Source organism: Hyaena hyaena, unplaced genomic scaffold (genome assembly GCF_003009895.1).
Source record: "Hyaena hyaena isolate Hyena2069 unplaced genomic scaffold, ASM300989v1 scaffold_382, whole genome shotgun sequence".
NCBI lineage: Eukaryota > Metazoa > Chordata > Mammalia > Carnivora > Hyaenidae > Hyaena > Hyaena hyaena.
The window spans coordinates 1128087-1271440 of NW_024081015.1; the positions used below are offsets into that span (position 1 = coordinate 1128087).

The window sequence follows — 143354 nt, forward strand, 5'->3', positions numbered from 1 at the left end:
CCAGTAAGGCAAAGTTGGCGCAGTGGTGAAGCAGTCGCCCAGGGTCTCCGGTGGAAGGCGTCATGGCCATCTGCCCTGCTCCAGACGGGGGAGACAGAGCGAACAGGTCCTCCCTGGAGGAACCTGGCCGGGAGCCGGGCGAAAGGGAAGCCGCCGCTTAGCCCATCTTGACTGACTGCCAGAGAGCAGGCGCAACAGTTCACAGCCGTGTCTCCTCACAAGGAGGCGTCTTCACCGCCAACTCCAGTTCCGCATGGAAGCTGCCCTTTAGCCCCTTCGTCTCTTGCGTCTGGTGTTTTCTGCTCAGCCGCTCCCTCCCTAGGGCCTCTGTGGGGGCGGAACCACTGTGTCAGGGGTCGTGGTTTTCAGGGAAGTGTCGCTGTCGGATTGACAAGAGGGCGGGCAGTGGGCGGGACTTCCGGCCCGCTGTTCCGTCAGCTGCCTTTCCCGGGCGTCTCCCCGCAACCTCCTCAACTTCCCTTGTCCGTGACGCGGCGCCTGGGAGAAATCCGACGGGACAGGGGCCGGGGGAGCGTGACCTCACCGCTGCAGGTGAGGACCCAGTGTGTGCATATCCTTGCGGCTGTCTTTGAGAGAACCGACTGTGGGGCTAGGACCGCGAGGAGACCGACTGAAAGAAGAGTGGGTCAGTGACAGCGAGGGGAGTGTAAGGAGGGGGCGGTGAGGCTACTGTGACCCAGAGGCAGTGACAGCGAGGGGACTGTGACCGAGATGTAGCTGCTTGCGAGGAGTGTGCGACCCAGAGGCAGTGAATGCAAAGGGACTCTGACCTCGGAGAGCACGAGGCAGAGGCTGCGAGGGCACTACGATAGAGAAAGTGTGAGGCAGTGAGTCGGAGGAGACTGTTCGATGGATAGTGTCTGCGAAGGGACTTGGATCTAAGGAAGCATGAAGGAGCGGCCGCAGGGGGACGACGAGCAGTAACTTTGGGGGGCTGGCTTGGACCCCAGGGTGGTCTCAGTGACTGGATCTGGTGCCTCAGGGTTATGTCTGAGCACTGGGTGTGGTTGGGTGGTCATGACTGGTTAGAGAAGGCGTTTAGTGTATGTAAGGAACACTGGTCTGGGACCTGTCAGACAGACCCCGAGTTCAATTTTATAGACAGACGCTCTGTGGCTGGGGAACTGAACTGGACTGAGCTACAGTTTCTTCATCAGTGAGCGGGAAGTTTGGACTAGATTAATGTGTCATGGACTGTGGATTCCATTCCATTATTGGGTTGTGAAGTCCATTTAGTGGATAGCACCTGAATTTCTTTTTTAAAAGGAATACAATAGAAATTTTCAGTGCGTTCACATAGTAAGGGTAAGTACTGTTTCATGAAACTTGTTTCAGTTATCCGTGTGAGATTGTGATGTCAAATGGATTTCATAGATCTTAAAATGTGTGAAACGTAGTAAAAATGTTTTAAAAACATTGGACCAGATTATTTTGAGTTTTCTTTCAGGTCTGAAATGCCACAATTCTTTGTTTTGGAGACACTATAGATGTACAGAGACTGGCTCTGGCTGGGGCTGAGGCCCCATCAGAGTGACTTAACAGGAGAAGGCTTCCCAAGTATAAGTGAGGTGATTGGTTATGACGGAGGACTGAAACTCACGATCTCAGGTGGGAGAACTAGAACTCACATTTTGAAATAGGGACAGCGATATTTATAGAGGCAGTGAAGATACAGGGGTTTGTGATAGGAAAAACTGCTAGAAATAGACTTCGAGAAAGAGGAAGCTTTGAGGAGGGTAGGAACACGGCTTATGAGGAAGGGAACTGAAGACAGAGACAGAAAACATTCTGTCAAGAATAAAATGAGAGTAGGGAGATATGGCCTTCAGGGCCCTTTTCAATCTTGATATTTATGGTTCTGTAAGTACCGAGAATTGCTGGTAAAAAGATACTAGTTGAGAATGGTATCAGTGCAGTAATCAGTGGTAAACAGATGGTGACCATCATGGGGAAGAAAGGATGATGCTTAGAAAGTCAGCAGTGGTGTCTGGAATACCATACCAGAGAGGCTTTGATATATTTAGCTGTCCAGCTCTGTGATTTGTGCACTGGAGGCCAAGACTGGCATACTGGGAATGATACCATGTCATGGGTTATGTTTTAGCTGCTGTTTTTATTCCCTACTGATCCCATTTGTGAGGGCGGTTGGGGATGCAGATAAAATGAACTAAAGTGAATTTCACTACCCCCTCTCTACAAACCTTTGTAGAAGGTGCTCCTGGTTGTACCACCCAGTGTTTTTTTAAAAATCTATTAATAGAAGAACCTTGAGGTAATTTTAATTTATCTGACACTGCATTTATCTGATAACCTAGTAGTCAGCCCCACCTCCTATACACGTACACTTTGTGATACAGGAAGGGAGTTCAGAAAGATTCTTGAGTGGTAGTGAGTTGTGAATGATGGGGGAGAGCTTTTGTTTCGCTAAAAAATGGCTAGTTACACCTTTTTCTAAAATGTTAGATATTTGCTTGGCTTACATTCTACATAACTAAAAGGAGCTACTCAAGAGTTTCTTTCTATAAACAAATATGGTTGGCCCTTGAACAATACAGGTTTGAGCTGTGGGTTCATGTACACATGGATATTTTTTCGATTAATACAGTACTGTAAGTGTATTTTTTCTTATGATTTTTTAAATAAAATTTTGTTTTCTCTCGCTTTATTGTAAGAATACAGTATATAATACATATAATATACAAAGTATGTTAATCAACTGTGTTATTGGTAAGGCTTCCAGTCAACAGTAGGCTATTAGCAGTCAAGTTTTAGAGAAGTCAGAAGTTATATGCATATTTTCAACATGCAGTGGGGCAGTGTTCCTAATCTCTGTGTTGTTCAAGGGTCAGGTTTATGTGTTTCAAGGTAACTAACTTTGAAGAGAAGGCATTTAGACTTGGGGACTGCACTACTGGGGCCCTTTATGTTTGTTGAATGAAAGGATTCTTTTTGACTTACCTGTTTTGCAAATTCCCTTCAAAAACTAATATAATGATATTAAGAATGAACTTTATTCTTTTCTTAGCCTATGATTTCTCTTCCAATAAATAGGTGAGGTTTTATTTTTCTAGGGGATCTTCTCATTGGATATGTGATCCCTTAGGGAAAATAATCTAGACAGAGTCTTGAATTCAGAAATCCCAGGTTACTTTATCTCATATTAACACTGACTCACTCTGTGAGTATGGGAAGAATTGTTTGCTTTCTCTTGTTTTAGCTTTTCTAACTATGGCAGAGGTTGCTATTCGTCTCTTTAAACAATCCTTTAATAATTTGAAATATATGCACGCTTACAAATTTTGTATACAATCTCATGGCATTTGTAAACCACCTGACCCTATTCGTGCTTCCGCCATAGAGCTGTCTAATCTCTAGGTTAGATATCATTACCCTAGGGAGCTGAACAATTTTTCCATATTATAAATGCTGATAAGAATTAATTTATAAAATATATATAGACAAAGCAAGAATAATTGCTGTTGTTATTAATGATGAGTAATGACAGAATACCTAGCAATAATTGTAATTTTATGCTTTTCTCTTCATATGTTTGCATAACTCTGATCTGAAGTCAGATCTTTTGGCTCTTCTACTAATAGAGAACTTCCTCTTCTACAATTTAGTCAATACATTGCAGTATGTGCCAAAATTCCACTCCAGAAGAGAGAGAGAGAAAAAAAAGAATTATTTGTGAGTCTCTAACAAATATTTGGCATTATGTTAGGTTTGTTTACATACATTATCTCATTAACATAAATAATTGCATTGCTTGTATTTTACTGTTTGCAAACCAGGTTAGTAGATAGATATATAGCTGGCTTTTTTTTTTTTCGGTTTTTGTTTTGTCTTTTTCCCCCCTTTCTTTTGATAACTCTCTTGTTAAAAGTTAGATTAGTTTGAAGCTTTCTATATTTGGACTAGAGTGGCTGCCAATGAGCCAGGGGAACCCCTGACTGTTAGATCATATTCACAACTATTTGCAAACCAGCTGTGAAGTGAAAGCTGGTAAAAAAAAAAAAAAAATAGTGACATATGGTCTGCTCTATGCTCTAGAACAAAATGATGTGTAGCACTTAATAGAAAACAGGTAGTTTTTTATTTTGTTTTTAGATTTTCTTATCTGAAGGGAATTATCTTAGATGTGATTATCCTTTTTTATTTTTTGGCCCTATTTTTTTTAGGGTAGAAATCTTTTTTGTGCCATGGATGCCTTTGGCAGTTTGGTGAAGTCTTGTGAATTCCCTTTTGGAATAATGTTTTTATGAGCAAAAAATAAAATACAATTATAAAGGAAACTATGTTGAAATATAGTTATCAAAATATTTTAATATGTGATATAAGGCTATATATCCTTTTTATTAACATAGGAAATAGTATTTACTATCAATGGATCTTATAACTATAATAACTTTTTTTTTTAAAGTTTATTTTGAGAGAGAAAAAGGGTGAGTGGGGGAGGGGCACAGAGAAGGAGAGAGAGAGAATCTAAGCAGGCTCTGTGTGGTCAACGTAGAGCCAGATGCAGGACTCAAACTCATGAACTCATGAACCCATGAGATCATGACCTGAGCCTAAGTCAGACACTTAACCAGCTGAGTCACCCAGGTGGCCCTAACCACAATAACTTTAAAATGATCATATGTTTAAACAATATTTCAAGATATATATTTTTTAAATTTATTTATTTCTTAGAGAGACAGCATGAGCAGGCGGGGGTTCAGAGGGAGAGGGAGACACAGAATTGGAAACAGGCTCCAGGCTCTGAGCTGGCTGTCAGCACAGAGCCCGACGCGGGGCTTGAACCCACGAACAGTGAGATCATGACCTGAGCCGAAGTTGGCCGCTTAACCGACTGAGCCACCCAGGCGCCCTATTTCAAGATAGTTGTAATAAGCGTAATGTCTGAATGTATCTAGGATTTCAATTGGTAACAAAGGCTACTATTACTGTTGTGGCATATGTTCATAACTAAAGGAAGTGGTGAATTTGCCAGAGGTTAGTAAAAATGAAGATATGATTTTTGTTTTGTCCAAATCCCAGACTCCCTGAATCTATTGTAGACCCTGCCTTAGAGATATAAATTCTGTAACTCACACTAGGAAGAGCAGAATCTGAACACAGGGTTAACTCACTGAAACTTGTAGTGGAAAAGTGGTAGGGCAAAATCGTTCAACCATAAGAATTATTACAAGTGTCCCTTGTGGTTTTTAGTATAAATCTCTTTCCAAAAAAAATTCTAGTGTATAGCCAGGTCCAAATATAAGCTTTATTTTGTTCTAGGGCAAACCCAGGATCTGGCACAGGGTAAATTCCCACTCGGTGTTTGTTGAAAAAAGGTTTCTCTGAGGAAATTAGAGGGAAGAGATCAAGTTCGAAGATAAGATCTTAGATGTAACAATATACAGGCCTCAGATATTGAGGCATAACATTGAGCTCTGGTTTAAAACTAATCTGCCAGTGCAGATTATATTGTGACATTTACTTTTTCATTTGGAATTTCCTAAATCAGGCATACTTAAGACTTACTCTGTATAGTGTAGTAATATATACAGCGTAGTGATATAAACTGCAGTAATCCTGTATCAGAAAATTACAGTACAATTTCTTGAAATAATCATATTCCTAGCACTAACTTCTACTTTACAGTTGTTTGTGTAATGTAGGTAGGATTTGCTACCAAATTACTACTAAAACTGTTTCTGTCTTCATTTAGGATGAGAGTTGGAATTTTTTTTTTTTTTTTGGTAAAGGACCAGATAGTAAATATTAGCTTTATAGGTCATACAATCTCTGTTGCAATTATTCAACTCTACAGTTGTAGCACAAAAGCAGCATAGACGGTACATCAGTGAATAGGCATGGTTGTGTTCCAATAAAACTTTAGTTACAAAAGCAGGCAGTTGGCCAGTTTTGACCTGTGAGCTGTTGTTTGTTAATCCCTGATCTAGGAGGTCTGCTGGTTCTTGAATCCAGTTCCTCCTCCTCATTGTGGGTTAGACATATCATCTCTAAAACTTCAAAGGCCTTTATACAAGGGGTACATGACTGCATTCTTATCTTCGGAAAGGCCTGAATGTACAGCAGATGACATGATTCATACCACGAGTATTAGATGCATTTTGACCTAGGAGTTCACAGAGTTTGCCTCTTCAGAGCACCACTTTATTGGGGCACCTCGGTGGCTCAGTCAGTTAGCATCAGACTTCAGCTCGGGTCATATCTCACAGTTTGTGAGTTCGAGTCTGGCATCAGGCTCTGTGCTGATAGCTCAGAGCCTGGAGCCTGCTTAGGTTTCTGTGTCTCCCTCTCTCTCTCTGCCCCTTCCCCACTCATGCTCTGTCTCTCTCTCTCTCTTTCAAAAATAAAATAAACATAAAAGAAAAAAAAAGCATCACTTTATTAAGCTCCGCAATGGTAGAAGCAGGTAAAGATCCCTTATATATATAAAGTATGTTTGCTCACTCAGCTTTCAAACTGGACATAATATAAAAAGTAAACCAGTACAGAGCATATGGTTTTACTGAGGAATATAATGTTGTCTCCGAGATGGGAGAAGCAGAAATAGAATGCAAAGAAAAATTCATGTTTCCTCTTTTTGCAGATAGTTCCCAGTAGTACTCTGTCAAATTCGAATTCAGTTTTTGAAACTTGAAGAATGATGCGATTGCACTTTGATGTTACTTAGGTTGTTGCATAGGTTAGGAAGCAGAATCTACCTCCTCTTTCACCCTGGAGTGCTTACCAGATCTATTAGTAATAAGGAAGTAGAATTGAAGGGATTGAGTGGGAGTTCTTAAAACTGTACTTGTTAGGGGCCTTTCATCTTTAAAACACAAGCATATACATGCCAGGACCTAGATTTTGTCTGCCTTAAGATACATATTGGAAAAAATGCTTTGCCAGATTTATCTTCAGTATCTCCTTCCTGCCACCCTTCCCACCTCAGGCACATTTCCACTTCTTTGTGCTTTCTTAGTAGTAAATGTAATGCATCCAAGCAGACATTTATGGGAACATTGAAGAACAAGACAAGCAGTGTGTCAACAGAAATGGAGGTGAGTCAGCAGAAATGGAGCCAGATTTTGTGAATCTGAGTAAAAATCACAGGCAAAATACTACATTCTGTATCTTGAAAGCGATTTGGAGACACTAATTCATTTAATAGGCTTGGTGGTGGCCTGGTGGTGGTGGCAGTTGTCTATATTTAGAATTTGTGTATGAACGGGAATTTGACTATGATAAGGTGACTAATCTAGGGACTGAAAAGGTAGCAAGGTTGGAAAGATCAGGGCTTACAAATGCTACTCTCTCACTGTCAGCTTCCTTTGACAAAGAAATGTCTTGTAGGATAAAGTGCTAAGGAAACAGGAAATTTTGGCACACCCTAGTGAACTCATGAGGGAGGCTATGTATTCTGTCTTCAACTACTTTCATTCTCACTTATTCTTGCTTAATGTGGATACTATGGTTGGAAACCAGGATGCACCTGCACAGTACTAGATAATTTCCCACTCCCCATCCCTATTTTGATCTTATACCATATTGGTTCATTTCCCAGCCTATTGCCTTCTGGACAGCCTGTTATGTTAAGGCTGCCTGTGTATGTATTTTTCCCCTCTTCTTTAAAAATTTTTTTTAAAAAGTATTTATTTATTTTTGAAGGAGAGGGAGATAGTGTGAACAGGGGAGGGGCAGAGAGAGAGAGGGAGACATGGAATCTGAACAGGCTCCAGGCTCTGAACTGTCAGCACAGAGCCCGATGTAGGGCTCAAACCCATGAACCGTGAGATCATGACCTGAGCTGAAGTCAGATGCTTAATCAACTGAACCACCTGGGCATCCCTCTCCTTCTTGAATATAGTTGTTTTAAAGCCACCTTTTCCAGAAAGAACATGCACCTACTTAATGGTGTTACAAAGGTGCAGTTGTCATAAATGGAGAGTTTGGAAAGTGTTGTTCCCCATTGTTGTAGGTATTCAGTTACTGGGCGATTGTGAATATGGTATAGGTATATGTGATGTGGTTTTCAGTACAGCAAAGTTTCAGTCCAATGAACTAAAAGCCAACATGTATTTACTATCCTCAGTGTGTTCTCATCCTCCCACATGCCTTTTCTCAAGAGCAAACTTGATATGTCCTGGCAGGCATCTGTTGTAACTTTTAGGAAACTGGTAATTTTTTCCAGTAAGGCATTAATAATTAAAGGAACTCTTTTTTTTCTATAAGGCACTATATTGAGCTCTATATGTTTTTGTGGTGTATAAGTTAGATGTGAGGGGCATGGGAATGGTCTGAGAGAGATATATAAAGTCAAAATTTAAAAAGTAGTAGTAGTCCTAGAGGAAAGGCGTGAGGGTTAATCTCTTTATGATTTTTAAATTCGTTTAGAGTTATTGTTATGGAGTGTCTGTGACCTTCGTGTTCTCCATCTCCTAAGAAAGTAGATAAGGTACAGAAGTGTTTTACATGAAACGCCTAATGTATTAGATCCATAGGATCTTAAGACCTGAGTTTAAGTCTGATGTGTAATGTTCAGTTTAAAATACAGTGTAAGACACAAAAGTCATTTTAGAAAATGGAAGAACTGTATGTACACAGATAAGGAATAGTGTGAGCAGATAAGGAAAAAATATTTTTAACAGGATGGGACTTTTCTTGTGTCATCTTTGATATATTTATAAACCGACAAGAACTTGACCCCTTTCCATCAAAACAAAACAGTAATGTATAAAGAAAGTGCTTTTCAAAATTTCAGAGTGGTTTTTTATACTTAGTATATTTATTCAAATAGTTATTGAGCGCCTTTCAAAACAGGCTCACCTCCTGGTGATAGGTTGGGGCACTAGATTGTCACAGGATGGTTCCCAAAGTCATGTCTTTAGGGTCAGATCCACAGAGAAAGGAGTGATCATCTTTATCCAAGCATTTCCGTCTGATGAGTTCTGAAATTTACTCTGATTGGACTGGCTTAGGTCACCTATTACTGCTTATCCCTTCTCCCTTCCTCCCCCCAATCTATGGCCAGGAGAGAGTGATGTGCTGATTGGTTTAGGTTTGGCACATGTGATCTGATGCTAGGGTTTGCGATTGAGGCTTACAGAGACCAAATGAAAGTGAGTCTCCAAATAAAAATGGGCTCTTTTTGGAACAGGAGGATTAAACAGTGGGAGACAAACAACAAATCTGTACTACATCAGGGAGTTTATAGTCTAATTTCCCATTTGACCGTTAGCATGACTTAGAGAATAAGTACATTTTATTAGAGGCTTCCTTAATCACATGAAGAAACTCTTAGAATCAAGGGACTTACCTTAACCTCGAGTTAAGGTACTAGAAGGAGATAGAATTAAATCCCAGTTTATATGATATGATTCCTAGTCTAGTGTCCTTTCTACTCCTCTATTTTGGTCCAAACCAAAACAAGTGCCTAGAGTTCTTGAGTAGTCTGCCATTGATACGCACAGTGAGAAGGGAGCCAACTGTTTATGAAAGATGAAAGTAAATTCCTGTCTGGCAGAATATAGTAAGTGGTTTTAATTAAACTCAAATATGACCATTTTATATATTAGGTATCATAGTGTTGTTAAGTGGCACAGACCCCAGAGCCAGAATGCTTAGGTTCAAATCTTGTTTTTGCCCTGTCTTAGGTGTGTGACCTCAGTCATTTAACTTAGCTGTACCTTAATTTCCTCAAACTGCAAAATAGGGATAATAGTATTACCTACCTTATATTAGGGTTGTTGCCAGGATTAAATTATTCAATACATGCAGAAGTTAAAAGTTCTTGGCCATAGATAGTATTCTATAAATATTAGCTATAATTATTATCATCACTATTATCACCATAATCTTTGGTATTGTGATAAATATGGATTGAGTAATAACACAATCCCCTACATCTAACTGAATACCCTAATCATTAAGAATTTTAAATATATTCTCTATTCTGTTTTCTAAAGATAAACTCTACCATGTGTTATATTGTATGAACCTAGAGTATTAAGAGTGGATCTTATTTTGGCTCAGGTCATGATCTCACAGTTCATGGAATTACGCCTCACATCAGGCTCTGCGTCAGGCTCTGTGCTACTAGCTCAGAGCCTGCTTGGGATTCTCTCTTCCCCTCTGTCTCTCTGCCCCTCCCCCTGTGCATATGTATGTTCCCCCTTAAAAAAAAAAAAACATTAAAAAAGAGTGGATCATAACAAGGGGGAAAGGATCTAGTGGTATTGTCTCATTAGTATATGATGATATATATAAATCCTGGTCAATCTATGGCCAGGAGAGAGTGATGTGCTGTGACTTGGATGGAGACAAAAACCTTTTCAAGTTTATAGACTACATGAAATTATGATAAATAGCTAATATTATAGATGGCAGTCAAGATTTTAAATTATTTTAACAAGTTGGAATAAGCAAAAAGATCAGCTAAAATTAATAGGATAATGGCCAAAAAACCCCCCGAATAAATGTGTTTCTACACAACCTCTGCTCGAATGTCCTGGTGTGCCAAAATGAAATGCCCCCTGAGGTAGCCCAGTCCTGTTTCAGATAACTCTTGTTCGTAAAAAGGTTTTTATTATGTTAAAATTTATGACTCTGCATCTTGCAACCAATAATCCATTTTTGTTGTTGTTGTTGTTGTCTTTCACAGAACAGTTGTTTGCTCTATCCAACATGACAAGCATTGGCATAGTTAGAGATAGTTGTTAGGTACCTTCTTGTGCAGTATAGTTTTGTATCACATTGTATACAGTAGTAGTTAGGGGTGTATAGTCTGCAGCCAGCCTGACTGAGTTTGATTCCTAGCTTTCAACTTACTAGCCACATGAACTTATCTGAACCTCAGTTTTCTCATCTGTGAAAATATTAGTGTTAAAAAACAATATACCTATGTCAAAGGATTGTGAAATTAAGGGAGTTTTAAGTATTTTTAAGTATTTAGGTATACAGGTATTATATAAGCACTCACTGTTAGTAGTAGTGGTGGTAATATTTCTTTCTTCATCACAGCTTATTATCAGACTCTAGCAGGGGTGCCCAGGTGGCTTAGTCAGTTAAATGTCTGACTCTTGGTTGTGGCTCAGTTCATGATCTCACAGTTTGTGGGATTGAGCCCCAAGTTGGGCTCTGTGATGGCAGCATGGAGTCTGTTTGGGATTCTGGTTCCCTTTCTCTCTGCTGCTTGCTCACATGCATACACACTCTCTTTCTCAAATAAATAAACTTTAAAAAAAAAGATCAGACTCTAGAAGAGTTCTTGCTACAACAGTAGTTCTTAAATGAGGTAGAAGTGGGAGAGATATAGCAGGAGATATAGCATATTTCATGTTTTACCATATTTTTACATTAAAAGTGTACTTTGTATAATAGCAATCCCAGCAAAATAATTGTTTTGTATAAAAAGCAAGCATTTTGCTTATTCCAACTTGTTAAAATAATTTAAAATCTTGACAGCCATTGTAAAATAGCAATAATTTTGACAAAATCTTTTTGGATATAGAGGGTACACAGAATTCCAGCTTTAAGGCAGATGATGACAACTACTAATACTAAATAATATAGTAGCTAATATTTACGAGCACTACTGTATACCAGGCACTGAGCTAAGGCTTTACATGGATTACTCCATTTGAACCTCATTTGTTAGGTGATGCAACTCTGACGACTAAGGAATTTGTCCCAAGTTCTCATGGCTAATAAGTGGTAGAGATAGGATTCATATTTAGGTAAACTGACTTTAAGGCCTGAACTCTTTTAATCACTACACTATGCTGATGGAGTGAGGTTAAGATTTCTATGTTTCTTAAAATGGAGCATGGATTTAAAAAAATGTTGAGAAGCACTGCCTTAGACATTTGATTAAAGGTGTTTATATAAGGGAGATGAAGAAATTTTGTTGTTACTCAAATGAAATACAGGTAAAATATATTAGTATTACTAATACTATCATTTACCAAAGGGCTTTATAACATATTAATAACAACAGTGGTTCCCTTGATTCTTCCTGTGTTTGTGAAGTTTACTTTAGCTTCTTAATTAGCTAATCATACAAATCTTTTCTCTTGCCTCGAGTCCTCATTATTATATTTTATATTTTTTGTATGATTAAAAAAATGTTTATTTATTTTGAAAGAGAGAGAGAAAGAGCAGGGGGGTCGTGCAAGAGAGAATCCTAAGCAGGTTCTATGCTGTCAGTACAGAGCCCCACACAGGTCTCAAATCCATGAACCATGAGATAATAACCTGAGCCAAAATCAAGAGTCAATGCTGACTGAGCACCCAGGTACCCCTATATTTTTTAATCTAGTGAAATAGATCCAGTGTCACAAGGTCCAACCACCCCAGATACTAATTTAGCTTTAGAATGTCTTTAAAACCACACCGACAATATTTTAACTCTTAGAAGGAGAGCCTTTGCTTCTTTCTAGTATAATAATATCCACCGTGTGCTTATCTAGTTAAGTTGAATCATATGGCAAGATGGTTCAGAACTTCAAGAAGTAAGCAGTTTGAAAGCAAAGAAAATTTTATGTTATATATATTTTGCCACAATATAAAACAAACAGAAAAGCAAAGCAGAGTTGAAGTTGAGGAGGAAGGGATAGACTATAAAGTGAGTAGCATGAGGAAACCTGAGAATGATAGTTATGTTGGTTGTCTTAATTTTGATGATTCACAGATGTATAGATATGTTAAAACTCATTAAATTATATACTTTAAATATAGTTTATTATATGTTAATTATACTTCAATAAGCTGTAAAAATATTGTAGCACACATACCCCCACCCCTTTCGCGCCCCCCCCCCCCACACACAGAGCAAAGAATTCTGAGAAATTCCTATAAACATGTCTTTGGACTGTTAGGTATTTTTCTGTTAAATATTAAAGGATTTTAACTGGAAGTTACGGAAAATAATTGTTGAAAATATGACGTGACATTTATTCCCTCAATTTATTATGGCACCCTTTAAATTGTTTTGTATCAGGAGGGGCGCCTGGGTGGCTTAGTCGGTTAAGTGTCCGACTTTCGCTTAGGTCATGATCTCACGGTTCATGGGTTGGAGCCCCGCGTCGGGCTCTGTGCTGACTGACAGCTCAGAGCCTGGAGCCTGTTTCAGAGTCTGTGACTGCCTCTCTCTCTGACCCTCCCCTGCTCACGCTGTCTCTCTCTCTCTCTCTCTCTCCTAGAAATAAATTTAAAAAAACATTTAAAAAAATTAAAAAAAATAAATAAATTGTTTTGTATCAGGAAAGTAAAGTATATTTATAATGTCAGAAGAGGAAGGAACAGAGATTAAAGAATTCTCTTTTTTCTCTTTCTTTCTTTCTTTCTTTCTTTCTTTCTTTCTTTCTTTCTTTCTTTCTTTCTCTTTTGAGAGAGAGAGCTCAATTGAGTGCAGGGGAGAAGGAGAGAGAAAGAGAATGAGAATCTTAAGCAGGCTCTATGTTCAGCTCTGTGCTGGACATAGGGCTTGATCTCATGACCCATGATCTCTGGAACATTGACCCCAGCTGAAATCAAGAGTGGGGACCTCAGCCAACTGAGCCACCCAGGTGCCCCAAGAATTCTTTATTGCTTAAGTTGAAAGCTTAGAAAAATCATAGCAAAACTATCCAATAGGGAAGATCTACATATCTGTACAGCTGACAAATTAGACTGCCTCTGAATCAAGCCAATAGCCATGTCAGTTATGTTTGATTGGTCCTGGGGCCTTGTTTACCTTTAAGTAACTGTGACCTTTTATTCTGTGCAGTTAGGACTTATTTATATCTGCAAGAGCTTAAGGGAACCATGCCACAGAGAAAATGTTCTTAATAGAATGAAGCGGCAGTCTTGATGATGAGACAGCTTCTTTTTAAGTCTTGGATTTCTGGGGCACCTAGGTGGCTCAGTTGGTTAAGCTTTGGACTTCAGCTCAGGTTGTGATCTGAAATGAGTTTGGGTCCCACATCAGGGTATCTGCTGTCAGTGTGGAGCCTGCTTTGGATCCTCTGTCTCCCTCTCTCTCTGCCCCTCCCCTGCTCACTCTCTCTCTCCCAAAAATAAACATTATAAATTAAAAAATTAAAAAATAAATAAAATAAATGTAAAAACCTTGGATTTCTGGGAGACAGACAAATATAGTGGTAAGGACTTTGGAATTAGGCAAGTCTGGATTTAAATCCTGGCTCTCCCACTGGCTAGGTGTGATCTGTTTGATATGTTGCTTAACTTTCCTGATCCTTAGTTTTCTCATTTGTAAGTTGGGGCTAATAATACCTGCATCTCAGGTTGTATGGGTTAAATGAGAATAAAGTGTATTAAGTGCCTAGCACAGTGCTTGGCACATAGTAAATATTCAAAAACAAATAGTCATTATTATGACTGTTGCTGTTATGATCTTACTTCCTTGTAAGATGTTTAGATTACTAAAACATACACTTTTTGGAATATTTGTATCATGTATACTAAATCAAAGAGGTAGAAAGGAGAAGGAATAAGTTTCTAGAGAATCCAAAAGACAATCTTATATGAGAGCCTATCTGTGTGGGAAATTGTTACAAAACATTTTAAAAATTAAATGTTTTATTTAAAAAGTGTAAAGCCTATAGAAAATTTGCAAGAATATATATATATAAAATATATATATATAAAAGAATATATAAATTAACTTCTTTATACCCCATCTAGTTTCATACATTGATAACATTTTCCCATGTTTGCTTTACCTTTTTTAATATATAACATGGTATACACAATTTTCCTTTTCTTCTTTCTCCTCCTCCACTCTTTCCCCTTCTTCCTCTCCTCCTCCTTCCCTTTCTTCTCCTTCATTCTCTCCTCCCTCCCTTCTTTCCCTCCTTCTCCTTCTTCCCATGCTGCTATTACTGCTGCTAAGGGTAAGTTGCTGAGATCATGACCCTTTTACCCCAAGGAACTTCAGCATTTATCTCCTTAAAACAAGGATAGTCTTTTACATAACACAGTATAATTATCAGGAAGTTTATCTTTTTAATGTTTATTTTTGAGACAGAGCATGACCGTGAGAGGGACAGAGAGAGAGAAGATCTGAAATGGGCTCTGTGCTGACTGCCGAGAGTCCAATGTGGGGCCTAAACTCACAAACCCTGAGATCATGACCTGAGCTGAAGTGGATACTTAGCTGACTGAGCTACTCAGGTGCCCCAGGAAGTTTATTTTAACGTTGATGTGTATTATGATTTGGTACATGGTCCATATTCAGATTTTACTGATTGTCCTAATAACTATCCTTTATAACAATTTCTCCTGCAGTCTGGAAATGAAATTTCACTGTCATTTCTTTGGAACAATCCCTCAGCCTTTCAGTGTGTGTGTTTGTGTGTGTGTGTTAATTTATTATTTATTTTGAGAGAGAGAGAGCATGCTCGAACTGGTGAGGGGTAGAAAGAGAGAGAATCCCAAGCAGGCTCCACACCATCAGTGTGGACCAACGTAGCACTTGAACTCTTGAACCATGAGATCATGGCCTGAGCAGAAATCAAGAGTTGGATGCTTAACTGACTGAGCCATTCAGCTGCCCTTCATTGTTTTTCATGGTTTACATTCTGTGAAGAGTTACAGGCTTGATGTTGTTGTTGTTTTTTTTAATTTTTAAAAATTTGTATTTATTTTTTTATTTATCCATGTTCAGCATGGAGCCCAACATGGGCTATCTTCAAGAGCCAAAATCAAGAGTCTATGTTCAACCAACTGAGCCACCCAGGCACCCTGTAGAATCTTTTTTTTTTTTTAGAGAGAGAGAATGTGTGTGACTGCACGTGCTGGGGAAGGGCAGAGAGAAAAGAGGGACAGAGGATCTGAAACAGGTTCTGTGCTGACTACAGGGAGCCTGATGTGGGCTTGAACCATGAGATCATGGTCTGAGCCAAAGTGTGCTGCTTAATCAACTGAGCCACCCAGGCGCCCCCTAGAATGTCTTTTATTTGAGATTTGTTTTCTTGTTCCTTATAAATCCATACAGGCTGTATTTTTGAGGCAGGTGATGTGTCCTTATTGCCTGACATCAGGAGGCATTATTGGTGATGTTAATTAACTTGGATCGCTTAGCTAAGAAATTTTTTCACTATAAAGATAACTCTTTTCCCTTTGTAATTAATAAGTAATTTATGTGGATTACTTCAAAATATTTGGAGATACTTTGAAACTATCTAAACATCCTATTCTTTAACAAATTTCCCCCAGTGGTTTTAGAATCCTAAGGAGCACTTTTATATCCTGAACATGTGGTTTCTTCAGCTGAATTGAAGTCTTCTTGAGAAAATAGTTTACTTCAAAAAGTATGTTATAGGACCTTGTACACAGTAAGTTCCCACTATTAGTGACTACCTGACCTTCAGCTGCCTGACACCAGATTGCTCATTACATTTTTCATAATGGATTTTGTCTACTTACCCTGAGAAGAAGTTAACAGATACTTAAGCAAAAGTCCTATTGTGTGTAAATTAGAAATGGTCACTAATTGCACTGATTAGGTGTTTTTTTAATGTTTTTTTTTTTTTAATTTATTTCTGAGAGAGAGAGAGAGAGAGACAGCATGAGCAGGGGAGGGTCAGAGAGAGAGTGAGACACAGGATCTGAAACAGGCTCCAGGCTCTGAGCTAGCTGTCAGCACAGAGCCTGACGCAGGGCTCGAACCCACGACCTTGAGATCATGACCTAAGCCGAAGTCAGACACTTAACTGACTAAGCCACCCAGGCGCCCCTGATTAGGTGTTTTTAGTAGGCCTCCAAGACCAGTGAGATGGGAGTAGTAATACAACCTCTAGATATTTTGAAACATAATAACAATAATGAAGAAAAGTTCTGATCATCACTGGAAAACTTGTTAAATGTATAGTATCTTTATTCCATTTTAATTTGCATTTGTGATGAAAGGAAGTTTCTGGGTGGTGTTCATCTTTCACTTTGGACTCTCACGTTTTTCATGTCAGCCTAATACTTAGCCATGACTCATGGATGTCACCTTCACTCTTTAAGAATTAGGTCAGGCTTCTTGTAGATCTTGTCATATTGCCACTTGGAATTTAGCTGGAGGAAAGAAAGTAAGGCACAATTGCAGTTGTTTAGGTAAACATCTTATGTAGAAGGGCTTATGAGATGCAGTAAGGTGGAATAGAATGTCCTCATTCTGTCTGGCATTTTTAAAAATACTTTATTTGGGGGAGAGTGCAAGTGCAAGAGGGGCAGAGAGAGGGGGACAGGATCCAAAGCAGGTTGTGCACTAACAGGCTAACAGCAGTGAGCCTGATGTGGGGCTTGAACTCATGAACCGCAAGATCATGACCTGAGCCAAAGTTGGTTTCTCAACCGACTAAGCCACCCAGTGCCCCTGGCAATTTTTTGTTTTTCATCTCTGCTCTGAGGATCTTTTTGCCACCTTTCACTGTACATATCTTGGGCAGAGATGACAGTTGACCATTAAAGTTTCTCTATCCCTAGTTTCTGATTGATGCCTGAAATTGCATCGTTATCAAATTAATTTCTCTGTGAAAGTTATGTTACCCAAGAAAAATGCAGATATCCTTGCAGGGTGTTGGAGAGGTAGCACAAGCCAACATATGAACATAAACATCAAATATTTGGAAGTGTTCTGTGGTAGCTAGTTGCTAGAAGCTTTCTGCTAAGTAAGAGAGTAATTTATAAGATTTCACTTGGGGAAGGAGAAGCCAGGGTGGGTTTTAATAGTTGGGGCTCTGAATAGCGTAAGGTGCTAACTCTGAAAGAGGAAGGGGTATTAGACAAGGAAAAGGAAAGACATCTAAAAGATACAATATGCTTACTTCACAGTTTTCATAGATAACCCCAATGGAGTGGTCTCTGAAATCTATAGAGCATTAAGAATTAAGAAATACATGCTTTGTTAAACCAGGAATTGGTGCTGGCTGTCTCTTTTAAAAAGGCTTTTTTTTCCCCATCTGCACCAAAGACATACCTTTCACTTTTCCATGTATTTATCATATCTCCTATGGATCAGGGATGTTATTAGGGGAGGGTGGTAAATTCTATATAACTTTCTCAGCCAAGTTATTCCAATCTTTTACATTTAGTCGGGATATGAAATTAGCAGTTTAGTATACAGGCTGCATTGGTCTGGGTAATAATTTCCAAGGTCAGGTGATTAATTGTGGCCATTGTTCCACAGAGAGGCATTTCAGTGTTTCTACTAGAGCATGTGTTTTGTGAAGCTTTGTTGTTTTTTGCCAGGTGCAGTTGGCTCATCTTGTGAAATGTGTGCTATGGAATTGATCTTTTGCTCAGTGTCTCCATGTTAACATCTCTGAAATACTGGTAACAGACTTTTTTCTCCACTTCAATGAGAAAAAAATTCTTTTTCACTTTCAATGACCAGTTAAAAGAAGATGGATGCCCAGAGTTCAGCCAAAGTCAACACAAGAAAGAGGAGGAAAGAAGTACCTGGACCCAATGGGGCGACAGAAGAAGATGGAATTTCTTCAAAAATGCCACGCTGTGCAATTGTAAGGAAAAGATTTCTTTTTTGAATACTTAACCTGCAGGGGGATGGTAGAAACTGATGTAAAATTGATGACATCAGTGTGACTAGTCTTAAATAATGGAAAGAATGAATAGTAAGTGTGAATAGTATTTTCACAGTTGTTAGAAATGTTCTACTTTGCAATCAAATTGTAGTTCACAGCTAAGTTGCAAAAGCTGTACATTGGAACTGGAAAAAGAATGTTAGAAAAATTTAGAAGTTGTTAAGTTAGGTTATTAAACTAAAGAGTAAATTAAAATGAATAAAATAGAGAAATTAGAGCTCCAGACAGTCATCTGATCTTAGTATCATCTCATAGTGTTTAGCTTTCTGTGTCTTACTTTTTTTCTCCATGTCATTCCTTCACTCTACTCCTGGTTATATCATAGATGAGAGCCTTTTTCTATTATTGCCTACCTTATGTACCTTTATCCCTGGGACGTTATCTTGTATTTCCTAACCACTGCTAAGCTGTTGATGAAAGACCCCATTCCAAACAGCTTGTCCTGTCTCAGTTTGGTACCCTTCTTAAAGCTTCCCCTAAAAAACATTCAATGAACACATGTACAATTGAAGTTATTATTGATACATAATATTATTATGAAATCCATGTTTCAAAATTCCAGTGAAAGGATTGTATTTTCTTTACCTATATTGACTGTTAGGCATGGATCAAACTGCAGTTTCCACTGGTTACTTATGGAACCTCATGTAGTGCAAAGCAAAAAGCATTTTTACTTTGACACAGTTAACATTTGTTTTAAACCAATACTCTATCTTGAACAGTAAAAGCAACTGGACTCCACCAATAGGAGGCATATGCTTTAGGTCTGATACTGATGATATTGGTAGGGTCAAGTGTATTACTTTCCGATTGCTGCTTAACCAGTTGCCACATATTTAATGGCCTAAAACAATACAGATATATTATCTTACAGTTCTGGAGGTTAGAAGTCTGAAATGGATTTTGGAGGGCTAAAATCAAAGTGTTGATAGGGCTGGAGGTTCTAAGGGAGAATTTGTTCTCTTGTCTTTTCCAGTTTTGAGCGGTTTCCTCCATTGTGTTGCTCAATGGCCAGCCAGAAATCACATCAGTCTGACTGCTGCTTCTGTCATCATATCTCTTCTTATTTTTTAAAGTTTTTTTTTTTTTTTTTTTTTTTTTTATTTTGAGCGAGAGACAGAGCCCAAGCACAAGCCAGGGAGGGGCAGAGAGAGAGGGAGAAAGAGAATCCCAAGCAGGCTCCGTGCTGTCGGTGCAGAGCCCGATGAGGGCTTGATGGGGTTTGATGTCACAGACTGTGAGATCATGACCTGATCTGTAATCAAGAGTCAGACACTTAACTGACTGAGCCACCCAGATGCTCCTCATCACATGTCTTTTGATTCTGATTCTCCTCCCTCCTCATTCACTTATAAAGACCCTTATGATGGGGTACTTGGGTGGCTCAGTTGGTTGAATGTCTGACTTTGGCTCAGGTCATGATATCATGGTTTGTGAGTTTGAGCTCCACATTGGGCTCTTGTCTGTCAGTGCAGAGCATGTCTCAGATTTTCTGTTTCCCTCTCTCTCTGCCCCTTCTTCTGTCTCTCTCTCTCTCTCCAAATTAAATAAACACAATTAAAAAAAAAAAGACCACTATAGTTACATTGAACATACTTGGATAATCCAAGATAATCACCCTATCTCAAAATCCTTTAATTTAATCATATCTGCAAAGCCCCCTTTGCCATGTAAGGTGACATAGTCAGAGGTTCCAGAGAATAACATGTAGATATCTTTAGGAAGCCATTATTCTGCACATCATGTCCGGTGTACTCAGAAAATGACTCAGCAGTCAACAAAACGGGACACTGTTAATATATGAATGTTTCTTGTAGGTCAAGGAGATGATGGTAAGCACCGATTCAGCAATCAGTCTTGGAATAGGGACAAGTTATAACCAAGTAGGTGATACTCTTAGCTAGTCACGAAATCCAGGAATAGAGGAAAGAAGGGAAGTTATAGTGGAATGGGCTTTGAGAAGACTTAAATTTCTAGATCCTTAGAATTGAGGAGTTTCCGTGCTTTAAATTGCTTTGCTTCGTATATTCATATCACAGATCAACTGTGTGACTTGCTACTTATTCCACATTCCTTTCTAGTACACATTGGCTATTTAGCATGGGCTAACAATGGTCAAAGATTCATTCACTCAACAGGCTGTACCAACCCTAGTGAGAAGTGTCTACTAAATAAACTTGTCTGTCATTGTACACTTACCTTCTATCTCTGATCTCTTTTCAAGTCTGTAGTAAAAGCAAACTATATTTTTTTCCTGTTTTTATAACAGTTCTATTGAGATCATATAATCCACCCGTTTAAACTGCACAGTTCAATGGTTTTGGATATATTTAGAATTGTGCAGCCATCACCACAACCAATTTTAGAATATTTTCTGTATCTAAAATGTGGATACTACATTTTATGTATCCACTCATTAGTTGAAATTTGGGTTGAGCAAACAAGATTTTATCACACACAATGTGCCAGCGTAGCCAGAGTATAAAAATAAATAAGACCTTCCCTTTGAGAGATATGAGTCTAATGGAGAGTTCTGTAGCTCAGAGCTCAGAAGAATTCTTTTTCCTTACAAGGGTGGAGAGAATTAGAAGGATCATTTAGTATTAGGTAGCTGCGTTGCTGGATCAGGATGAATTGGAAAGAAGAGAGAAAAAGAATTGAGGAAAAATGAAGGGATAACTTTATGGCTGGTTTGTTTGTAAGTATAAAGAATTTACTGACTCTTAAATACAGAGAACAAGCTGAGGGTTGCTGGAAGGGAGGTGGGTTGGGGGGTAGTGAAATGAGTGATGGGCATTAAGGAGGGCACTTGTTGGGATGAGAACTGGATGTTATATGTAAGTGATGAATTACTAGGTTCTACTCCTGAAATCAGTACTACACTGTATGTTAACTAACTTGAATTTAAATTAAAAAGAAAAGAATTTACTGATACAGATGTTTCTAAAGATACTATCAAAAAGAATTAAAAAATACTTGTGAAGAATAAGACATTTACCTATCTCAATATTTATCATATGTATGGATAAGTCACAAATTGGCAACAGTTCTGCTAATGGAGATAGATCTCACAATCTCAAGTATTGAGAACATCTGTGTGCCAGTTGCTATGCACTGGAGATGCAGAGATGCAAAGATGACCTTGCTCTTAACAGGCTCACAGACAAATAGGGGAAATAGATAAGTTATTAAGATATAAAATGTAAAGGGCCAAATAAAAGAAGAAAGTTAGAAATACAGTGGCTGCCTAGATGAGCAACAGATTAACTTTGACCTAGAGGTGGGGACAGTGGTTTTGGAAAAGCTTCACTGAGGAGATTATTTCTGAACTGAACTTTGAAGAATAAATAGAAATTCAAATAATGGACAAGAGATAGAATACAAGTTCAAGTGTGAAATAATAATATGTTTAGCAAACCATGAATAATATTATTAGAGTTTAAAGTTCAGAAAATAATCTGCAAAAGGTAAGCAACAACCTGATTATGAAGGATCTTGTGTGCTGTGCTAAGGAGTTTGAACTGTATCCTATGGATAATGTGATCAGATTTGCAATTTAGGAGATCATCCTGATTGCTTTGGAAAGGATGAGCTGAAACAGTGATAGACAGAAACCAGAGAACTAGTTGTGAGATTGCTGTAATGATCCGGGTTGGAGATAATGAGGACTTAAACTAAAACTTTAAGGTTTTAAAATAGATAATTCTTGGAAATCAGGATGTAAAGGATGAAAGGTGTTAAAGATGACTCCTAGATTTCATCAGTCTTAGGTAAATTGTGTAAATGGGATGCTTCTTAAATAAGAAATACAGAAAGAAGAGCTGGTTTAGGAGAAAGATGATGAGTTTAATTTAATACAAGTTGAACTTAGGTCTAGGAAACATCCAAATAGTAGATAGATGAGTTCACTGTTTACATTCTTTGAAATGGCAATAGAATCTGAAATTATTACTTTTCTTTTTCCCTTCATCCTTTCCTCTCTCTCTCCCTCTCCCCTTACCTCCCTCTCCCTCCCTCTCTCCTTTCTTCCTTCCTCTTTCTTCCTTCCTTCCTCCCTTCCTTCCTTCCTGTCCCCAGGGAGTGGAATCTTTCTGCTCTGTTCCTTATCCCTTCTTTCTTGACTCCATAGCCTTTACTCTAGTATTATGGAAATAATTTGGATCTCAGGAACACCTGTTATCATTTGTGCCACATGTTTGAGTAAAAGGGAATATTTCTCTCCATCATTCTGAAAGCTTTTGCTGAAAAATATTTAAGAATCCTTAGAAATAGAACTAAGGATACTGGGAAGCCAGTATCAAGTTTTGGTCTTAACCTGAGTTTTTTTTTTTTTTAATTATTTTAAGTTTATTTGTTTGTTTTGAGAGAGGGCAAGTGTGAGTGTGGGAGTGGCAGAGGGAGGGAGAGAGAGAATCCCAAGCAGGCTCCACACTGTCAGTGCAGAGCCCGATGCGGGGCTCAAACCCACAAACCGTGAGAGCATGACCTGAGCTGAAATCAAGAGTCCTACAGCCAACCAATTGAGCCACCCAAACTCCCCTCCATTTCCCCACCAGAATCTCATCTCTTTGACTGGAATTTTGAGGAATAGTGTGTTAATATATGTGAACATAATCAGGAAAAGTTTTTATGAAAGCAATATTGCATTTAGAAGACCATTCATAATTTAGGAAATGATGATCATTAATAGAATTTTTAGTTGTAGTATTAGTTGTAATTTTTATTGAATTAGAAACTTCATATAGCATCTAGAAACTCACCTCTTAGGTTAATACAATTTAGTTATTTTATTGATGTAATGAACCCCTGTGTTCCATAGAATGGAACAGAAAATGAACTCATGTTGATGATGATGACCTAAATTTGTTGAATGCCACTAAGGTAAAAAGTTGTGCTAGTTACTTTGCATATGCTGTTTTATTTAACTCTCAAGTAACCTTGTGGAACCAGTATTATTATCTTCCATTTTATAGAAGATGAAAGCTGTGATTTCACAGCTATTAAATGATAGAGCTGGAATTTAGATCTAAGTTTTTTCAAGTTCTAAATCCATTTTCATTTATGTTTCACAACCAGATAGTCAAATGACTTGAAAATAATACTGTTCTGTAGCATTCCCTTGAGGATAAAATGAAGGAGGTATGTTTTAGGAGAATATAGGTAGAGATACTTAGTCCTGCTTTTATAAAGCATCTTCGAGAGACACCATATTTAGAAAGATGTTTTAGAAATACTATTCATTCTAGCTGGAGACAACTCTAGAGAGATAAAGATTTTGCTGATCTGTTGTAGTGGAAGAATATTTGGTTTCATTTTCTATACTTAGGAGGAATTGAAACCCTAGCCAGGAGGCATAGCTGTATTTGCTTTTGTCTTGGAATATACACAGTAATTGGAAAAGATTGAAGAAACAGTTATAAAAGATAGGATACTTTAATGTATCTTTTTAAATTATAATAAAATTCATATAACATAAAATTTACCATTTAAACCATTTTAAAGTGTACAATTTAGGGGTTTTTAGTGTATTCACAATGTTATACAACCATCACCACTATCTAATTCCAAAATGTTTTCGTCACCACAAAAAGAAACCCCATATCTATTACAGTCACTCCCATCCCCCCAGCCTACCCTTAGCAACCAGCCGTTAATCTACTTTCTGCTCTCAGATGTTTGTGTACTTTGGACATTTCATATAAATGGAATCCTACAATATGCAGCCTTTTATAGCTGGCTTCTTATATTTAATGTACTATTTTCAAGGTCCATCCAAGGTGGTAATATGTATTAATACTGCCTTCCTTTTTATAGGTGAATAATATTGTGTATGGACATATTTTGTTGATCCATTCATCAATTGATGGACATTTGGATTGTTTACACTTTTTGGCTATTGTGAATAATGCTGTTTTTATTTGTGTACAGGTTTTAAAAAAAATGGGTCTCCAGGGGCACCTGACTGGCTCAGTCAGTAGTGCATGTGACTCGCAATCTTGAGGTTGTGAGTTCAAGCCCTGCGTTGGGTGTAGAGCCTACTTAAAAAATAATAAATTTTAAAAATCTGCGTTTTCATTTGGTTATATCCCTTTGGGTATAATTTCTGGATCATATGGTACTATATGCTTAACACTTTGAAGAACTGTTTTCCAAAGTTGGGCACCAGTTTACAGATACAGCAGCAGTGTATGTAGGTTTCAGTTTCTCCACATTCTTGCCATCACTGTTATTGCCTGTCTTTTTTGCTCGTAGCCATCCTGGTAGGTGTGAAGTAGTATCATTGTGGTTTTGATTTGCATTTCCATGATGACTAATGTTGTTGAGCATCTTTCCATGTGATTTTTTTTTTTAGCAATTAGTATATCTTTGGAGAAATGTCTAGATCCCTTTGCCTCCTTAACTCTTCACTGCCCCCTTCTGCCTCCCTTCAATTCATCATGGTCTAACCCTAGATCTTTCGGTTTCTGTTAATTCTTTGTTTCTCTTCCTGGACTTTTAACTTGGCCTTCTAGAGATTAATGTTGCTGGCTTAGTTGGGCTTAATGTAATGCCCAGTATTTGCTGATGCTCTGGTATATTTCCCACAGCAGCTATTCCACATATTTTCTACTTTCCTCAAGACTTCAGTCTCATTCCAACCTCCCTATTTTTAATACGTAATTTCATGTCCTTCTTACTATACTGAGAAAATTGAGGACATCAGTTACAGATTTGTACATCTTTCCTCCTTTGCATGTAACATTGTTCTTTTATCACCTTCCCTTTCTTCTGCTTTTAGAAAAGTGTGATCCGTATTCCTAGGGCTAATACCTTCTCCCGTGCTGTCCTTTGAAGCTATTCCCTCCCATTTCTCTAGACTCTTCCTTCCTGTTATCTGTTTTATTCCTTCTCCTTTATTTTCCATCTCTTTGATTACTTTCCCTCTGTCTTGAACATGCACAGATCTCCTTAACTTAAAAAACAAACAAATAAACAAACAAAACTGCCACTTGATCTTTCTGTCCCCTTTAGGTACCTTGCAGTTTGTCTCATTCCTTTTATGAATACACATATCTAATGAGAGATTATACTATTCTCTTTGCTTTTCTTCTAATTTTCTTTTTTTTTTAATTTTTAAATTTTATTTAAAAATTTTAAATGTTACTTATTTTTGAGAGAGATTCAGAGTATGAGCAGGGGAGGGGCAGAGAGAGAAGGAGACACGGAATCTGTGCTGTCAGCACAGAGCCCTATGGGGGGGGGGGCTTGAAGTCGTGAACTGTGAGATCATGTTCTGCCGCTTAACCAATTGACCCATCCAAGCGTCCTTTCTTCTAATTTTCTTAAAGGCATTGGTTCTGACTTTCATTAATATTCTAAAAGGTCTCTAATGGCCATTTGAATCACCACACTCAAAGACTTCTCTCACTTCTCATTTTCTTTGATCTCAACTTCTTTTTTTTAAAACTTCTTCAGTACAAAAACTCTTTGTAAATGCTTCATTTTCTCAAGTGACAATATTTTTTCTTTTTACGATGCACTACCTATTCTTCCTTCACAACACCTGCCACCTTTTCTACTCCCACTGTAACATTAATAGAAAAATCTGTAAGTCCATTTTCTTCTCCCTGTAATAACCTCAGAACCAATCTCTTTCTAAGTATGCAAAATAACCAGTGGTTTTCTAGTAAACTGGCTCACTGGGGAAAAAACCCTCTGATACGCAGCATTTGCTAATTCTGTGGGTAATAAGTTCAGACTACCAATGATTTGATAAGTGGCCCATATAATTCCTGAATATTTAACAACCAACTTCTGTACACTGTTTATAATAACTTTCAGAGACACAATAAAGCTCATCTTTTATCTACACGTACTGTTGTTAATAAACATAATTTTTTCTATTTATTTGATGTATTTTTTGCCTGTTTTTATGTATAAATTTATATATAAACTTTATTGAGATGTAATTCATACACCATTATAATTCACATACCCATTTAAAATGTGCAATCCAGTAGTTTTTAGAATATTCAGAGTGTGCATCCATTATCATAATCTATTTTAGGATGTTTTCATTACCCCAGAGAGAAACCCAGTACCCATTATCAGTCACTCTCCATTTCTTCCTAACCATCCAAGCCCAGTGTAACCACTGATTTGCTTTCTATGTATAAATTTTCCTATTCTAGATATTACATATAAATGGAATCATACAATAAGTGGTCTTCTGTGACTGCCTTCTTTCACATAGCATAATGTTTTCAAGATTTCAAGATCCATGTTGTAGCATGTATCAGTACTGTATTCATTTTTATGGCCAAATATCATTTGTTTCTAGAGGTATAACTTACATACAGTAGAGTGCACAAACGTTAAGTGTACAGCTCAATAAATTTTTTTTTAAATATTTTTATTTATTTCTAGGAGAGAGAGAGAGAGAGACAGCGTGAGCAGGGGAGGGTCAGAGAGAGAGGGAGACACAGACTCTGAAACAGGCTCCAGGCTCCGAGCTGGCAGTCAGCACAGAGCCCGACACAGGGCTTGAACCCACGAACCGCGAGATCATGACCTAAGCGAAAGTAGGACGCTTAACCGACTAAGCCACCCAGGAGCCCCTCAATAAATTTTTACATATGTATACATGTATTCCCAGAAGACTCTCATGTCCCTGCTTATCATTATCTACTTTCCCCAAATTTCCTCTTTTTCATCTGGCTTTTATTCATCATAGATTTAGCTTTGCCTGTTTTTGACCCTTATATGGATGGAATCATAGAATATGTATTATTTTGTGAATAGCATGTTCTTTTAGAAACACACTACTGTTAAGCAACTCTTGAATACTGACTCCTAGAAGATAGATTGTCTATTTAATCTGTAGAGAAATCTCTATTAACTACAGAAAACTATGTATTTGTGTCCATGGTCTATTCTTATCTCTTTTATAAAATGTTCTTAAAAGAGTGCCTGTGTGGCTCAGCGCTGAGCCTGTTTGGGATCCTCAATCTTTCCCTCTCTCTCTCTCTGCCCCTTCCATGCTCTCTTTTTCTCTCAAAATAAAACTAAACTAAAAAAAAATAGTTCTTAAAAAGGATAACACACATATGCACACGTCACCTAAAAATGTTTTCATTATCTTTGTAGCTTTAGGATATCTTAACTAAGATTATATAAATGATTTTTATTTTTTATATTAAAAATTTTTAATGTTTATTTATTTTTGACAGAGAGACAGAATGTGAGCAGAGGAGGAGCAGAGAGAGAGGGAGACACAGAATCTGAGGCGTGCTCTAGGCTCTGAGCTGTCAGCATAGAGCCCAATGTGGGACTTGAACTCCCAAACTGTGAGATCATGACTTGAGCATAAGTCGGATACTTAACTGACTGAGCCAGCCAGGTGCCCCATATAAGTGATTTTTAAAAAGAAATATGTTTTAATTTTAAAATCTAATCTTAAAAATCTACCTTATCTGAAAACGAAACAGTATTTTTCCAGTCCCTGGATTCAGCTCAATCATGATGTGATCTGTTTAGACTTTAAAATTCTAAGTGAATATCACTATAACCCACAGAAATTAAAAGAGTTATAGGGGAATGTTATAAACAATTAAATGCCAAAAAAATGTTGACAATTTAAATGAAATAGACATTGCTAAAAAAAGAGACAAATTGCCAAAACTGACCCAAAATGAAATAGAGAATCTGAATGGATCTATCCCAACTTAAAAAAAAAAAAAATCAAATTGATCTTTAAAAATCTTCCCACAAAGACAAGTCCAGACCCAGATGCTTCATTGGTGAAACATTTAAGGCTCTAATAGTTTCCTATTCTGAACAAACGGTTTCAGAAAATAGAGGAAAAGAAAATACTTTCCCATTTTGCGAAGCCAAACATCAAAAGCCAGGCAAAAAAAACACAAGAAAAGAAACCTGTAGTTCAAAATTTCTCATGAACTTAGATGCGCAAGTCTGTAACAACATATTAACAAATTATGTCTAGGAACATATAAAAAGATTTATACAACTTGGCCAAGAGGGATTTCACTCAGGAATGCAAGGTTGGTTTAACATCCTAAAATCAATTAATCTAATATACCATAAGTAACAAAAGACAAAAACAGAATATGCTTGTTTCAGTAATACAGAAAAAGCATGTGACAAAATCCAACACCTATTATACAAACTCTTATTATACAAACTCTAAACAAATTACAAAAATAAGGGCAGTTCCTCAGCTGATAAACAGCATCTACAAAAACCTATGGTTAACATAATATTTAATGGTGAAAGATTGCATGCTTCACCCCTAAGATTGGGCAAAAGGCAAAGATATTTGTTCTTGTTACTTCTGTTCAACATTGTGCTAGAGATTCTAACTAAGGCAAAAAGGGGTAATAAAAGGAAATTAAAGGCATCCAAATTAGAAAGGAGTAAGTAAAACTGTCTTGAGTCATAGATTACATGATCTCAACCTTAGAAAATCCTAAGGAATCTACCAAAGTGCTAGAACTAATAATTGAGTTTAGCAAAGTCACAAGACATAAGATCAGTATACAAAAATCATCTGAAATTACACAGACACACATTTGCACATATAAGTCAACTTGCATTTTTATATACCAGCAAGGAACAATCCAAAAATAAAGTGAAGAAAAACAATTCCGTTCATAATAGCATCAAATACAATAAAATACTTAATAAATTTAACAAAAGCTCGTAAGTAAGGCTTTCCTCTGTAGAGGAAAGAGCATTCCTAAATTCTTATTTCAACTTTGCCTCTGAGTAATTGCATATAATTCATATAACTTCTTTGAACCTTGTTTTCCTCATCTTTAAATTGAGAATATACGGGGCGCCTGGGTGGCTCAGTTGGTTAAGTGTCCGACTTCGGCTCAGGTCATGATCTCAACAGTTCGTGGGTTTGAGCCCCGTATCAGGCTCTGTGCTGACAGCTAGCTCAGAGCCTGGAGCCTGTTTCAGATTCTGTATCTCCCTCTCTCTCTGCCCCTCCCCTGCTCACTCTCTCTCTCTCTCTCTCTCTCTCTCAGAAATAAATAAAACATTAAAAAATAAATAAATAAATTGAGGATATTGACTGTTGTACTTGCCTCACAGGGCTGTTATGAGCATTAGAACATATGTAAAGTTGGGGCGCCTGGTGGTTCAGTTGGTTAAGCGTCCAACTTCAGCTCAGGTCATGATCTCATGGTCCATGGGTTTGAGCCCGACATTGGGCTCTGTGTTGATAACTCAGAGCTTAGAGCTTGCTTCAGATTCTGTGTCTCCCTCTCTCTCGGCCCCTCCCCCGCCATCTCTCTCTCTCTCTCTCTCTCTCTCTCTCTCTCAAAAATTAATAAACATTAAAAATTTTTTAAAAAGAACACATTTACAGTGTAAAGCATTATACAGAGATAATCATACTTAATAAAGCACACAGGAGCTGTTTGCCTTCCCAGTCCCTTAGTTGAAGTGGTATAAAAATGCACATTAGAAGCTTGGCAATTTTATCACGTAGAACAGATTGGGTGTTCGGCCATGTGATGGAGGAGGTGTCATTCTGGACCATTAGTTGGGACTGTGATTATTTCCCAGCCATCTTGCTCAATATTATCCTGAAATCACCAGCAGTATATTTATCTTTCATATCATGATTTACTGATTTACCTATTTGGTAAAAGGTTGCAACTTTCACCTGTCATTTTGGAATGCCTTATTTTCTTTTGTATGTTATGAGGTTTTAGGAGGAATTTAATCACCAGCATATTGAATAACTGATTATTCTTTAAAGTTGCCATTTTTTGAGTATTTCAGTCTATACCATTGATTAACTTTCTTTTCCTTCACTTTCCTCATCTTAAGGGCTTACAGCAGCCAGCTCCTTTTTCTGACGAAATTGAAGTAGACTTTAGTAAGCCCTATGTCAGGGTAACTATGGAAGAAGCCAGCAGGGGAACCCCTTGTAAGTAAATACCCAATTATTTTGTTGTTTTACTCTTGTTTTTAGCATTCAGTTGTATTTATCAAATATACACCTACTTTCCATATTCTTTCCTCAGTTTACCTGTAAAGGGTAGTTGGGAGAGGGTTTCCACCTATTTCCCAGCTGTTCTATTTGGCAAGATAACTGTATTCCGTAAAATTTCATTTTTTCTTATTGTTTTAAGCCTGTTTCCTAGAATGTTGTTACAGCTGTGAAATATAGTGGTACACACTTGCTTCCTGGGCTGTTGTCACAGCTATGAGGTATAGTGGAACAGAGACAATAGGATATCACCTGGATTATAATGTTAACCTATTTTTACAAAGTTCCGAATAATATGTCAGCCTGTCACATTTTTAATAGTCTTCAGAATTGTCCCCTAGATCTCCCTTTCTATAAGTTAATACCCTTGCTAAATGCTGCTGAATGATAGAGGATAAAATACCGTAAGTGAGGAGATGCTGATCACTTAACTTTATCTTTACTGATATAATTTTTTAGGTTTTTTTAAAAAACTCACTTTATTATTTTTAAATCCTCTACTCTTTATTTGTATGCTTAGTTTATATCACTAAGTAACAGTTTTAGACTACATAAATTATTAATATGTATTCTAGGTACTCTTCCTGTTTTGGACAAGTGGTTTTAGAGATTATTATTTTTTTAATTTAAGTTATTTATTTATTTTTGAGAGAGAGAGAGAGGGCACAAGTGAGCAAGGGGCAGAGAGAGGGGGAGAGAGAGAGAGAATCCCACGAGAGGTAGAGAGAGTGAGTGAGAGGGAGAGAGAGAGTGAGAAGTGGGTCTCACTTGAAATGGGGCTCATGCTTACCGCAAGTGGGGCTTGATCTCACCCAATGTGGGACTCGAACTCAGGAACTGTGAGATCATGACCTGAGCCAAAGTCAGATGCTTAACCAACTGAACCACACAGGTGCCACAGTTTTAGGGATTAGTATAAAGAGAAACTTCCTTGAGTGTTTGTTAGGAATACAAAGTCCTGTAGGCAGCTGTCCTTACTTATCTGTAAATTCTCCATTTCTCTTTTTCAATCCTTTTTTGGTTCTTTCCATTACTATGGTAAGTGCTCTGTCTACTCTATAAATGTAGGCCTAGACTCAAACCCAGGTAAGCCCTAGGGAATAAGAGGCAGTTACAGCCACAAACGTATACATTTCCAGTATATAGAAGAAATTTGTGGTTACTTCTTAATAGTGTTAGTATATTTGTTCTCTGTTGTAATGGAGGAGTAGCGAAATACAAATAGATGTGGATGCTGGACAGTTTCAGGCCAGGGATCCAGTTCTTCTTAGCTAAATCATGGCTATATGAAGCATAGTTTTTGAGTCTTCAGAATTCCAGAGAATACTTTGTTTTTTGCAGAAGTGTTTAGTTAATGTCTCATGTTGATCATAACCCTCTGATTCATAATGTGGTATTTTAGACTTGGCTCCCCTTGAATTATAAGCAGGTCAATGGGGCAAGGTAAAATGCCAACAAGGAAAAACAGGGTATATGTAACAAGGTGTAGTGGTGTCAGGTCAGAGTTCAAAATGCCATCAGACAGTTCAAGGATCATGGTCAGATGTGATAGTAGAGTGTGTTGAAGGCAAGAACTTTTCATGTGCTAATAACACACCTATAGACTTCAGTACCTCACTCAGATCTGATCACATTAGCTCTATTACCCAGCTTGTTGTTAATTTACCCACAAATCATTTGTGGTTCATAAAATGTGTGTGTCTTTGAAGCTTATAATTAACATGCACTAATTTTTAACAATTTTAGAATTAAATGAATTTTATAAGTAAGTCATTTTTGAGATTGTCTACTTTATCGTCTCATTATATACACAAAGAAATTAAAGTCCATAGAAACTAAGTAAAAGCTCCCCTGTAGTAAAACAAATAATTAGTAATAAAATTGTAACTAAAACCTAAATTTTTCCATCTTCGTGTTCTTTTTACCCTGGAGTGGTGCTACTCTTTGTAGACATTAGTTATAAATGATAGAAGGCCATCTGCAAGCTGATTGCATTTTAGGTGGAACAAATAGTCACACATTTGCTTATAAAGTTTGCCAGTCTAGTTTGATCTCCAGTATTTCTCCTATATCTCATTCTGCCTGTTCAGTTTATGTTAAATAACCAAGGGACGATTTATGCCAGTATTGGACAAGGAGTAAGCCAAGGGGGATCCTTCCCTCCTCCACCATGTTTTCATTACGGAGGTTAAGGGAGTACAAGAAAGGAGTTGGTAATAATCTAGAAAAGAACTCACTACCCAGAGAAAAAAACAAATATAGCTTGAGATATAAGATAATTTCTTTTGGAAGATGAAAGAAAAAAAGTCAGCAATGTGTTTTCTAGGAGAAAGGAAAAGGCAAAGTCTGAAGGGCAATGGAATCTGTTAGAGACAAAATGTTTTGGTGACAGGTATTTGAGAGAATATATCAAAAGACAAAATAAATTGAAAGCCAAGTTTGTTCTGTGTAAGGAGAACATATACTGAATGCAAAGTCTGTAATTTATGTTAAAAACCAGGACCATTTTTGAAAGTGAAAGTAAATATGCTCAATTTTTTAAAATGTTTTATTTATTTCTGAGAGGAGAGAAGAGAGACAGCATGAGCAGGGGAGGGTCAGAGAGAGAGGGAGACACAGAATCTGAAATAGGCTCCAGGCTCTGAGCTGGCAGTCAGCACAGAGCCCTACGCAGGGCTCGAACCCACGAATCGTGAGATCATGACCTGAGCTGAAGTCGGAGGCTTAACTGACTGAGCCACCCAGGCTCCCTTAATATGCTCACTTTTGAAAGTGAAAGGAGTTGTTTTTATTAATATGCTGAAACAACAGGTGTCAATCAGAAGGTTTGGTTATCTTGGGAAAACCAAATAGCCACTTGGGAAAAGAATGGATAACTCATATTTAGTCCCCAGATTTTCTCATTAACAGTGGCCCTTCTGGCCATTTGATTTCTATACCCACCCAGATTTGCCGAAGACTTGGAGGTGAGTCATAGGGAACTGAGAGGCTGGGTAGCTGAGGAAACACTGAAGGGGGCAGGAAGCACATCTGGAGTTCGTCCAAGAAGGGGTTTGGTGGTGACTTGGCGTGATATGGGATGATTAACCCTGACAAACAGCCTGTTGATCATCAGTATCCTATACTACTTCCACCATCCTGGAAATGTGTTTATGGAGCTAAATCCTCCTCATCTCACTTTGCCCTTGCTATATGCTAATGTCGAAGAAACAACAACAAACTATTCTTAATTTTTGTGTTCTATCCTTTGTCTTTTAATATCAAAAAAAGTGAGATCATAGCCACTCTGGACTTGTTTAGGAAAGATGGATTTCTAGGATGTAGAAGAAAGATTATGCTCCTCAGGCTTTGTTGTGTTTTGCTTTGTTTATAGATGAGGAAACTGAGTCTTAAAGAGGTTAAGGTTATAGAGGAAGGAGACTGGTTGTTAAGTTTGAGCTGTAAGCTTTTTGACTCTTAAATCCATTATGTTACTTGTTTTTCATTGTACTAGTGTATCTATTTTATTTAAGAGTGTTATTTCCTGTATATAAAACCAGTACATTCTCATGGCCTAACATTTATAAAATACAATAAGGTTAGAGAGTGAAAAGTCTTCCTTCTATCACTAACCCACAGCCACCCAGTAACCCTCCCTTCTACCCTTAGAAGGTGTATCATGGTATATTCAGTCTTCCATTGAAATTTAAGTTGTCCCCAAGCTTTTGCTATTACAAACTATGCTGCAGTGAATACCATGCATATTTACACATATATCTATGAAATAAATTCCTAGAATTGGAATAGCTAGGGTAAAGGGTATAAGCATTTATCTGTCTTTTGACAGATATTTTCTAGTTGCACTTCTTAAAAGTTGTACCAATTTATATTTCTATCACCAGTATCTGATTTCTCAGTTTAAATAGCCCGACTTGGGGCTTGAACACACAAACTGTGAGATCATGACCTGAGCTGACGTCTGATGCTTAACCCTCTGAGCCACCCAGGTGCCTCCTATGATTTCTCAGTTTAAAAGCTACTTGTTTAAAGTTTAAAGCTTAGTGAGTTAAGCAGCCAACTCTTGATTTCGACTCAGGTCATGATCTCACTGTCATGAGATTGAGCCCTGTGTCAGGCTCTGCACTGAGTACTAAGCCTGTGTGGGATTCCCTCTGACCCTTCTCCGATTATGTGCATTCTCTCTCTCAAAATAAATAAACTTTTAAAAAGGGCTATTTATGAATAAAACTATCTGGAAAGAAAAGTCCATAAACCTCCTGAGAACCAATTTTCTCCCCCTTAATTTGTTGTTCTCAAGACGAGGGAGTTGTATCTTATGCCTACCTTCAGTATGGTATATTTGATGAGGCTTTGGCCCTTCTTTCCCAGATGATGTAGCTGATCCTACTGTTATTTTCTGCTGCTATAGTGAAATAACTTTTATTTACATATAGGAATATGTTACTAGGACTTGTTAGATTTATTATTTGAAGTATGATGAACCATTATGTCAATTCCATTCTTAGTGTATTTGTTTGGCTTTGGAATTAGTCTTGTACTCTAAGAGATCATTTCCTGACTTTTCTTTCATAGTCCACTACCACTGGAAATAAATTGACAATCTGTTCTCTTACCATTTTCACTAATGGAGAGAAGAGGAAAAGCTCTAATATAAAGTCCTATAATATTTATATTTGATTTTCAAATACTTAGCATATCACCCTCTGCTGAGAAAGTGTAGCATCATGCTGATTATCAAAGAGAAACACTTGAAGGAATCCTACGTGTTATCACAGAACAAGTATTGAAGGTGAATCTGGGACTGAGAAGCAATAAGTTGATAACTGGTACTTACCTTCGCTTTTTCTCAGTCTCACCTCTCTGGATCACTCCTTACTCACTGGGCAATCGGAGGGAGGCTTGTTTTCATAACAAAGCTTAGTTATTAATCAGCAAGGCAGTCTGAAAATGAAAGAGCAAACAGCCAGAGTATAGCTTAACTATACTCTATTTAAACATGACTGAAATTTAAACATAAGCTGAGGTGAGGATTTTAAAGTTTAGGACACATATGTTATGTAACTCTTCCCATTCACTTCTAAGATAACTTTAAGAAAAAGCAATCATGATATCCAGTCACATGAGAGTTTGGTGAAATCAGGATAACAAAGAGAGTCAATGGATGTGATTTCAAAAGGGTGTTTGTAGCCAAGGAATTCTGTGGTGTTATTCGTCACAACCCCGATCTACCCCTAAATTACGGTGAATATCCAGAACACATCTTAAGAGAGGGGCATGCAAGGATGGAACACAGTGCCATTTCCATTTGTCAAATATGAGGTATTGAATCAATGTGTTTTTGTGATTAATTCTTTCCTTTGGATTTAGGTGACCGGCCTGTGAGAGTTTATGCAGATGGAATATTTGACTTATTTCACTGTGGTCATGCCCGGGCTCTGATGCAAGCAAAAAACCTTTTTCCTAATACGTACCTTATTGTAGGAGGTAAGAAAATACCTAATGACTTTAGATGCTTTCCAGGAAAAAATTATAGTAGCTTTTTTCTCCTTTCATAACCTGAGCTCTTATTTTGGTTTTAAATGAGGGATGTAGAACAGTCTCTCTAAAACATGAAGTACATGAAGTACACAGACCTGGAGAAAGAAGCTACAAGCTCTGACCTGAGATGTCCAGTTTTGTCTCGTTTTGTTTTTTAAAGTTTTATTCAGTAATCTCTGTACCCAACATGGGGTTCAAACTCACAACCCTGAGATCAAGAGTCACGTGCTCTTCCAATTGAGCCACCCAGGTATCCCAGAAATATTTAGCTTTTATCGCACTTTTCATTTGAGTTTCTGCACTTTTGGGAGCAGCAGTGACCCCTGTTGCCTACTTAAGAGCAGCATTTATTCTAGATTTCAGTTTGTCATTTTGAATCAACTAAAGTACAAAAGACTGTTAAGCAAATGTTATGTGATCCAGTACAGTCTTACAAAACTGTAATAAGAAAACACTTAAAAAGATTGTAATGTTTATTCATTTTTGACAGAGAGAGTCAGAGTTCCAGCAGGGAAGGGGCAGAGAGAGAGGGAAACACAGAATCCAAAGCAGGCTCCAGGCTCTGAGCTAGCTGTCAGCACAGAACCTGACATGGGCTCAAACCCACAGACCACGAGATCATGAACTGAGCCAAAATCAAGGTTAAGACACTTAACCCACTGAGCCACCCAGGTGCCCCAACAAAACATTTTTAAAAACTTAATTGCTATAGAAATTCACAGCAGATTTATTTCAAAGCCAAAGATCTTCGTCCCTTATTATATCCTCTCTTCTCTAAAGTGTGAGCATACTATTTAGTGAGTATTGCTCCTGAAGGTATATCTTGGATTAGGAAAAGCATTGCTACCCAGAATGAGCTATATCCCGAAAATACTTCTCCATGTGGGGAGATTGGTTACAGTCCTAGGAAATGGGAGAGGTTGGTGGCTGAGGAATGGTTAAGCAGTGGGGATGTTGACTTAAAACTTTATGATGTGGTGAACTCAGTTTGCAGTGATGAGCTCACGCACAACTTCAAAGGCTTCACAGTGATGAATGAAAATGAGCGCTATGATGCAGTGCAGCACTGCCGCTATGTGGATGAGGTGGTGAGGAATGCCCCCTGGACCCTGACACCAGAGTTCCTTGCAGAACACCGGGTAAGAATCTGAGTACATGTCCCCATCATCCTCCTGGAATTCCCTCAACTCTCAAGACTTCTGGGACTCAGGCTAGTTTTCCACTAGTCTTATTTTACTTCTACATTCTATGTAAGTTTCACACAGAAGAGAGGACAGTGATTTTACTACTACTAATAGTCATCCCTGACATTTATATGGGGTTTGGTGGCTTAAAGCACTTTTACACCCATTGTATTTCATTTGCTCCCCACAGTCTTATTGGGTAGTTATGGTTCTACTTTATATCTGAGAACAGAGCCAGAAAGACCAAATAGCCTGGTCCAGGATACACAGTAGCAGGGCTAGAAATTGAACTCTTCAGTTAAGTGATTTTTATCCCCCTGCGCTATGGTTGTGTCCATCCTAATATACTAGTCCTTTAGAATATACAGAGCTTCAGCCGTGCCCTCAGGAGTTCCAGGAAATAAGACAGATAAACATAGATTTCTTTTGTATTGACTTAAATCTAGTTTCAGGGCTTTGATTTTGGGTGGGAAGTTGTATGAGATCAGAAAACAGGGAGGGTTTCTCACTTGTGCTCATTGAGTTAGTATTATAAAACCTCTCATCTTCTTTTAATTCTCACACATTAAAGAAACAGGTTTCCTATAAAAGATGGGTATAAAAGATGAGAAGGGTCTATCAGATCAGGTCAGAGGCCCTCAAGCTTGAGGAACCAGCAAGCATATTGTCAGTTCTCAGCAAGAGTGTGTGGATGTCACAGGTGAGTTTTCAATGGGGCAGAAAGAACAAAAGTAGTCAAGTGTTTCAAAAGCAGTATAGTACTTGGGTAGATCTGAAGCTAAAGGATATTTGTAAAACTATTTAGGATTGTGATAGACCTAGTTCTCTAGTGTTTCTATATCAATACCTGGCAGCTGATGGTACCAAAGGTGATGAACAAGATTATCCTCAGCAACACAGCCAGGCAGGCCCAAGCAGAAGAGGTTAGAGGAACTTTTAATTTCCCTTTTCTCCTTGTTAGCAGTGTATCCTCAACCAGCGGTCTTATTTGCCCACCGTTCTTATTTTCACTTGCTGTGTATCGATCCCCTGATAAATTGTTCATAAGTAATCAAGATGTTCGTTGAGAGTCTCTGACACAGTCCTGGACATGGTTCACACTACAGTGGCTTCTGGAATTGGGTATGGTCGTATTAGCAATTATATTAGTAAAGGGCATATGGCCTGCTCAGGAATGACTAAGTAAGGTTAGCATTTCTCTAATTGATCCCAGTGCCATTGATCTCTTTGCACTGTTGCAAGAGGTATTGACAGTAGTAAAATGATAGAGCCCAAGACCAAAAGGTCTTTTATGGCTTTGAGTTTTACATTCCTCACGAGTATAGATGTATCTGTTCTAGTAAAAGGGCTGTTGGTTGCTATTTTTATATTCCCACTCATCTCATGGACTGAGCTAACAATGAATTGACCTCTTTTGCATATTTTTAGAAACTCTTATTTGACCAACCCTTATAGACCCAGGATGGGGAGATTTCCTTTCTTCTTTCCTTGCTCCACTCACTAGGTAACACACCAGCAAATCCTTCAGTCCTATTTACTATAGTATGGTGACTGGTATGCAGTGTCAGGATAGTACTTCCAGTATACCAGGAGAAATAGCTAAAAACAGAAACTGGCCAACTTCATATTTATGATTGATAATTAGTTTGGGTAGCTTATAAATGAATCACGGAATGTATGAAGCAAAGCAAAGAGAGATAAAGAAAAAAAGAGTCCATTTGAGGCCTGGCCTCTCCTTTTCCTTTATCTGGGTCTGGGAGAGTATTTATTGGGAGAGTGTTTACTGGTTCTTTCTGATGGTAGTTATCCTGGCTTTTAAATGATGTTTCCTTATTTCAGATTGATTTTGTAGCACATGATGACATTCCTTATTCTTCTGCTGGGAGTGATGATGTTTATAAGCACATCAAGGAAGCAGGTGAGTAAACTGATGTATATCATCACTTTATGGAATCTCAGGGGCAGTGACAGATTCAGCAACTTCTGCTTTACAGAGGAAAATGTGTACACTTAGAAATTCAACATCTACTTTCAGGTCACACTTAAGATAACAGGTTAAGGTGAGCATAGCTCTGACACCCATCAATTCTCAGTCTTATATATATTTTATACATATGTATATATTTGAAAGAGTGAGAGAGAGAGAGGGCACAAGTGAGCAAGGAACAGAGAAAGAGTAGGGGCTCACCCCAAGCAGGGCTCATACTCACCCATTGCGGTACTCGAACTCATGAACTGTGAGATCATGACCTGAGCTGAAGTCAGATGCTTAACTGACAGCCATCCAGGTGCCCACCCCATATTTTTCTTAATATTAGGGCCATATATCTCTTGCTTTCCTTACTCGTAGCCTTTAATTTAATCCTTCTCCTATCTGTCAGTATCTCCAGACTTCTCTTAGTAATTGCAGATTCACCTTTTTGAGGAAAACAGTGTTGCTCCCAGTTTCCACCTAGTCCTGCTGCCTAGGTTAACGAGAATGTCACAACATTTGTATGTGTTCTTGGATTAGGCATGTTTGCTCCAACACAAAGGACAGAAGGTATCTCCACATCAGACATCATCACCCGAATTGTCCGGGACTATGATGTGTATGCCAGACGGAACCTACAGAGGGGCTACACTGCAAAGGAGCTCAATGTCAGCTTTATCAATGTGAGTTCCAACCTCATCCCAGAGGTCCCTGGTCTTATAGGACACACGTTTCCCTCCCACTTCATCTGAGCTGAAGTTGCTTCTTTTCAGTCTGTTGTAATTATCACCTCCAAAATTCAGTAAATGCCTCTTTGCCAATATGCTAAGCTATCTACAAAGAGAATAAAACAGAGGCATTTTCTGCCTTTATAGCTTTGTATCAGCACACTGATATATAGATATATATCAGCTAAATAAATAAATAAAAATACGTAACTTATGTAGTACAATATTTATATCAATTATATATTATTTTTTAAAAGTTTATTTATGAGAGAGAGAGAAACCACGTGCAAATGGGGGAGGGGCAGAGAGAGGGAGAATCCCAAAGAGGCTCAGCACCATTGGTACAAAGCCCGTTGCAGGGCCTGAACGCACGAACTGTGAGATCATGACCCGAGCTGAAACCAAAAGTTGGATGCTTAACTGACTAAGCCACCCAAGGCACCTCTCTATATCAATTATATTTAAAACAGTATTTCTTAACCTTTTATTTTTATTTATTTATTTATTTATTTATTTTTTATTGGTTGGTCTTTGGAAAATCTAATGAAAGCTATGTAACCTCTGTGGATAGTGGCACACAACATTTTGCATGCAGTTTCTCAGAACATTTGGACTTAGCTTTTAAAATTTGATTTATGAAAGCAAAGTTTATCTTAGCTTAATATTGCCTTTTAGAAACAAACGGCTATACATTTTATATGGAAATTGTATTTTAATAAAGCTGATTTTAAAAGAAGAAAGCTGCTAACTCTATCTTCTGCACAAGTAGTTTACCGTGCTCTTACCTGCTCCCAATTCTGTGAATTATGAATAAGTGAAATGTTTTCATCTAAATATGATTTATCTATGAGGATAAACCCTAGCTGTTGTTAACCACCTACTACAGAATCTCTATGTTCAGGTGTTTAAAAATCCTAAGTATATTCCCTTTCCCCTTTATGACCTGGATGTTATGAAAATACTTGTCCTTTGGCAGAACATCCCCCCATTCCTAGAGGGGTCATGCCATTTTCCCTTCTCTTTAGGGAAGCTCGTTGGACCAAATGGTATCGTCTTCGTTTTGCAACTGAGTAAACAGACCTCCCTCCAAATACCAAAAAATAAAACAAATGGTTCTTCTAAAATCATAGAATAAGCCAATGATAGAGGGGAAAACATCTAGTACCATAAACTAAATAAGTAAAAGATTTACTACGTCAACCTATTATTCTTGGTGATATTGTGCAGTAATCTTGTGGCTCCCTATACATCTTCATCTAGAATGGGGTTTGGGTTATGTTGGGCATAATTATGTTCCAAAGTTTATGTTTTGTCCTAAAATACCTGACTCATTTGGTGTGTGCCTGTCTCTTACTGGCCTACTTTATATACTTAGTTTAGTCTAGGCTTCCACAATGTTCGCGTTATCACACTTTTGTATAAGATGACCATAAAGTATATTTTATGTTACTGTGATAGAGAAATATGGGATAGATTAGAAGTGAAGTTCTGGTGACTGGATATAGGGTCAGTAGAGTGCCAGACCAGTGTTTTCTTTTCCCTTTGGAATGGAGGTCAGGGTGAGTGTTATTTCTCAGAACAGTTATTTCTCTACTTAGGAGAAGAAATACCACTTACAGGAACGGGTTGACAAAGTAAAGAAGAAAGTGAAAGACGTGGAGGAAAAGTCAAAAGAATTTGTTCAGAAGGTCGAAGAAAAAAGCATTGACCTCATTCAGAAATGGGAGGAGAAATCCCGAGAATTCATTGGAAGTTTCCTGGAAATGTTTGGTCCAGAAGGAGCACTGGTATGTTCTTTCCTGGTGGACAGCTTAGGGACTTACAGAAAAATACAGGGAATTCTCATGCTGTCGAAAGAATTAAAGAATTATAGAAAGAGATATCAACATTAAGTAGTTATCTAACTTGTCTCTTATATTGGACAGAGCTATTTTTTGACTGTCCCCAAAAAGTTCTTTAAAATGTTCATAGAAAGAAGTTACACATTCTCCTAAATAATTTTGCCAACTCTCTGTCCAAATCTGGTGATAAGTAAGTAACCTTGCTCAGCTTACTTCTACACTGTAGTTTTAGATGAAAGAACAAAGAACAGTAGAAAGAAAGCTGCCTCTACTGCAAACAGCTGCTGCAGAATTGCTTTGTGAGAATTCTGCCCTTGAGGAGTAGCAAGGTCTTTTCAAGCCAAATAGAGGGTGAAGTGTAGCTATTTAGCAAGTGACCCCTAGGATATCAGGAAGGATCTAACTGTGAGACTGTGATACCAGAATGGATTATTCAGGGAGAATATAGAATTTCCTTTTCAGAGAGTCTACACCTAGGATAGGTACCCTTTTGTCTGAGTTATTTCCTTTGTTTTTGCCTGGAGCCTGGACTATGGACCAAGTAGCCATTTAAGAATTCCTTTGACACAGAAGTCAAGGATTGGATGACTGTGGATAGCATGTGGGAACCCTTAGATAAGTTGCATAGCATGGACTACTTTACGGAGGAAATTACTTAAAATTATAGCTATGTCCCTCCTATAGTCTAGTCAATCACTTGTGACATTCCACAGGGCACTTGGGATCATTTGAAGCCTCAGATCCTCTGGTGGTGATTTAGTAGGATCCATAGGTTTCTTCTAATTTTACCTTTTGGTCTCCCCAGAAACATATGCTGAAAGAGGGGAAAGGCCGGATGCTGCAGGCCATCAGTCCAAAGCAGAGTCCCAGCAGCAGCCCCACTCGGGAACGCTCCCCCTCCCCGTCTTTCCGATGGCCCTTCTCTGGCAAGACTTCCCCACCTTCCTCCCCAGCAAACCTCTCCAGGCACAAGGCTGCAACCTGTGACATCAGTGAGGACGAAGAAGACTAAGTTTTCATCCCTCCTTTCCTCTCCCCTCCCTCTGTCCCATAACCTTCGGAAGCTCTCTGTTGAATTCCAAATTGTGATTCCCAACACTAAACCTAAAGACAGTTACAAAAGAAAGTTGGGGCAGGAGGACCTAGGATGGGATCAGCCCATCCTCCAAGAGGCATCACCCACTCACACCAAGAAGGAGGCTGAGTACACCGTAGAAGCCTGTTCTGCGTCCATATTCCCTCTCCACAGACTTTGCTTTACTGTTTATGTTCAATATGATCTTGATAGGGAAATTGTCATTTTTATTAATTTTTTAAAAATTAGTCTTTCAAATGTTGTAAGTAGAACCAATTGTTTGCCCTGAGGAGTGGGCAGAAGGAAGTGGTGTATTACCCAGAGGCCTTTTCTTCCTGATACACTATAGTGTTTGCCTTCTATTCTGAGGCAAAGTAGCTTGCCAAGTCCTTCAAGCAATGAGCCATGCTGATGAGTGATTTCATGGGGAGGGGGAAATAGCAGAATTTTGGCATCCTTAAAAAAAAACTGAGTAAGCTCAGTCACAAATCCCCTAAATGTACTGCTGGTACACGTGTCAATGTGGCTGTGAGAAGAAGGAGATCTGAGCCTAACTTTTCTTACTCCCTGAGGAGTTTCGTGTTGGACCCAATGGGGTCCATGGAAGACACTGATGGGGATGGAACCAGACCACATGGCATCATCTGCGGTTTTCCTGCTGTGTTCATCTTCCCAGATAACTCTGTTGCCCAGTTATTTGGGAGCTCTTGTCAATCTCATTTCTGCAGTCTACCTTTGAAGGAAGGAATACTTTCAGGTTTATTGTGATTGAGGAGGGGAGTGGGACAATACTCAATCCTATACATGGTCAGTTCAGGTTAATTTTCCCAGCTGGGAGTAATTCCCTGGGCTTGCTACTCCTATTTCAATGCTTATTATCTAGCTTTTTGCAAAGGATACTTTGTAAATGTCTGCAGTTTGAACATGATCTGTTAATCCATGTTGCTCAAAGCCATACTGAATATTTGGAGAAATTTGCACAGAATTTAAACACAGAAGCATAAGGAAACACCCTCTTTCTGAAGCCTTATCTTGAACTCTGCCCCTCTTAAGGAAGTTTTTTCTTTTTCTTTCTTTCTTTTTTTTTTCTTTTTTAAAGGAAAGTTCTTGACTGGAACTAGTGCGCCAGGTAGTGTTCCCTTTCCTCTGAGAGTTGCAGCTGGCAGGGACTTCCCTCCCCTACCCCTCTAGCAGGCCACAAAGCATGGCTTCACATTACAGGAGTATGGTAGGTTCTTTCCCTTTCCCACGAGCGCCTGCTGGTTATGGTCCCACTTCCCCTGTTAGGTTGCCCAGGGGGATTCACTGCTTATATTTCCCATCAGAGATGCTGAAGCTTAACACTTGCAGTTGAGTGTGAGCTCATTTGAAGCCTTTAGCATTCTACAGCTACATGACCTAGCAGACCATCATCTTCACTAGTGTTGTAGCTGGGGTCAGGGGAAAACTCCTTATGTCCAGGCTCCACCCTGTCACTCTTAAATACCCCTTGTAGGGGTGGAATTATGGTGTTTTCAGCTTAGAAAACCACATTTTATCTTTCCTTGCCCCTATGCCAGGGCTGTGAGCATCTCATAGTCTCCTCTCTAAGTACTTTCTGGTAAAACCTGCTCTTCTGCCTGAGGATCAGAGGCTAGAATCACTGCCTGCCTGCACAGCAGGACTACCTTGGTTCCTAAAATTCTGATCACGTAGAGAGGCAGAGTAGGGACAAAAAGAGAGAGAAATCTCTTGTTGTTGTGATGGCCTATGAAAACTGCATTTCTCACTGTTCTCATGCAGTGCTATTTTTGCTATCAAATCTGGTTTACTTGAGCTTCGGCTTGGAGTCCTTCATTTGAAACAGGATTCAAGTTATTCTTTTCCTACATTAACCAGCTTCATAGGATCACATATTTTCTGCTTCAGTCTTCCCTCTTTGGGAATTCTGCCTGTTAGTCTCCCTGGTCTAGAAATATGATGAAGTCATTACTGAAGCTCACCTTCGTGTTCCCTCGAAGTACATGTTAGCCAAATGGATTTGGCAAGGGAGATGCTCAGAAAGTGGTTTTCCTCCCTGCAGTCAGTCCTCCCAAGTATACTGCCTGGGACCTCTTCCTCCACTCGGTCAATGAGCTCCATTTTGCATTCCCTGCCCTTGGAATATAACCGTTGTGCTGGTAAGACTGTGAGACTACCAGGCCAGCATAGGCACGTGTTCTTGGAAAGCCCCCTTGCCCCTTCTGACAAGCCTTTCCAGTCTCAGTCTCCTAACACCAGTGCATCCTCAAATAATTTTGACTTTAATGGTGTCGTATATTTGCTTCTTTGGGATAACTGTGATCCTAGGTAATGGACGAGGATGGGTGGAGGGAGGAAGCTGTTGGGATGATGCATTATTTGATCATTTGTGCCTAATTAAATGAAGTTAGTGGTTTGCCTACCATGACCATGCCTGTGATCTGTAAATCTGCAAATATTAATTTTAACTGGTAATATTAGTTTCTAATATTAATATTAATTAGCTGTTTCCCTGAATCCCATACACAAAGCCATAGGCCAAATGTAGCAGAGATGGGAGAGCCTTAAAGGCTGGTTGGTTTCAGCGCTCAGTGTGTAAGACTGAAGAATGGAGACAGACACCCAGGAGCTGTGCTGAAGAGGTGCTATTTAGCAGTTTTGTTGAGATGGTTGGGCAAAAAGTTTGCTCTTTTCATACACTAGACTCAGGAGCACTGAGGAATAGAGGTTGAAACTTTTGAGGAGTAGAAAGGGATTGTTCGTACTCCTGAAGCTGTTTCTGATAGCTAGAGCCAAAGACCATTATTTTGCTAAGGCTTAGGTAAGAAGGGTGGGGATATGAGGAGGTTGAAGATCCTAAATAAGAAAAAACATGAAGGAGGTCAAGAGAACTTTTGACTTTTTCTGATTGCCGATAACCTAGCACCTGAGTTAGATTCTGCTTATTTTACTTGCGACCACACAGCTGGTCAAGCAGCTTCTGGATATTCCGTCTATAATGGTTCTTCACGGTGGTTTTGTTTCTCTGGATTATATTGATTTGTGGGTAGCTTCTGTTTTTCTGGAGCTGGTTGCCTTTTTGACCCTGTTCCAGATCTCATGTCAAAAATCTTTCCAAATCAATTATATTTTGCTGCTTTTCTTTAATTCCCCCAAAGCCATAGCTTCTTCCTTTTCTGTCAGCACACACTTTCACCAGAAGTTGAACTAATACAGGTAGAAAACTCCCTTAACAATGTTTTTAACTGATGGTATTTTTTTTTTAAGCTTACCAATATAAGTATTTTTAAAGGTTGTATTTTTCAAAGTCATACAATGATTGTTCTTGTTTTCTCTCATAGTATAGATAGTCATGGGATAAAGAGTGGTCCCTAGCTTCTATTTTTCCAAATAAGTAGAACATGTTCTTGGGATTATACTATTAAATGTTAATTTTCTTCAAAAGAACTAAAGATTTTCTGTCTGCCAAAGTTTTATGTTAATACTCAGATTGGGGTAGAGAACAAAAGTGCCAGATTTAACAATGGGATGACTCAGGTTGTGTTCCTTTAGGTTTAAAGAGGGTTTTCCCACCCTTCTTAGGGGGGTGCTGACTGTTTTAAACACAAGAGACTTGATCAGTTGGGTTGTCCTGTATTGAGGATGCTGATAAGAAGAAAGCACGTTGGGAAAAAATGCTGGCCTTGGCATGAATGTTAGCCTCATCCCCAGTGTCAGCAATCCACAGGACGATTTCCTCAATCGGGGTTCAGTATATTGTTTTCCTGTGTGAGTGTTACTAATTTGTTCAGAGTTATTTTGGCCTTTGTCATTTAGCCAAATAAAGGCAAAGTGGTTTTACCTAATGTTCCATTTCCTGTGGTTTTTGACCTGGTATACATGTGTGTAATATGTGTTATATATTTGGGGCTTTTATCTATGCCTTCAGTTCTTTGCCTTTGCATCCTAATTTGTCTCCTCAAAATTGTTCCGTGACCGTATTATTAAGAAAATCCTTTTGCAGCTTTGCGCAGAAGCTATTGTCCCACAAAGGGAGGCTGATCCAGATCTATGAGGCCTAATGTCATCAGTGCCCTAATGACACATCTGTCATTCAGAATCCATCAGCATTACATCTGTTCATCAGAAGCCTGTTTCTTCAAGACTGGGTTTGTACTATTTTGCCTAGTTGAGTGCTTTTTTCTTTTTAGTTGACACATAATGTTACATTAATTTCAGGTGTACAACTTAGTGATTTGACAAGTTTATACAGTATACTGTGTTCACCTCGATATCATTAACTATATATTCCTTATGCTCTGTTTTTAATTCCTGTGACTTCTTCATGCCACAACTGGAGGCCTGTATCTCCCACTCCCCTTTACCCATTTTGCCTAACCTCCCACCCTCTCCCCTCTGACAACCATCAATTTATTGTCTGTATTTATAGTTCCAATTCTGCTTTTCGTTTATTTTCTTTTAGATTCCATTTATGAGTGGAATTGTATGGTATTTATCTTTCTCAGTCTTATTTTTTTCACTTAGCATAATACCCTGTAGGTCTATCCATGTTGTCTCAAATCTCATCCTTTTTTATGGCCATGTAATAAGTATATATATGTATATGCACGTGCGCATGCACACAAGTGCACACATCATACTTTCCTTATCCATTCATCTATTGATGGACACTTGCATTGCTTCCATGTCTTGGTTACTGTAAATAATACTGCAATAAACAGAGGTTTGCCTGATTGAGTTTTACTCCTGTTCTTATATCAGGCAAACTACCATATACTTTCCCCCTTTTCATTGGCTTTAGGAAAACTCAGAGTGACCTTTCAATATACAAGCTTCAGGAGCTAATAGTGTCATCCACAGAGGCATTGTACCCAGTTATAAACTCTATCCTCTTTGTTTATTATAAAACCTAAAATACCTTCTCCAGGCAGGATCCAAAATAATTGCATCCTATTCCATAATTCTCCTTCATTCCAATAGTCAAATGTAATCTGCCAACTTGTGCTGATAATGGAATCCATCCCCATTTGGTCAAGGTTGAGGGACAGTGAGGAAATCTTGTGCCTGTTTAATATGTACAGAGTCTCTTTCAATGTCCAAACCATCCACTTCAGACTTTGAAGTCAAATCCAGGTCTGGGGAAGGAAAAGGCTCATATCCAACCTTGTTGTCTTTCCTTCGGTAGTACATGCGTGTCAGCACAGTCATTACAAAAGTCTCCAGTACAAGAAGGTGGCAATTCATCACTGCAGTGTGGAGTGAAATATAATGTAGGTTACGCTAAATTGTAGGGATGGTATCCCACCAGCATCCCTGGCATATGAGTTCAGCAACACTTTCTCCAGTTTATCCTCAAACCAAGCCTGGAGATACTAAGTTGTCATAAATAACACACCAGATGAACGGTAGAGCCAGAACCAAAACTTCTGCAATCTGAGGCTAGCATTAAACTCCATTTCATTTGTGTGTTTTATCAGCATGACCTTCTGCTTCCAAACCACAGCCAGTTCTCTCCCAGGAGCTAATGATTGAACCCATGGCTTCTTGAGTTGGCCACCAGTGCTGGCCTTAAGCTGTGGGATTATAGCTCTTCTTTGTGTGGTCAGAGAAATCACCGTCTCCTGAAAGCCTCACTAGGATTTCTTGGTGATTCATTTCTGAGTGTTCTGCATAGAAAGCAGGATGGCCCAACCTCTGTTCTGAGGTCCTCTCTCCCCTGGCCCTCCCTTCTTGCCCACCCCGGAATGGGAGAGGAGCCCCTATGTGCTCACCTTGAGACCTGACTTTAGAGGAAAAGGGTGGTGAACAAGCAATCTGCCCGCCATTGGCCAGGACTGAGAAGATGGATGGCTGCAGAGCGGTCAGGATGAGGAGCACCTGTGGACCAGAGGAGAGACAAGGGCAGAATGCACCCAGCGTCTGTGGCACTGAGGCCAGCTGGCCCACTGCTGTGCTTGCCCTTCTGCTGTGCACTTGGCTGACCTTTAGATCTGTGCAGCTGTAGAGGGTTGAAGCTCACCTGTATAAAATTTTGTGGAGTTTTAATCTTAGGCAAATTACAATCTTGTCTTCTGCCCAATATTTTATGAACATTTGGGACAAGAAACAAGAATGGATTGGGGGTTCGTGTTTATTTCCCTATTTCAGCCATGGATACTAGCAAGCACTCAATGGATGAAAAGGATGGATGGTTAGAGAAGACTATTTCCATCTAGCTCAAATATCTGAGATCCCTGCTCCTAGAATGATGGACAGTGAGCCATGAAGGTGCCTTTTGAAAAATCTCTGCTGTGCCTGGGGCTGGGCAGCAGGGGGAATGGGGAATTATTGTTCAATGAGTACAGAGTTTCTGTGTAGAAGACGAAGAAGTTCTGGAAATGGATGGTGGTAATAATGCTTGCACAACAATGTGAACACATTTAATGCCACATTTAATGGTTAAAATGGCAAATTGTATGTTATGTATATTTTAATACAATAAGAAAAAAAAACAAGAAAAAGAAAATCTCTGTCCAGATGCTCCAGCAACACCATTTATCTTAGTACTTGCTCTCCAAGTGCACTTTTCTGAACCATCAGACTCTTCAAGGCAGACTCAGCATGTCCCACAATAGTCATGGGCAGGCTCGACAATCACAGGGCTTTCACCTTGTGGCATGACCCTAAGGGCTTCTGGGGTCCCAGATCCTTTCTGCCCTTTCAGTCCCTGACTCCCATTTCTGGCTCTTCTGGCCTCTCCTTCAATTCTACCTATTGTGCACCTAGAAATTCATATTTCGGAGGCATCTGCTTAGATCAAAGAATTTATGTGAAATCACTCTCTTGACTACAAAGCAGTCACTATGCCTTGGGATTAAGAGAGGGGCCTAGCAAGGAGACAGAAAGAATGGGGAGAGAAGAAAACAAGATTGGGCTAAAAGTCATTGCATTTAGGGGTGCCTTGGTGGCTCGGTCAGTTAAGTGTTCAACTTTGGCTCAGGTCATGATCTCACAGTTTGTGAGTTTGAGCCCCACGTTGGGCTCTGTGCTGACAGATCAGACCCTGGAGCCTGCTTCAGATTCTGTGTCTCCCTTTCTCTCTGACCCCTCCCCCGCCTGTGCTCTGTCTTTCTCTCAAAAATAAATTTTTAAAAAATTAAAAAATTAAAAGTCCATTGTATTTGGTGGGAGATATCTGGGCTTAGAGGATGAAAGTGTTAAAAGTGAACAAATGTGCTTTGCAGAGAATTTTCAGAAGAGGTGTGAAGGTGAAGAGACACTGTAATGAGAAGGAGGAAGGTGGATTTGGGAGTCAGATCTAAGTTTAAATTTTAGTCCCATACATACGTGCCTTTGAGCAAGCCCAGTAATATCTCTGGGTCTCAGTTTCCTCCTTTGTAAAACAGAGATAATAATGACTCCGAAGATTGTTGTACAAATTCAAATGTAATGTATGAAAGGTACCTAGCATGTGGTGTAGGTAGTTCATAATTATGATAATGCTGAAGCTAGTGGTGGTGGAGAATTACAGAGTTTTAGGAAGTATTGGGTAGAAAAGAAAAGAAAAAAAAACTAGAAGAATTTAAGGTTGGTAATACATCTGTTACGAGTTGAAATGGGTTCCCTAAAATGATATGTTGAAGTCCTAACCCCCAGGACCTCAGAATGTGATCTTATTTGGAAACAGCATCATTGTTCTGGTGTAATTAGGTGTAATTACTTAAGATGAGCTCGTGCTAGAGTCGAGTGGGTCCTTATTCCAATATACTGTTGGCCTTACAGGAAGAGGAAAAGAGACACAAGACACCGAAACATGCCATGTCACAACGGAGGCTAAATCAGGGAAGCAGCTGCAAGCCAGGGATTGCTGGCAAAGCACTGAGTTAGGAGGAGTCAAGGAAGAATTCTCCCTTGTAGGTTTCAGAGGGAGCATGGCCTGGCTGACACCTCGATTTTGGACTTCATTTCTGTTGTTTTAAGCCTAGTTTGTGATATTTTGTTAGGGCAGCGCTAGGAAACTCTTACAGCACAGGAAAAACAAAAACTGGGAAGGAGTAGGAATCCTTTTCAGATCTCACAGGACACCTAGGCTTAAGAAGATTCAGGACCTGCTTTTGGTCTCACCTCCGAATCCAAATTCTAGTTACCTGGAATAGAACAAATTTGCTTCCTATATTCTGCTCGCCCAGGTGCATCTTGGCTTGACGGAAAAGGATGGCCAGGGCCCAGAGAGCCAGCAGGGTGGACACACCGAGGAGAGTGTTGATCCACAGAGCTGTGCTCTCCTCAGAAATCTGGTGGCAGATCAGAAAGTAGTCAGTGAGGAAGGCAAGCCCTTTTCTCCTTTTCCTCCTCTTCCATGATGGGAAAGGTAATAAAATAAAGCCCCAAAGCCTTGGCCTATTCCACTCTCCTCTCCCCACCAGAGCCCAAGCCTCTGCTTTTTCACGGCCACCCTGTTGCCGGGGCTACCCTGTCCATGGAGCCCTGGGTCAGGGGGTGTTGGCTCCAGCTATTCCTTCTAGAGCTCAGAGGAACTGAGTCTTGGACTTTGCTGCCCCTTACTCCTGGCTTACGTCTGCTGGGTCATAGATGCCATCAGGGATGAGAAACAGGCCTGCCAGGCTCAGTGTTATCTTGAGGAAGGCATACTGGAATGGGCCCAGCATCAGCAGCTGAAGCTTCTTCCTGAAGGAAGAAGAGGGTTAGGAATATGAACCCACAAAATGTCCACCTCCAGGAGACCTTCCAGCCCCCTCATTGGGCTCCTGGGCTGAAGCTTGGCTGTCATAACAGACACCAAAATGGCTAAATGGATGGGGACATAGGAAGAGGCGAGAATGTCAAGAGTGTTGGGAACTTTCTTCTTGCCTTCCACTCATCTCCCTACCAGAATGCTGCCTTTTGAGCAAGGACTATCAGAAATTTGACCCCAGCCTCTTTAACCAAAATGGGCAGAAGGGACAAGTAAGTAGCCCAAAGTCCAGTTTTCTCTGTGTGGTGAAGTGTGTAGGCAGCAGTGAGCTTAAGTGATGGAAATTGGAGTTCTCCTTCCTCTGCTCCCCTCACCCCTGGGCGGGTGCCCAATGTGCGGGTGCTGGCTGTGGGATGCCTGCCCTTTCATCACTGGCTTTGTTCCACACAAGATTGATTCTAAGAGGCTTGAAGCAGGGCTGAGGGAGCCAGAGAGACTCTTGGGAGAGTGCAGAAAGAGGCTGTTCCTCAATGCAACAGCAGAACAACGGTGGGCTATTCCTCCCACCTTACCTGGTGAGCATGAGTGGGGGGCAGCAGGGGCAGCAGCAGCAGCAGGGGCCAGTGTGGACCATCATTGGAGTGTCCTTCAGTGTCCTTACTACTGCCTCCTTCCCACCAAAGCCTTCCACCATGACCTGCATCAGCAGGTAAAAGTATACTGCGTAAAACCTGGAGTGGGAGTAGAGGTGGGCTTCACGGAGGGGTAGACGGCCAGCGAAAGGGAAACCCCTTTGCTGCCAAAGACATATAGACAGCAGAGGGTGAAGGAGAGGTGGGGCTCACTGAGGGGGCCCAGTAGGAAGAGGCATTTGGAATGTGTGACCCAGCCAGAGGGTCTGGGGGCTGAGAAAGAGGGGAATTGGGACCTATGGGAACAAAATGGTGACCGAAGATGAACAGAACCAGAAAGTTCAAGAGACCCGAGTTAGCACAAGTTGAAAAGGGCTAGACTCATGATCAATTGATTTGCAGGGATTTATGGAAGGGACAGGGGATAAAAGAAGATGCAGACTCTGGAGCCCTGGGTGAGTAGGGAGAAAATGGTACCCACCTCAGAGCTGGGGGTGGGGCAGGACACTCACGAAGTTATGGCCATTTCCACAAGCATGAGGGAACGAGGGATCCAGAGACCGAAGCAGCAGAACACAGACACAACCTGCTTGGGGACAAGCAAGAAGCTGGTTGGGGCACGAAGGGAAACTGTGCTCACCCTCTCAAACTTCTTGTGGCAAAGGCTCAAGGGGCAAAACTGAACACATGAGGCAGCATTACTTAAAAGTGGCCAGCTGGAAAAATAATCAAATCAGCTAATTTTGTTTAAGCTTCCTTTTTTTTTTAAATTCAGTAGTCAGTTCAGTAGTCAGCTCCTTCTATATGTAGGGTTAGAGGCGGCTGGTCACTTAAGTCAAAATGTCATTTTGAAGACTATCTATCTCATCTATATCCCTGGACTAAGAGTTGGTGAGTTCATCCTTAGGAGGAATTGGATCAAGATCCAGCCCTTCCTTTTCAATGCCATATGTGACTAGAGCATCTCTGATGCCTTGAGACGGCCCAGGCAGGTGTCATCTGCTAGAAAAGGACCTCAAGGGCTCCATTCTCCACCCCAGACACACACACACAGGCCTTACCACAAGGAAACAGAAGTCTAATCTTATGGCCTGGGAGCAATTCAGAGACCTATATAATGGCTACGAGAGTGGGTTAAGGCCTATAGAGGTGAGTTGTCCTCATGGGAAAAACATTTCTTTCCCTCCCTCCCGTCTGAGGAACCACCACCTGCCTGTGCAGGAAGGACGCTTGCCTTTAACAGTAATACTATGCTGGGAAGCAGTGAATGGGGCTGCTGGTGGGCCGAGCAGTTTCTCCAGCTGTCTCTGTGGCTCTAAGAATTCAAACTCTCAGTCCCACTGCCTGCTGACCCAAGCATGGGGTCCTGACTGCAAGTGGAGCTCTCATTACAAGCCCCCCTCTTAAGTGGGTAGAGGCAGGCAACCTTTTGCTAGCCTGAAATGCTGAGTTTAGAGGAATTTCCAGAATGGTTCCTGTCTCTTGTTTAGCTCTCCCCCCCCGCCACACACACACAAAGGGCAGCTCCAAGGCCCTCACCGTGGGTGCAGAACTGCTCCAGAGCAAAGTCCTCCTCTTGATGGGGCAATGGGTGTTCTTGTACAGGTAGACAGCGTCCTCCAGGAAGATGGTGACCGAGCCCAGGGCAAGCAAAGTCATAATGACTGTGAGGGCAATTTCTGCAGGGCCCAGGGCTAAAGTAGAAAGAGAAGGAAGACTCTCATGAGCTAAAGACCAGGGATGAGGGGCTGAAGATGTGGGCTTCCTCTCTTGGATCTAAATTGCTTTACCACATCTAGAACTATCTGGTCTAGGCTTCCACTCATGCAGAAGAGTGGTATTTTCTTAGACCTTAGCATGCAGCTAAAAAGTAGTCATTCTTCCGCATGGATGGGAGACTAGACCAGGTAATTCTAGGCATGGTAAGGCTCACCTCAACCAGGATATAGACACCAAACAAGTTTTTACATAATTAGCAAAGAGGCTGAATTTAGGAGGTTAGCAGGGCCTATCCAACTTTAGTACTTCCAGTAAATGGTGTCATGCTAGCAGACATGGAGCAATTAACATTATAATTAAAGCAGAATGTAATGAATGGTGTATACTTTAGAGCTGTTTAAATTTGATTTCAAAAGTTATGTCATGAAACTGGAACATTAGGATGGGAATGAAACAAAAGAGAAATGGATACAAGTAAAGACTCCAAGGACATTTGACTCGTGTTGGCCTCATAATGTCTTTTTTTTTCCTAGGAGAGAGAGAGAGAGAGACAGCGTGAGCAGGGGAGGGTCAGAGAGAGAGAGGGAGTCACAGACTGAAACAGGCTCCAGGCTCTGAGCTGGCAGTCAGCACAGAGCCCGACGTGGGGCTCGAACCCACGAACCGCGAGATCATGACCTAAGTGAAAGTCGGACGCTTCACTGACTAAGCCACCCAGGCGCCCTGGCCTCATAGTGCCTTAAATGCAGTCCTGTAGCTCTCTTTAGTGTTTATTACAATCATTTGAGGAGGTGTTAAGAACTAGCCGTCCGGGTCCTACTCTCAGAGATGCTGCCTTAATAGATCTGGGATGGGCCCAGTAATCTGCATTTTCAACAAGCTCACCTGGTAATGGTCAGAGGATAACAAATATTTTGACAAACATGGGTGAAGCTCCTCTGGCCTCACTATTGCTAACAGGAAGAACTTATCAGCACAACACGTGTTTCTGAACATGTAATTCATCAGTTTAGCAATTAGTTTTTTTAAAAAAGGGTTCTGTGGGGGCACCTGGGTGGCTCAGTCAGTTAGACGTCCAACTTCGGCTCAGGCTATGATCTTACGGTTCATGGGTTTGAGCCCCACATATGGCTCTGTGCTGACAGCTAGTTCAGAGCCTGGAGTCTGTTTCAGATTCTGTGTCTCTCCCTCTGACCCTCCATTGCTCATGCTGTCTCTGTCTCTCTCTCAAAAATAAATAAAACATTAAAAGAATTTAAAAAAAAAAAAAAGAAAAGAAAAAAAAAGGTTCTGTGTTTGGTGACTAAGCCTCGACCCTCATTTATCTTAGGTCTCTTCCCTAGTTGGCCGACCCTCTTTCCCACCTACTGTCTCAATGAGAGGAAGAAGGGGGAAAGAAGACTGTCCAGAGCCCAGTGTGTTGTCCTAGCGCACGGGAAGTAGAGTAGGAGGCAGACGTTGGCGAGTCCCCCCTATGTTGTGACGACTGAGGTCAGCTCAGTCAGAGAAATGAAACCAAAGCAGGGAGGAAGGAGGTCACACCACAGCAAAAGCTTGAGCTGTCATCTGGCCAGCCATACCTGGTGCCACCACAAGGAGCAACCAGGACAAAGATGAATGTGTCAAAAAAATACCACACTGATCCCGGTTGCTCTTATTTTAGGGCACACTTTTTTTTCTGTCTCTCTCTGTTGCTTTATCCAGAAGAGGCCCTTCACCTCTGACTGCAGTTAGGTAGAATGACCAATCCAGGGGACCTGCATGGGGGAGGTGGCCCTTAGACTCAAGCTCCCAAGCTGGATTTGTAAAGTCAGTAGTAAACTTTTTCTATCACAGGCCACAAGAGACAGGGTTTTGCTATTTTTCTTTCCCCCTACCCAGCCCTTCCTCTACCTGCCTCCACTTAGTCAGGATACTCAGTGACTCAACTACTTGCTTGACTTTGTTGTTACTGTTTAGCTCTGCTACCTCTTTCTCAGTTCTCTTTCCAAATACTGTTCCAGAAGTCCCCACAAGGTTTGGACATTAAAAAAAAACTGGTTGCAGTCCTTTACTAAAAAGGCTTTACCTTCTCCTCTTCAAAATTTTAAAAATACAAACCTCAGAAGATTTTTAAATATAATTTTACCCTTTACAACAAAATGAGTATTTCAAACACTCATGGAGATACCCGTAAAGTCTGCCATATATCATGATAATTCTAGATAGATGTCTTTAAAAATCAAACAGGGAAAACTGAGAGAAAAAAAAGAGAGTTGTATTTTCATGAAGATCTTGGAGAGGGACGACCTTCCTAAGCTTAGAGGTAATCTAAGAAATCACAAAGAAAACAATGGCCAAATTTAATATAAAGTGTTTAAACTTCTTTCTGAATGCTTAAAAGAAATAGATAGCAAGCAGACGGAGGGAAGAAGTTTTTTAATAAATGTGCACTCAAGTTTAAGATCTTTATTAGATATAGAGAATTGATAACAGAAAAGGACACTTGCAAATAAATGGAAAAACATATTAACACAGGTCAGGACATGTGGGAAAACAGTCAATCTGCTTAGTTGTCAGATAAGAGCAAAATAACTGTGATATATTAATTTTGTTCCATTAAAAGATAATGTTTATAATATAATGACTAATATCCCTAAGTTATAAACAACTTAAGTGCCCAACAATATTGGAATTATTAAATAAAGTACCCAATTGAATATTAATTATCGAAGTATGAAAAATTTGTGCCATTAAAAATCTTTGTGAAGAATATGTAATAATTCTTATGAAGAATCATAACTTATTAACACTAAAAAAAACAAAAAATGCATTAACTGATTCCCATATGTATGATCATCTGATTTATGACAAAATTTCCACTACAATTCATGGGGAAAAGGGTTGTGTTTTTTTGAGAAAGAGTTCTGGGTTAACTGGATGTCCTTTGGGAGATAAAAAAGAACATTGGCCCCTCCCTCATATCATACAAAAACACCTAAATGTGAAAGCTAAAACAGTGAAGTTTTTATTTTTTAAATTTTTTAATGTTTATTTATTATTTAGAGACAGAGACAGAGCATGAGCATGGGAGGGGCAGAGAGAGGGGGAATCACAGAATTTGAAGCAGGCTCCAGGCTCTGAGCTGTCAGCACAGAGTCTGACGTGGGACTCGGACTCACAAACCATGAGATCATGACCTGAGCTGAAGTCAGGCGCTTAACCTACTGAGCCACCCAGGTGCCCCAAAACAGTAAAGTTTATAGAGGAAAACAGAAATATATATCTTCATGACTTTGAGATAGGCAAAGATCTTTTAGAATAGACCATACTAAAAGATACTATATCTATTAGAATCGACACAAGAGCACCACCCATAAATTTAAAAAATCGATCAATTGGATTTTCTTAAAATTAAAATTTTTCCTTTGTCAAAAGAAATCATTAAGAGAATGAAAAGACAACTCAGACTGAGAGAAGACATTTGCAATACAGATCTCCAACACAAGACATGTATCTATAATCTATAAAGAATTTCTATCAGTAGGAAAAAGACAGCACAATGTTTTTAAATGACAAAAAAAAAAAAAAGTAACCTAAACAGTTACTTCACAAAAGAAAGTACCTCAACGTTTGAGAAGCATAAAGGCACTAAGCATCAACAGTCATCAGGGTAACACAAATGCGAGAGGCCATTACATTCTTACCAATGGGGCTAAAATGAAAAGGATTCTTGATTTCAAGTGCTGATGACAATAAGGAAAAAATGGAACTCTCATATATTTCGGTTGGGGCAGCACGGTGACTTTGGAAAGCAGTTTGGTAGTACGTATTGAAGCTAAACATACATTTACCCTATGGCACAGGAATTCCGCTTCTGGATACCTATTCAATAGAAATGAGGGCTTATAATCACCAAGAGAATCCTCAGAGCAGCATTATTCCAAACTGGAAATAGCTCATATTGATTCAATAAGAATACAGATAAATACAGTTGATTCTTGAACAATGCACAGTTGAAAATCTGCATATAGTTTTTCTCTCCCCCAAAACTTAACTGCTAATAGCCTACTGTTGACAGAAGCTTTACTGATAATGTAGTTGATGAACACATATTGTGTATGTTATGTGTATTATTTTTGTATTCTTATAATAAAGTAAGCTAGAGAAAAGAAAATGTTACTAAGAAAATCATAACGAAGAAAAAATATATATACACTACTGTACATATATTTATTGAAAAAAATCCTCATAGGGGCACCTGGGTGGCTCAGTTGGTTAAGCGTCTGACTCTTGGTTTCGGCTCAGGTCATGATCTCATGGTTTGTAAGTTTGAGCCCCACATCGGGCTCTGCGCTCACAGCGTGGGGCCTGCTTAGGATTCTCTCTCTTTCCTTCCCTCTCTACCCCTCCCCTCTCTTTCTCTCAAAAAAGAAGAAGAAGAAGAAGAAGAAGAAGAAGAAGAAGAAGAAGAAGAAGAAGAAGAAGAAAGAAGAAGAAGAAAGAAAAAAGGAAAAAAAAATCCTCATATAAGTGGACTCATGCGGTCCAAACCCAAGTTGTTCAAAGGTCAACCATAAATCGTGATACATTCCCACAATAGAATATCACACAGCAATAAAAAAGAATAAATTACTGATACAGACAACAGAATGGATCAATCTTAAAAACGTAACGATGAGTGAAGGAAGCCAGACACATGAGTACATACTGTTTGATAAGCTATCTGTTTATATAAATTGGTGAATAGGGAAAAATGACGTATAGAGGAGGTAGAGGTTAGAATAGTGGTCTCAGGGGGGCGCCCCGGTGGCTTAGTCGGTTAAGTGTCCAGCTTCAGCTCAGGTCATGATCTTGGGTTCATGAGTTCTAGCCCTGCATCAGGCTCATTGCTGACAGCTCAGGGCCTGGAGTCTGCTTGGGATTCTGTGTCTCCCTCTCTCTCTGCCCCTCCCTGACTAGTGCTCTGTCTTTGTCTCTCAAAGATAAATAAAAACATTAAAAAAAAGAGAAAAGGATAGTGGTCTCAGGAGGCATATTAACTAAGGAGGGAGTACAGAGAGACCTGACTGGATGCTGGAAAAGTTCCATTTCTTGATTGAGATGCTGGTTTCATAGATGTACTCATGAGTAAAAATGAATCACATTATATACTTGATATCATTATTCTTTACTGTATGTAATTTATACCTAAGAAAACTTATGTCAGCAAGGAAGTTTGCAAAATTAGCCCAGTAAAATTATAATCATGTTTGGGGAGAGAAGAGTTGAAGCAAAGAGTGGAGCACTAATATCTTTATCTCACAAAATGGAAAATCAAGAAATACTGCCCATGTGGGTGATCAGAAGGTAACTATCAGAAGAACCTTTAGCTAAAAAAGGAGGAAGAGGGGTGCCTGGGTGGCTCAGTCTGTTAAGCATCCGACTTCAATTCAGGTCATGATCTCACAGTCTGTGGGTTCGAGCCCCGTGTCAGGCTCTGTGCTGACAGCTCAGAGCCTGGAGCCTGCTTCGGATTCTGTGTCTCCCTCTCTCTCTGCCCCTCTCCCACTCACTCTCTGTCTCTGTCTCTCAAAATAAAATAAAGAAAAAATAAATAAATAAAATAAAAATAAAAAAGGAGGAAGAATAGAAATGAGAATGGATAGAGCAGAGTCAATTTGCATTCGTAGCTCCTTTGTATTATTTGAAATTTTAACCATGTTCACATATTACTTTGATAAAATAAAAACATTAAAAAATAATTTCATAGAAAAATGCCTAGAAATATTAAAAGAAAATATTAAAAATGCCATCTTTGGGTGATAAGAATGGGTGGTTTTGGCCTTCTTTTCTATCTTTTTCAATTATTCTATAACAAAGCTGTATTTTATAACAAAACCATGTTTTTTCAAAAGGGCACATTTTGTCAAATATATCATAATGTGAAAAATTCATATGATGTCATGCTTATAAAAACAGGACATCAAATTAGAGGTACAGTATGATTTCAACTAATGCTAAATGAAAACATAGAAAAAGGAATTAACACCAGCAAACACTAGAGTGCCTGGGATGGCTCAGTTGGTTAAGCATCTGACTTTGGCTCAGGTCACGATCTCACGGTCCCGCGTGGGGCTCTGTGTTGACAGCTCGGATCTGCTTCAGATTCTGTGTCTCCCTCTGTCTCTGCTCCTGTTTGCTTGTGTTCTGTCTCTGTCTCTCTCTTTCTCTCTCAAAAATAAATAAAACATTAAAAAAATAAAAAAAGTAAGGAACTAACACCAAGGTATTTGCAGTGTCTGTCTCTGAGTGGCAGGAGTACAGATGGCTCTTCCTCTTTCTACTTTGCTGGATTTTCAAGATTTACTGAGTCTGAATTATTTTCTACAATGGAAATATTTAGTTAAAAAAAATGCACGAAAGATAAAATCCAGATAGGCAGAAACCAAAATTAACTCAGTAGATTTCTAAAAACCCATGTCTGTTGTTGGAAGGCTGAGTCACTGCTGGAGGTCTAGGCCTGACTAGGCCTGACTTCCCCACCCAACCTTGACCTTGTCCTCAGCAGCTCAGAGAAAGTTCTTTCAAAAGCCATTCAAGGTCAAAGCCCTTCCCAGTCTTCACTATCTTTTTTTTTTTTTTGAACATTTATTTATTTTTGAGAGAGAGACAGACAGAGCATGAACGAGGGAGGGGCAGAGAGAGAGGGAGACACAGAATCCAAAGCAGGCCCCAGGCTCCGAGCTATCAGCACTGAACGCCATGAGGGGCTCAAACTCACGAACCTCGAGACCTGAGCAAAAGTCGGATGCTTAATGGACTGAGCCACCCAGGTGCATCCCCCCCACTTCTTAAAACTTTTCCCAGTCTTCACTGTCTTGACTAGTCCCTCCTCCTTGAAAGTCTGCCTCCCCTGTGACTCCCAGAAACACAGTCCTCCTCTGACCTCTGTCCCTAGGTCCTGGGCACTGATCCCTCATCCTCTCCCACACCCTGTGTTTCTCCTATCTCAAGCACCATCTAATCTCTTCTCTGTTTATTGAGTTCAGGATTTCCCTACCACTCCTTCAGCCTCCCAAATACGATGTAAGCTGTGCCCACCTCCAGAAGTTGGTAGCACTTGGTTTCTGCTTTCTCTCTGAGTCCCTGTGGCTTCTCCTCACTGAGGTCTCTGCTCAAATGCCCCTTCTCAGTCATCCTTCCCTGAGGTGACATTGCCCCCATCTGCTTCCCACAGTGAAGTTATTTACATATTTATTTACTTGCCTATTTTCTGTTACCTTCTCCTTTGTCCCCACACCCCCCAATTGTGTAAATTCCAAAAAGGCAGGGACTTTGTCAAGCTTGTTTGTTCTCTGTTCCATCTCTAAGTGCCTGGGACAGCAACTGTGGCTATTGGTTGAATAAAAGAAATAACCCCATGAGAATTCCTATTGTCATCCCCATTTTATAGGCTTTTCCAGGAAACTAGGCCTAGAGAGTTGAGCACCTTGGCCATGGTCACACAGCCTGGAAGTTAGGGGGCTGGGATTTAAACGGGGTTGGGGGGTTGTTCCGTTCTGGCTAAGCCCATCTTACCATTTCCCACATTGACTCTTGGTGTGTGTTCACATGATTATGGGAGGGAATGTGGAGTGCTATAAACAATCATACGCAACCCTAAAAAGTTGTCTAAGTTTATGAGGGTGGGGTAGGGGCATATTCTGACTGTTCAGTACCCAAATGCTTTTGGAGTCTCTTCTAACTGCTGGCTTTGGCACCCTGTATATTTTCTCATACTTGTGCTATCTACAGGCTCTTGTATCTACTGCCACAGCACAAAAAGCTAAGAAAGAGGGCTCCTGCTCTCCATGCAATTCACGGATCTTCTTTAAAGATTGTCTCGTATCTTATGTTTCCGCATGTTAACAGATATTATGGGACAAAAGTGTTCTATGGCCAAAGGATTTTTAAATAAAATGAAACCTGTTTCTTCCCATGCTCAAGTTTTTAATCTGATTTACACTGTTGATTTCCTACTGGAGATTTAGAATCCAGATTTTACAAAACTTATTTTTGTAGATTCTGTGTTCATGAAGCACTACTTGAGATTAATACTCAAGGGAACACACTTTGGGAAATGCTTGTCTAACTGAGCTTTTTGAATACAATTATACCTTTAGCAACTAGCAAATGTCCCACTGTCTCTGAAATAGTGAAGATTATTTTTTGTAAATAATGAAAACAATACAAGGGCATTAAAATTTTGAAAGAGTATCACGAATAATTTCAGCTAGTTCCTAACCAAAAGTCATTTTCATTGTTGCATTTTGTTTTCATAGAGGTTAAGAACACCGTCTCTGGAGTCAGAGTTCAGAGAAAAATTCCACTTACTACTTACTCTTGACCTTGGACAGATTATTCATTCTCTCACTAGCCTCAGCACAGCACCTGGCACGTAGTATTTGTTCAATAAAAAGTAGCTTTAAGAAACACCCTGGTTAAAGTGCATACATATTATATTACTACAAGAGTATAATTTTATAGTATAATAAAATTTTATACTTTTAAAATGAACATCTCATCACAGCCGGTTAAAAATGATTTTTTGTAAATTAAAATAATTTATAAATTAAAATAATGTATTAAATTACAAAAATTCCAAAAATAAAGAGAATAGAGCAAACATGAATATACCCATAACCCTTTTTAAAGAATGTTACAATATTGCCAATTTTGCCTCAAAGGTTATTTTTAGAAAAATAAACCATTACAGTTGTATTTGAAGGCCACTGTAGTCACCTCCTAGATCATTTTCCCTTCCACACCTCACCTCCTAGAGCTAACTACTGTTCTGAAGTTGGTGTATATGTTTTCATTTATGTTTTAATTTTTCATAGCATAAGTGCATACTTAACATACTATATTGCTTTGCATTTAAAAAAACCTGCATAGAGGTGCCTGGGTGCTTCAGTTGGTTAAGCTTCTCACTCTTGATCTCAGCTCAGGTCTTGATCTCAGGGTTGTGAGTTCAAGCCCTGTGTTGGGCTCTGCGCTGAGTGGGAAGCCCACTTATTAAATAAATAAATAATCTATATAAATGATATCATCCTGCAAAATGCTTTTTCCACCCAGCAATTGTTTTCATCATATTATTTTCATTATGATAAACAAATGCTTCTATACATACTCTTGGACATGTCTCCTTAGCACATATAGGAGAGTACTTTTATTTATTTAATTTATTTATTTTTTATTTTTAGAGAGTGAGAGAGAGTGTGAGCTGGGGAGAGGGCTAAAGAGAGATGGAGAGCATTCCAAGTAGGTTCTATACTCAATCCGGAGCCCAACACAGGGCTTGATCCCCAAGACCTTGGGATCTTGACTTGAGCTGAAATCAAGACTCGGATGCTCAACTGACTGAGCCACGCAGGCACCCCTAGGAGAGTTCCTTTATGCGTACACCTAAAATCCGAATTTCTGGGCTGGAGGAGATGAGCTTCTTCAATGCTGTAGAGAGCTAATCAGTCTCCACAGTGGTTATCCCCATTATACTCCCACCAGTGGCCCACAAGTGCTCACTGTCACCTCAAATTCATTGTAGTGAAATGACATGCCATTGTGTAATTCATGGCTTCTTAAATCCTAACAAAATAGAATATCTTTTTGTTTATTTACTGGTCAGTAGGGTTTCTTCTGCTGTGACCTGTCTGTTCACATATTTCATACAACTTTTATTGGGAACTTTTTTTTTTTTTTTTTTTTTTTCTAGGAGAGAGAGAGACAGCATGAGCAGGGGAGGGTCAGAGAGAGAGGGAGTGACAGACTCTGAAACAGGCTCCAGGCTCCGAGCTGGCAGTCAGCACAGAGCCCGACGCGGGGCTCGAACCCACGAACCGCGAGATCATGACCTGAGCAAAAGTCGGACGCTTAACCGACTAAGCCACCCGGGCGCCCCTATTGGGAACTTTTTCTTATTCTGACTACTTATCCCTTGTTAGTTAGGCTTGAAAATATCTTCTCCCAATTTATGGTTTGGCTTTTAGCATCATTTATAGTGTTTTTAGGTGTATAGAAGTTTGTTCGTTTATACAGCCAATCTCCATGATCACTTGTGCTTTTTTGTGTTTTATTTAAGAAATTATTCTCTACTCCCAATCATAAAGATACCTTTCTGTATTTTCTTTTGTAAAAAAGTTTGCATTTTACATTTAGGTATTTAAGCTGTCTGGATTGAAGCTACATTGGACCTATATTGCCATAGGGACAAATACATTGTCCAGGTCACTTCTTGAAGAACCCATTCTGCCCACTGAAGTGTGTAGCATCCTTTCATAGAGCACATTCCCCACTGGGCTCTCTTTCCCAGCATTATGTTCTGTTCTCTTTTCCACTTGTTAGGACCTTGCACTTACTGCCTCATTGCTTAGTCTTAAGGACTGGAAGAGCAGGTACCCTCTTGCACTTTTTCAAAATTGTCTTGGCCCTTCCCTCTTTCACATGAATGTTTGGATCATCCCATTAAAAAAAATCCTATAGGGATTGTAATTGCAATCATATCACAGTCATTTCAAAAACAGATTATTGGGGGCACCTGAGCAGTTCAGTCAGTTAAACATCAAACTTCATCTCAGGTCATGATCTCACAGTTTATGAGTTCCTACCCCCCATCAGGCTCTGTGCTGATGGCTCAGGGCCCGGAGACTGCTTCAGATTCCCTGTTTCCCCGTCCCCCATCCCCAACCCCTTCCCTGCTTGTGTTCTCTCTCTCTCAAAAATAAATAAGTACACATTAAAAAAACCCAGATTCTTGAAAGGTTCCATAGTTCTTCCAAAATAGCTCTTTCTTAAGTGGCATCTAATTTAAGGAGCAATGGTTTGCGAACAGAGGAGGAAGGGTTCCTGCCACATCCTCAGTGGGTGCCTCTTCCCAGCTTCCTGATTCTCAGTGTCATGTTGTCACCCTGCCCGGCTCCCCAGGGTGGTCGTGACAGTCTTTTTTTCCTTTGCTCACCTTGTCTTGGTATTGACCAGACCAGCTGCTCTTTCTTTGGATAACTTTTGTCTTCCAACCTTCCTTTCCTTTCCCTGGACACTGTTCTGGCTCAGACTCTTCTTCCTCATGCTGGGCTGGGGCAATAACCTCCAATTTATACCCCTGCTTCTCAAGGCTCTTCTTCCCTAAGTCCATTCTGATTACTGATTAATTATCTTGCAGCACTCTCTAGCCCCTCCCAGTCTAGAGCCCTCACCAGCTCCTTCTCTCCACAGGATAAAGTACAAGTTCTCTGCCTGCCGGCTCATCAGGCCCCACCTCACCTGCCCAGCCCTCTCAATGGTCCCCTGCCTCCTCACCAGTGACCTGGAATCCTGCCAGATCAGGGGAGAACTTGTCTGCTCGTTCTGTGTCCACCCCCACCTCTGCAGCGCCCACTGCCTGCCTCCACTCTCCAGTTTGCTTGCCCATTCCTACATTTCCTCCAAATCCCCCAACAAGGCAGCTCACAAGACTACAGGACCCAGAATGGTCTCCCTGCTTTGAGAGAAGAGAGCACCATCCCTGGTGCTCCTATTCGCATGTCCTGCAGCAACGCCATGTGAGATGGACTTTTACTGTGTGAAATTTTTACTGTCTCAGTCTCAGCACGATTGACACTTTGGCCAAGAGAACTCCTTGTTGTGTGTGGGGGGGAGGGGGGCTTTCCTTTGTATTCAGGGCAGCATCCTTGGCCTCTCCTCACTAGACACCTATAGCACCCTCTAGTTGTGGCAACTGAACTGTCTCTAGACATTGCCAGAAGTTCCCTGAGGGAGAGAATTGCCTCTCGTCTGACAACTGCTAATCTACAAGGGAACACTTGTACCATGAGCTGCACTCTGACAAGAGGTTCCTGGAGCTGGATGCGTCAGCCACCTACTGGTGCAAACCCCACGGCAGCTGCAAAGCCTTTCTGGACACCCTGGCCGTTGTCATTTGCTCTGAAACAAGGCTGAGATTGTCCAAGCACCTGCCCTGTCTGCCTTCTAATCCACACTGACCATATCCTGTTGTTCAGAAAGTCTATGCACTGAGGTGACGACATCAAGAAGGAGACTGGAAAAAAACCAGTAAGGATTCCATAGAGACACAGACTCCTATTCTTGAAATTCTAAGAGGTGGTTAATCGTGCAGTAAGAAGACAAAACAAAATATGGACAGGAGACACGTTTGCTATAATGATGCTGAAGTCATTGGTTGTCATATTTTAGGTGGCCAGGGAATAAATGGACTCTCATTTTCTGCTTTTCATGCTCAAAAGCAATTCAGTATAAGATCTAGTTGGCCAACACTGTCAGAATAGTTTTACAGGTTCCCCTAAGTGTTAAGAACATTATTCATAATAACCAGCCCTCTAGAATGATGTAGACGCTTTCCCAAAGAGGGTATTATGGAGGCCCCCAGGGGATTCGTTGGGGTTTGCATCATTTGGGCACCATCTTGATTCCCTGGATGGCTCTGAGATTTGAAAAATGCTCCAAGCCAGTGTCCCCAACTTGAAAGAGCTTTGAGGATGGGGTTTGCAGGAGGCCCAACATACAGTTGTGTCTCCCTGGCTAGGTGGTCATGCCCTTTTTTTGGCCTATTGGCTCCTTGAGGAGCTGCTCTTCCCCAAGGCCTTCGCCATGATATGTAGATACTCTCCAGGCTAGCCAGCTCAGGACCACCTCTCTTCAACCTCACTCAGCCGTCCTGGCTTTCTGCTGGGGTGCTCATGTCCTCCTTTCAGTCCCCCCTGGGGAAGGGCCTTGACTCACCTCTCAGAAGCTGGGCTGCAGTGGGAGCGACAGAGAAGCAGGCAGAGGGGATGCTGAAATTCATTTTCAGCACCTCCAGAAGATCTGCTGTGTACCTGAAGAGACACCAACCAACATTCAGAATAGGGGGACTTGGGAGGGAAGCAGAAGGAACACCAATTATTTGACACGCCCTCAAACACTCCTGAGTTCAGGTGGCTTGTACATTATCCCTCAGAGCCCTGATTTTTAGAGGAAATGGCAAATTGGTCCAGGCTAGTGTGTAAGGCAAGTGCTGTGTAGGCCTGGCACAGGACTGGCTTAGGAGCCCAAAGGCCTCACAAAGCACTCTCTCCACTTCCACTGGAGCATGAGTCCAGTGGCTAACAATAGAGAAAGAGCAGAGCCTCAGAGAAAGAGTGGACCCTTAGCACCAGGGATGGGTCCACAGCTGGATGGGGCTCTGTGCATCCTTTTCACAGCCCCTACCTCTGAGACTTTTCTCTTCCTAGTTGAGGGACAAAGCCAAGGCTCTGAAAGGTCACACACAGGACCTTGGGGACAGCCAAACCATTATGAGTCTGTCTCATTCTATGTCCTAGGAGCCAAAGAACTTAGGAGGGAGGTAGGGATAGGCCAGTGACATACTGGTTGCCACTGCTTAGCAACTGGCTCCCGGCTCTGGGCCTGCTGCCCTCACTCACCTGGGGTCAAGCTTTATCTGAGTCCTGCCTGGCTCCATCGTCTTCTCTCCCTCTCTGGCTTTCCCAGCAGGCACTGAGGGGCAAGGAGGGGCAGGCAGGTGGGGGCCCTGAGGGAGGCGGCTCCCGCTGGTTCTGCTGCCTGCTAGACTCTCTCAGAGGACCTGGGCCACGTGTAGGTGGAGTGGCAGGATCTTCTCCCCTGGTCCTCTTTTCACAGGCTTTCCGTGCCTGTAGGTCCCTAGAACCTATCTCAGAGTTCACCCTGGAGGAATTTGATCCTCTTGACTGGCTAAGCTCCCCCGTTCCTGACTCCTCCCTCTCCCTAGGTGTGGTCCTTCCTTCCTCCCTCCCACAAATGCCTTTGGCCACCTTTTGCTGCCTATCAGCCCCCATCCTACATCCCCTCTAAGGAGTCTTCTAGGGTGATTATAGGAGTAAAGTTCTGTATCCTCCCTGCAATACTACTGGCCAGCAACCCCTTTCTCCCAGGATCTGGCTGCAACCCAGCCTCGGCTCCCCTAGAGATGGGAGTGTCAGGGCCAATCCTGTGACTATGCTGGCACTGTTGGCCTGGCAGGCAGAAGGGAAGACTAGCTGGAAAAGCCAGCCGAGGCCCATGCGGGTTTCCCAAAGCTCAGCCCAGCCCGTGCTGATGATGGTGTATTCAACCAAACAGCAACCAAAGACGCAGCAAAGAAACAGAGGCAGAGTTGCTGAGTTAGATTTCTGAGCAATTCAATAGATTCTGAAAAGCTGTGCTAAACGATATGTTTCTGAACTACTTTATTGATTTGTGATTTCTCTTCCCTCTCTAAGTAGATTTAAAGCTATTCGAATCCAAGCACAGTACCCTTAGGTTCCCGGCCTAGGGTCCAACACATACTAAGTGCTCTTTACACCTGCTTACATGACTGATGAAATAATAAAAGACAGCAACAGCAGCAGCAAATGTTTACTGAGCATTTTGGGTGCACCAGGTGCTGTAGAAAAAACGATGTTCCTTATCTCACTGAAAATTTACAACCACTCTTGTAAGGTAAATACTATCTTTATTCACATTTTACAGATGAAGAACGGAGGCTCAGAGAAGTTATAATACCAGGTTGGATGGAGGCCCATGGGAGTATAGAGATAGGCAGAAGGGACCTAGGTTAGGAGCTCCACTGAGGTTCGGGTAAGGTATCTGATAGTAGGAAAAGGGCCCGTGAGAGGATCAAGAGAGTGGATTCTGGGGTGGGGAGGAGATCCGTTCTGAGGAAGCAGTCACTGATGTGGTACCAAGAGAGAACTGTCACGCGCAGTTCTCTCCCTCTTTCACTCTCTCCTAAAGCACAACTCTTGAGACAGTGTAGTGATCCAGGAGTCTCAGGGACCCTCCGGCGGTGGAGGTAAGGGCACAAAGAAGGTAAGGAAGACAAAGGCATTGACCCAGAGACGGTCACTTGCCTTGGCCCCACCCTGACACAGCCGAGACATAGGGCTGACTCAGCTCCCTCTACAATTTCCACAGGGCTGCTCCCTGGGTCATTCCTCCCTAGCCTGGTGAGAGGCCTTGAGCTTAATTGCTTGAACTTTAGACTCCCTTAGAGCAGATAGCAGGGTGTTGAGGATGTTCTCTGAAACTTCTGGACAGAATTGTGGGAGGTGAAGGCAGGAGAAGGGGGACGAAGAACCAGAGGGAGTCAGGAGGGGAAGGCAGCCAAGGCTGACACTGTGTTCATGCAGCTGAGCAGCAGGGAGGAGTCTCAGGGGAGACTGGTTAATTCTTAGATCGGATGCTGCTGCTGAGGGACGAGGGAGGAGGAATGGCAAGGTGTTGGTGAGAGGGAGGGCTTTCACTCTGAGGGGGTACTTCTGCCTCACCCAGGGTCCCTAGGTGGCCGCCTCCCATGTAGTGTGACCCACGGATTAGTCCAGGGTGATGATGCCTTGACTCAAAGCCAGCCCATCCCTAGCTAAGGTATGGCAAGAGAAGATGAGCTGGACCAGCCAATCACATTCTTCTCTTGCTAATTTTAGACCACTAGCTGTCAAACACTGAATCTTAGACCCAGGAAGAAGGAGTCATTCTTCCTTCCTTCCTTCCTTCCTTCCTTCCTTCCTTCCTTCCTTCCTTCCTTCCTTCCTTCCTTCCTTTCTTTCTTTCTTTCTTTCTTTCTTTCTTTCTTTCTTTCTTTCTTTCCCTTTTAAAAAAAATGTAAATATTCTCACAAAATGGCATGATTGCATGTGAGGACACACCTATCACTTCAATGTTGGCTCTCCTGGTGTAAGGATCATTTTTGAAAAATCACAATATAAAAACCCCATAAATTTCATCAGTTTTCCTCAGGGGTCCTCAATCATTTGATATTTAAAGACCGTTCTCTTTAAGTCTAATTATTTTTGTTTTAATAGTTTTTATACTAAATTCATTGCTTGAATTTTAAAAGTTGTGTATTAAAAACATTCACATTTTTGGGGGCGCCTGGGTGGCTCAGTCGGTTAAGCATCCAACTTCAGCTCAGGTCATGATCTCACGGTTTGTGGGTTTGAGCCCCGCGTCGGGCTCTGTGCTGACAACTAGCTCAGAGCCTGGAGCCTGCTTCAGATTCTGTGTCTCCCTCTCTCTCTCTGACCCTCCCCTGCTCACTCTCTCTTTCTCTCTTTCTCAGAAATAAATAAAAAACATTTTAAAAAATAAAAATAAATTCTTATTGAGGTAAAATTTACATAACATAAACTTCACCATTTTAGTCATTATAAAGTATATAAATCAGTGTTTAAAATTTTTTTTCACATTTATTTATTTCTGAGAGACAGAGTGTGAGTGGAGGAGGGGCAGAGAGAGAGGGAGACACAGAATCTGAAGCAGGCTCCAGGCTGTCAGCACAGAGCCAGATGGGAGGCTCAAACTCACGAGTGCGAAATCTTAACCTGAGCCAAAGTTGGACACTTAACTAACTGAGCCACCCAAGTGCCCCTACCTAATTCAGTGGTTTTTTAGTGTATTTATAATGCTGTGCAACTATCACCATTAGTCTAATTGGAGACAATTTCCATCAGCCCAAAAAGAAACCTCCTACTTCCCAATTCTTCCTTCTTCCCAGCCCCTGGCAACCATGAATCTACTTCCTATCTCTATGGATTTGCCTATTCTGGACACTTACTAAATAGAATCATATGGGGGCTCCTGGGTGTCTCAGTTGGCTGAGAATTCAACCCTTGATTTTGTCTTGGATCATAATTCCAGGGCCGTGGGATCCAACCCCATGTCAAGCACTGAGTGCGGAGTCTGTTTGAGAGTCTCTCTCTCTCTCTGTCCACCTCTCCCCACCCTTTTCCCCCACTCATGCTCTGTCTTTCTCTAAAAATAAAAAATAGAATCATACAATGTGGTGTTTTGTGCCTGACTTTCTTCATGGGACGTGTTTTCAAAGCTCATCCATGTTGCAGCACATGTTAGTGCTGTGCTCCTTCTTATGGTTGAGTAATATTCCATGTGTGGACATACCAGATTTGAGGCATGCCCAGATTAATGGGCATTTGGGTTATTTCCATTTTTTGGCTATTATGAATAATGCTGCTCCTTTACTGAACTCATTTATTAGCTCCGATTGTGCATGCGCGAGTGTGTGTGTGTATTCTTTATAAAGTTTCCTATATACAAATTGTGTCATCTGCAAATAGAGATTTTGGAGATTTGCAGTGCAGATGCTCTTTCCTTCTTTCTTTCTTATTTATTTTTGAAAGAGAAAGTGAGTGTGAGCAGGGGAGGAATAAAGGGAGAGGGAGAGAGAGAGAGTCTTAAGTAGGCTCCAACTGCTCAGCATGAAGCCCCACACAGGGCTCAATCCCATGACCATGAGATCATGACCTGAGCTGAAGTCAAGAGTTGGACACTTAACTGACTGAGCCACCCATGCACCTCTTCCTTCCTTCTTTCTTTCCTTCCTTCCCCAGTTCCTCTAACTACAAATTCCAGTATAATGTTAAAAAAAAAAGTAGCAAAAGTAAGCAATCCTGTCTTGTTCCTGAAATTACAGGGAAAGCTTTCAGTCTTTCATTATTAAGTATTATTAAGCATTATGTGTGGGTTTTTCATAAACGCCCTTTATTTGAAACATATCCTTTTTATTACTAGGCTGTGGAGTGTTTTTTAAAAAATTTTTTATAGTTTATGTATTTTTGAGACAGAGAGAGACAGAACATGAGCGGGGAAGGGGCAGAGAGAGAGGGAGACACAGAATCCAAAACAGGCTCCAGGTTCTGCGGGGCTTGAACCCACGAACTGCGAGATCATGACCTGAGCCAAAGTCCAACGCTTAACCGACTGAGCCACCCAGGTGCCTCTAGGCTGTGGAGTGTTTTAATCATGGAACGGTATTGGATTTTGCCATACATATTTTTTCCTTCGTTCTATTAATGTGGTGTAGGACACTGATTTATGTATGTTGGACTGATCTTGGATTCCTGGAATAAATCCCTCTTGGTCATGGTGTATAATCCTTTTAATATGCTGCTGGATTCAGTCTGCTGGTAGTTTGCTGAAGATTTTTGCATCCATATTCATAAAGGATATTAGTCTTTGGGAGATTTTTTGTAATGTCTTCAGCTGGCTTTGGTGTCATGGTAATATTGACATCACAGAATGAGTTAGGAAGTATTCTTTCCTCTTCTATTTCTTGGATGAGTTTGAGGAGGATTGGTGTTCATTTTTTAATGTCAGATAGAATTTACTAGTGAAGCTATCGGCCATTCTTTTTTTTGAAGAGCCTACTAGGCTGTCAACCTTGTTGATTTTTCCTTTCTCAACTTTTAGCTGTTTTAGACTAGTTCCTTATTGGTTGATGACTTTTTGGGTGATTTAACTGCTGTTCCAATATCACTTCAATCAATATCATAAAATTCTGCTTCTTTTGCAAGATTTTAAGTGTCACTTGGTAGTAAATTGTCATTGTACCTGCACTTGGCATTGTTTTGCATTACAGTTGAGATGGAAAAGGAAAATGCTAATTTTTAAAGTTTATTTATTTATTTTGAGAGAGAGACAAAGCAAGGGAAGGGGCAGAGGGAAAGAGAGAGAGAGAATCCCAAGCAGGCTCTGCATTGCCAGTGCAGAGTCCGATGTAGGGCTTGAACCCATTAACTGTGATATCATGACCTGAGCTGAAATCAAGAGCTGGATGCTTAACCAGCTGAGCCACCCAGGTGCCTCAGAAGATGCTAGTTTTAATGAAAGGTGATGTTTGAGTGGGACCCCATTTCTTATTCATTACTTAACATTTTTGTGGGTTTTTTTTTGTTTGCTACAGGACATCATAAATTTAGGGATTTAGTTAAAAACAACTAAGAATGCAAGACACAGGGGCGCCTGGGTGGCTCAGTCAGTTAAGTGATCGACTCTTGGTTTCAGCTCAAGTCATGATCTCTGGGTTCCTGAGTTTGAGCCCTGCATCAGGCTCCATGATGGGCACCTGCTTGGGATTCTCTCTCTCCCTCTTTCTCTGTCCCTCCCCTGCTCACACTCTTTCTCTCAAAATAAATAAATAAACAAACTAAAAAAAAAAAGAATGTAGAAAACCCCCTGGATTCTAAAACCACAAACATAAAAATTTATTGAATTTATTGCTAAATTCAATAAATAGAAAAAACAAAAAATTTGCGAATTGACTTTAGAGATTAGCATGCAAGATGTTTATTTGGGAAGTTTTGGGAATCAATGCATGTAAAAGCAAAGGAAAGGAAACAGGACTGAGCTGAGGAGAAGTCAATCTGTGGTAAGGGCCCAACAATATCCTTAGCCAAGGTCAGTCACACAGAGGCTGAATGGCCCTTCAGAATTGTTGTGCACTGAGGAAAAGTGTCTGGGCCTTTATACTTCATGAATTCAAATGTACTTTCACCCACTCTGGAAGAGTATCCAAATTACTGAAATATTTATTCATATTGATAATAACCTTTTACCTATACAGGTATTAGATTCAATCCTCTTTTTTATTTATCAGCTTACCCCACAATGTGGGCCCAATAAATAGGGGAGCTCTTACTATATTGTTGAGCATGTAAGAAAATATGGAGCGTGTTAATTATATCTCTGTATTAACCTTATATGCATGGCAGTGCCATGTCACAGGTTATGAGGGGGCAGAGCAAGCCTTTGGTGTCACCTACCAGTCAAAAAGACACAAAGTCAATTTTATTCTTCTGACTTTGGGCCCCTGCTTCAGAAAATAGCAACATCAAGAGGTACCTGGGCGGCTCAATCGGTTAAGCATCCGACTCTTGATTTTGGCTCAGGTCATGATCTCAGGGTTGTGAGATCAAGCCCCATCAGGCTCCATGTTGAGCGTGCAGCCTGCTTGGGATTCTCTCTCTCTCTCTCTCTCTCTGCCCCACCCTCACCCTCTCTATGTAGCACACTAGTGCGTGCTCTCTGTTTCTATCAAAATAAATAAACATTAAGAAAAAAACAAAGTCAGACTCTTGGAATTACATATTTTATCCATGTTGAAGAATAATACAATCACTGTTGAAATTAAAGCGACATTCAAATGGCCATCACACTTCTACACGCGGGAGCTCTGAAAATGTGTGCAGCTACTATATCTCAGAAGACTCCCATCCGGTTGGTAGTAGCAGTTCTGAGGCTAATTGGTGGCGTCTGGGTCACAGGGCTATGTGCTAGCTGCAGGATAGGCTTTGAATGTGAATATCTGGCAGTTTCAGCTCCATCTGGTATGGGGGACAGTCCTTGCCCTTCATGAAGAGGTATGGTGCAGGGAATCCTCCAAACACAGAGGGGTTCAGACGCCTAATAGCCAAAACAAATGACCAATGTCAGCCGCGTGTAACAGCAGAAAACCCAGCTACCTTCTCATATAATAAGCAGCTCAGAGAGAGGCAGTTTAAGTCTAGGGCAGTGACTCAACAGTGTCATTCTTTGTAGCACGTTGACATACTGCCTAATGGTTCCAAGGTGGTCCCGTCAGCCAGCACATCTAGGTTCAAGACCAGAAGAAAACAAGGCAAATCTTTTCTGGGAATCCTCAGCAGGCATCCCCTTTGTCTCGTGGACCAGAATTGTGTTGTGAAGCCAGCCTTGGAAATGAGAGCTCTGGAAAATTATCTAGCTGCCCCTCAACTCCCCAAAGTGGAATTTTATAATAATGAAGAGGAGAAAAAAAATGGAGGTAGGGTGAACAACGAGCACTGTTGGCTTCGATTAGCACTGAGCCTGAAAAGATGACTAGAATCGCCCACCTTCCCCCCACGTGTCTATCTAATCTCACGTAGTCTCAAAGCCAACCTCGTAGGGCAGGACCTCTCAGTCCCTGGCACAAGTGTAGGGTGGGGGCTGCAGCTGGAAGTTCCGGTTACTGGCTGCAGACAGTTCTGCTGAAGAACCCCTAGCCTCCATTCTCCTCAACCTCTGTGATGTCACATTGGAACTTCTTTCCTTCCACCCTGGGCTGTGGATTCCGAGGCTGCTGTGGCCATGGGGCTCCTGGAGCCAGCTGGGGCGAGGGAGCCTGGTGACTCTGATCGCCCCTGGGGGCGCGGGAGGTCCAGCCATGCCGCTCTTGAAAGACTCCGTGCCCCTCATGAAGGAGCCCCATCCCCTGCCTCAGACCCCACTTCCCTGGATCCTCCCAAGCCTGTTTGCTGCCTTCAATGTAATGCTTCTGGTAGTTTTCAGTGGCCTCTTCTTTGGATTCCCGTGAGTCTCCCTCCCACACAAGCCACAGGTTTCCTACAGAGATGGAAAGGAAAACAGATGACAGTGCAGAGGCAGGGGAAGTGCAGAAGAGGGGTGAGAGAAGGGAGGATACTCTAGGCAGAGGGCATCGAATGTGCAAAGGCACAGGTATATAGTGCTTAGTGCCTTTGGGAGTAGCAGGTGGCCCATAACACTGGGTGACATTTGGTGGAGTCTCTATAGATCTGTCACTAGCCTGGATATTTAGAGCAGGCTTCAAGGTATGTGGGTTCTGATCAAGTGGAGTGGGTTCAGGAAGAACTTCACCATCCCCCACCCCAAATCAGGGCTGAGCCCTGCTCTGATCTCAGTTGCAGGTGGCTGGCCCAGAATGGGGAGTGGGCTTTTCCCCTCGTCACAGGCCTCCTTTGTATCCTCACTTTCTTCAGTCTCGTCTCACTCAATTTCTCAGACCCCGGCATCTTGCATCAAGGTGAGGCACTGGTCCCTGGGAGAAGGGTGTAACCCCTCCTGAAGGGTTCTTTCCATCTCCCCTTTTCAGGCTTCAGGACCCTTTCATGGCACATCCTCCGTTTCCTAGGCCCTGCCTCTGGCACTTAATCGTCTAAGCCATGGAGATGTGAAAAACCAGATTTCTGGAGGTTTTCCAGTTGCCTTGGGTGGGGAGAGAAGCCAGCCCTTTGAAACCACTCAGTTCTCCCTTCCACCTTCCCACTGCACAAACTCCTTAAAGTATCAGTCACAGTTTCAAAGGGCTGAGTCCTCACCGAACTCTTCTGGCTGGAAACCTACCTTCCCTTTGAATGCCAGTCTCTCTGTGCTTGGGCAGATGGCCCAGTGGAGATTAGGGATGCCCCTGCCCACCTCTTCCCCGCACTTCCTGGAACCCAGCAGTGATAGGGAGCTGCCTCCCTATGCCCGGAGCAGCCAATGGATGGAAGGCCCTCCTGCTGCTGCCCAATCCTCTTCCCTTGCCAGGCTCCAACGAACAGGGCCCCATGATGGTGCACGTGGTGTGGGTGAACCAGAGGGCCTTCCGTCTGCAATGGTGCCCAAAGTGCTGCTTCCACCGCCCGCCCCGGACTTACCACTGCCCCTGGTGCAACATCTGTGTGGAAGTGAGTGACCTTTTTTACTGCCCACCTGCCCCCACCCCACCCCTGCCCGGGAGGCCCACTTACAAGGGAGCCTGTGGCAGGCGTGAAACCACTTCCGGGACCACTAAAGGCCAAGAGTGGCGGTAACTCCCAACCACTCTTGGTCACTCATGCAAGTCACTACATGTCACCTGTCCTGGGAGGCTGGCCCTTGCCTGTGCGGGTGCTGACACACAGAGGCATCCACACCTATGCTGGGCCTGGTCAGGCCACGGGGAGAAAGACACTCGTGTCTTCCACCAGGCTTGCTGAAACTAGGTGCCCGAGGCCCTCAGAGTGGCTGTAGGCCTGGCCAGGGAAGCTTTGCCTGTCCCCTCTGAGGGTCTCCTGGGCTCTGAGTGCTGGGCTGTCTCATGCACAGGCTGCAAAGGTTTACAAACGTGCTCTTATCTGGTCCTTACAACCCCGGGAGGCTGCCTGGGCAAGGGTATTATTATCCCCATTCAATGGATGACAAAATAGAGGCCCAGAGACAGTCTGTGTCCTGCCCAAAGTTACACCAGGATGTGTCCCACGGAGCGCCAGGAAGGCCTCTTGACATATGACCTTGTGAGCCACAGATACTTAATGGTGCTCTAACCATAGATATGTCAGCGTTAAGGACTTTGTGGCTGGGTTTCTCCCTAGGGATGAGAGCCAGTTGAGGGGCCAAGAGTAGGTGGCCTTTGGGAAAAGGGATGAAGCCTCTGATTAGGGGTCCTCCAGGCCTGCTCCCCTCCCTCTTGCTCAGGACTTTGACCACCATTGCAAATGGGTCAATAACTGCATCGGTCATCGCAACTTCCGCTTCTTCATGCTGCTTGTCCTGTCCTTATGCCTGTACTCGGGTGCCATGCTGGTGACCTGCCTGATCTTCCTGGTGCGCACAACCCACCTGCCCTTCTCCACGGACAAGGCCATTGCGTATCCGCCGTGGGGCCAACGTAGGGAGCACTGGGGAGAGCGGGTGGGGGTGAGGGGAGGGATTACCCCGGAGGGAGGGCGGGAGCACGCGGATCACGCTCTCCCCCACTCCCGGCTAATGGTGGCTGGGGGGGGGAGGGAGGGAGAACCCCCAGGAACTAAACGGGGGTGGTCAGGGCCAGGGAGACGGGCGAGGCTAGAAGGGACAAGGAAGAGCTGAGAATCTAATAGGGTCATAACGAGGAGTGCTAAAGGTGGCACGGAGCCTGGAGAGCAGAGCGGGCGAGGTGTACCCCGGACTGAGCGCCGGTAGCGGATGGGAGGTCCTGGTTGGGGGCGGGGCTCTTGGGGCGGAGTCGGGCGAGGGGCGGGGCCAGGGAGGAGGGTCCGGCGGCCCTGCTCCTTAGCTGGTGCGCAGCATCTTGGTAGCTGTACCCGCCGCCGGCTTCCTGGTGCCACTCTTCCTGCTGCTGCTGATCCAGGCCGTGTCGGTGAGCGCGGCCGAGCGCTCCTACGAGGGCAAGGTACGCGAGGCTGAGCGGGGCGCCGGGATACCGGGCTGTGGGTAGTCTCCTTGCGCCCCCAGGGACCTCTGCCCTTTCCGCTTTGTGCACCGCGCTGGTGCCTGACGGCCTGACCCGCCTCGAAGGCGCCTCATTACCCTTCTAGACCTAGACGCCTGTCCCGCCTGCTCCTGGAGCTCGGTGGTCACTCTCCTTCCTGCGTGCACTGCGTCGGGGGCCTGCTGAGTGATAGGCCATGTGTGCTTAATTTTGAGCTTTGAGCGTAGAGGTAAGGCTACCCCCTGCGCTTGTGGTGACAGGGGAACTGAAATCAGGGTTAACACTCGCCAAACACCGCTGAACGCTACGAGAAAGGGCCTCCCCTGCGTTGAGAAGCACAGACTCAGAGAGGAACTTGAGTTCAGGGAGGACCGCTGTGTGGTCTAGGGCGTGCCGCTTAGTGGTTTGGACCGTCAGAAAGCGCAGAGAGCGGTTCAGGTGAGGGCGCAGCCCGCAGAAAGGCCAGGAAGCCTGCAAGTTTGGTGAATGTGGTTAGGATGGTGAGGAAAGGGGGGGGGGTGGTAACTGGAGCAGAAGGCGGCATGGGAAATCAAGTGGACTGCTCGGGATTGGCCGGAATGCAGAGGCGCAGAAAGTCAGGTGGCGAATTTAGTCTTGGTCCAGTGGAGACCTGGCAGCTACGATAGGTTTGTTTGTTTGTTTTTAATTGTTGTTTTTACATTAAAATTCACCTTGCTTTGGTGCACAGATATATGAGTTTTGACAAACATACAGTCCTGTCCTGTAACCACCACCACCACCACCACCATAATCAAGATTTACGACAGTTCAGGGGCTCCTGGGTGGCTCAGTCGGTTAAGCATCCGACTTCGGCTCCGGTCATGATCTCACGGTTTGTGGGTTGGAGCCCCGCATGGGCTCTGTGCTGACAGTTCGGAGCCTGGAGCCTGTTTCAGATTCTGTGTCTCCCTCTCTCTCTGACCCTCCCCTGCTCACGCTGTCTCTCTCTCTCAGAAATAAATAAAACATTTTAAAAAATTAAAAACAAAAACAGATAACTTAAAAAAAGATTTACAACAGTTCCATCACACCGCCTTCCCCCCCCCCCNTCACGCTGTCTCTCTCTCTCAGAAATAAATAAAACATTTTAAAAAATTAAAAACAAAAACAGATAACTTAAAAAAAGATTTACAACAGTTCCATCCCCCCGCCTCCCCCCCCCCCCCCCAAATTCCCTCATGGGCCTTCTGTAGCTAGTTTCTCTCCCTGTCCACAGCCTTTGGCAACGGCTGTTCTGCTTTCTATCTCTATAGTTTTTCCTCTTCCAGAAATTCATATAACGGAATCATAACGTTTTGAGTCTGGCTTCTTCCACTTAGGATACTGCATTTGAGATGCATCCATGTTGCTGTCCAGATCAGTAGTTTCTTCCTTTCTATTGCCGTGCAGTATTGCATCATGTGGATACAACACTGCTTGTTTCTCCGTTTGCTGATCGAAGCATTTTCAGGTTGTTTCCGGTTTTTAGCGATTATAAATGAAGCCACTATAAACATTGGTGTACAGGCATGTGAACATACATTTTCATTTCTTTTTGGGTAAATACTTAGGAGTGGTATTACCGGGTCATACAGTAACTGTACGTTTAACTTTATGAGGTCACCCAATTGTTTCCAAAATGGCTGCATTCCCATTGTGCATTTCCACAGGCAATATGTGAGAATTTCAGTTGCTTTGCGTTATCCCTAGCATTTGGTATTGTCAGTTTTTTGTGTTTTTAAAAAAAAATTTTAATGTTTATTTATTTTTGAGAGAGAGAGAGTGCAAGCGGGGGAGGGAGAGAGAGCAAGGGAAACCGAATCTGAAGTAGGTTCTGGGCTGGAACCCACAAGTTGTGAGATCATGACCTGAGCTAAAGTCCCATGCTTAACTGACTGAGCCACCCAGGGGCCCCTGGTTTTTTTAATTTTAGCCAGTCTAATAAATGTGAAGTAGTAGCTCATTGTGACTTTAACTGGCATTTTTCTAATGACTAGTGATGTTGAGCATCTTTTCATGTTCTTATTTGTCATCTGTATATCTTTGATTACTTGTTCCAATCTTTTGCCCATTAAAAAAATGTGGTGTTTTTGTTTTTAAAAAAATTTTTTTAATGTTTAATTTTGAGAGAGAGAAACAGAGAGAGAGAGAGACAGACAGAGACACAGAGTGTGAGTGGAAGAGGGCCAGAGAGAGAGAGGGAGACACAGAATCTGAAGCAGGCTCTAGGCTTTGAGCTGTCAGCACAGAGGGCTTGAACTCACAAACTGTGAGATCATCACCTGAGCAGAGGTCAGACACTCAACCCACTGACCCACCCAGGCGCCCCCCAAAATGTTTTTTTTTTAATTATTTAGTCCTAAAACTTCTTTATGTGCCCTGGATTCAGATATGTGTTTTGCAAATGTTTTCTCCCAGTCTGTGTGCCATCTCAATTATTTAACAGTGCTTTCCAAAGATCAGAAGTTTTAATTTCTGACGAAGTACACTATTGTTTTTTTCCCTTTATACACCGTGCTTTTGGTGTTGTAATTAAGAAAGCTTTGCCTAACCCAAGGCCACAAAGATTTTCTCATGTTTTCTTCTGGAAGTTTTATAGTTTTAGATTTTATATTTAGGACTATGACTTATTTTGCATTAAATTTTGTATATGATGCAAGGTATGGGTCAAGATGTATTGTTTTTCCATATGGGCTCTTCCAGCACCATTTGTTGAAAAGACTATCCTCTTGCTTTGAGTTACCTTTGCACATGTGTCGAAAATCAGTTAAATATATATTTGTGGGTATATTTTTGGACTCTATTTTTTTTGCTAATACCACACTTTCTGGATTAGTAGGTTTACATTATGTCTTGAAAAATCACACAACGTGAGTTCTCCAACTTTATTCTTTTTTGGAGTTTTTTTGGTTATCCTAGTTCCTTCGATTTTCCACGTAACTTTTGGAATCAGCTTAATTTCCACAAAAACTTTTGCTGAGATTTTTATTTGGATTATATTGAACCTGTAAGTCAGTTTGGAAAATTGACATTTTAACAATATTGAGGTTTTGAACGCCTTTCCATTTACTTCTTCAATTTCTTTTATTAGTGTTTTGTAGTTTTCAGTATAGATCTTGCATACATTGTGTTAGATCTTTTCTAAGTATTTTGTTTTTTGCGTTATTATAAATGTGATTTTATTTTTTTATTTTTTTAATTTTAAAATATTTTTTAATTAATTAATTTGTTTATTTTTAAATTTACATCCAAGTTAGTTAGCATATAGTGCAACAATGATTTCAGGAGTACATTCCTTAATGCCCCTTACCTATTTAGCCCATCCCCCTTCCACACCCCCTCCAGCAGCCCTCTGTTCTCTATATTTAAGAGTCTCTTATATTTTGTCCCCCTCCCTGTTTTTTATATTCTTTTTGCTTCCTTTATTTTTTTTTAAAGAGGGGGAGAGGGCAGAGGGAGAGAGAGAGAGAGGGAGAGAGAGAGCCTTAAGCAGGCTCCATGCTCAGTGTAGACCCTGATGTAAGGCTCGATCCCACAAACCTGGGATCATGACCTGAGCTGAAATCAAGAGTCAGATGCTCAACTGATTCAGCCACCCAGGCTCCCCATAAATGTGTTTTCTAATTTCTTTTCTATTTGTTTATTATTATAAGGAAATACAGTGGATTTTTGTTTATTGGTCTTGAATCTTGCAATTTTGCTAGACTCACTTATTCTAATAGCTTTTTGTTGACTATGCATAGAAAATCATGTCATCTGTGAATAAGGACAGTTTCATTTCTTCCTTCCCAACATGTATGGCTTTATTTCTTTTTCTTTTGTTACTATACTGACGTCTTGGATCTCTAGTGCAATGCTGAATAGGAGTGATAAAAGTGAACATCCTTGCCATGAGATTCCTTTAGTAGGACAATGACTTGGCTAAAGGTTGTTGTTGTTGTTGTTGTTTAAATCAGCTCCACCCCCTATGTGGGGCTTGAACTCATGACCCTGAGATCAAGAGCCACTGAAATCAAAAACCATATGCTCTACCGACTGAGCCAGCCAGGCACCCCAACTGAAGGTTGTTTTAGGAAGATTGTAGTTGGCTACATTGATGAGGGAGGGCTGAGACAACTGACAGGACAGAGGAACCGTATTTGCCCACCACCTCCTGTCCTTACAGTCGCTACTCAACCACTCCCGCCCACCAGTGACTCCTCTTGCTCATTCCCCGGTAGCCCTTACACAGTACCTTCGGTGGTCTTCATGTCTTCTCTCTCCAGCTTCAGCCCATCATTTCAGCCTCCCTTGGGCAGCACTCCCCTTTCCACATCCCATGGTTCTTCTAGCCCCACATTAGGCCCTTGGCCTGCCCTTGCTCCACTGTTGAGAATAGGGCTCTCCCAATCTGTAATCTCCAGTCTTAAATCTCAATAGGGTCTGCACTCTGTGATTCGCTGCATTCCATGATGAATGTGACTCATTCATTCAGGGCTCTGTCCCCTCACCTGCAGAACCCGTTTCAGGCATTCTTTTTATTTTTAAAATTTTTAATCCTTATTTATTTATTAGAGAGAGAGAGAGAGAGAATGTGAGTAGGGGAGGATCAGAGAGAGAGAGGGAGACACAGAGTCTAAAGCAGGCTCCAGGGTCTGAGCTGTCAGCACAGAGCCCGATGTGGGGCTTGAACCCACAAACCATGAGATCATGACCTGAGCCGAAGTCAGATGCTTAACCGACTGAGCCACCCAGGAGCCCCTGTTTCAGGCATTCTTTTTTTTTTTTTAAATTTTTTTTTAATGTTTTATTTATTTCTAGGAGAGAGAGAGAGAGACAGCGTGAGCAGGGGAGGGTCAGAGAGAGAGGGAGTCACAGACTGACACAGGCTCCAGGCTCTGAGCTGGCAGTCAGCTCAGAGCCCAACGCGGGGCTCGAACCCACGAACCGCGAGATCATGACCTAAGCGAAAGTCGGACGCTTAACCGACTAAGCCACCCAGGCGCCCCTGTTTCAGGCATTCTTTACACACTTCAACTTCATTCCCTTCCTACCTCCATGCCTGAACCACATCTTCTGGGGCCAGTCTGAATTCCATCTGCAGCTTCGTATCGGCAGGGAGATCTTGGATTTGTTACTTAGCCATCTGATGCTTCAGTTTCCCCGTCTGTAAAAGGAAGCTGCAAGGGTTAATACGTGTAAGACACAGAGAAGAGTGTCCAGTACAAGCAGAAGCCCTATATATTGTTGTTGCTCTTACTGCCATTCCTTCCCATCATCATTTACACGTGTTCACGTCTCTCTCATCTGAGGAACAAATCAAACACTCCTTAACATCACGAGCGTCCTCTCCAGCTGTTACGTTCTCCCCTCCAGCAGAGCCGTATTTCTTGAACGAGCTGGCTTTGCTCACCCGTATCATTCTTCACCTTCCTCAGCCTGCTGTGAGCCCTTCCTTGCTGTTACGCTGATGCTGTGTTCTCCAAGGGACCAGTAGGCAGTCCTAAGACATACTCTTTCCAGGCACACAGTATCATGGAAGCTGAATGCCCCACCATGGCCACTCAGGGCCCTGCTGTCTACTTCCCAGGGCTGCCGCTCCTCTCCCTGCTGCTTGGAGTCTTGGGCCCTTGCTCCTCTTCTTCTGTGCGCTGCCCCGACCATTCCCCAGCTGCCTGAAAGTTAAGGCGGGCTTTGGTGGTGACGGTGTTTCCTCAGCCCCTAGTGCCGTGCCTAGAACATTGTTGAGGCCCCCAAGTATCTCCGAGTACATGAGTGAACCTATACACAAAGGAACTGATAATGCTTTGGGAGAGAAGGAGAGAGAGAAATAGAGAAAAGCCAGATGCCCCGATCCCTGAAGAAGGGCAGAAAGCAGAGGCAGCAGGGAGCTGGATGGCAGGAGCTGGGGCAAGAAGGTACCCGCTTTGATTTTTGCCCCGTGGAGCGTGAGAGCATTTGAGACATGGAATTGGGGCAGGAGAACTGGGTCTGGAGCTGGTGAGAGAGGCCAGTCTGGGAACTCCCGAGCTGTTGGATTCCATTTACATCCGAGAGGCTCTCATGTGGGGAGAGGGAGGTGCTGTCTTTTATTAGCAAGTTCTAATGAGCTCATCAGACAATTCTCATTCCTTTAAGTGTTGAACAGTTGTTCTTGTATACTGTGTATACATCTAATCAATCACAATTTATTTCTCTAAATTTAAAGTTCTAATTGTAAATATAATCAAACTCTTCTAACCATTTAATTAAAATTGCAGATAGAATACCAGGTTCCCTTAAATGCTTTAAACTCGTTAAAGTAGGCAGAACTCAAAGCGTCGTGATGGTTGGTGTTGCTTTTTGGCAATGATGGGACATTGTGGAGCCGTCTTGACTTTTTCTCCCGTAGGTGTCAGCTGCCCTGCATAGACGCCTTTTCATGGAGAATAGTGTTGAAGGTCAAAATCTTCCTGCAGGGAGATTCATGACATGGGACACAGGGGAGCTCGTGGTGGGCAGAGGTGCCCCTGGGCCACTTTTGATCATGATAGACATTTTGTAGCTAAGGCTCTAGAAGTCAGAGTGAGAATCTGCTTGTGCTGGGGAGGAGGAGGACGGCGAGGCTGATGGGTAGAGGGAGGGGAAGGGAAGAACTTGGTTAAGAGTGTCCAGGGGAGGACTTGACCTTTGGGCTTGACCTTCACTGCATAGGTGCTCAGGAACTTCGGTTCAGATTCCCAGGGCCAAGTTATTTTGTTAGGGAAATATGATTAGGCTTTATGCAACTGGCCTTCTAGCTAGTGAAATTCAGAGAAGGCACAAGTTTGGAAAAAATGAGAAGTGGGAAAGTAGGGAAGTTGGGGGAGGTATAGAACTGTCTTTGGAGCAGTTTAGCCACAAAAAGAAGATCTGAAAGTATATCTAGAAGGTGTTAGCAGGAGGATGTGGTGTGACCAAAGGAAACAGAGGAGAGGATACTGCAAAAGGGGGTACAGGTGATGGGGAGGATCCCCAAGAAGACAGGAGAGGTGGGTGCAGAGCCAGGGATTGCTTGGAGAGAGCTACTCAGAGGTGGGTCAGGGGAGGCCTTGGTTCACTGTCTCCACGGAGTCTTGCCATGAGCCTGGGCTGAGCTGACCGTTCAGGGAGAGCCATCAGAGGGTGGGCCGCCGGGTCCTGATGGATCTGAGTTCCTCTTCTGGCCCTCACCTCCCTCCAGTGCCGATACCTGCAGGGATACAACCCCTTCGACCACGGCTGTGCCAGCAACTGGTATTTAACAATTTGTGCACCGCTGGGACCCAAGTGAGTTGGCAGACCAGAGGGGCGGGGTGTGTGTTTGAGGGAGTGCGGGGGATTAAGTCGGGTCATCACCCCTGATCCCTTAGCCCAGCTCCCAGGCCCTTGTACTCACTGTCCTCTTTCGGGGTTTCCTTCAGGGCATTGTGAGAGCCTCTGGAACCTCCACTTCATTGCCTTTGTGGATTCGTGCCCTAAGAAATGTGGTAGAGGGACACTACAGCCTGAATGAGACTGGTCCCAGCTGGCTGCAGGGCCAGGCCGTGGGCTGTGTGCTCCCCAGACTGAGGGGCAGCGGGCCAGGAGGGCCATGACGCCTCCCATCTGTCTTGTTGCTCCCCAGGTACATGGCTGAAGCTGTCTGGCTGCAGAGAATGGCAGGGTCTGACTGGGTGCCTGTGCAGAACGTCCCCATGTGCCCCTCCGTGCTCAGTGCCCCATCCCTCCCAGAGCCTGGGTCTGGCCCCCAGCCCACACCTTCGAGTCTCCACAACCCAGGGAAGGGCCCCCCAAGGAGTGGTGAGGCTGCAGCCCTCCAGGAGGTAAGGAGAGAGAGAGTGTGTTGTGTGTGCACATGTGTACATGCAGGCATGTGTGTATCTATGTGTGTTGGGAGAGGGTTTCTGTGGCTATTACAAGTGTTGGGGGGAACCCCCTCACCCCACATTTGGCTGGCCCTGAGACTTGAGCACTCAGAGCTTGAGGGAGGGGCATCATAGACCTGAGGAATGCTGGAAGTAAAGTCACAGTCCTCAGAATACACCAGGGGTCCCTGGAGACATAAAGGTAAAAGGCCACACCACTCACTTGCTGGTTGGCCTTGGGCCAGACACTTACCCTTTCTGGGTGTCAGTTTCCTCAGCTACTAGTGACTGAGACTAGCCCAGTGGTTCATAATTTGGAGGATGGAGTCCTTTATTTAAAGGCAACTTTTACTCTGAAGCCCAACATACGAAATGTGTGGAAGTGGCCCACTAAGAATGAAGTGGGGGGTGGGGGGGTGGGAGGGTGTGTGTGTAATCCACAGCCTCGCCTTCCCCCAGGGCTCCTGCAGTGACATCCTGTGGGGCCAGCCCACTCCTTTTGCTCTCCCTGTGGGGCTGGTGGCTTGGACAGTTCCTTGCTCCCCAAATGGAGGGTCATGAACTGTGGGGCAGGGGCTTGGGGAGAGCCCCCATCCCTACACTCTGTGTTTAGCTCCAGGCAGGCCCAGTGCTGCCCCTGCTGCGAGAGTGCCCCAGACGAGGCTCTGCCCACCTCTCGCCGCTTCACACCCGGTGATGCCAGGAGCCCCTGCATCTGAACCTCATCTCCTGAGCCTTGTGTGGAGGCGTGTCTGTGCCCCACCCTTGCCTACTCCCCTGGTGGGAGTGTCGAGACCCTCTACCAAAGCCCATTAAATACCCTCTGCCTGCCTCCTACAAAGGCCCTGTCTGTCCTACTGGTGAGGGAGCTTGGAGGTGAGGGAGGCTCTGGGGGGCTGGGACGAAGACTCTGGGAAGGAGGAGCCAGGGTCGCATATTGGCTGGCTCTGGGACTTTGGGCAAGACACTAACACTTCTCTCATCCTTAAAATGGGGCAACCATAAGGACCACAATGAGGGCTGGAGATGATCCCAGCCGGTCCAGGGAGGTCAGCCCTGGGAAAGTCCCGGGCTCTGCCTGCCACTCCCCTGTCTGGCTGCAGGGGGCGCCCGCCGCCTGAGAATTGGCCAAGGCAGCCAGGTCCAGCCTCGCCAAACTGGAGCCTCCCTGGTGACTTGGAGGCCCTTTTGCTGCCTCATCCCTGGGAGGTGGAGGGGTGAGGGTATTCTCCATTACAGTACAATTCTGCATCCTTCTTGCTAGCTGGTGTCACCTTGGTCACTCCTTCCTATTGGAGAGTCACATGCTGTTCCTGTTCCTGTCCCTGGGGTGGGTTCCAGACCCTGTGAGTCTGTAGGTCCCTGGGGGATGGGAAGGGGATGGGGAGAGAGGGAACCACCTGAAATTGTGGTTTCTCTAGTGGCCAGTGTGTGACCTTGGGAAGAGAAATGATGGCACCTTTCCCAGAAGGGTGCCAAAGGACAAAATGAGGTGGTTCTGGCCACACATCAGGTGCACAGTAGGCACACAATGAATGCAGCAGTTATATTTATGCTTGTTTTCTCCACCAAACACATAACAGACCACCCAGCATTTCTCCAAGGACCATCTTCTCAGAATTACCTGGGTCCTCAGACCACCAACTCAGAATCTTGGGGAGAGGAAAAGGCAGGAATCTGAATGTTTTTGTCAAGTGCCCCATGTGCTCCTGCCACCCTGAAAATTAGAACTGCTACGTTAGGAGGTGAAGATGGGCACTAACCACACAGCTTCCTGGCGCCCTTGTTTCCGGGTGAGATCAGGATGTAGTGAAGGTGGGAGGAAGGGATGTCACCAGAGGACCAGATGAACACCTCAGGGTCCCATGGAGGTGTGTGTGCCTGTGTGTGCACGCTTATGCTTGTGGGGGGACAGGAGCTCATCCTTTGGGGGTGTCAGCCTAGGCTGGAGAGGTGGGTGACCCACAGTGCAGGACATAACTTCAGTTCTCTATATGCTGAGTGCCTCTCACTGCTGCCCGTCCTTCTTCCTCCTACCTGGAATGTCATGGTGGCTTTGGGCCCTTCTGTGTCCAGCCCTGGCTTTACCCATGACTCTGGCCGTGGCTCTCCGGGCCCCCAAACAGTCTTGCTCAACCCCAAGGACTAGAGCTCTTTCTTGTGTCCTTTGCACTGGTCTCACGGACTCCCCATCCCAAGCGCTCTCAGTGTTCAAGGCTATTCTCAGCTCTCACCTCTGCTTAACCCAGAGTTAACCTTGGGTTCTGGGAGGGGTGCAGAGTACTCACTGGCATACAAAAAGGCTGCTTAGTTTTGGTCTTGTTCTAAATGGCTTCAGTGGCCACATCTAAGTCTTAGGGCCAGCATTTACAAGTACAGCTGAAGCAGTCTCATCTGTCTGGGAAGCCTGCAGTCCAGGGGTGCCTGGTGAGGGGAAGAGGGCATGAGGCCTTTTGAACACCCAACCCCAGGGGTATATGTAGTGTATGTGTTTGTCACCTGTCTGGTGGTTTCAGAGGGCACAGCTCAGCCTAGGCTGCCTGGCAGTGAGGACAGATGCAGATGGAGTCCTTGGGGGAGGGGGTGCTGAGCCTGGGCCAGAGAAGAGGATCCAGGATCTTGAGCCAAGGCCTGGATAGGGAGATATTCAGGGAACTGGCTGAGTACCCAGGTGGTGCCTGCCTGGAGCCCCAGCTCCACTGGGGCCTGAGAAGGCCAGGCCCCCGGGTCTGGGAGGCCTGGTCCTGCTCTGCCCCATGGCCTGTGTCTCTGCTGCCTGCCTGGTTCAGAGCCTGGCGGCTGGTCATTAGGGTTGAACCAGGGTCAATCCTAAGCAGGGTCGCTGCTCCCAGCTGTATAGGAGACTCTCTCCAGCAGGGCTTTCCAAGTCTTTAAAAAAATTTTTCTAATGTTTATTTACTTTTGAGAGAGAGAGAGAGAGAGAGAAAGAGAGAGAGAGAGAGAGAAAGAATAAGATGGGGAGGGGCAGAGAGAGAGGAAGACACAGAATCCGAAGCAGGCTTCAGGCTCTGAGCTGTTAGCCCAGAGCCAGACGCAGGGCTCGAACTCACAAACTGTGGATTATGACCTGAGCCAAAGTCAGATGCTTGACCAACTGAACCACCCAGATACCCCAGGGCCTTCCAAGTCTTAAGCCAGGTGTGAGTTATTTCCCCAAAAGCCTGGGCCTCAGTTTTCCCACTGGGCAAGAACATAACTTTTCTTAGGTTCTCAAAGGCAGCCATGACTCCTTGGCTCCAGGGCATAGATTCTGGGTCTCTCTCGTCCCTCCCAAGCTGAGGTTTTCAGGATTTCTTTAGGAAAGCCCTTTTGATCAGGTTTCTCCGCTCCTCAAAGGGTAAGTGGACCTAGATTGCCCCTTCCTGTGACTCCGCCCACACCCATCCCTGAGGCCTTAGACCCACCCTCAGAGGTTCTTTAATTCCAGACCAAAAGCTTCAGCTGAGCTGCACTCACCTTGCCTCCGTGCCCCTCCCCACTTCTGCTGAACCTGCCCTCGATTCTCAGAGACACCCTTTGGAGCCCTTGGCCCACTGATAAGAGCAGGGGTATTATCCAAGTCCAGTTATAGAGCCAGCTCTCCACGCACACCCAGAAAGCCCTGCCTTGGGCAGAAGCCAAGGAGTTACCTCTCATCCCGTAGGGCTGCCAGGTATCCACGTGTCTGGACCCCACTGAGGTCCCCAGCCCACACCTGGAACTTCATGGAGCACTTTGGACCTGGGAAGGAGAGCCCAGAAGCAGCCATGCTTTTGTCATGTCCAGACTTTTCCTCCAGGGGCCTGCTAGAAGGTCAGGGCCTATGGAAGAGCACTGGCTTGGGTGTCCTTCAGCTCTGCCACCAACTAGTACGCTATGGGAGTGAGGCTCTTCCCTCCGCTTGGCCTCAGGTGTCTTGTCTGTAAATAGGACGATCATCATGACTACCTCACAGGTGGTCACAGGATCCCAACTCTTTAGAACTGCAAGGGACTCAAGGGTTACCTTCTCCAGTTGCCCCTCCACCCCTCGTTTCACAGACGGAGACTGGAGAGAGAAGGGATTGCCTAAGATGACACGGTATCCAAGCCAGGCGGTGTTCTCTCTGTTTGTCAGGCTGCTTCTTCCCTTCTTGCTCCCGGGGACCATTCTAGAGGAGCAAGGACTTGGGCAGCTATTTCAGGGCCCCACCTTCCAGCCCCCAAGCTTCAGAGCCAGGCAGTGTGGTTCAGCATCATGCCTGGGGGACCGATAAGAAGGCTGGGCTTAACTCTGTCTCCAGCCCTGAGCTGGGAGTGATAATGATGACCTGCCCTGCCCTGCCCTGCCCTGCCCGCTCCACCCAGGAGGGCCCTGCTGATGGTGGAGGGTGGGGTAGGTGCTGATGGGGCAAAGGAGGTTTGCCTGCAGTGAGGGATCAGGGCCCAGAATCCTACTGTGTCAGCAGAGCTCAGGCCCCTCACCGAATGACCCTCCTGGGCACCTGGCTACAGTGCCTGGTACCCGGGTGATGCTCCCCCAGTGCCCACATCCTACTCTTTAGTTCCTGTGTATGGAGTGTGCCGGGCTGATGGTTTGGCAGGCCCTGTAATGGGTAACGAAACCTTCACTGAGCACTGCCAGGGCCTGGCCAGTGATGGGGGGTTCATATGTGCTTCTTTAATCCTCACAACCCTCTGAAGTTGTCACGTTTTCGAGATGAGGGAATCGGCACTGAAGAAACAGGACTCTTTACCAGGGTCACACTTCTAAGTGGCACAGTCACATCCCTTCTAGCCTTCACCATTGCACTATATTTCTTTCTTTCTTTTTTTATTTAAATGTTTTATTTATTTCTGAGAGAGAGAGAGACAGCGTGAACAGGGGAGGGTCAGAGAGAGAGGGAGACACAGAATCCGAAACAGGCTCCACAGAGCTGCCAGCACAGAGCCCGATGCGGGGCTCGAACCCACGAACCATGAGATCATGACCTGAGCCGAAGTCAGATGCTTAACCGACTGAGCCACCCAGGCGCCCCTGCCCTGTGTTTCTATAGGCGGTGATATATATATATATTTTTTTTTAATTTTTTTAAAAATATTTTTATTTATTTCTAGGAGAGAGAGAGAGACAGCGTGAACAGGGGAGGGTCAGAGAGAGAGGGAGACACAGACTCTGAAATAGGCTCCAGGCTCTGAGCTGGCAGTCAGCACAGAGCCCGACGCGGGGCCCAAACCCACAAACCGCGAGATCATGACCTAAGCGAAAGTCGGACACTCAACCAACTAAGCCACCCAGGCGCCCCTTAATTTTTTTAATGTTTATTTTTGAGAGAGAGACAGAGACAGAGACAGAGTGCAAGTCAGAGAGGGGCAAAGAAAGAGGGAGACACAGAATCCGAAGCAGGCTCCAGGCTCTGAGCTGTCAGCACAGAGCCCAACGGTGGAGCTTGAACCCACGAACCATGAGATCATAACTTGAGCGGAAGTTGGACGCTCAACCGACTGGGCCACCCAGGCGCTCCAGCAGTTATATTTTATTTCAGTTTGTTACAGTAGTCCTCCTTATCCACGGGGGTATCCTCCAAGACCCCCAGGGGATGCCTGAGACTGTGGGTACTACTGAGCCCTATATATCCAATAGTAAAGTTTAACTTATAAAATGGGCACAGTAAGATTCACAGCAACAACTAAAGAGAAGCTGGAACAATTATAATGGCACACTATAATAAAAGCTATGTGAATGTGGTCTCTCTCAGATTCTCTTACTGGACTGTACTCACGCTTCTGGTGGTGACGTGAGATGATTAGATGGCTACCAGATGAGATGGAGTGAGGAGAATGGCGTCGGCACCGAGACACAGTGTTAGGCTAGCGTGGGCCTTCTGATGACACCTCAGAAGGAGGCTCATCTGATTCTAGACCACAGATGACGGTGTGTGAGTAAGTGAAACCGTGGATAAAGGCAGACTGCTGTTGTGGTTGAGAGCTGGGCTCTGCAGACAGACGGCCTGCTTCCCCTGCTGCAAAAGGAGATGCATCATTGCACCTCATGGCGCTCTTCCGAGAATACATCATGCAGTGCGTGCAAAGAGCTGGGCTCAGCACTGGCACCCGGGAGGTGCTTGATTGATGGCAGTGATGATGGCCTCCAAATGATGGAGGCGTTGCCGGGAGTCGGGACTTGGTGATCTCCTGTGGCCTCAGGATGCTGGTTACCGTGGCAACAGCAGCCTGCCTCTGCCTGGTTTGCTGTGGGTTCCCTAACGGCTGGGCTGCAAAGGTGAAGGGTGCTGCTTCAGAGGGGAGATTTGCAGTCTTGTTTTAGAGAAAAGCAACCAATGTCAGTGTCTGTGGGCCAAAGGAGAATGGAGGGGCGGCCTGAGAGTCTTCAAGGGAACAGCAGGATGACCACCCAAAGGCTCTGCCCTCCCACATGATGATGGAGTTTCCTGTTAAGAAAACACATTGTTGCTTCTATTTTGTGGCCGCATAGTGTCCTAGGCTGAAGGACACTGGTCAAATGCTGTGGTCATCATCTGAACCCTGTGTCTGGGCTGTGCTCGGAGCTCCTGCCTGCTCTCCCCTCTCCCCGCGGCCAGTCCTTCCCTCACCTCAGTGTTTGCTCCCCACTTCTCCCCGCCCACCCCGCTTCACCACCATCCCCAACCCCCCAACTGTTCCTGGACTACAGCTTCCAGGAACACAAAGTTAACTGTCTGGCAACTTTCAAGTAATACCTTTTAACTGTGATTCTTGGAAGGCCCCGGGCTTGGGTGTGGAAACCCACAGAGCTCTGGGCCAGGCCAGAGGCAGGGCCTACACAGGGCGCCTTTGTCTGTCTCCAAGGGACTTCCTCCTCCCAGCCAGGCCCACGCTTTCACAGCTTTCTTTCTGGTCAGGGCAGTTTTGCTGCTTTCAAACTGGAAGGGCCCCTCCTGAATATCTAGCTTATATCTCAGTGAGAAGAAAACCAAGGCACCGGTGGGGGAGGTTCAGCAGGGCCTCCCACAGGTCACTCACCTCGGTAGGGGCCGGGCGAGGCTGGGTTCCAGAACTCCTGCTTCTGAGCCTTTCCATCACACCACCGTAAGCAGCCAGGTGGGTCAGAGGCCTGGACTGTAAACTGGGAGGCACTCTTCTCCTGGTGGCCTAGTAGCTAGAGTCTGGTGGGCAAAATTATAATGACAACAAAAATAGTATCCATTTGAGTACTAACTGTGGGGTGAGTGCTTTGCATTATCTCATTTAATCCTCAAAATGACTTGTGGGGAAGGTGCTGCTATTACTTTTGTGAATGGGACCCTGGACAAGCTTCAGGCCTCTGTCTCCCTATCTGCAAAGACAGAATTTTCTGGAGGCTCCCTGGGACTACTTTTACCCTGACCTGGAAGTCCATGACTCAGTGACCAGAAAGGAGGGTCCTTGGTCTGGGGACAAGCCCTAAAGTGGACAGGACACTTGGCAGGGCTTGTTGAATGACCTAGGGTCATTTACCTGAACCTCATCTGTCCCCTGGTAGCAGGGGACACATTAGGTCACCAAGCAAGGGTACTAATCCTAGGGCAGGACCCTTGGCCATCTGTGCTGGGAAATCCCCTGTCTGGTGTTCACCAGAAATCTATCTGTTCCTCAGCCACTGACAGAAATGGAAAGACTGTCCTATCTGCCCTTTTCCTGGCCAGGACAGTGGGACTCTGTGGAGAGGGCATAGACTGGGCATCAGGAGAGCTGGAATGGAAAGCAGACCCTGCTGCTTCTGGCCGTGTGACCCTGGAAAGCTGCTATCATCTCAGGGCCACTGTTCTTACATCTGCAAAAGGGGTACTAAAGCTTGTGCGGAGCTCCCTCCCTCAGCACTGTGGGGTCACCCATTGCACTTTGGGAAGACACTGACATTCCCTTCTTTGCACAGGCCACAACTTAGTGGGTGTGGGGTTGCTGTGAAGGGAGCAGAAAGAGGGCCATACTTGGGCTCCAGTATTTGTCTCCATTCCCCCCCCCCCCCCCACCTTGGGCAGCCTTCTCTGGCTCTGGATTTGGGCCATTTGGAAATGGCGAAAGTCAGGAATGGGCCACCTCTTTTTAAGTCCCTGACAAAGCCTGGGTCACCTTCCTTGGGTGACTCCTCAGCTCCCCCTCTTCTCCACCAGGTATCTGTCCCTAGGAGGATAGCTGGCTGGACTTGGGTTTGGGGCAGGGATGTGGCCCTCTCTGCTCCCAACTGGTACCACCACCTGTCACTTCCTCTGGGTCTCTGCCTTCAGGGTGCCCAGGAGTGGAAGCCTCTGGAGGGTCTCAAGGTCTGGTTGGACCAGGGTCACTCTGAACCTGTGGCAGAGACTTGGGCTGCACCCATCTTGGCCAAGAGGCTCTCTCTACCTTGGACACAATTCAGACCAAAGAGTAAAAGAGGTTTGTTCCTAAAGCAGAGACCAGAAGTAGGCACACAGAGGGTTCTTTGCTTTGGAGTTGAAGCTTTAAAGATTTGTTTTCTTTAAATATCCTGCTGCAGGAAAGAGAAGCCAAAAATCAAACATTACTGAGACATAAATTTCAGGTTGCTTTAAAGGCACAATTTGTTTAGTTTCCGTCCCACCCTGTTTCTGCTCAGTAGGATCTCAGGGATGTGTCCCTGGGGTTTGGAGGTGGGTCCACACCCTCCTAGGCTCGCCTATCCAGCTTCCCCGGGGGATTTCCTCAGTACCAGAGCCAGCCAGTGGGCCTCCGCCGGCACAGCCTGACCTCAAGCTTGGTCCCAGGGAGGGTGTGTGCACGTCCAGCTCAGGAAGTGAAGGTAACTTTCCTCCATCCTCAGCTGCATTGGCACTGCTGATTATATACCCTCTTTCTTGAAAAAACTCTCTTCATCCTTGACCTCAGGGATCAGACACACCTGCCTCTCCTCCTGACTCCTGCCCTAAAACTCTCCCCCTCACCTCCAACCGGGAAAACTTCCAGGCTCTGTCCCATGCCTTCCTCTTGCAGAACTCGTGCTCTTGCCTTCAGTAGTGCTGGGCCCTGCCAGTGCCCCAGGCTCTGGCCTTAATTTTTTCCTTTTTTTTTTTTTTTTGACAGATAAAATTATAAGGTATATAAAGTGTACAACATGCTAATTTGCTATCTGTATACATTGTGGAAGGATTCTCCCCATTGGATTGGCCTTAAATTTTCCAATTGAACAATTCCCTTGGAGTCCCAGCAGAGGCTCGGGGGTCCTTCCATATTCTAGCACAGTGGGGAAAGGAGAGAAAGCAAAGACAAAACCAGCCATTGAGTGAAAGGAGCGCTTGGTTAGCATGAGGAAGCAGCTGAGCCAGATGCCAGAGCCTGGGTCCGCGGGAGAGGGCGTCTGAGTGTCCCAGCCTGTTGCCAAGCCTAATCCAAAGGGTGACCCATAGCTGGCCTTGACCAAAAGAAGAGCAGGATGGGAGCAAACCTCTGGGCAGCCTCATCTGCGCTCCTGGTCCCCAGGGTCCCTGCTGGGGTAGGGACCACATGGTAGGCCCGAGTAGGGATGGGGAGGGAGGGCACTGGGTGGAGGAACTTGCAGAGGGAAAACCAATCAAGGGCTTAGTGATGTCATCTAGGGAGGAGCCTGAGCTGGGATAGTGGGGCTAAAAGTTCATTCATTCAACAAATACTGAGTAACTACAGTGTATCCAAGAGATAATGAAATTGGTTTTAAAAAATAAGGTGTTCTTATATGGTTGTTAATTTTCAGTTTTACATATGTATTTTTATTTTTTCACATTAAAATTTTTTTAATGTTTATTTTTGAGAGAGAGAGAGAGAATGGGGGAGGGGCAGAGAGAGAGGGAGACACAGAATCCCAAGTAGGCTCCAGGCTCTGAGCTGTCAGTACAGAGGCCGATGTGGGACTCAAACCCAAGCACCATGAGATCATGACCTGAGCCGAAATCAAGAATTGGATGCTCAAGTGACTGAGCCACCCAGGTGCCCCTATATCTGCATTTTTAAAAGACTGGAAGCAATATTGACAGACACTCATAGTGGATGAGCAAGTGCTTCCTAGTTGAAGGTGGGAGGGAGTCTGACTGTCAGCCTGGATGTCAGGACACATGATTTCTAGGCCCAGCACTTCCTCTGTGGGTTTGTGCGACTGCAAACAGCCTTTCCCCTCTCTGGGCCTGTTCCCTTATCTGTGGAAAGAGGACGTGGAACCAAAAGATCTGTGACTCTCTCCAGCACCGATGTTACCTGAGAACATTTGGGACTAGGGGATTGGGCAGTTTTGCTGGCTTGGCTGGGGCTGCTCTGCTCTGCGGCCAGAGCTGTACCCACCCCGACTGCAGGCCCCTCTCCTGGAGGCCTCTGCAAATGGGAGGCAGTTGCCCACAGGTGATCCACTATCAGGCTCTGATCTCAAGGTAGAATCATGTCTCTCATCTCTTCACACCCATTTTGAACCATGAAAGCCTCCCCATCCCCCACCCACCTCCCAACCCTTCAGTTGCAGCTGCCTCATGACTTGGCACAGAGGGGACTGAGACAGAGCTGCCGCCTTCACAGCCTTGATGTCCCCGAAGCCTCAGTCAGGAGGTTAGGGCACCAGCCAGACCAGGGTAACTATCGCTTATGGGTCCCCTGTGTACTAGACACTGAGTCATTCATTCTCCACGGTGGCCCTGAATGGGAGGTTTGAGTATCACTTTGTCTCATGGAGGAGGAGGTGAGAGGTAAAACCCCGGGTCCAGTCGCACAGCTGTGAGCTGCTGTCCCGGCATCAGAGCGGAAAGCAGCCAGAGTCCCAGGCAGCTCTTCCAAGGGTAGTGGAGGATCCCCAGCTGTCACTCCTGACCCCCTACCCGAATTAGGTGTGTGGTGGCAGGAGGTAAATCCATTTCTGATTAGACCCATCGGAAACCCCTTTGTCCACCCTAGAAAATCCCACTGGCAGCATTGCTTTTCCTCTCTTTGTTCTCGGGACTCTGAGTCTCCCAGACTCCCCAGCAGTCAGCAGACCCAGTACCTTCTGTCATCTTTCTGTGAAGAGAGGAGCCTCCTGAGTGGGAGAGGAGTTAGGGTCCCTAGCCATCCTGCCGTCCCTCCCATGCTGAGCTGGCCTCAGGGACTGACTTCTTGCTTTCACAACTTCCTTATTTGACGTTACTTGGTCAACGAACTGTCTTTTTTCCCCAGCCTGCTCCCCCACCCCCCCAAACCACTGGTTTTTTTTCTTTAAATTCTAAAATAGGAGGGCAGGGGAAATTATGTCCATTCTTCTAGCTGGCCTCAGATTTTAGGCAGACATTCAAGGTAAGTAAAAAGTACTTTTGTATCAAATGCTTTCACTTTTTATTTTGCCTGCTGGCATTACAGGGACAGTTTTTGAATGTTCATTGCACATATCCAGGAATCAGGAGTATTCTGGGTTAATTGGCCCTCCTAGGATTAGTCTGAGTACCTAAATACCATAATAACCCTCTTTCAGTGGGCAAGTGTCTTCAGACCACATCTTGGAATATGATCTAGTTGGAAATTGGGGCTGCCTGTAATTCTTAACAAATTCAAGTCTGCTGCATCTTGGGTGGGATCCCTAACCTTGCTTATTTGGCTAATAGTCCATATGTCGTCATAGGACTGTTTTAAGTATTAAATGAGGTAAGGGGTGGGGCCATGCCAGCACATAATGAGTGCTTGAAGAGTATCCCACGCTGTTTACCACCGCATACCCCTGTGAGCTCATGTCTTAGCCTCTCTGAACCCCAGTTTTTTTCATCTGTGAACTGGGACCCAGTCCTGGACTTGCTCTGACTGCCTTGTAGGGTGGCGGTGAAGTACCAAGCAGAAAGTGTGAGAGTACCTTCTATGCTAAAGGCACAGAGCACAGTTAAGAAATTGTTACATGCATGCTCTGTGGCATTGCTTAATTAACTTGTGTCTAAAGAGATAAAGCTTCAGTCCCCAAATCCTTAAGTCCCGGTGAGGCTAGGCCACCCCAAGCTCGGGAGTCACGGTTCAGAGCTGGCCGCTGTGTTGGTGAGCTGTGCCAGGCAGGGGCTTGTCCCCGCACCAGAAACGGTTGCATCAGACTGGCTGACTTCATGCCTGTGGCAGCGCAGATAGCGAGGCTGATTGGGGACTAGGGAAGGGAGACGACCAGAAGGAGAACCAGACAGAGACAAAAGGCAGGCAGAGACCTACCCGGCTGACCACCACAGGAATCCAGAACCTGGAATGTGGAGGAGGAACAAAGTAAGACACCCTGAGGGTCTTTTAACTACCAGCCCGGCCTGGAGTTGGCCCCCAACAGGCTTTGAAAGCCTGATCTGATAGTAGGTGAGAAGAATTTGAGTCAAAGGACAGCTGTTTTCTCTGCAAATGCATCTGTACCCGTCCACCCAGACACCAAACACTGTCCTTCCTACAGCCCCGCACACACACCGTGGGTGACTCGGGTGGAGGACCTTCCTCCCAGAGCAGCCATCACAGATCTTTTGCCCTGGTGCCTCTCAGAAAACGCTTAGGATGTGCTTTCACCTTCAGAGTGACATGTTGCTGACCTGTCCCTCGCCTTTGTTCAGTTGTCACCATAAAGTTTAATAGCTGCATGTCATGGCTGTAGTTGCCAGGCATGTAAACTCAGGTTCAAATTAAACAAACCGATAATGAGTGCATATGACAGCCTAGCACTATGCAAGGAATGGATCTGTTGGGTGAAAAGGAACGGGAGGGGGCAAAAGATGAATGAGGTGGCCTTGGCCTTGAGGCCCTTGGAGCCCCTGAGAGGCAGGAGAGGGCGCTTGCTTGAGGAGACTGAAGTGACCAGCCAGCTGTAAGCCACTTTCAGTAAGACGGGAGATGACTGACCATAGAAAGGTGGTCTCCATGACACACATGACTGTTCCCAGGGGCCAGAGTCACCTTCGGGTGGAGGGCAGAGTGTCAGGGAAGGCTTCTTCCCAAGAGGCTGTGGGCCCACCTGTGTTGTGCAAAGCTTAATGCACACGTTACAGAGCACATTCCCCCCTGAGGTAGGGGTGGTGCGAGAGTAATCAGCCCCAATAGACAAATGAGGAAACTGAGGCTCAGGGACACATGGGAAACTGCCCGTGCACCAGGCCAAGGCAGTTAAGGATAGCTTCCAGACCCCTGAAGGGGATGTCAAGCCAAAGATTGGCCTGGGTCTTGAGGGCGGGGAGGACACAGGTTATTCCAGGAGTATTCGGGGGAAGGAACAAATAACAAATAAGAGAGGGACAGAGTAAGGTGTCCTGGAAGAGCAGCTCCAGGAGGAGCGACAGAGTTATTCACATGAGAAGGTCAGGGGTGGGGGGAGTGGAGCCAGAGGGGCACATTTGTTGGCTGGTGGGAGGAGGGCACTGTGGTGGTTACAGTTGGTTGAGAGATAAAGATTACTGGTACCAGTTAAGAGAAACCTCAAAAACCTTCCATTCCAGAAGTAGCTTTTGCTTTCAGAGATTATTCAACTCTATTTATTTTTTTAATGTTTTATTTATTTCTGAGAGAGAGAGACAGCATGAGCAAGGGAGGGTCAGAGAGAGAGGGAGATACAGAATCAGAAACAGGCTCTAGGCTCTGAACTAGCTGTCAGCACCGGGCCTGACTCGGGGCTCGAACCGATGAACCATGAGATCACGACCTGAGCCAAAGTCGGACGCTTAACCGACTGAGCCACCCAGGCACCCCAGCTCTCTTTATTTTTATCTTAAAGAAAGAGAAAGAAAGAAGGAGGGAGGGGGGAGGGAGAAAGAAAGGGAAGGAAGAAAGAAGGAGGGAGGGGGGAGGGAGAAAGAAAGGGAAGGAAGGAAGAAGGGAGGGAGGAAGGAAGAAAGAAAGAAAGCTTTCCTTAAGTTCCTTCTATTCTTTTTAATACCTTGAGGCTGAGATGGGGGTGGGGGAGAATAGTAGCTGCCTTTTGCCCAGTCCCTGCTGCGGCTGTGGGAAGGCTGCTGAGGGCCACCTCTACCGACCACTGAATCCCTCAGCCACTTTGGGAGACTCAAGTAGTCATCTCCATGTCACAGCTGGGGAAACCGAGGCACCAAATGGTCAAGTACCTAGCTCTAGGCCACTTAGCAAGCAAATGGCAGAGCTGAGGTGTGACCCCGGAGCCCACTCCATCGCTGGCTTTTCAACCCGAGGCCAGCTGCTTTGGCTATGCTGGCTCCTGGCACCAAGCACCGGCCACACACCCAGCCTGTGGCCCCCCTGCTGCCAGTCTTCTCCAGATCCCTGCAACTTAGAGATTGCTCTTATTTTGAAGTAAGCACTTTTTTCTCCTGACTACAAAACCAATGCATACCTATTTTGGAAAATTTGTAAAGTGTAGAAAAACACAAAGAAGAAAATGGAAGTTCTCTGTTAATTCCCACAACCCAGAACTATAAACCATTGTTAACGTTTTGGAGAACAGCCTTCCAGTCTTTCTTCTGTCCCTCAGTATGCATGAGTAATAAAAATGACCACTATGTTCTTTTGTCATGTGTAACAGCTTTCTGGAGACACGGCTGACTAAACTGGACATAGTTGAAGTGTACAGTCTAGTGAGTTTCACCACACATGTACATCTAGGAAGCTGCCACCACAATCAAGATACTGATCCCATCAGCCACCCACAAGCATTTCCCTGAACGTCTTTCATATCCTTCCCTCCCTCCAGCCCTAGCCCAGTGCTGACATCCTTTAACTAGGGATTTCCGGCCAGTGTTCCAGGCCCGTGTAGCAGGCACCTGGCTGGGGCCCTGCCTAAGCTCCAGCTCTGTCACGGCGTGCTTCAGGGAGCACGAACAATGCCACCTTCTGCAGGCCAAAGGGTACACTTGGTTTTGTCAGCTTCCTCCAGCAGCCAGGCCTCACTCTCTGGCGTGGCCAGCTCCCCAACAGGCCTATTCTTCTCCTCCCTCCAGCTCTCAGCCCTCTATCTCCACCGGCCCTCCATCACGTGGATCTACCTCCTCCTGAACCTTCCATCTCTCTGGAGTTGGCTTCACCCCTCCTCGGGTTCTGTAGCCTCTTCTGGGAAGACCGCAAGGGTCTCTAGTCGCAGGTGTCACAGGCCTGTGTGTAGCTATTGTTGCCTCTCCAGATGGAGCAGGAGCTGGGCTGGAGTTGCCCGCTGGTGGGGCAGGTACCCCGGGCTCCCTGAGAGGCACCCACACTTGCTTTTTGCTGCTTTTGACAGACATCTTTCTGAATCTCATTACTCCAGCACGCTGGTGAGCAGGATTTCCTGAGTGTAATTTAATCTTTTCTCTATGACTCAGGCCACCTCATTTGTTAATGGAAGGCGGCAGATGCAGTGTGGAGTGTGGGTGGAGGGGAGACCAACCCCAGCCGTTTTACTGGAACTTGCTTTCTTGTGAAGATCACACATGTCCTCCGGCCTCAGAAGGAGGATGGCAGTTGCCTTTCTGCCTGACGCATTGGCGGCAGCCTAATGTGCCACCAATTCATTAGCGAATCGAGGGCAGCAGCCTTCTCCCAAATGACTTTCCCATCCTCCATCAGATTAGCATGATGACGGCCATATTTGCATGTTGTTTCACAGCCCTCAGAGCCCTCTCACGCACATTTCTGTTCCAGCCTTCACACTAACACTGTGAGAAGGCAGGCCAGGTGCGCCTGCCCATTACAGATCTCTCTGCTCCAGAACAGTCTCAGGACTTAACCCCAGGATAGACATGACAGGCAGCAGATAAAGCCTTGAGCAGCGAGTGTAGAACAGCTCTGTGACCTTTGGGGTACAATTTCTTTAAAGAACTAACTGTTAAGAACAAGTTGAATACATGTGAATACATGTGAATACACAAGCTGATAATGATGTGTCAGTATAGGTAAACCGATTGTAACGCATGTATCACTCCGGTAGGGGCTGTTGGTAGCCAGTGGCAGGGGCTGTAAAGGTGTAGAACTGTCTGTACCTTCCACTCTGTACTTTTGCTGTGAATCTAAAAGTGCCCTTAAAAATAGTCTCTTTAAAAAGAAAAACACAGCGAAAGTCTTCTGTTCCTCAAAAGACACTATAAATAAAGCAAAAAGGTGCCAAATAAGAGAAGATACTTGCAACACGTAATCAGTACAGGATTAGAGTCCAGAATAAGTGAAGAACTCCTAGAAATAAATGAGGAAAAAAAAGACAAAAACGCAACCAGGTGTTTTGCAAGAGAAAACGTTGTCAGTAAACATATAAAAAGATGCTTAACTTGATTAGGAATCGGGAGAATGCAAATTGAGATGCTAGAAAATACCATTTTATGCCCACTGGATTGGGATAGGATTTAGCAGCTGGGATTATCTTGCGGTGTATGTTACCATTCTGATTGCTGCTACTCGGTCAAGACCCAAGTGACATTTCCCCATAGGACACATTGCACAGAAGGTTCTGGGCGGTCACTGTTTGCAATGGCACAAAACCTGCAAGCAAGCCATATAGCTTTTCAAAGAAAATGAGTAAATTGTGGTATCTCATATAACGGAATGTGTAGAGAAAACAAAGAGCCCTCAGTCTCATTCGTTAACAAGTGCGTTTCAAGAATATAGTATTGAATCATGTATTCGTTTCCTGGGGCTGCCATAATAAAGTACCAAGACTGGGCAGCTTAAACAACAGAAATGTATTCTCTCACAGTTCTGGCGGCTAGAAGTCCAAGATCAAGGTGCTGGTAGGCCCACACTGGCTCTTAAGACACCAGAGAAGGAGGTGACCCAGGGCTCCCTCCTAGTTTCTGGTCGTTCCTTGGCTTGTGGTGACAGAACTCCAGTCTTCCAGGCAATTCTCCCTGTGTGCGTGTGTCTCTGTGTCCCAATGTCCCCTGTTTATAAGGACACCAGTCATGTTGGAGTAGGGCCCGCTCTAATGACCTCATTGTAACTTGATTACCTCTCTGAAGCCCTTATCTCCTAGAAAGGTCACATTCTGGGGATAGGGCTCACAATAGTCCTTTTGGGGCAGTGGGGGAGACACAATTCAATCCACAACAAATAAAAAAGTGGTAGGATACATACAGTATTTAATAATATATAAATGTTTAATAATATAATATGTAATGTTTTATAATAATACAAAGTTTAGGGACACATAACCACTTAAAAGTTTAATGGAGAGGAGGGGTGCCTGGGTGGCTCAGTAGGTTAAGCATCCGACTTCAGCTCAGGTCATGATCTCGTGGTGCATGAGTTTGGGCCCTGTGTCAGGCTCTGTGCTGACAGCTCAGAGCTGGGAGCCTGCTTCAGATTCTGTGTCTCTCTCTCTGCCCTTTCCCAGCTCGCACTCTGTTTCTCTTTCTCTCAAAAAATAAACATTTTTTTAAAAAAGTGTAATGGAGAGGAAGGGAATGACCTATGCTAAATTTAGAACAGTGCTTAGCCTGGGGTGGAGTAGAGGGAGATGGTGGGGCTTCAGATACCTTGGTATTCCCCATTTCTTAAGCTGACCAGCAGGTGCATAGGTTTGTTTGAATATTCTTTGTAACATATAACACATGATGTTTTTTTTTTAATTTAAGAAATAATTCATAATAAGTGCACATTTTTAAACAGAATCAGGAAAAAAGGACTTGGAGGGGAGTATAGACAACACTTAGGACGAATTTTGCTCTCGAGGGAAGGACTGAAATGGGGTGATGTCTGGAGGAGAATGAGGGAAGTTTTCCCAGTTTACACATGAAGAGCTGAGTTCAGAGAGGTGAAGTGGCTCGCTCAGGCTGACACAGCGGGCCTGGCTCAGCCAGGGGTGACACTGAGGTATCCGCCCCCCAATACCAGGCTGTGTCCTTCCGCACAGTGGCTGCCTTTTTCTTGTGGTCATCATCAGGCCCCTTGGATGCTGGCCTTCATGTTGGTCCCTCCACTCTTGCCAGAATCCTGTGATTCACAGAGCTTGGAGCTAGAGGAGACCACATTGCTCCCTTTTAACACACTTGACTAACCTTCCCTCTCACTTGTCCTTTTACTGTGTTTTGAAACCAGTTTCCCAACACGCGCATGATTGTGTGTGTGTGTGTGTGTGTGTGTGTGTATGTGTGTGTGTGTGTCTCTTTTTAAGTTTATTTGTTTATTTTGAGAGAGAATCCCAAGCAGGCTCTGCACTGTCAGCCCAGATCCCAGTGTGGTGCTCAGATTCACGAATGGCGAGATCATGACCTGAGCTGAGATCAGGAGTTAGACACTTAACCAACTGAGCCACCCAGGTGCCCTCGTGTGCCTCTCTTTTATTATTATGTGTGGACGTGTGTTTGGGGTCCTCATGAGTAATGGGTGTCATGGTAAGAACACTGCAGCTGTTACGGGATGCATGTATCACGAAGACGAAAGGTACGGCATGGGGCGTATACTCAGTGGTATCACAATAGTGTTGTATGGTGACATGCAATGTATAACATAATGTATAGGGTTGTCAAGACTATGTTGTATGCCTGAAACAAAGGTAACATTGTGTGTCAACCACTTCCATAAAAAGTCTTAATTTAATAAAATAAATAAATGAGCCCATAAAAAAAAAAAAAGACTGCAGTTGCTGATTGGTCAACCTGGGCTGGAATCTTGACTGCATTTGCTATTAGTTTGACCTTGGTCAAGTTCTTTACCTTTTCTGAGACTCATGTGCAAAACGGATGTAATGCCTACCTCCTAGGGTGGTATTTAGGACTGGGGCAATAAGGTGGGTGCCCAGCACAGGGCCTGGCACACAGGAGGTGCTCAGTGAAAGCGGCATCCTTTCCCCCTTTTCCTGTCCTTCCCCATTTCTCACACAGGACAAGTCTGGGTCCTGTCTGCCTCTCTCTGGCCGGGTGCAGACCACACACCCACATGCCTGCCCATGGAAGGACTGCCTGTGTTATAAATGTGAGACCTGGTTTTCTGAGTTTACCGAGTAAGAGTCTGAGCCGCTGTCCTGGAGAGAGTTATATTGGCTCCTCCTGAGTGGTCATAAGACAGTTGTCCCTCAGGCTGTCAAAAGATGGCCCCAACTGACCCCACAGCTATTCTGGAACCTGGCACTTGGGGCAGTGAGCTGGAGAATTTACTCTCTGCAGTGATCCCAGACCTCCCTCGGGTGATAGACCAAGTTCAGTTTTGGCTCAGTTTTTCTATCAAGGAAAGGAAGTAGTATCCTCCTTGTGTGCCTAACTTTTCTGCTCCATAGAATGACAGGGTTGAATAAGGCCATCTTTAAGTTCTTTCCCACAACAGATTCTGAACTTGTAAGATGTCAGTTGAACCTACCAAGTTAGCCCATTGAGACACAGGGGCCCTGTTTTACTTTGCTTACATCCCAGAGCATCTAGTTCTCTGGCACCCGCATGAGTCAAATCTAACAGAAGTGAAAGGAGAGAAAGCCAGGGGCCTCAGGAGCCCTGGAAGGGACAGCGTGAGCACTGGGTGAGCCCCGACCCCATCAGCGGAACAGGGTTATCAGAGGAGGCCTGGTGAGTGACACCATCTGCCCCAACACACTCAAGTCTGTAACTCAGTAACTTCACCTCTGGGAAATGATTCTGAGAAAATGACTGGGGGAGGGGGCGCCTGGGTGGCTCAGTAGGTTGACTGTCCGACTTCGGCTCAGGTCATGATCTCACGGATCATGAGTTCAAGCCCCACAGCGGGCTCTGGTCTGACAGCTCAGAGCCTGGAGCCTGCTTCTGATTGTGTCTCCTTCTTTCTCTGCCTCTCTCCCGATCATGCTCTGTCTGTCTGTCTCAAATATAAATAATATTTAAAAAATTTTTTTAAAAAAGGAAAATGGGAATGTGGACAACAGTATATATATATAAAGATGTTTATCACAGTATTGTTTAAAATATTGAAGAAACTCAAACAACCTGAATGTTCAGAAATAGAACACTATGAACAAATTTTGTTATGTCCGTATGATTAAATATCAGGAAGCCATTAAAAATTGTGTTATGGGAGATTTGGTAAATACTTATAAGACATTAAGTGAAAAGATAGCATATATAATGGTACCTGTTTAATTTTTTAAATGTTTATTTATTTTATGTGTGTGTGTGTGTGTGTGTGTGAGTGAGAGAGAGAGAGAGAGAGCGCAAGTGGGGGAGGGACAGAAAGAGGGAGGGAGACAGAATCCGAAGCAGGCTCTAAGCTCTGAATTATCAGCCTAGAGCCCAACACGGGGCTCATACTCACAAACTGTGAGATCATGACCTGAGCTGAAGTCAGACACCGACCAACTGACTGAGCCGCCCAGGTGCCCCTATTGAATGATATAATTTATAGGTGGATGGATAGATGTTTACACACACATATATATATATGTTCAAAATACAGAAGGAAGTAGGGGCACCTGGATAACTCAGGCAGTTGTGTCCAGCTTTGGCTCAGGTCATGATCTCACCCCGCATTGGGCTCTGTGCTGGCAACTCAGAGTCTGGAGCCTGTTTCGGATTCTGTGTCTCCCTCTCTCTCTCTCTGTCCCTACCCCGCTTGCATTCTATCTCTCTCTGTCTCTCTCTCAAAAATAAATAAGCATTAAAAAATTTAAAAAAATACAGAAGAAAGTGTATCATGTTATTAACAGCAGTTGTCTCTGGGTAGTGAGGTTATGGTCACTTTTATTTCATTCTGAGTTGTTTCATGTAATATATGAGATATATTACATCTTTCCTTCTTTAGACTTTTCTATAAGTTCAAGAGTTTTAACAAGTATTCCTTTATATGCAGAAAAACAACAAAATGTTAAGAGTTTTATTTTTAATGGTAGCAAATGCTTTTAATGGTGGTAAACTACACACAATATAAAATTTACCGTTTTAACCACTTCTAAGTATACAGTTCAGTAGTGTTTTTTGCTGCTGTTATTTTTATTTTATTTTACTTCATCATGACAAGTGCTTTCTTTAATCCCCATCCCAAATTTCCTCCATCCTCCTACCCACCTCCCCTCTGGTAACCATCAGTTTGTTCTCTATAGTTAAGAGTCTGTTTCTGGGGCACCTGGGTGGCTCAGTCACTTGAGCGTCCAACTTCAGCTCAGGTCATGATCCGTCAGTCTGTGAGTTTTAGGCCTGCATCGGACTCTGTGCTGACAGCTCTAGAGCCTGCTTCATATTCTATGTTTCCCTCTCTCTCTGTACCTCCCTCACTCACACTCTGTCTCTCAAAAATAAATAAATGTTAAAAAAATTATTTTAAAAAAGAGTCTGTTTCTTGGTTTGTCTTACTCTCTCTTTTATTCTCTTTGCTCATTTGTTTTGTTTTTTAAATTCCACATATGTGTGAAATCATATGGTATTTGTCTTTTTCTGATTTATTTTGCTTAGCATAATACACTCTAGCTCCATCCATGTTGTTGCAAATGGCAGGTTCCATACATTTTTATGGCTGAATAATATTCCATTGTATATATATATGCCACATCTTCTTTATCCATTCTTCAATTAATAGAAACTTGGGCTGTTTCCATATCTTGGCTCTCTGTAAATAAGGCTGCAGTAATCATAGGGATATATGTATCCCTTTGAATTAGTGTTTTCCTATTTTGGGCATAAATACCCAGCAGTGCTACTCCTGGATTGTAAGGTAGTTCTATTTTTAATTTTTTAAGGAGCCTCCATATGGATTTCCACAGTGGCTGCACCAATTTGCATTCCCACCAACAGCACATAAGGGTTCCTTTTTTTCCACATTCTCACCAACACTTGTTTCTTGTGTTTTTGATTTTAGGTATTCTGACAGGTGTGAGGTGGCATCTCATAGATAGTTTTGATTTGCATTTCCCTGATGATGAATGATGTTGAACATCTTTTCATGTGTCTGTTGGCCATCTATATGTCTTCTTTGGAGAAATGTCTGTTCATGTCTTCTGCCCACTTTTAAATTGGGTTATCTTTTGGGTGTTGAGTTGTATCAGTTCTTTATATATTTTGGATACTAACCCTTTATCGGAAATGTCATTTGTAGATATCTTCTCCCATTCTGTAGGTTGCCTTTTAGTTTTGTCGATTGTTTCCTTTGCTGTGCAGAAACTTAATTTTGACGTAGTCCCAACAGCTTATTTTTGCTTTTATTTCCCTTACCTCAGGAGACACATCTAGAAAAATGTTGCTACGACCCATATGGGGAAAATTACTGATTGTGCTGTCTTCAAGGATTTTTATGGTTTTAGGTTTCATATTTAGGTCTTTAATCCATTTGGAGTTTATTCTTATATATGCTGAAAGAAAATACTCTGGTTTCATTCTTTTGCATGTACTGTCCAGTTTTTCCAACACCATTTGTTGAAGAGACTTACTTTTTCCCATTGTGTATTCATTCCTCCTTTGTTGAAGATTAATTGGCCATATAATTGTGGGTTATTTCTGAGTCTTCTGTCTTACTGATATATATGTCTGTTTTTAGGCTACTACTGTTTTGATTACTACTACTTTGTAATATAACTTGAAATCTGGAATTGTAATGCCTCCAGTTTTGATTTTCTTTTTCAAGATTGCTTTGGCTATTCAGTATTTTGTGGTTCCATACAACTTTTATGATCATTTGTTCAGTTCTGTAGCATTAAGTACATTCACATTGTCGTGAAACCAATCTCTAGAACTCTTTCATCTTGCAAAACTGAAACCCTGTGCCCGCTGAACAAGAACACGCCATTCCCACCTCTGACAAGCACGACTCTACTCTCTGTCTGTGAATTTGACTACTCCAAGTACCTCACATAAATGGACTCATACAGTATTTGCCTTTTTGTGACTGGCTTATTTCACTTAGCATAATGTCTTCCAGGTTCATCCATGTTGTAGCATGTATCATAATTTCCTTACTCTTTAAGGCTGAGTAATATTCTGTTGTATGTGTATCCCACATTTGGTTTATCCATTTGTCTGTAAGTGGACACTTGAGTTTGGTATATCCATTTGTCTGTAAATGGACACTTCAAGACTCTAGTTTTAGTTCTTTGGGATACATGCCCAGAAGTGGACTTATGGGATCATATGGTAGTTTTAATGTTTTGAGGAACCACCATGCTATTTTCCATAGCAGCTGCACCATTTTACATTCCACCGAGTACATGGATTCTGATTTGTCTCCCCATCCTGGCCAATGTTATTATTTTCCAGTGTTTTCGATGGTAACTAAAAATTGTCATTAAAAAAATTTTTTTGAAGCTCATTCGTTTATTTCTTGAGAGAGAGAGAGAGAGCACGAGTGAGTGGGGGGAGGTGGGGAGGGGCTAGAGAGAGAAGGAGGAAGACATTCCCAAGCAGATTCTGCACTGTCAGTGCAAAACCAGACACAGCACTTGAACTCAGGAACCATGAGATCATGACCTGAGACAAAATCAAGAGTTGGATGCTTAACTGACTGAGTCAACTTAGGCCCTCCTAAAACTTGTCATTAAAAAAGTTTTTTTTAATGTTTTTGTTTTATTTTTGAGAGAGAGAGAGACAGAGAGAGAGGGAGAGACAGAGCGTGAATGGGGGAGGGGCAGAGAAAGAGGACGACACAGAATCCAAAGCAGGCTCCAGGCTCTGAGCTGTCAGCACAAAGCCTGCTGATGAACTATGACATCATGACCTGAGCTGAAGTCTGACGCTTAACTGACTGAGCCACCCAGGTACCCCTAAAAATGGTCATTTTTAAAGAGGGCAGGCCAAGCTGAAATTCTGCCTACACTCTCTGAGTGCCAGATGCTGATACCTGGGCTCAGCACAGACAGGATACACAGAGGTTCATTACAAAGCCTCAGCTTCCCTGGACTTACGGACCAGCCAGGAGACCTATCTTGGCTGCAGCCCATCACTCAGGATGCCACTGGAGGGACCTGGCTGCATAGCCTAAACTCATTTCAAAAGAGGAGCATTCAGGAAGTCCTCATGCCAGAGCTTAAGCTGTAGAGGAGGGTTTCTAACCCTTCCTGTAGCCGAGGGCTATAAGGGGGTGAATTCAGGCCTGACCACGGCACACCTATGGTTTCCTTGCTTCTGGCATCGCTGCCAGCAGAATCCCACACCTTGTCTGTGTCCTTCTGGCCTGGTGTCTAGGGGTGAAGCAAAAGGAGTGGAACTTGGGTTGACCCCAGTCAGAGCTGCTCCCAAAGGCAGTGCACAGAAATAGAGGTCTTCAACCAAACTAGGGTGTTGACAAAGATCTGTTCTTGGACTCTGAGGAAGGTCAAAATAAGTTCTAAGTGAGCAGCAGAGTAGTACGAGGATGTGGCAGTGTCATCTCTGTGCGTCTTCAGACCTGTGACACGGCCCCCCAGATGGTTGATGCCCCAGTGATGCTCCACGTCTCAGAACTTTCTGTATTTGCCTTGAAATATCTGGAGGCTAGTGACCTCTGGAGGGCCCAACCAGTCCAAGATGTCACTTAATATATCACTTTTATGCTGGCATCAATAAATATTTGTGTACACAGTATAGTTTATTACATGTCCTATTTCAGTTTCTGTCCATGGCATCTGTCTCTGAGAATAGAGTGTTCCTGCAGCTTCCTTCATTTGCTACTATTAGTATCAGTGGCTCACATCCCTTTTCCTGGCCTCTGACCCTTCTGCTGGTTTTGTGGTGAGGCAGAGGACACAGCGAGGGACTGGACATTGTCAACCACCCTGCGACCATCTCAGGGCAGCTCTTTCTCATGCCGAGGAAACTGCTGTCCACTCCAGCTTGTGGAAACCCATAGTCATCCCCATAGTCTGACTCTCATCAGACAGAAATGAGTCTCAGGCAGAAGTGAGGGGCCATGACGCACTCTCAGGAGCCTGGAGCAAGCCTGCTGGCCCATCTCCCACAGGGTCTGCCCGCCTACCTTTCCCAGAGGCAGCAGCTGCTGTGTCTGCAGGATATGACTGCCCAGCGTGGGGGTCATGGAATGGTGGCACTCGGGGCCGGCTGCATGGGCATGTGGCCTACACAGTCACAAAGGACCCTATGCTCAAAAGGGCCCCACATTTGGTTTAAGGCTCCACTGTTGCTGGATTTTTTTTTTACAAGGTGCCCTCCAAGTTATAAAGCTGGTTCTGATGACACCTCTTCCACCTTAGCCCTGGAGAACTGCTCCTTAGGGAAGAGATGATAAGACCACACCATGCCCAGATGGCCTCTGCCACCTCTGAAGTCCCGGCATCTTGAATTATCATGGCACATCTCTCCCTACCACCTGCCTTGTTTTGGAGTTACTTGCCTGCAGGTGGCCTTCTGTACATAGACTGTAAACTCCCAGTGGGTAAGGACCCAGTCCCCGAGTAGACCTGGCACTTGGTAGATGTTTGGTAATGTTAGCTGAAGTACCTACTGAGGACTTCAAGCCGAGTCAGCTTTTTCGTGGCAAAGGAAAACAAAATAGGGTGCCCTAACCCACCATCTATTTACTTCTACCGCTTCTCAAGGTTTAGGAGGCCCAGAGAGCTCAGTAGCTTGCCCAAGGCCACACACTCACAAGTAGAAGAATAAAGATCTGCCTGCTGGTCTGTCTGACTTCGAAGCCCTCTTTATTGGTGTTTTGATCCTGGGGAAGGGTCAGAGATCAGTAACTTAGTGAAGGAGGGTGGGACAGCTTTCTATAAGGAGCAAATAGTTTAGGACCAAAAAGCTGAAGAGTATCTGGATTAGAGTGTGAAATCTTGACTCAGATGTATTCCTGCAAAGTGTGATGTGCAAAGCATCAAACTCTCCTTCATTGCCTGCAGTATGGGAGAAATAAGAATATGTACCTCATGGGGTTGCTGTGAAGGTTAAATGAGACGATGAGTAATGATTGATGGGATTGTTATCAAGGTCTTGGATTGCCATTCTCAAAGCAGGGCCTCGCTGTTTTCTGGAGACTCAGCTCAACTTTGGAATATTAATTCAGTGTTTACCGAAAATGTTTGCCATTCAGAGTGTCACTTCTGGGTTTGGTTGCCTTCCCAATATCCATTTCCCCTTCTTCCCTACTAACAGAACCCTGATTTTGTCTGGGCCACAGAATGGCTCACGGGGCTAAGCCGTGGCAGCCTGCCCTCTGCTTCCCAGCCTACCCCGTGACTGGGGATGATCATGTGACCAGTTCTGGCCAATGGGATGAAAGTGGAAGTTGCCTGGCTCTGTTCCCTTCTCTTACTATTTTGAAAAAGTTCCTGATATTTGAAACCGCAGTAATCATCTTTTCACAAGAAAAGCCAAGAGAACCGCAGAGATGCCAGCCCCGACACTACAGAGTACCGCACCCACCCACTTTTAGATATTTTATTGTGTGACACAAAGAAACTCCTATTTGTACAAGCACCTGCATGTCAGGTTTTGTGCTGCTTGCAGCCATATTCTTGACTGGCACGTCCTTTGGCTCTCACCCTGTGTGCTGTGTCTCAGGGCAGGAGGGATGCCCCTAGGCCCTCAAGGAACGGGTTAGCTGGACCTCCCCTCTCCTTGTTCAGACTCCTGTTAGACTGTTTTGTGCTCTGGGAGCCTGGAGGGCATCGCTGTCTTTCTCTGACCGCTCACAGTTTGCCCAGCTTTCCAGTTCCCTCATCTACTCTGACTTGAATTTCCCATTTCCTTTGATGAGTCCACCCCTCGCAAAATCAGCTTCCTAGCACCCACACTGAGTCAGTGTCCCCTCTCTACATCATGTGGCGCATAAGCACCACATACACACACCTCATCATCTACCCCTGTCCTGGCCTTTTTGTCTTTTATTTTTCTTCCCAACGTACAGAGAGACACAGATTTGAAGCCCAGTGTCCTGATTATGCTTCTGGCCGATTCCATCTGCTCTTGCCAGATGGAGTGTTTTTAATCCACATATAATTTTAGAGACAGGAGAGGTTGCTGCGGGGAGCATGCGCCCTCACTAGCACACAGGGAGCCTGCCCTTTCTTCCTTCCAGCTATGCCCAGCTGGCCTGCCCAGGGAAACAGTCCAAGAAGGGAATAGAGCAGGGCCTCTCCAGGATTCTCAGTTGCAGTGCTGACCTTGGAGGCCAGGACTCCCAGCCACCCTGAGGGCTATTTGGGGATACCTCTCCAGACCCCACCCCCACTCTAGCAAACCCAGAGCTGGCCAGAGTAGATGATACTCGAGGGAATCAACTGTTGTCCGCCTAAGCTCACTAGTGAGGCAATGCTGCACTTCTGACTGGCAGACCCCGACTGCTGAGGGAGTCCTCAACCCTCCCCAGTGCAGGAAATGAGGGAACAGTAGCTTTGCCACTGAAAGGGTGATCCACGGAGTTGCTGGGGGGCGTAGCTCACTGCAAGTGGTGGGGGGAATCCCCTCATCTTCCTACGGACTGCCTGGCTGGCTGACCTCCCCTGGGTTATACAGCATGGGCTGCAGGGAATAGCTCCCTGTGTGTGGGCCTGCCCTGGGGATCAGCAGCTCTGGCTCCTAAACCGCACTGGTGTGCCTCCCCACCTTTGCAGCAGGTCTGAAAGCTTTCCTGGCTTCCCTTGCAGAGGTGTGACTGAGAGATGGGTAATTAAGGCTTTCTCCTGGGCGTCAGGTGGCTGTGGGCTCACAACCTCCCCCCCCCCCCACCTGGTATGGGGCACTCATGACTCAGGTGGGATCAATTTGGAGTCTGCCAGGTCTGTCCCTGCAGGGCATAGCTGAGGGTCAAGAAATGGGCAAAGGAAGGGATCACCCTAACTTTAAAGCTTCCAGACCTGAGTTGAGGTCCCAGACTCCAATGAGGAGTGCCCTAGTATATTTTGCAAAGGAACCTAATTCGGGGTTTGGAAGTCCTGAATTGAGACCTGGCCATTTGACCTTGAGCAAGCTGCTTTACCTCTCAGAATCTTGGAAGCTTCCTTCCCTGTGAACTGTAAGGTTGTGCAGAGGAAGGTTTCTGTGGCTAATGGCTGCTGCTTTTGTCCGCCTCCCCATAGTGGGGACTGCCTTCTCTCCTGTGCTCTCTGTAGGCCCTGGGAATACTTCCTTGTAGAAGCCCCTGTGTTATCATATCATGTGTAAGACGTGCCCACGGCCCACATTGAATATCTTCTGCTGTAAACTTTCTGGAAGAGCTTTCAGAAAATTGTTTTATAAATTATTTGGCTATAAATAACTTTTTGAAGTTTGGTTGATTTTTCTGTGATCATGGTGTAGATTGGAAACTCTCAGAAAGCAGAAAAGCTACAAAAGGTTCTAACTTGATGCCACTATCTTGAATGAATGCATCAGTTTGGAAGCCAGTTGGTAAAGCAGTTTAGCAGCTTAAATGGACCACGGAAGCAGTATTTATACCATGGAAATAAACAAATACTACAAAACAAATTAATGGTGTTAATTCATAGCTCCCCACCCCCCAATTGATTTACCGCCAACTACTGGGAAATTGTTTGCTTATTTGTTTGTTCGTTTGTTTGTTTGTTTTAAATCTTCCCGGGTGATCCAAATGTGTTGCTACTGAACCAGAAGTTTGGGTGAGGAGTTCACCACAATGGGCCCTAACAAGGACTGCAGCTCAGGAGGTCCCCAGATTCGATCCACGATCCACGAAGAAGGATGAATTCTTGCAGGAGAGAGAGAGTACTCCCAAGGGCTCAGACCCTGTTCCTGGTGAGTCCTAATTTAGATCAAGGCCTCATCAAAAAGGGTCTAATCTCTCTTTGTTTTTGTATTTCTACTATAATCAGTTAGTTTGTTTTTATTGTTTTACTGCTGCCTTTTACTCAGTAACAGCCTAGTTATCGTGTTTATTGTACTTCTCTTTTTATCTTACACTGTTAGCGGGGCCTGTTGGCCAGCAGAGGTGTGGAGGGCTGGCCCAACAGGGAGGAACTGAAGGTTGCCGCAAGCTCCTGGGGCTCTGCTGGGCCTTCCTGCTTCTGCGGCAGGTGGCCTGGGGGAAGCCCTTGATCTTGAACACAGACAGTTAATGTCTCTAAGTGGCCTCTGCTTTCAAAGTGAACTCCCCATGATTCTGGCCTTTCCAGCTGCGTAAGTCTGTGAGCCTAGGAGGCTTCCTGAAAGTGGCTCAGGACCTAGTCCACAAAGCCTCCAGGCCTCAGAAGCACTGGGAAATGGGGCAGGGGTTCCAACAGGGGAAGGGCCCATCAAGCATGGCGCATTTGAGTGGAATACTGCGGACCAAAGGGACAAACCAGATTTATGTGTTTTGACAGAAGAACTCCCAAAATGTGGAGTAAAAAAATGCAAGTTGCTAAACCATACATGACGCTGTCTCTGTGAAAACACTCCCCGAAACACAATACAATGTATTTTGTGTAGGCTTATGTATACATAAAGGAATGGAAATGTCCATATTTTTTAAAGTTCTGGGGCATACATATCAGGCTCATAAGTAGTAGTTACCCCGGGGATGTGGAGACAAGAACAAGTTCTAATGGAAAGTGATGGATAAAGAACGTATATCAGTAATGTTCTGATTTTTTTTAAGTTTATTTATTTATTTTTGAGAGAGATAGATCCAGCACGTTAGCAGGGGAAGGGCAGGGAGAGACGGAAAGAGAGGGAATCCCAAGCAGGTTCCACGCTGCCAGCACAGAGCCTGACGTGGGCCTCAAACTCAGGAAACCGTGAGATCATGACCTGAGCTGAAACAAGAGTCGGACGCTTAACCAACTGAGCCCCTGTTCTGATTTTTTTTAAGGAAATTAATCTATGTATATAATTAAGCTTATTTTAATTAATTTATTTTTTATTATTTTTGAGAGAGAGAGAGAGAGAGCGAGCGTGACCAGGGGAGGGGCAGAGAGAGGGAAACACAGAATCCGCAGCAGGCTCCAGGCTCCAAGCTGTCAGCATAAAGCCCAACATGGGGCTCGAACTCATGAACCGTGAGATCATGACCTGAGCTGAAGTTAGATGCTTAACCAACTGAGCCACCCAGAGGCCCCAAGCTTCTTTTTAAAAATCAAATTTTTTGTGTGTAAAGACAAAGCATAGGGCTTGGAGTTTGAGGGTGTGGATCAAAGCCTTCTCTACTCCTATCATCCCTTGTTACTACATGGCCATAGGGCCATTATTAACCCCTGCCTTCACTTACTGCCTGGGTAAAATGGGCATAAAAATTAAAATAGTGACTCAAGAGGGCTTCCTAAAGAAATAAGTGGCCTGTTGGAGTAAGATATATGTGTGTATACATATATATAGTTATAATTAGCATTTGTTTTTAAAAACAATTTAGAGTCTTTATAAAATCTGCCTCAAAATTAAATGCAAGGTCTCTCCCCAAAGACAAAAAACAGAGCAATTATAAAGGAGCCACCATGGGTTTCCTAAGAATAGGTCAAGCCAGACTAACATTACTTCCTTTGTTCCTAGGAGAAGAAGGGAAGGGGAAGAAGCAAACATTTATGGTGCTTTGACTTGCCCCAGGCTCTATGCGAGGTATACTCAGAGGTTACAGCACCCTGAGTCAGCCTTCTCATTTTACAGATGCGGAAGCCTGTAAAGGGTTTAATTGCATTAAGGAACATGCCTCGAGGGACACTGAAGATCTGGATTCAGATCTACATTCACCCAGATCCCAAGCAGCTAAGGAGCAGCCACAGCAATGATGGCAATAGCCACTTCTATCCTGCAATGTCATTATGGTAAGTCTTATCACTCACATTTTACAGGTGAAGAAAATGGGGTGTAGGAGAAGTTGAGTAAGCTAGCCCAAAGTTATAGGTCTGCCTCATTCCAAAGTCCAAGCTCTTAACCATGCACCTCTATGTCTTCCTTCCTTTAACTACCCCATCCCCACCCCCAGGAGATTCTGGCCTCCCCTAGGGAGAGAGTCTATCAGAATCTCTGAAAAGTGGAAAGGGACAGGGCAGCCACATACAGCTCTGGGTGGCAACCAGCACTCTAGACTGTGTTAGTAGATCAAGTTGACTGATTCATGCAGTTAAGGTACATGGAATTCCATGGCTGTCTGGATTTCAGCAAAGCTTCTGACATAGATGCTCTACAGAGCTTGGAGGCCAAGAAAGATAAAGGAGATGAAGTCTGATACCACTTGTGTAGGAGGTTGAATTGCATCCCCTAAAAAGATATGTTGGAAGTCCTCATTCTTGGTACCTGCAAATGTAACCTCATTTGGAAATAGTCTTTGCAGATATAATCTAGTTAGGATGAACTCATACTGGATCACAGTGTAGTCTAAGTCAATGACTGGTATCCGTTTAAGAAGAGGGAAATTTGGACACAGAAACACATAGAAAACACACACAAGGGGAAGAATGCCGTTTAAAGGTGGAGGCAGAGATGGAGGGATGCAGCCAAGGAATGTCAAGGATTGCCAACAACCAAGAAAGGCTAGGAAGAGGCAAGGAAGGGTTCTTCTCCAGAGTCCTTGGAGGGAGCATGGCCCTACTGGTACCTCAGCTTAGGACCTCTACCCTCCAGAGCTGCAAGAAAATGAATGTCTGTTGTTTTAAGCCACCCAGTTTGTGGTAATGGTTCTGGTAACCCTAGGAACCTAAAACAGCTTGGTTGCTCCATAGCCGATTGCATAATCACGAGATAGCGTGTGGACTTGGGCAGTAGGACAGAGGGCTTTATCCTTGACCCGAATTTATCTTATTATCCTCTTGGATGAAAATAAAGAGTATGTCTACCAATCAAATAGGTGGGTTTTGCAAAGCCTGGAAAGATGCTTATACTGAAGACAGGATCCATATTCAAAACACCTCAACCAGCTGCAGTAATGGGCCAAATTTTAGAAGTTGAAATTCAGCAAAGACAAATTCCTTTATTTAGGTTCAAAGAACAAACTGCATGAATGCAGAGTGAGGAACCCCTGGCTTAATGACCGCTCATATAATGAAAGGTGTTGGTGGAAGCTGAATGTGAGCGAACAATACATTGCAGTCACTAAAAAAAGCTAATGCACCTTCAGGGTGCTCCACTGCCAAGTAGAAATGAGACGAACAACCCATGGGCATTTGGGCTGGTCAGTCCACATCTGGAGCTTCGTTCAACTCTGGGTACCACATTTTAGTTTTGTGACACTACTCAGCATCCGGGGAAAGCATAAGGGGAGGAGTCTAGAAACCGTCAGGCAGGGGCACCTGGGTGGATCCGTAGGTTAAGTGTCCGACTTTGGTTCAGGTCATGATCTCGTGGTTCATGGATTCAAGCCCCACATCAGGCTCTGTGCTGACGCCTCAGAGCCTGGAGCCTGTTTGGGATTCTGTGTTTCCTTCTCTTGCTGCCCTTTCCCCTTTCACTCTCTCGCTTTCTCTCTCTCAAAAATAAATAAACATTAAAAAAAAAACTGTCATGCAAGGAAAGTCAAAGAACCTAGGTTGTTTCCCTGGAGACAAGAAGATGTGGGAACATGGGACATGTCTTTAAATATTGAATGGCTCTTGTGAAGCAGAGGGAGTGGGCCAGTTATGTAGTGTTCTAGGAGGTTCCTAACCAGCGGCTCCTGCGCCGGTCAGGCAAGTGGCAGTGTCTGTCTTCAGGTGAGCACAGCTGTTGGTTTGGCAGCCTCTAGCCTCTCTTTTTCTAGTAACAACACCCAGATATCCTTTGTGAGACCATTTCACCTTCACTTTGTCCATGGGTCCAGGGGTGGGTATGCGACTCAGGCTCAGCCCATCCCAGGGTTCTCTCTGGCTGCAGCAGTCTGTTCAGCGATGGGCGTGTGACCCAAGCAGATCGTTGAGTGTCTACCCCTAGGCAGTTTTTTGCACCTCCCGGGGAGAGACCCTCTCCTTCCATTAGGATCACAAAGCCGGTAGGTTAGAAACCTGGAGGGGCTAGAGACGAGCTTGCCAAGGTGTGAGAGGAACCTGCTTGAGAATGAAGTCAACACAGGAAATAAAAGCCAAGAAATGGAGACAGAAAGATCTCTGATGATGCCATGTGAACACTGGATCCAGCCATGACTGAAGCAAGTTTGTGACAGGACACAATAGGCATTCACCAGTTTGAGTTGAGGCTTTGTCATTTGTGGCCAAGTGTCCTAACATCATATCTACCTGCAAGTATAGCAGGCTGATGGGGATGTCATAGAGAGGAAATAGTAACGGCACTTATTGAAAATCTTCTATATGTAGAAATCATAGTAGCCTTTTAAGTTTAAATTTTAAAAGTGTTATGCTTACACATAGTTTAACAAGTTAAATAGTTCTGTAAGACTTGTTATGAAAACCAGTTGTCTCGGGGTGCCTGGGTGGCTTGGTCAGTTAAGTGTCGACTTTGGCTCAGGTCCTGATCTCGTGGTTCCTGAGTTCGAGCCTTGTGTCGAGCCTTCTGCTGTCAGCACAGAGCCTGTTTGGGATCCTCTGTCCCTTCTCTCTCTCTCTGCCCCTCCCCCGCTCATGCTTTCTGTTTCTCTCTCTCTCTCAAAAATAAACATTTAAAAAACAAAAAAAGAAAAACAGTTGTCTCTTGCAACTTAAACCCCATTTCCAACTCCTAAGAACCACTTTCAACTTTTTCAGCCATTTCTTTGTGTATCTACTTATCACTATCAAAGATTAGGAGTAACTCATTTTGTTCTCCCCGCCCCCACCACACAGCACACTTCCCATCCCCTCCTCCTCCCAGTTGAGTTATGTTGTAATTTTTTTAGATTAGCATTCCTTGTTTATATTTTTGGCTTTATAAACTCTAGTCACAGTTGTTGTTTTTTTTGTTAATTTATTTCTAGGAGAGAGGGAGAGAGACAGCGTGAACAGGGGAGGGTCAGAGACAGAGGGAGACACAGATTCCGAAATAGGCTCCAGGCTCTGAGCTGGCAGTCAGCACAGAGCCCGACGCGGGGCTCGAACCCACGAACTGCGAGAACATGACCTAAGCGAAAGTCGGACACTCAACCGAACTCTAGTCACAGTTTACGTAGTATACTATGATGACTTTTTCCTGTACATCATTTTGTTTTTGCTGGAGTTAATAATTACCTTACTTTTTTTCATTTGCTTCCAGTTCCTTATATCCATTCCTAATCATTCCCCCATTTGTGTGTAAATCTCTAGGCAATAGGCTCATTACCTTAACTGTTCTCTCAGTTGCTGCTTCCAGAACAGACTCATCCCTTCGTCTACCTTCTGGTCTGCTGTGGTCTGGACTGGTCACCCTCCAGGCCTCGGCCACAGCTGTCATCTTGGGCTCTTCCCCCACCATAAGCTAGACGGTCCCTCCTCCTCGCTTTATTGTCTCTCAGCTCCTGAATCCCCTTCCTTCTTTCTTGCTTTACACCCTTGTTTTGACAAAGCACACCCTTGAGTAGCTTCCTGAGACAGTGGATAGGTGCACAGAAGGTAAATTTTTGAGATCTTTTCTGAAAATGCTTTGCACTCATACTTAATTGCTATGGCTTGGATATCATTTTCCTTAGAATTTTGAAGATTTCATTCCACTGTGTTCTAACTTTCAGAGTTGCTGTTAGGAAGGCTGATGTCATTCTGATTCAGGAACCGTTCTTATGTAACCTTTATTTAATTTATTTTTTAGTTAATTTTTTGGGGGGCATCCTCAAAACTTGTAGGTTCTTTTCATTGCCCCAGTGAGCTGCCCCAGCAGATCCAAAGGTGAATAAGTCAGTCCACAAGGAGATCTAAGGCCAATGGAGATGTTCATTGGTCATCAAATTTCCCCAAACATGAGAGGCCTGAAACAACAACCACTTGTTATGTCAGTTTCTATGGGTCAGGAACCGGGGGACACTTAGTCAGATGCCTCTAACTCAACAAAACCAATCGCCCACAAAGAAACCAATCAAGTATCAGCAGGCACCGCAGTCACCACAGAGGCTTGACTGAGGAAGAATTTGCTTCTGGCTCATTCACGTGGCAGTGGACTCACCTCAGGTCCTTACTTACTCTTGGCTAGAGACCTCTGTTCCCTACCACATGGCCCCTACATTGGAACTACTCCAAGTGGCAGTTTGCTTCCTCCAGAGTGAGGGCTCTAAGAGAGAGGGGTGGGGGGACAACCAAGTCAGAAGCCACTGCCAGTCTTTTTGTAACCAATCTCAGAAGTGATATCCCTGAGTGGGTCTTGGAAGGAAGTTACTGAGCCCAGCCCACACTCAAGGGGAAGGTGTGACACAGGAGAGATACCAAGAGGCAGCTATCATGGGAGCCATCCAACTAGAGGCTGCCTACCACAATAGGCAAATGGGTAATTAGCACGTAACGTGGTGAATACTGGGAGAGGCAAGTGTGGGCTGTACAGGAGCCCAAGGGAAGAAACGCCAGCCTTTGCCTGAGGAGATCAGGGAGGGCTTCCCAGAAGCAGTAGCTTTAGATTGAGACTTGAAGGATGAATGGGACATATCCCAGGTAGACCAGGAAGTATAAGAGCATCCCTGGCAAAGTATGTGCAAAAGCCAGAGGAGGTTGGGCCAGCTGCTCTGCAGAGTCTGTGGTGGCTTGCCAGGATTCTGTCTCCCACCCAGCCTTGTTCTCCCAGCCTTGTTCTCAGCTGAGCACTTAGGTACTGAGAAGGGGTGTCCTGGCCTGGAATCTACCCAGAACACTACACACTATCGGCGGGACAGTCTTCCAGAAGTCATAGAGTCCACCCCTCTGCTCTGGGCACAACCATTCATCACAGATCATTCTTTAAATAGGTACAGCAGAAACCTTTGTGTAACACGTCCATATTTTGTCAGTCCCAATGACAAAGTTCTTTCTTAGGTCCAGCCTAAATCCTTCAGGAAGCCTTAGACCAGAACAAAGCTACATTCTTAGGGCTCCTGGATAGGAGACTCAAGACTGGTTCCTGTCTCACTCGGTTTTCCAGCCCTGGAAGTGGGGGCTCAGGTCTCCAGGTGGGAAGGGGACCCTGTTCCTTTTACATCCTGCCCTCCCTGATTAGGCCTAGCCCACACCTACGTGGGGCCAGATCTGGGCTGCTGCTGCATCTTGGCACCAGAAGGGCTGAGGGTGTTATGTAACTGGTCTTGACCAGACATTCTGGTTCCACAGGTACAGCCCGCAAGTTAAAAATTGTTCTAAAAATGCAGTGCAGCTGCCTAAACACACAGTCCTAGAGGAGGAGGCTGGGGGCAGAGGCCACAGGCAGCAGAAGTGTTTTCCACAGTGACATTGGGCCCAAGTGCTTCGACCCAAAGGGAAACATCACACTCAGGGACCAGTGGCACGTGCCTGCTCCCCAGAAACAGGTTCTGGGGCCTCATACCCTCCAAGCTCTTTTCTCTAGACATACTCTGTCTCCCTCTGATTCCCCCCAACCTCCAACCTCCTATCCCTCCCAACCCCCATGAGAAAGTGGCTCTGGCCCCACCTCTTCATAATCCTGTCTGGCTTTTCTGGTTGTTGTTTGTTTTTTTTTAATGTCTTGTTCCATTTTCATATCTTTGGGCTCCTCTAACCCTCCCCTGCTTTCCTTGTCCCTTCTCTTTGTTTTTCTCTTTCCCCCCTTGCCTCTGCTTCCTGGGATTGGACTTCCTTTCTCCTCTCCCTAAACTCTGTCCCTCACCCTAAGCCTCTGGTCCCCCCATCTGTGACCTTGGGGAAGTCCCTTCACCTCTCAGCCTCTGAGAAACAGGGACAATCCACTATGTTGCCTGCCTCACAAAATGGTTGCGAAAATCCAAAGAGGTGGCACTGACTTCTATACACGTGTGCAAAAACTTTAAAACACTTGTTCTTCACTGCATTTGTTGCGTATTTATTAAGCACATAAAATTTGCCAGGCAACGTGGTATGTTCTGGTGTAAGTAATGAGGAATGAAAGACACCAGTAGGGTGGTCCCTAAACCTACTCATCAGAATTATGTGGAAGGTTTAGGTTTGTGAGTTTGAGCCCCATGTAAGGCTCTGTGCTAAAAGCATGGAGCCTGCTTGGGATTCTCTCTCCCTCTCCCTCTCTCCTTTTCTCTCTGCTCCTCTGTGTACACAATCTCCTTCTCCTTCTTTCTCTCCCTTTCTCTCTGCTCCTCCTGCATGTGCTCTCTCTCTCAAAAATAAATGAACTAAGTGATGACATTTATTTTAGTACTATTTTTCAGATTTTCGACCATAAGCATGTATTGGTTTTATAATTTATTAAAATGTAATTTTAAAAGAGAAAAGATGACAGGCTGGAGAAAAAGTTTGCAGCAAATAAAACGAAAGATTAGGCTCATAATCAAGACTTTTTGCTCAATTATGAGCAAAGAATATGAACTAAATTTTATTCATGGGGTACTTAAATAGAGCTCCTACTTAATACCAGATTAAGCTAACAAGATTCAGTCATATTAACCCAACCACAAAAGCTTTCTGCAGAGTTGGTGAGAACATGCTTATATACTGCTAACAAAGTGTAAATTGTTCCCCTGAGGAGCAATATAGCCATAAAGCATTAAAAGGCTATAAATACAGGCGCCTGAATGGCTCAGTTGGTTGATCTTCCAACTCTTGATTTCAGCTTGGGTCATGATCTCAGGTGGTGGAATCGAGCCCCATGTTGGGCTTTGTGCTGAGCATGAAGCGTGCTTAAGATTCTCTCTCTCTCTCTTTCTCTCTCTCTTTCTCTCTCTCCCTCTCTCTCTCTCCCTCCCTCCTTCCCCCCTCTCCCCCACTGTTCTGCTGCCCCTAGCCCCCACTAGCTCTCTCTCTCTAAAAAAGAAAAAAAAAGGCCTATAAACTAATATATATTTATTTTTAACAGCAAAAAGAAGCAAACTAGGGGTGCCCGGGTGGCTCAGTCAGTTAAGAGTCCGACTTCAGCTCAGGTCATGATCTCATGGTTCATGAGTTCGAGCCCTGTGTTGGGCTCTGTGCTGACAGCTCAGAGCCTGGAGTTGCTTCAGATTCTGTGTCTCCCTCTCTCTCTGCCACTCCCCTGCTCACACTCTGTCTCTCTCTCTCTTAAAAATAAATAATCATTAAAAGAAATTTTTTTTTTTTTAAAAAGAAGCAAACTAAAGATCTAGCATTAAGAACATTAATAATTAGGACCACCTGGCTGGCTCAGCCAGAGGCACTTACGACTCTTGATCTCAGGGAGGATCTCAGGGTTGTGAGTCTGAGCCCCACTTTGGGCATAGAGATTACTTAAAAATAAAGTCTTAATAAAAAAGAAAGAAAAGAAAATGAATAATTAAATGTCGCTTTATCAACCTGATGGGAAATCGGGCTGCCATTAAAAATTCTGTGTATGAAGACTATAGTAGGATAATGAAGGAGCATTTATTTTTAAAATGTTAAGTGACCTTCAAAATATATGACCTAGATCACCAGAAGTGCGGCGGATATCAGGTATGCATGTATTTGGCCAAACAGGAAGAACTAGACAGAAAGAAAATAACAATTTTAGGGTTAGAATGCTGAGATCATAGATGTTTATTTTTCCTTTAATGTCTCTATTTTGTTTGTACAACAGTTCTTTTTAAAGAGAAGTCAGGATGTGGATAAGAATGTGGAATAATGTGGAAAATATAGCCACATGCCGTCTTCTCCCTCTCCTGTAGTCCTGCCCAGGTCTCCACCTCCCGCCTGGCCCTCCAGCCCCTGCACCCCAGGAGAGTCCTGATGGCGCATGTAAACACCATGTCACCCAGTCACTGGCAAGCCCGGGCGCCTGGGGCTCTGCAGGAACAACCAGGCTGGCTGCTCCCCTTCGCTGAGCCTGCCTTCCTGCCAAGCTCTGACACACTTTATCTCAAAGTAATCCTCACAAGTCAGTGAGGCAGGTGCAATTATCTCCATTTTCTAGATTTAAAAACTGACTCATAGGAGCGCCTGGGTGGCTCAGTCAGTTAAGTATCTGGTCTGACTCCTGGTTTCGGCTCAGGTCGTGATCTCATGGTTCATGAGTTTGAGACCCGAGTCGGGTTCTGTATCAACAGTGCGGAGTCTGCTTGGGATTCTCTCTCTCCTCAATTTGACCCTCCCCATCCCTCAAAATAAATAAGTAAAATTAGAAAAAAAAAAAAAAAACACAACCCACCTGACTCATAAAGATTTGGATAACTTGCTCAAGGTTGCAGAGTGGGTAAATGCCAACCGCAAGCTTCTGTTCTAAACCTGTGTGCTGGGCTGGGACTTTGGGCAGCTCTGCCTTGCGGCTTGCTGTGTGGTGGAGCAAGCTCCCTAACTGTCTGGTCTCCCATTCACTCCTCAGTAAAAAGGTGAAACACCTGGGGAGAAACCCACTCCCCTAGATCTAGACTCAGAGCTGCACATGGATCTGAACGGTGCAGAGGATGGAGAGACCATGACCTCCATGGATTTGTTTGTTTATTCATTTGTTCATTCATTCATTCATTCATTCCACACACATTTATGCACCAGGCATATTCTATCTTGTGATAACAATACACAGTCTCCAGGGAGTGGCTGGGTTGGGGCGGGGGGGGGGGTGGAGTACAAAAATAATATGTGGTCTCTGTTTAACAAAGGGAGGAAGACATATCAACAGAGAAGTATAATGAGATATTCTCTTCATTCAAATGTTACCTCCTAAGCGAGGATGCGCTAGGCCATGTCATGTTATCTAAAGCACCTCTCCACAGCCAGCCACACTCTTATCACCCTGTTGTTTCTTCATATAAGTTAATCATTGTCTGATAGTCTTTTAGTATGTGTAAGTTCCATGAGCATGGACTTTCCTCTTCCACCTCTGTATTTCACAGGACTTAGCACAGAGGAAGTGCTTCATGAAGGTTTACTGTTTGCTGAGTCGCCTGAATGAATGAAAGTGTTGTAGGAACCATGGTAGTAGACACAGAGCTAAGCAGAGCAGGGAGCCAAGGGAATTATTTTAAAAGGAGGAGAAGGGGGCAGAGAAGTCACATCTGGGACAGTTTGAGAAAGGGAGAGGAATGTACTTCTTTGGTAAAAGATCACACACACTTTCAAGATCCTTCAAACCCAGAAGAAATGTGTCTAGGGCAATGGGACAGCAATCACAGGGTTTAGAGGAAGAGACCCTGGGCCCAGTCCTGACTCTGCAGAGCAACCAGACCCAGGGGCTCCGAGCCGGAGGGAGCCTCTGAGCCAACACTTAGGTTCTACCCATTTTATTGTATTTTATTCATTTATTTTAATTTTTTATTATTTATTATTGAGACAGAGATAGAGACAGCGTGAGCAGGGGAAGGTCAGAGAGAGAGAGGAAGACACAGAATCTGAAGCAGGCTGCAGGCTCTGAGCTGTCAGCACAGAGCCCGACGTGGGGCTAGAACCCATGAACTAAGAGATCATGACCTGAGCCGAAGTTGGACGCTTAGCCGACTGAGCCATCCAGGTGCCCTTCATTTTGACTATATTGGTTATCTCTGATCAGTTGGCCTACAGATGATTTGTGTCCGTTTTTTGCTTATTTTTGAAAAACATTCTACATTAAATATAACTGCCTTGGATAATAAAAAAGAGAAGAAAATAAGAACAAATAAGATCTGGACTATTGTCCAGAGATAGGGGTTGGCAGTATAACCAGATGGGTGTGAGCTGACTGAAGGGAAAAGCGCATGGGTTTCCCAGGCAGTAATATCCCCAGGGAAGAAACCTCAGTCCCCGTGTGTCCGCAGAGGAAATAAAATCTTCCCCAAACAGAGCAGGTATTGAAACCCAGTCCAACTAACTCTAATCAGCTTAGTGTTCATTCAGTACACTCAAGGCACAGCTTGCCAGGTGTATGGTTAATGGGATTAGAGATGCAAAATTGATTTCAGGACCTCGGGGGATGTCTGAGAGTGGCTGCGTGGGTTGGAGGTCAACAACTCCACTCCAGGCCTCCCAGCAAGCACCAGCCATTCTAGGCACTGGTTGGTCTTACCCTTCCTGGGACAGAGGGGTGGCAGAGCCTCCTCCCTGGGGACCCCATTCCTGTCAGTCCCCATCCAGGGAGTTCTTCCTTATACCAAGTTAACTTTTCTGCCACTATAATTACAAATCCAGTATTTTCATTGTTTTTCTCTGCATATAAAATACTTGAAAGATGTAAAAATGTTTTAGGGCGCCCAGCTGGTTCATGCAACTGTTGATCTTAGGGAGTCCATGAGTTCAAGCCTCATGTTGGGAATAGAGATTACTAAGACATAAATGTAAAAAAAAAAATAATAATAATAATAAAAGTTTTTCTGCCCTTAAAAAAATAAATAAGTAAAAATAAAAATGTACAGATGAGAAAGAAAAATATGACTGATAAACCCACATCCCCGAAGTATTTTTTTAGTTCATTTTTCTCCTGTACTTTAGTTTGTATACATAGGCATAATTGGCATCACCCTGTATCCCGCCTCAGGATCCTGATCTCTTCATTTACCATCAAGAGTGTAGTCTGGGGGCGCCTCACTCAGCTGAGCTTCTGACTTCAGCTCAGGTCACGATCTCACGGCTCGTGAGTTCGAGCCCTGCATCACGCTCTGTGCTCACAGCTCGGAGCCTGGAGCCTCCTTCCGATTCCATGTCTCCCTCTCTCTTTCTGCCCTTCTCCCACTTGTGATCTCTCTCTCTCTCAAAAATAAATAAACATTAAAACAATTTAAAAAATAAAAAAGAGTGTAGTCTCCCCAGATCCCCTAGAGAAAGGCTTCCCAGCCTCATTCCTTAGACCCAGCTCCCCCGGCAGGGCATGGCCCACACTGATGACGCTGGATTTTCTGTCCATAGAGATGGAGACACCTCTTCCCCATGGTGTACTCTGTCCTGAGAACCCTCCAGAAACAAGACTCTCTCAACGCTGAACTGAATTCTCTTGAGAAACAACATGCGGAGGTGCACAGAGTTGGGCTTAAGACCATAAAATCCCCCGTAACCATGTTTTCTTGTGTATTAACATAAACAAGACAGCACCCTGCACAAAGGAACACCACTAACACTGCCATATCCTTTATTTCACACAACAGGCACCTCACCATTTCCACTGTCCCGGTCTGGTTCTGCGGGACCCCCCTCACAGTTTCAACAAGACAATGGTGATTTTGGCTTGGCTTTGTGGTAACCCACGTGGGAAAAGCTAGAGGGGGGGGGGGCCCTCACACAGCTTGGCCACTTGCTGATTCTCTGACCTCCTGGCTTGGATGCTGGGCCATTGACTCACTCAGATTGTGAGACCTGGGAGAGTCTCCATCTTCGTCCTCCCCATCCAGGCTGCTTGAGGTAACCCGGTATTCCAGAACATGCAAACTGACAGAGGGGGCTCACCAGCCAGGTGTACACAGGCCTAGCAACTGAGCTAGCATGAGGCCAGGGCCCACCTTCCTCAGCTTCCCTTACTTCTCTTGAGGCTACAGTATGCAAACATAAAGCCTTTACTCTGGCCCAGCCACTTATTTAGGGTTTATCATCACAATCCCCAAACCTTTACTCTCCAATTTGTTTTTTAATGTTTATTTATTTTTGAAAGAGAGAGAGAGAGCTAGCACAAGCAGGGAAGGTGGGGGCGCAGAGGATCTGAAGCAGACTCTGCTGATAGCAGAGAGCCAGATGCGGGGCTCGAGCTTATGAAAGGTGAGATCATGACCTGAGCCGAAATCAGACCCTGACCTGACTGAGCCACCCAGGTGCTCCTGCCCCTCAGACCTTTACTTTCTAACTGGCTCCCTGCATCAGGACTCCATGGAAATGCAAACTGTCTTTACACAATGTTCCACTGATCAAAAACCTCACAGTGGTTTCCTTCTTCACTCAAAGTTAAGTCCATTTGTTCCAAAGCCATCTTCCCGGGCTCCACTGGGCTCTTTACTATTCCTCCAATACATCAGGCATGCTTCTGTCTCAGGACCTTTGCACATCAGTCTGCTCTACTTGGAATGCTGTCACCTCAGGTATCCATTTGGCCACCTCTCTCACCTAAAGTCTTTGTTGAGATCTCCCCTCATCAGTGAGGCCCACTTTGTGCCAGTGTTTAATACTGCAATCTGCTTTCCCACCCATCCTGTCATTCTGCTGTATGCTCTTTTTTCAATACTCTATCACCTTCTAGCAGTCTACATAATGAGCTCATTTATTATGTTTATTTTTTTAGTGTCCAGCCCCTACCACCCAGACTATAGGTTCCGGGAGAGCAGGAATCTCCGTCCCTTTTGTTCACTGATAAATCTTTTGTGTGCAGAATGGTGCCCCACACAAAGCAGGTACACAAACATAGGCATTGAATGAATGCACAAAAGGTATTTAGGATTCTGTTTCTAGGAGGAAATTACTGATGGGGGAAGAATAAGTGTACTTTTACTTGGAGCCAGAGGCAGAAATAGGGTGGAAAATGTCCATCACAGTCTGAGTTCCAGTTTGTTTTGGCATCTCCAGCTCACTCTCTCACTCGGGCCAGTCTGTAATGGGGAGGAGTGCACGTCTGTATGTGAGCCCATCCAGGAGACTTCAAAGTAAACAGGCAGAGATGCCCTAGGCTACTTCAGCCTCCACTTTGGACCGATTAGGTTTGGTCTCAGAGAACTTCCTGGACCATCCCAGGGAGGAGGGTGCTGCTGGCAGAGTCCGGAGGGGCAGAGGGCCCACAGAATCATTCTCTCCGGTGATCATTTTCTTCCTGGGCCCAGTTGGGTGTATCTTACCTGAAAGAAATGGGATGAATTAAATGATGCTCTAAATGACCTTGAGAGGCGCTCTGATGACTCAGTCAGTTGAGCGTCCCACTTCAGCTCAGATAGTGATCTCTTGGTTCGTGAGTTCCAGCCCGAGTCGGATTCTCTTTGCCTGCTTTCTATCTTCTGTCCCTGCCCCTCTCTGCACCTCCCCTGCTTGTGCTCTCTATCAAAAGAAATAAACATTTAAAAGTTCCTGAGATGGCTGGGATGTGGTGGGAATAGTACGTTTTGTAGACACAAGATGTGCATTCAGGTTCCACCTCTGCCAATGACTAGCTGAGTGATAGCTTTGGAAACTTCTGTGGTGGGGAGAATAAGGATCCTCAGGGATACCCATGCCCTAATCCCAGCACTGTGAATGTGTTACACTACTTGGCAAGGCAACTCTGCTGATGTGATTAAGGTTCTAAGCCTTGAGATGGAGACATCGTCCTGGACCATCTTGGTGGGCCCAGTCTAAGCACATAAGCCCTCAAAAACAGAGAACTTTCTCTGGCTGAAGGAAGAAGACAGATGAGGTCCAAGGGGAGGTCAGAGAGATTTGAAACATGAAAAGAACCCAGCCACCATTGCCGGCTTTGAAGTTGGAAGAAGGGAGCTACAGACCAAGGGATGCAGGCAGCCTCCAGAAGTGGAGACTGACCCCCAGCTGACAGCCGGCAGGGTCACCAGTACCTCATCCTACACTGCGTGGAACTCAGTTCTGCCAAGTACTGGCATGGGCTTTGGTGCAGATCCATATTCAAAGCCTCCAGAAAGGAGCATGGCCCTGCTGGCGGCTGATTTCAGTGTTGTGAAACCTGAAGCTGAGACCCAGCTGAGCCGTGCTGTGCCCTGACATCTGACCTACAGAAAGCCGAGATAATGCACATGTGTGGCTTAGAGCTGAAAAATTTGTGTTGATTTGTTACAGCAACAACAGAAAATGACTATTCTCACTGAGCCTTGATTTCCTCAGCTATAAAATGGAGGCCGTGATTATAGTATCCGTCTTGCTGACTTGCTCAAGCACTCGAGAGAGGTCCACTATCCCCAGCATTCCTGTGTGGTGCTCTTTTCCGCCCTCCCTGCCTGCCCTGTCTTGGTTGAAGCCAGAAGGGACGATCCCTAAGTTGAGAGCACAAAGCAAGAGTAGCAGGGATCTCTTGTTGAGTCTTCTGTCGAGGAGAGAACAGCTTCAAGAGTAGGAACCCATCCTTCTAAGACAGGCAGGGGGGCAGTGAACCCTCTTCCCAGCTCTTGGGGGAAGCCAAGGACACGGTGGTTGAGAGGAGAAGTGGTCAGGGACCCCACTACCTGTTTCTACTACCTCCTCATGCATAGTTCCACCCTTCTGGGAAGTAGTTCACAGAACCCTCCCCTAATACATATAGATCAGCCAAGTTAGAAGGGCTTTTTGAGACCCATCTGGCCCAAACTGCTGTCAGACACTTGGGAAACTGAGGCTCAGAGAGAATGACACACACAGTTACTCTGATGTCAGTGATGAAGCCTCAGACTTCATCTCTCTCCAGAATTCACACCGTGCATCCAACAGGCTGCACCAAAAAGCAGGCTCAAGTCCCGAACAGCTCCCCACCTCCGCTCACCACTGGCCCTGTCCCCTATATCAGCTGGCAGCTTTTAGCTTCTAGACAAGGGCCAAGCCATCCTGTTTACTCTTAGCCAGAGGGGCTTATCGCAGAGGTAACCATATTCTCCCAAGACTAAATAAAAACAGTCACACTTCCAGATATTCATTCACGTATTTATTATTTATACCACACCTACTTCCAAAACCTATTTGAGGTGACTCACAGTAAAAGCCACATGTACAATAGAGCTATTCAAAAGAGAATAAATGTCTTGTTGAACCCTTTCATGATTTTCAGACTGTGGGAGTGATTTTTTTTTTTTTTTTAAGGAAAAAAGAGGTCTTTGAGCTGAGGTATTTGAAGGGGTCAGGTCTTGAATATAGATGTTTAAGTGTGCCTGGTCAGGTTGAGTAGTTAAAACTGGAGCATCTGATAGAGTGCCAGAAGCAGGGGTAGGAAAGAACAACCATTGGGGAGGCCAAGAGTAAGTGGAGGAGTAAAAGCCCCATTTTATCCTAACCCCCATTCTTTCTTCTTGGATGCTGAGGTGTGATGATGTGATGCCTGGAGTTACAGCCACTGTTTTGTGGCCATGAGGCAAGAGGCACCCAACATGCTGAGGACGACAGAAGGGAAGGATCCTGGGTCCTGGAGGACAGAGTTGATCTATTGAACCAACCCTGAAGAGTCCACCATCAGTTGTGTGAAATGATGAAATGCTTCTGTTGTTGAAGCCACTATTAGTCAGATGTTTTGTTACTTGCAGCCGAGTGTGTACAAATGAATTAATTGAAAGCTTACTGTGGTCAGCATGAGATGCAGTGGAAACACAAAGGGTGAATGACTTGTTTATCCCAATGGATCATAAAAAGCTACTTAGAAAACAAGACTTTCTCACCTTCGCTTTGGGCCTTATCTCGGGACTGTGTGTCACCCTGATGGTGAGAACGGTCAGTCCCACAGAAAAATCTGTGTGATTCCCAGCAGCTGCTGGGAAAGTCCTTACAAAGATCAGGAGCCCTAAAAAGAACATGCCATGTGCTCTAGCACTCCAGAGCCTCTGGCCAGGCCCCTTTGTGGCACAAATGAGGAAACTGAGCCCAAAGAAGGGGTGGGAGCCAATAGGCCACACGCCACCTGGAGGCACAGCAGGACTGAAACCCAGTTAGCCTGGTCCTCGGATAGCTCTCAGCCCCACCATCCTCATTCCAGTCATAACTATAAATGGCCATGCATCAAACAAAGAACAAACGAGAAAACCGGGCCCAGCAGGATGACACGGCCCAAACTTCCCTCAAACAAGGAGAAGGTAGATCCACGTTTGAAGCATATTAATAAGGCCTGTCCCCCAGAGTGAGGAAGTTAAAGATAAAATTCCTTAAGCCCATTCTGATTACTTTTAATACTCCTTCAGAATTCCTAAGAAACTAAACTTTTCTTTAAAAACAACAACAACAACAACAAACAAGCTTTGAAGTTGTTTGAAGATAAGAAGTATTTTGTGGGCCAGGGCTACGACAACGTACAGCGGCCTCAGAGTCTTTTAAGAGCGCTCGAGTCACACGGCCCTGTGTACCCGGGCTGCCCGGGCCAGCTGCCTTCAGATCCGTTTCATCCCTGACCAGCTGCAGGCCTGTCATCTACTCTCTCTGTGCTTCTGTTTCCTCACCCATAAATAAGGACTATAAGAGTCACCAGCTCATAACGCCGTTGCGAGGGTTAAATGAGTCGGTGTAAAGGCTGCGGGCCTCGGTTGCACCTTGTTCCATAAATCTCGGAGGGGAGAAGTGGGCCAGCTGTATCCGACCTGCCTGGGTGGCCTCAGTCACTGGCTGAGCAGTAGGCCTTTGCTATTAAGTGTGGTCCCTGGACCAAAAGAAACTGTCACCTGGGAGATGGTCCAGAAGGCTGAATCCAAGGCCCAAGCTTAGCCTACGGAGGCAGAATCTTCATTTCAGCAAAAGGTCCTCAGGAGGTTCAGGTGAACATTACAGTTTGAGGAGCCCTGAGATAGGCCCCTGGAGTGAGCACCGAAGGCATCTCTAACTGGAGGGGTTTGGCCCCGTGGCAGCCCTCCTGGCAGTCTGCTGGCCCCTCCTGATCTTGAGCTGCTGTGTTATGTCTTCCTCCCTGTCTGCTAGGGAGGCCTGGTGGCCCCAGGGCCTGTCTAGCCTGACTACTGCTTTCTGCAAGTCTGTCTGGATGTGACTTGTGTTTCCCTTTCTCTGGTGTGAGTCCAACACGTGGGGACACTTGGGAGACCCCGGCCATGCCTTCAGTTTGTCTGTGGTGCATCTTCTGTAGAACCTCTGGCTGTGCCCAGGAATGACCTTCCAGAAATCCCTAGGTCACATAGAGCTCAAGGCCCTTTCTCCTAAAGGCCATCTAAAGGCCAGCTGGCTCTGGCCTTGAAACAGTCATGGGCCTGGCTGTGGGGGTGACTAATTCTGAGATGTTAGGGTCAACTAAAACCCTCAGCACAGCAGAGAGAGACCCATTCATTTATTAATTCTGTCCAGTAACATTTTGAAACAAGCGACTGTCCTTAACTGGTCAAGTAGTCCACTTGCTCCAGGAGTCAGGAAATCCTTGGTGTTGCCACGAAATATTTGTGTGACCTCAAGCAGGTCAGTTTCCATGTCTGGGCTCACAAGGGATCAGTTGTAAAATGAGGGAAGTTCTCTAACATGCCTCTTCTCTGTTCAGAAGTAAAATAAATACACCTGATTCAGTAAGTAAATGGGGATCCGGTTACAAAGGACCTAGAAGCCTAAGCTGTAAAATTCGGATTTGAGGTTCTAAACCTGTACTGTCCAATACAGTTACCACTAGCCACCTATGGCTATCAACGCTTGAGACGTGGCTACTCTGAGTGAGATATGCTCCAGGTGTAAAATACATACAAGATTTTGAAACTTTGTATGACAAGGAGAATGTAAGATAGCTCATTAATATTATGTGGATACATGTTGAAATTACAATATTTTGGATATGTTGGGTGAAATAGTATACTTTATTACAATTAATTTCACCTGTTTCTTGTTTTTTATTTTATATGTGGCTACTAGGTGATTTAAAATTACATATTGAAGGGTGCCTGGGTGGCTCGGTCAATTACGTGTCTAACTCTTGATCTCCGCTCAGGTTGTGATCTCACAGTTTATGGGATCCAACTCCGTGTCCGGCTCTGCCCTGGCGGTGTGGAGCCTTCTTGGGCTTCGCTCTCCCTCTCTATCTACCTCTAATGAAAGTTCTAGATTTTGCTTATACCTCCCCAAAATGTCCATCTGAATGTATAACCTATTGTTCTGTCTTTGGGGCATGACTTGGTGCTCAGTTGGTTGCAAACCAGGAACGGGTCTCTGGAATGTGAAGATAATTCTTCAGGTCATAGTTTAATGACCTGGCAGGGAGATAAGTAAAGATCTAAAATAGAGAGACATGTTCATGGTCGGGATGGTATTGCAATGTAGTCTTCTGGTACAGTGAGTTCTTCCCAGGCATAAGGCAATGCTTTGTGGTTTGGATAAAGACTGGAAGAGTAGCAAAACGTTAGCAGCGGCTTACAGGAAAGAATTACCAAACCATATCTCTGTGGATCAACTTCCTCTCACGAAATTCCCCCAAAGCGCCCCATAGTCATTTGCCATGTGGACTTTGAGAAACTGGCCCTCTCCTTTCTTCACCTCTGGCGTTCTGACCTTGCTGGCTAGCTGCCATTCTCCCATTCTGGGACCATCCTGGTCTGGATACTTCTTCTCCTTTGCACATGCATGACATGCTTTGTCCGGGGGGCTGCCGAGGCTGCGGTCAATGGGGAAGTTAGAGTGAGGGTTGCAAGGGCACAAGAGAGGAAGAGCATTTGCTTAGGTGTCAGCTCTGGCCTCCCTTTGTCCCAGACAAAGCCTTCTGCCAAGCCACAGCCCAGCAGATACAGAGTGGCTCCCACTCCTGGGTTCTTCTGACTGTACCCAATCCTCTGAGCCCTTGACTGTGGAGCATGGGACAGTGTGGATGGGGCCACTGTCCCCCTAAGGACCATGTCCTGTGGGGCACCGGGACAGCATGGCCTGTGCCCTCTGGGCCAGTTGGTTGGGCTATTTACAATAAGCACATTTTTCTCTCAGCGATTGGAGATGAACCAAATTCTCTTGACCTAAGCTCTCATTGTACAAACAAATGATCCCTCAAAAAGCCCTAGAATGAAAGGGTCATAGTATACTTTTGGAATAAAAAATACACGGGATCAGATAAGAACGGGCTTATTTATCGTGTGAACGGAGCTGGCCACTCATTTTATTGGCGTCACTTGCTCCTGCCTCCCCAGGGTACCCTCTTCATCCAACCAGCCACTGAACACCCAGCTTTCTGTTACAAGGGTCCAGAGGAGGGGACTCCTGGCTCCGCAGTCCCAGCAGGAGAGGGTATTTCTGATTCTGGTCCTTCCAGGACGATTCTGGTCCTTTCAAGCATTTCTGATTCTGTAGCCCCGGGCTTTCTCTGCTGACCTGGCCCTGATTGTCTCTGGCATCAGGACTGAAACAAGCATCACTCATGCCATTCCTTCTTTCTTTCTTTTTTTCTCTTGTTTTCTCAGTCCTTTGTTTTTTATTTTTGCATTATCTTACTTGACAGTTTGAAGTGTATCAACAAAATAGAAAATGTAAGAATGGGCCACAAGTTTGGGGGAAATTCTCTTAGAGGCTAGACCTGTTTAGCTTAAGATTTCCTGGGGCGCCTGGGTGGCTCAGTCAGTTAAGCGTCTGACTTTCAGCTCAGGTCATGATCTCACGGGTTGTGAGTTCGAGCCCTGCATTGGGCTCTGTGCTGACAACTCAGATACTGGAATCTGCTTCAGATTCTGTGTCTCCCTCTCTCTGTCCCTTCCCTACTCATGCTCTGTCTCTCTCTCTCTCTCTCTCCCCCTCAAAAATAAATAAACATTAACAAAAATTTTAAAAAAAGTTCCTAATTTCAGTGCAGCTGAGTCAGGCCCTCGTGAATTTTATGTCAGTTTCTCCTATTTAAAAATGTAAGGTAACTCTCTACCCCGAGAATTATTGCTGGTGCCCACCCTCAGAATCCAGCCCCCTCACCGCCCCCCCATCCAGGCCTGGCACAACTGGCAGCTCTCTGCAGAGGCTCATTGTGGGGAATGTCATCTGGAACACATGGCTCTGGCCTCAGAGTCAGTCAGCAGGAAGAACAGGAGATATAACTCGGGAGCGGACGTCATGGGCTACGTAAGAGGCAGCCTAGTGGACACATTCCATCCATCAGTACCTGCTTCCCCCTGCCCTCCACAGTCAAGGCCACTTAAACCCCAACTGTGTGTTCTGGGAACAATCCTGTTTCAGATCAGGAGCTGAATTTGATTCTGATCCTGCTCTGACACTGTTATTTATTTATAGTTGTAATCATTAACCATTTGTTGTGCTCTTGCTGTGTGTCAGCTGCTCTATACATAGTGCCATTTACTCTCTCAGAAATTAAAAAAAAACCAAACACATAATGCCATTTAAAGCTCTGGGAAAATAAGGGATACAGAAATGCTGATGCATAGGAGCACATGTACCCCAATGTTCATAGCAGCACTCTCAACAATAGACAAAACATGGAAAGAGCCTACGTGTCCATCAACGGACAAATGAATCAAGAAGATGTGGTTTATCTATACCATGGAATACTACATGGCAATGAGAAACAATGAAATCTGGCCATGTGTAGCAACATGGATGGACCTTGAGGGTGTTATGCTGAGCGAAATAAGTCAGGCAGAGAAGGACAAATATCATATGTTTGCACGTATAGGAGGATTAGGAGGAACTTAACTGAGGAACAAGGGGGAGAAGAAGGGCGGAAATGGTGGGGGAAAGGGAGAGGCAAACCATGAGAGACTCTTGAATGCTGACAAAAACTGAGGACTGATGGATGTCGGGGGGAGGGGGGATGGGCATGGAGGAGGACACTTGTGGGGATGAGCACTGGGTGTTATGTGGAAACTAATTTGACAATAAACTATTTGTAAAAAAATAAAAAAATAAAATGAAAAAGATTTGGTATAAAAAAAAATAAATAAAGCTCTGGGAAAATAAATAAATAAAACTCCGTGAGCCCTACAAGGAAGAAACTATTAAGTTCACATAGAACATGACAAAACTGAGGTTGAGGAGATTCAGGAACTTCGTCCCAGAGCCAGATTCACTCCAGCCCCAAGTCTGCGTTTTCTCTTTCATGATTTTTTTTTTTACTGTAAAATATGTTTTCAGAATAGTATCTATGATACAGAAATGATCATAACATATATCTTATATACAAATAATTTCTTTGTTATGTATTTTAGCAATATGTTTATAGCTTGTTTTTTGCTTTCTTTATGAAATTTTTTCATAAAAACAAATTCTTAATTTTAATGGAATAGAATTTATCAATATTTTCTTGTATGATTTGCCCTTTCCATAAGTATTTAAAAACTCATTTCCTGGGGCGCCTGGGTGGCTTAGTCGGTTAAGCATCCGACTTTCGCTTAGGTCATGATCTCGCCGTAGTGGGTTCGAGCCCCGCGTCGGGCTCTGTGCTGACTGCCAGCTCAGAGTCTGGAGCCTGTTTCAGAGTCTGTATCTCCCTCTCTCTCTGACCCTCCCCTGCTCACGCTGTCTCTCTCTCTCTCCTAGAAATAAATAAAATAAAAATATTTAAAAAAAAAAAACTCATTTCCTATTCCAAAGTCATAAAGCTAAGCTAGTTTTTTACATTGTTTTCTAGTTTGGCCTTTCATGTTTATATCTTTAAAAAAAATTTTTTCCATGTTTATTTATTTTTGAGAGAGAGAGAGAGAGAGAGAGAGAGAGAGAGAATGAGTGGGGGAGGGGCAGAGAGAGAGGGAGACACAGAATCTGAAGGAGGCTCCAGGCTCTGAGCAGTCAGCACAGAGCCCGATGAGGGGCTCAAACTCATGAGCCAAAATCAGATGCTCAACTGACTGAGCCACCCAGTCACCCCTCATGTTTATATTTTTAAACAAAGTAGAGGTCTTGTGTATGTATGTGTGTGTGTGTGTCTTGTTTTGTTTTTTTAGTGTAATGTAATGTATATAAAGTTACAGACATTGTGTATGTGCTCTCTAAACTCACATAGGAACTACACAAACCAGGTTTACTTCTTTCAGTTGACTTTTGCAAGATTTTTTTTTAATATCTACTGTGGACCTATCTAGATGTAGGTCCTGTATAGTGAAAAAAAAGGAAATTACAGACTGCTAAAGTCTTTAATCATTAATTAGGAGTTTACTGTTAAGGGGAACACTGCATATTTTTTAGCTTCCTGATTGTTTTTGCATGAGTACCTATATGTTTATATGGGTTCTGTGGGCCGTAGGGGATTGCCAAACTCACTTCCTCTGAAATGAATCTGGCGTGGTGTGGTAAGCCTTGGGTTCTTGTTCACATTCTATTTTGTTACTTATCTTTCTCCACAGGGATATGCTATGCTCCAGAAGTTTTTCTTAAGATCCTACAATGATCCTTTACTTTTTCACAAGTAAAGACGTGTTTATGAACAACTAAATCCTTCATGTGGCTCTCTGGCTTTAAATAGTTAAGCATGGTTAAGATCAAATGGGCCATGTTTGTGTCATTATGTCCAAACAATTGGCTTACCATAAGCCTACCATTTCCACTCTAGATGAACTCGAAGCTGATGGTCCATTCTATATGAATTTGTAGAACAGAGGTAGTTAAGGGAGTTCTTCCTCATCCAATATGAAAAATTCCTTTTATTGTAAAGTCACCATAGTGAAGGTTTAAGCAAAGGCTTCTGGAAGGCCTTTGGAGCCAGACTCATCATGAAAAATAAATCAAATAAAATAAAAAAGACACTTACATAGGGGAAGAAAAAATTTCAAATACTACAGAAAGCTATAAAATGAAAAACTTCTCTTTCCCTCTTTCCTACCTTGGCCCACCCCGTAGACATTAATCATTATTGATAATATGTGTCCTTTCAGAAATTATTTTGAAGCATATAAGGAAAAATTTGTATTTCCTCTTTTATAGCACAAGTGGACACATCCATGTTACCACCACTCAAAATGGGATATTAACATTTCCATCCCCAAAAGGTTTCCTCATGCCCCTTTCCAGTCAGTTCCCACTGTCCCTACTTCCTACCCTTGCAAAGGCAATCACGTTGCAGCTTGCTTTTTTGACTGAATCTATCTTGGATGTGATTTGGTCTCAGTGCTTATAGCTCTACCTTGTTCTTTTAAATAGTTGTATAGTATGCATGAGATGAATACATCAGAGTTCCTTTAGATAGACATTAAGAATGTTACCACAGGGGCACCTGGGTGGCTCAGTCAGTTGAGTGTCTGACTCTTGATCTCGACTCCTAACTCAGTGATCCCAGGGTCAGCGGGATCAATCCCCATGTGGGGCTCTACACTGGGCATGGAGCTTGCTTGGGATGCTCTCTGTCTCTCCCTCTCTCCCCCTGCCCATCTCTCCTGCTCGCTTTCTCTCTCCCTCTCAAAAAAGTTACCATTTAAAAAAATTATAAACAATATCAATGCAATTCATTAAATTCCAAGTGACAGTAAGGCAGCCTCTCAGCATGAAGCCCCAGGATCCTCTGTTTCAACATGAACCTCTGGGTTTACTCTTCCTTGTGTTGTATTTGCAAACTTTACTTCATCCAGTTTCAGGTCCTGCTTTATCTTGAAAGATGATTCTATTATTTAAAAATCATGATCAGAAGGGATGCTTGGGTGGCTCAGTCAGTTGAGTGTCCAATTCTTGGTTTCAGCTCAGGTCATGATCTCACAGTTCATGAGTTTGAGCCCCATGTAGGGCTCCACACTGACAATGCAGAGCCTGCTTGGGATTCTCTCTCTCTCTCTCTCTCTCTCTGCCCTTCCCATTCCCACCTTGTGGTCTCTCTCAAAATAAATAACCTTTAAAAAAAAAAATTCAGTATCGGGGCGCCTGGGTGGCTTAGTCGGTTGAGCGTCCGACTTTCGCTTGGGTCATGATCTCGCGGTTCGTGGGTTCGAGCCCCGCGTCGGGCTCTGTGCTGACTGCCAGCTCAGAGCCTGGGGCCTGTTTCACTCTGTGACTCCCTCTCTCTCTGACCCTCCCCTGTTCACGCTGTCTCTCTCTCTCTCTCCTAGAAATAAATAAATAAATAAAACATTAAAAAAAAAAAAAACATCAGAATCATCAAAAAAAAAAAATTCAGTATCAGAAGAAAAAGTAGGCACTATTAATCCTACCAACAAATACAATATTTCTAAAGTCATGTACCAGCAACTACCCCTCTGTAAAGGGTCTCAGTGGACCTCAGTTTGTGCATCTGTACATTATGGGGAGGGATAAGATGAGCGCTAAGGATCTCTCTTAAGGGGCAAACGAATATAATGGCAAAAATCTGAAGATTTTTTTTTAAATAACCAACAAAAACAAACTGAGGTTATGTTTGTTTCGATAGCACGTATACAAAGACAAACTGAGGCAGAGGCATTGGTGACCAATACATTCTTGAAAAAGAAAGCTATTTTGATATTTAATAAAGTATACAATGCAGAGGAATGGCTGATATGCTGTCCTACTTAAATAGTAGACACATTCAGGAGCATATACAGGAAAAGTGAACAAATATTTGCTTCTGGTAGGAGTGAAAACAAATCATAAAATTAAGTTATATCAAAATAAAACCAAAGTGATCTTGATTACTAGAGTAGTTTTATGCATGAAACTTGGTGTCTATCATGCATAGTGTCAGATATCTAGAACATGTCAGAAATATCTAGAACATTTCTTATCTGACAATAGATTAGCATGGTGAGCTTGGCCAATAGACCCAAGACCAGGTCTCTCAAAAAATAAAGAAAGCTAAAACTGGCCACATAGACCAAGGACCAGAGGAAACACAGCCGTTCCCACTGAGAAGAGAGCACTCCCACTGCTCTCCCACTTGCCAGCACTCTCACTCTGCACCCCAGTAATACACTGGAAAAATGTTGCCTGGCTGAATTACTGTTATTATGACTGTGGCCTCCTCAAAGTGGTAAAATATACATTTAAAGACATGTTTGCACTTTGTGTGTACACAATTATAAACCGTGTCAAGGACTTCTGAGCACCCTCCTCAGAAATGTAGAAGAGTCATCCCTGAGTCCCACAGATCTGCATGCATTCTTTTTCATCTCTACAGATGAATCAGTGACCTGCAAATCACTGAGGAGAATGGGCATTGGCTCTCCTGGTGTTTTCAGGTAAGCTTCATTCTGTAAGCTGGAATTTGACACCTGTTTCCCTCTCTCCTTAAGTCCCTGCAGTTAGAGCTTCATTAAGGAACTCATTATTATTAAAATTTTAAATTTGGGGGGGCTTCTGGGGGGCTTAGTTGGTTAAGTGTCCGACTTCTGCTCAGGTCATGATCTCATGGTTTGTGAGTTCGAGTCCTGTGTCGGGCTCTGTGCTGACAGCTCAGAGCCTGGAGCCTTGTTCAGATTCTGTGTCTCCCCCTCTCCGCTCCTCCCATGCTCATGCTCTCTCTCTCTCTGTCTTTTAATAATAAATAAAAAGGTTAAAAAAATTTTTTTAATTTAAAATTTGGGGGCATCTGGCTGGCTCAGTCGGTAGAGTATGTGACCCTTGGTCTCGGGATTGTGAGTTCAAGCTCCACACTGGGTGTAGAGATGACTTAAAAAAATTTTTTTAAATCCTTAAAAATTTTTAAAAATTTTGATTAGTCTTAAAGATTTTTGTACATTTTTTTTACTCACCACAAACAGTGGGTTTTTCCTTTTTGCTTAACTTGAGGCTTCAGGGCAAAAACAAAAACTCAGTTTTTATTATGGAGCCTTATGGAGTGAAGCAATTTGAATACCATGTACTTCTGAGAAGTATGATTTAGATTGTTCCTCTTCAGTGGTTTGTGGGACTTTGTTAAAATTTTTCTTTTTCATTTGGGTAGGAGTAGAGGAAACATTCCTCCAGTCTCTAACTTTGATCATTTTCTACAGATTACCAAGTCTGGAAGGGACGGTCCCCTGTCATGGGAACCAGGAGGGTACATGCCCACTGTGGAGACAGACACACTAGACTGTCAGAGATGGGGCCACTTAGTCATCAAACCATGTAACTGTCCCAGGTAGGGTGTCTGGGAAGAAGGCCAAGAGGAAGATTTGTACACAGGAGGTTTTTAAACATGACTTCTCAACCAACACTTGGGGAAGAGGGAGGGCAGCCTGGGCTGTCGGTGGAGCAAAGGCCTCTGCCAGTCCTACGACAAGAAGCTATGGAGCGACCCTTTCCATGGGGAGGACATGAGGCAGGTCTCTCCAGCCTTGGGTAATCTCCAGAGAGAGCCTTCCCTGTCCTAAATCCAATCTACCAAGCACCCTTCTAATTACCTTTCCATTTCCTCTGTGTTTAATCGACAGGAAAAGAATATCCCATGTAGCTGCATGGGAAAAGTCTGGACTACCTAAGAGTTTTATCTCTATATTTGTTTTACCCCTGTATCATTCCAAAAGGGGATTGGAGGTGACGATGGAGGTAAATACAACTTTTAAATTACTGTATTAGTTATTTTTTTAATTTAAAAAAATTTTTAAAGTTATTTTTAATTTTAATTAATTAATTAATTTTAAAATTTACATCCAAGTTAGTTAGCATACTATATTAGCTATCTTTTGTTGAGTCCAACTCAAGGCCTGTGTACTGGGCTAATTATTTTACATATTTTATTAATGCTCAGAACAACCCTGTGAGGCAGATACTATTATCTTAGTGATAAGGATGATCATCGAAGGTAAAGTGTCTGAGTAACAGATCAAGAGAGAGATTTGTACACGGGATGTTTATTAAAGATGCCTGTGGGATTACTATCCGCAGAGGAGAGAGGGCAGCAGGATTGGGAGAGGCTGGCTCAAAGGCGATTCAAAGAGGTCAGATAGCTGGCCCAAGGCCACACAGTTGGTTGACAGCAATGCAGAAGGTTGGACAGGCTCCAAGTCTGTTGTTTGAACCATTTGGTCCTACTAAGGATGACAGGGAGATAAGATGAAACCAGAAGGGTAGGGCCCCTATCTAAAAAATGCACGCCCTGAAGTTGTGCACACGGGGCTGGAACAGTGCCCCAGAATTGATTCTAATTCCCTGGGGCTACAGCAGAGGAAGAAACACAATCAGAAACAAGATTCCCAGCAGCACCTCTGCAGGAAAAGCAAAGCCATGATGAAAGTCACAACGTTGAGTGGTTACCATTGTGGTCAGGGCACTGACTGAGAGGTGGCAAGTGGGAGGCTCCTGGGAGTTTGGCAATGTTCCATGTTGTGAGTCAGGAGCTGAGTACTCAGGCTCAAGTATGTACGAACATCTTAAAAGTCACACCATATTCAAGGTTTATTCACTTTTGTATGTGTATATTGTAAATAATGTGTATTTTGTACATGGTATGTGTGCATTGTATATATTTGTGTAAAAAAAAGGTAATTAAGGGGCACCTTGGGAGGCTTAGTCGGTTGAGGGTCTGACTCTGGCTCAGGTCATGATCTCACAGTCTGTGGGTTCAAGCCCCACATCAGGCTCTGTGCTAGCAGCTCAGAGCCTGGAGCCTGCTTCAGATTCTGTGTCTCCCTCTATCTTTCTCTCTCTCTACCCCTCCCCCACTCAAGCTCTGTCTCTATCTCTCAAAAATGAATAAATGTTAAAAAATAAAAGGTAATTAAATATTGTGTGAAAAATAAAACCACCCAGTTGATCATAAGAAATTCAGCCTTTTCTGGTACTGAAGTCCTAGAAAAATTCCCAGAGACCCCAAAGACAGACACTGTTTGTGATATGGTG

At 43.7% G+C, this 143354-nt stretch overlaps 3 protein-coding genes and 1 long non-coding RNA gene across 7 annotated transcripts; 2 read left to right on the forward strand and 2 right to left on the reverse strand.

The window, feature by feature from the left end:
• The first annotated feature begins 259 nt into the window (after nucleotides 1-259).
• On the forward strand, nucleotides 260-46792 carry PCYT1A (phosphate cytidylyltransferase 1, choline, alpha). Its single transcript, XM_039250844.1, has 9 exons — nucleotides 260-552; nucleotides 18398-18524; nucleotides 30447-30546; nucleotides 35977-36093; nucleotides 37135-37286; nucleotides 39171-39249; nucleotides 39844-39986; nucleotides 41630-41818; nucleotides 42678-46792. Exons 2-9 carry the CDS (start codon nucleotides 18408-18410, stop codon nucleotides 42882-42884), a joined length of 1104 nt encoding a protein of 367 aa, XP_039106775.1. The 5' UTR covers nucleotides 260-552; nucleotides 18398-18407; the 3' UTR covers nucleotides 42885-46792.
• Nucleotides 46793-47978: 1186 nt separating this feature from the next.
• SLC51A (solute carrier family 51 subunit alpha) lies at nucleotides 47979-67428 on the reverse strand. Its single transcript, XM_039250899.1, has 9 exons — nucleotides 67391-67428; nucleotides 66708-66802; nucleotides 53793-53947; nucleotides 52766-52839; nucleotides 52194-52352; nucleotides 51503-51614; nucleotides 51074-51220; nucleotides 48719-48824; nucleotides 47979-48193 (listed from the first exon to the last, which is right to left on the reverse strand). Exons 1-9 carry the CDS (start codon nucleotides 67426-67428, stop codon nucleotides 47979-47981), a joined length of 1101 nt encoding a protein of 366 aa, XP_039106830.1.
• Nucleotides 67429-73855: 6427 nt separating this feature from the next.
• Nucleotides 73856-74773, reverse strand: LOC120244363. The gene is made up of 2 exons (XR_005531539.1): nucleotides 74679-74773; nucleotides 73856-74183 (listed from the first exon to the last, which is right to left on the reverse strand). It is a non-coding gene; the product is annotated as an uncharacterized LOC120244363 (long non-coding RNA).
• A 76-nt stretch (nucleotides 74774-74849) lies between these two features.
• On the forward strand, nucleotides 74850-86391 carry ZDHHC19 (zinc finger DHHC-type palmitoyltransferase 19). 4 transcript variants are annotated; one of them, XM_039250819.1, is made up of 8 exons: nucleotides 74850-75089; nucleotides 75440-75561; nucleotides 76051-76207; nucleotides 76977-77149; nucleotides 77568-77673; nucleotides 84893-84978; nucleotides 85316-85514; nucleotides 86170-86391. In XM_039250819.1, exons 1-8 carry the CDS (start codon nucleotides 74868-74870, stop codon nucleotides 86251-86253), a joined length of 1149 nt encoding a protein of 382 aa, XP_039106750.1. In that variant the 5' UTR covers nucleotides 74850-74867; the 3' UTR covers nucleotides 86254-86391. The 4 variants fall into 4 exon arrangements, with proteins under 4 accessions (XP_039106750.1, XP_039106751.1, XP_039106753.1 ...); XM_039250820.1 differs by having other exon boundaries at nucleotides 76977-77105; nucleotides 77557-77673; XM_039250821.1 differs by having other exon boundaries at nucleotides 74881-75089; nucleotides 76068-76207.
• The last annotated feature ends 56963 nt before the right edge of the window (nucleotides 86392-143354 follow it).

Bases quoted from the DNA above. Each gene is read 5' to 3' on its own strand.
- PCYT1A (XM_039250844.1), top strand. From the start codon at position 18,408: ATGGATGCCCAGAGTTCAGCCAAAGTCAACACAAGAAAGAGGAGGAAA. The intron at 18,525-30,446 runs GTAAGGAAAAGA...CCTCATCTTAAG, and splicing joins AAATGCCACGCTGTGCAATT to GGCTTACAGCAGCCAGCTCC. The intron at 30,547-35,976 runs GTAAGTAAATAC...CTTTGGATTTAG, and splicing joins AGCCAGCAGGGGAACCCCTT to GTGACCGGCCTGTGAGAGTT.
- SLC51A (XM_039250899.1), bottom strand. From the start codon at position 67,428: ATGGAGCCAGGCAGGACTCAGATAAAGCTTGACCCCAG. The intron at 66,803-67,390 runs GTGAGTGAGGGC...GTGTCTCTTCAG, and splicing joins CAGATAAAGCTTGACCCCAG to GTACACAGCAGATCTTCTGG. The intron at 51,221-51,502 runs GTAAGCCAGGAG...ATCTGCCACCAG, and splicing joins GCATCTATGACCCAGCAGAC to ATTTCTGAGGAGAGCACAGC.
- ZDHHC19 (XM_039250819.1), top strand. From the start codon at position 74,868: ATGGGGCTCCTGGAGCCAGCTGGGGCGAGGGAGCCTGGTGACTCTGAT. The intron at 77,674-84,892 runs GTACGCGAGGCT...ACCTCCCTCCAG, and splicing joins AGCGCTCCTACGAGGGCAAG to TGCCGATACCTGCAGGGATA. The intron at 84,979-85,315 runs GTGAGTTGGCAG...GTTGCTCCCCAG, and splicing joins TGTGCACCGCTGGGACCCAA to GTACATGGCTGAAGCTGTCT.